Below are 123,712 nucleotides of genomic sequence, written 5' to 3'. Positions count from 1 at the left end.
AAGTATCATCTCCTTTGTGCCTATGCTCCTCTTGGCATTCTCATACCCATGTACGGTATGTTCACCACAGAGGTCGATGACTGAACATCAATGGATCAGATGAGCCTTACCATGGGAGAGCCAAACTCATATCTGTCCACAGGACCTCATACATGTTTCTCATGCTCTCTGATGAACAATGTGTCATCAGTTTTAAAAATATTTATGTGAATTAATATGTGCTATTGCATTTTTGCTGTTGTGAAGCCAGAGATAATTGTAGTTCAAGGGTGTGAAATAAATATGTCCCAGACTTGACTTTCACAGGACAGCATCTTTTGAAGAGCGTGGCCTTGTGAGGTTGGACTGAGGTTCTAGCAACAGCAGGCAGGGGCTTCTGGGTAAGCAGCTATGTGGGTAACAAAGAGAATGGCGAGCTCTGGAGCTCCTTCTGGCTCTCCCATTGCTGAGGGATGGCGTTTAAGGCAGCACATCATTGCTGTAATGATGCGGGAGACAGCACCATGCCTGCCGGGGTTTGTGATGAATCGGGCCAAGGTCCTCCTTAAACAGATGTTCCAGCACCATTACTGACTACCTTACTGCTTACAACAAGTCTGCCACATTGCATCCTATATTAACTCCATCACAGCACAGGGAAGACCATAACCCTGTTGACACAGCACTGTAGAAGCCACAGGAGAAAAAGGCACTGCTCGTACAAGAAGATTTGATGGATGATCCAGGAGAACTAAACCTAGTTGTAGATGGGATATTTTCCAATGGATACTAATAGGGTGGATTCGTAGGCTAATAATGATGCTTTAACCTAAGGCATTAATGGTAACGAGTGGTAATGTGGACACAAGTGGAGTACACAGGCCTGCACCCAGGAGTTAAAAAGATCCTTATAAGACTGTGATCAAAGGAAGGCAGAGCATCACAGAGCTGGCGTCTCGGCAAATGTCTGTGAAGATGCCAGCAGATTGCAAAGGGCTTTGACCGCAGGATTTCAGGAAATAAAGCTCTAATATGGATGTGCTGTGGTTACAGCGTGTCAGAGTGCAGCGCGCAAGGAGCTGCCAAAAAACACAGAGGACAAACTGGCATGAAATCACTATGTGAAAATCTGCATGTATAACAATGGCTTGCTGTGATTACAAAGGGAGGTTTTGGTTCCGGCGAAGACGAACTAGAAGAGCTAAAAAACTAAAATTTACATGCAATGGCACATCTCTGTCACGATGGTATGAATTTTTATGTAATTATCAATATTTCTTTTGATCCCGAATATTGCTCTGACTTGTTTATTGTACATAACTTTCATCCCCCTGGTCAGTCGAAATCCACTTTAATCCTCGTGTACCCTGAAATGGCACCATGAAAACATTTTAATATATTCCTCTGAAAACACTTCCGTTTCATTTTTAATTTATGTAAAAGTCTGTCATATTTTTTTTTTCTCGCGGACCAAATATTGCTCTCATATCAAAGCTGGAGTGGGTATGTGGAAAATAAGACTTGAGAAGAGGAGGCCTGCCCCCTCCTGTGCAGAGGGCAATTGAGTGGGATTAATTACTGTGTAGTCTGACCCAAGGAGACCTTAAATAGATAATCCCTCCTGCTGAAATATACATTAGCCACAGAAGTGTTGCAATATTGGGAAGGAGGCGAGGACAGGCGTGTGATGGCAGCCATTCAGCCATCACTGCGGCGGCCTTGATCAGACAGATTGCGCCCGTCCGTTTCCGAGAGATGCCGGGGCCTCACGCGGTGTCCGCGCGATGTACGCTGATTTGTTTCCTTCGCAGCTTTTCTAGCATGTTCCGGAATGTGCGGACCACCTGCGGTCTCACATCGAAAAAAAAAAAAAACACCCTCCCGAAGCCAATACAGGTCCTTTCTTCCGCTGTTTGGCCCACGCCTCCGTGCGTTCGATTCGGGGGGGGGGCTGCGACTGTGGAAGTCAGTTCTGCGTAATTGAAATAGAAAATCCGAAACAAAGGCCTTCAGTTTCAATGAGTCCCTCGCAGTGAAAAGAAGGTTACCCCAAGGGGGAATTATAATTAAGCAGATGGCTGAGTGTTCTGTACTGTAGGTGCAGTGTTAGATGGTTTATCCTTTACAATGTGTCATCCAGTGTTCTGAGGCACCTTGCTTGTTTGTTCAAGAACTTTCTCAATAGTGTGTTTGTATTGCGCGTGTTTGTGTGCATGCTTGTGCATTTGCATTCACTTGCATGTGTGTGTGTGTGTGTGTGTGTGTGTGTGTGTGTATGTGTGCATATATGCAGGTGTGTGTATGTGTGTGTCTGTGTGTATATGAGTGATTGTTTACGTGTATGCACATATGGATGCTTGTGTGCTTGTGCATGTGTTTGTGTATGAATGTGTGTGTGTGTGTGTGTGTGTGTGTGTGTGTGTGTGTGTGTGTATGTGGGGTCGTATGTTTATGTGCATGTGTGGGCACCAGATGAGGTAGCTCCACCGTTTGTATAGTGGAAGCATGCCCAATGTGACCCCAAAAGCTATTATCCTTGAACACCTGTATCAATCCTTTCCTTTTTTTTGTTTGAATTTCTCACTGTTTTTGACCCCAACTTTGGGTTTGCAAATTAGCCTTGTCACACTCAGCTCACTGCTACACCTCCTGTACCCATGCAGGGAGCTCTGAGCAAGGCACATGCACTCCTTTGACCCTCTCACCCGTGATGCCAATGACGCTATTTTTCTCTCAAGCCCCAAAGTGTACTACAGGAGAGCTAACACTGATTGGAGGAGCAGCGTATCTCTCTCTGATAACAGCCAGTAATCTACAGGCACCTGGAGAGGTGCTAAGAGGCGCTAATGCAGCGGGGAATCAAGGAACAATAGCCCACTCCACTCTGGCAGGATGAAGCAAATTGCGCGGCTGCAAACTCCCGATCATAGTCAGCTGATGACACAGCCCAGGCTACAGCTAGCAATGTGTGTGGCTCAGTCTGCATATGCCAAGCTGAGCCGCATGCTCAGCCAAGCTCCTTTACCAACTGAGCCACTCAGGAGCCCACCTTTTCCCCTTTATAAACCCTTGGACAAGACAAACCTCAGATGTTTTTCCATCAAACAGAACCTTCTCCCAGCTCTCAGCTCCCAGAGCTGTCCTTAGTTTGTCAGGTTTTGACAACACATAGCTTCACCCATTCTACTGTAGCATACAATCCCTGACTTCCTGCTCTTCATCTTCTCTGTATTAACTCTTCACTGGTTACATCCTTGCTAAATAAACCTGCTCTTAACTTACTCTCTGACACCCGAGAGGCCCTTCTCCACTGCCACACTAAAGCCTTGGAATGAGATCTTTATCTTCAACTGTTGCCTTTTTGTTTACATGACAACCACTTGGAGCCCCTTCAATTTGGGTTTGTCGTTACAGTGAGTAGACAGCCCCCTCCTCCCTCCCCAGTTCACATGCCTGATGGCACCCACACTATGCACACACACTGACCTCAGCAATAATTCATCTTGGTTCACCATCTTTCACATGGTGTGGACACATGGAGTGTTGAGCTCAGACACTGCCAGTCCTGACTCTTCTCCCACCCAATGCACTGTTTGTGCCAGGTGTCCTATGGGGGCTCCACCTCTCACAGCATAGGCAAGGCTTAGTCCTGGGTCCATTACTGTTTTTACCTAGGTCCCAAACATGACATTACTGGGGATTTCAGGTCATAGCTAAGCAGATGACAATTAATTAAATCTTTCCTTTTCTACCTCTGATAAACTGGTCTCTCTGTAAATATTCCTGGACCTCACCACCTCCCCCGAAGGTCCGACATCTTGACCCCCCTCCAAGACAGCCAAGAACCTTGTGAGTACATTCAGTAATGTACTGGCCCTCTCACAGAATATTCTAACACTGCAGAATTCATTCTGCACCCTCATGGTCTCTCCACACAGTTACTGGTCCAGGCCCTGGTGTTGGCCTGGCTGGACAACTGCAGCTCTTTCCAGGCTGGCTTGAGTAAGATCACTTCATGTTGCATTTTAGGTAGCTGCTATACAACAGGTTACATTTTATGCGCTTTTTTTGCAGTTCTGCTCTGCAACTTTAAATCCTCTTTAGGTTGCCTTGACTGAGGGCATCTGTGAAATAAATATTAATCACATATTTTCAGATATCACACCCAATCTTGACCACTACCTTCAAGACCTCTTAATCTTACCTTTAGAAAGTCAAACACAATCGCCTTCACAGGAGCCAAAGACAAACAAGATACCAAACATACGTGAGCACACGCAAACATGCACATACACACGCACATGTGGGCGCACAGTAAACATCAATCATCAAACAGATGTTCATCATATTTTATTTCATACCTCTTAACATAATCCAGTGCGTGTGCTTATCAACAACCCAGTTTATTCTTCGCTCGCTCCCATCGACAATGTTTGCCATAAATATTACTGTAGCAACACTTTTTGATGGTCTTACAGCCAGCCAGCTCGGCGTGATAAACACAGCCTGTCTTAACACCCCAGTACGTCTCCCTTATTGCTATTTCCCAGAGTTCCGATTTTGACACAGAAAAAATATATATTGATATCCATTAATCAATAGCAAAGCAGTCAAAAATACTGATCTCCTTCAGTATCAAGTTTCTTCAGCAGCAGTAGGACTGTTTTCTGTTACAAAGCAGAAAATAAGTACCCTCTGATAGAAATAGACATAGTCCATATTCTCCCAGTCTGGTTAATGTTCGCTGTTATGACATTATAACTGCTAACAGTTACATTTCTTAAAAAAAAAACAATGATCATAATTATAATCACAATGATAAATGCACATACACATTTGGGTGAGCATTGCTTATCATGTTTTAAATGGTGACAAAATCAGCTGAGGTTCTAAAATAAATAACAAAAAAATAAATAAATCCTTTGGAAATATATAGTTTCTGTATGAATAAACATTAACGGTTGACACACACACACACATAACATCAGAGAATGCAGTGTACGCTTTTCAGTCTTTGAAAGAGTGAGGAACACGGATCGCAGTTTTCCCGAAAACCCCACTCCCCCGGAGTAATCGCACCATAAGCCGCTACAGTGCAATAACGGTCGGGAGGACCTCCTTATCAGAGGGCTCCCGGCTCGCACCCGCCTCCGCTGTTCAAACATGTCACGCGAGGTGTGCCAATACAGCGTGCTCATTAATCACGCTGTTCCCACCATGCCGCTGGTGTGTAACGAGGACACACCGAGCTGAATCACACCCAAGCCTGCCTTACGGGGCCTGGACACGCTTCCCCCATCCCCACGTGGGGGCGGCGTTAACAGAGGCCAGCTGCAACATGTTCTGCTCATGTAAGCAGAAAGGGTTGCCCTCTGGAAAAGAAAAATCCTACAGGTTTTATTTAGCTTTTATATTTAACTGGAGCTTGAAGCAGATCACAAGTTTAATGAAAAAATTAACCGTAAGGTAAGTGTAAAGTAAGATGTACCAGGCATCCATCGAGTCACCTGCCAGTCTGACCGATTTATAAGTTTTCGGTACACTCAACCTTGCACTTCCCCTTGGATATTTTTTCCCTCATGGTGTAACCCTAATTGCCCATCACCACACTGAGCTGTGTAATTGTAAAACAGTCTTAGCATTAAAATATGAGAACATTAGACTATGTGAAAATGAGAACTCTTCAGATTCATTTTCCGGGGGTCTAAGGCAACGCCTGTTCTGTGGAAGAAGTTGCTAGCTGCAGCCAGGTTCAACGCGAATTTATGGGCATGAGTGATGAAAACTATCGCTGTCTTGGGGTCTGTTGCTGGGCAGTTATACCTCAAACCTCTTGCTAAAAATCTCAAATTTAATGACAAGACGTGGTTACGTCCTTTTCTGTGCAGAGTATTCTTAAGCAAAGAACAGTGGCTTGTTTATTTGAGGCTGCCCACTCACTGACTCAAAGCTCAACACCAAATTGACTGATGGGTATTACACTCCCAACAATACACTCAGATAATACTTTACAGGAGGACTGTCTCAGTGCAATATAATCTGTCCAGGGTTTACAGTAACCCGCAGCTGGTTTTGTTCTTATAAGGAGCACCACTGCAGTCTTAGCCTTCTTCATCACTCCCTTTTAGATCAGCACCAGCATTCGTCACCCGCACTCCACGGGAATGTCAATACCTCCACGCCCCCTCCCACCTAAACTCAATCGATACCTGCCCTCAGAAAGTTCCACGAGAGCTCAAAAAACAATGATATGACATGGTCGGCTCGCCTTAAAAGTCCCAGGAACAAACACCTCATCCGTCTGAGTATACCCAACGGGAAATCTGTCTGCCTTCACCCTGTGGCTGTCTGTCAAACCGCATCATTCTTTCAATATATCAGTGTCTCCCCGCATCTGTCTCACGCTCTCCGTGACTCCTTCGCAACCCCTCTCTGAAGCGAACCTTCGGAGTGAAGCTGTTTGGCGGGCCTCCTATCTCTCTCTCTCTCTCTATCTCTCTCTCTCTCTCTCACTCTCTCTCTCTCTCTTTCTCCATTTCTCCCTCCCTGAACTTGTAAACTTATCAAGGTCGTATTGCCGAAATCTGGTGACTTTTTCGCCACTGCTGTTGTTGTTGTTGCTTGCTTGCTTCATATTGGCTTTGTCTGTTCCTTTAACGTGCCTTGCCGGGAAGTCCTGACAATCTACTCAATCTACTTCCTTTCCTTCCTGGCTGCCTGTCGGAGAGGATCTGACTTTTATGAAATTCGGGCAGCCAGCAGAGGAGGTGCCAGGTGCCAGAGAGACACTGATAGGGGATGAATATTTCAGAGGCTTTAGATAGCAGCTCACTGCTGTTGAGGACAACTTGTTAAATAACAACCAAACAGAAAACGGGAGGAAACGACGCCTCGGGCAAAATCTCAGCCCGTCTACAACTTATTTTAGGAAGAGGGTTATTCAGGCCGCATAACGTCTGCTGAGGACTTCCGCAGGCTGGGAAACCACTGCCCGTGCTCATTGGATGATATACCCACATGATGCTTGGATGAGTTACGCGACTGGTTGCAAGCTTACAGGGCCACAGGTACAGTATGTGAATGCTCCAAGCGTCTTTGCAGCTTTTCAGGTGGTTAGCTAGCTCACTCGGATAAATGAGTGCCAGAAATGAAGACTAACACTGTCAAATATGGAGAAACCCTCTGTATACTTGGCTCTTGATAGCAACAGAGTGAATCATCCAATGAGCAAGTCCACCAGGCTGCCAAATCTGTGTGAATCGGTCTCTGTTGTCACATATCACTGCGTTTGTTTTTGTCGCTGTGCGGTATTTTGGTACAAAAAAAAGGAACCATGTCAGAATCACTGCTCTTATTGCCAGCAAATATCGAGGATAGGATAGTGTACAGTCTGTTGCCCGTACTGTTCTTGTTTGTGCATGCTGTGTGAGACACAGATCACACCAGTTTTAGTTGTACGCACAGAAAGGGTGCAAAAAATGATTTTTAAACATTTCTGTACATTTTCGCAGGGTGGAACGGCAGATCAGCACGCTCTCGCCCTCAGTCTTGGGCACAGGCACTGCTTGAAGAGTTCTGGAGCTGTTTATTATCAGGCAATAGCCACTGTGCGCTCCTGTCAACTAGCAGATGGTGGCCAGCAGAGGTCAAAGCTCAGCCTAAAGGTGAGCCTCTGTCTTGTTAAATTAGGATGCTGTGTCTGAATGGCTGAGAGTGTACCTGATGGGGACGAAACTGGCTGACAGGTGAGCGTTTTTTCTTCCCTGTGATGTATGGCGAAGAAGGGGGGGTGGGGCGGGGCTCGGTGGTGCTATGCGCTTTCTCTAGCTTATTGATTAATGACGGCTCAATCAAGAAATTGAAATCGTTCATCATCAGCACTCAGGTAGGCCTTGGCGTTCCCCTGAGCCCCTAAATAATTACTACTCTCTCTCAAGAGAGGTTTTCCTTTTCTCCTTACTGTACTGTCCTTCTGTCTCTCCTCCACGGCAGTACTCTACTTTTTGCTTCAAATGCCCTCAGTCCAGTCGTACACAAACACACATTCACTTATAAAGCTGTCCTCACCCAAACATTGAATAAAACGTATGTGTATACATTCATCGTGTTCATCTCAACATCCAGCACAATGGAGAATGTTTATGCCAATCTGAGAGCAGCTACATTGGGCGATGCATAAAACATATTTGTGGAGACTGGCTCCTGTGTAGTTTCTTTGTCTAGTAACCGATTACATGTAACCTGCTAATTGTGCCAAATACATCCTACTTTCTTATTGCCAGTGAAATTTATTGTTTTCTTTAAGCTACAAATTATTACATGGATTTATACCTGGACAGTGGCAATGTGACCACTAATGAGTTATCCTTTTCTCTACCTTTTCTTCTAGTATTTTGTGGGGTACTAAAGTATGCATTAGATACACAAGACTATATGCAATCTTTGATGGATATCCTCAGATTTGTGAAAAGACAGCACTCTTCTTGATCAGTCAAGGCTAGCATAAGCCTGTTCTCACAAAGCCGTACCACACACAAACACACCCACACACGTATGGGGAGACAGAATCATCTTTCCTCCACATTCCCGGTGACTGCTACATGAACTCGGAAGACAATGTGAATTTGTCAGGATGCTGCTGAAGAAAGAGCAGTCAACCTGCTACTGGAACGTCTTTTTTTTTAAAATCCTTTACCTCCTTCGTTAAGGGTCTGCAACTCCCCGTGGTAGCATCCAATATTACTACAATACTTTAGTAAAAAACATATAGGACAACAAGAGCTGGATATACTTCTCCAGGAGAAATCATTTTTGGTTTCCTTCTAATCCTCAAGTTGCTTCTCCACCCTGGAAGATTTTGCAAAGTCTGTAAGATTGATAAATAAAACAAAAATCAAAGACATAAATGTAAGGATCAGCTACATGTGATCCCAAACAGTGTAATAACACAAATATGCGCATACTTAACACCGCAATTTATGTCACTGAAAAAAGTACTGTGTTAAATCTGAACACTCTAAAAGGTGTTTTTTTACATGCAGGTTTTAGTGCATAGGTCCCTGCAAGAAGTTCTGTTTTGTCCTGTCAACCATCTGACGAAACCCCTGTTAGTTAATTTGGCATAGTTAAAAATGAATAAAATCAGGACCCTCATCTGAATGGATATCATCTCACACCCTCCTATCACCGGATACAAAATATTCGTAAATATCAGATTACATATATATTTATGGATAAAAAGGAGGAGGACAAAGCAAACAGAAAGAGTGTAAACTAGATCTCTAAGTCACCTGGTTAAGCCTTTTTTTCTTTTAAATCACAGTTATATTAAGGGAATTAAAATAACTAAGTTTAAAACACAGTGAAGTCTAGAGAGGACGGGAGAAAAAAAACACCACACAGGAAGATTGTTTCTCTCAGTCCAGGGTACACAGGAGGGTGTGATCGAACCTCACAAATTGGAGGGAAGCTTGGAGCGAACAGGCTCTAGTTCAGAGGGGTAGGCCGGAGAGCCTCTCCGGGGGGGGAGGGCGGGGGACGCCCCTGGGGAACGAGTCTGAGGTACGGGCCCGGAGGGCGTCTGTCTGGGGGGAGTCATGTGCCCGGGCACGGGGCTATAGGGTTTGCTCGTGAACGTCGGGGAGGAGAAGGGCGAGAAGCAGGAAGCCGACTCCCTGGAGGAGCGCGAGGGCGAGTGGCCCATGGCCTGGGCCACCTCCTGGGGCAGGGACGGGTGCGAGGTCGAGATGAGTTTCAGATCCTCCGAGAAGCGGCCCAGCGGGGACTCGGCCCCGGGCCGGGGCAGGCTGGGAAACTGGGCGGGGCACGGCGTCTGCGGCAACAGCAGGGAGCTGTGGGACCCAGCGGCGCTGGAGGGGTCGCTGTAGTGGAAAGTTCTCCCCGCGACCGGGCTTTGGACAGTGGGGCTGGGGGCCACCGGGGTGTAGCAGGGGGACGCGTTTCCAGAGCCGTACTGGGCCAGCGAGGCCAGGGCGGAGCGCTCCTGGTGCAGCTGCGGGAGGAAGCCCGACTGCAGGCCGGCCAGGCTGTGCTGGACCAGCGACGACGGGGACCCCACGGCCGGCTGGGCCAGCTGGCTCTTGCTGGAGGACGGGGAGCCGGAGGAGGGGGTGTGGAAGAGGTTCAGGCCGCTGGAAGTCCTGCCCCCGCCCGCAAACTGCTGCAGGGACCCCACCTGCAGGGGCTTGGGCGGTGGGGGCTGCAGCTGGCTGAACATGGGGCTGGCTGAGCTGGAGGCCAGGGGGCTGCTGACGCCGGAGGCCAGGGGGCTACCGATGCTGGCGGAGGGGGCGGCCGCCGCAGCTCCCCCTGACGCCCCCTGCTGGAAGAGGCTGGCGAGGGGCGGGGTGCTGCAGGAGAAGGGCTGCTGCTGCTGCTGGGAAGGCTGGTGGTGGAGCTGGGCCGTGCTGGAGGACGGGGAGCCGGATGCCGAGGACAGCTGGCCGAACGGGAATGGCGAGGCCGCGCCGGGCACCGGCTGTGTGCTGCTGCTGCCGGCGGGGGGTTGCTGGCTCGTGCCGCCCCCGGTCATGTGGTGGGCCCGGAAGGAGGCCAGCAGGGGCGTGTCCACACCGGGGTGTGGCTTGGAAGGGGAGCTGGAGGGCGAGCCGCCGGCTGAGCCGGGGCCGGTGGAGGCTGGCACCACCGAGTGTAGTCTCTTCAGGCGGTTGGAGGGCTCCTTCATGGACCCCAGCACCGACACCGGGGGGCGGAAGAGGCCCGCGGGAAGGTGCGGGTGGTGCGTCAGGGCGATGGCCACCGAGGTGGTGGCCGCTGCCGCCTGGAGGGGCGCCTGGATGAGGGGCGCCCAGATGACGGGCGTGGGCGAGGAGGGGGCGGGGGGCGGAGCAGTCTGGAGCAGGTGGGCGCAGTGGGCCATGTCCCGGTCGTGCTGCACTATCTGCTGGATGATCTCGTTCTCCTGGTAGTTGAACATGCCCGAGCTGAGGTCGTGCTGGACCTTGTGCTGCAGGATGGAGTTCTTCTTTCCTGAAAGGCCGTGCAGTAAAAACAATGTAAGTACGTGGGTCGCAGTAAGATGGCTGCATGCATGAGTCGGCAGAACTTCACACAGTCGTTCTCAGAGGTGCTGCTGGGAGTTGAGAAGTACAGTCAGATACGCAAAGGCGCTCCACAACTTCACCTCCCATAGACCCTCCCCGTTTATTTATCTTCTGATCTCATGCCTGGGGAATAATTGTTACCAACACAATCAAGGTTTTTCCTAACACAAACGAGTGACTCACGCTTTACTACAAAGGAGTGAGTTAGCCTCCAGGATGCGCTGAATATTAAATGAAACTGTTACGGCTGTGATCAGGCAGCATTCACACAAGGTTTTAATTTTTTTTTTTTCTCTGAGCTCCCTGATAGCCAATTAAAGGTGGGGGTAAAGCAAAAAAACCTGCTCTTAACTGTTCAAACGCAGTTAAGAAAAGCATTATTGTACAAATGAGAAATGCACAAATGAAAACTGAGGGATCTCAGTGCTAAGACAGCACAAAACAGTCTGATGATAGTCTGCAGTAGGCTTTGCTGTGTGCACCGCAATAACACAGACACTTTTCATCTGTGGAAGAGGCCCTGTTGCACCTCATTACTATCAGAGAATCAGACCACAGGAGTGGAGGGGTGGGGGCGGGAGGGTTCAACCAAACAGCTGGAGGGTGCACAGATGCTGCGTTGTATAATGACTACAGTGTGAAAAGCTTTACAGTAAGTGACAAATAGAATTCCCCCCATCAAAGATGGCCTGAAATGCGCTTTTTCCATTAACCAATTCCGCAGCTTACAAGCTGCTCGGGGGATCACGTTCCACTCAAATTGCAGGTTTTTTCCTGATGTTTTAATCCTCCGCAAATGACGGGAACGGGAGGTAAAATATTGCTGCGCGGAGTAAATAGAATTACACATAGATCACTGTCACCATCTCGGATATCAGGCCTGACAATTAAGCAGAGCGCCGCTGCAGGCTATCAGACAACCTGCGCTGACCCCTGCTTAATTCTGTGAGTGCGGATCAGATTGCACAGGGTCCATTAAGGCTGTAATTAATTAGTGGAGCGGGGCTTTGTGAATGAGTTCATTACGTAGGAGGGCTTTAGAAAGGTGACCACCGTTTATTTACCGGCTCACGGTAAGCGGGCCCGGGGGACCAGGTGGTCCGCGCTAACTGGAGTGGGTCAAGTGGGGCCGCTGCCAGCTAGCGGAGGGTGTGATCATTAAACACCACTGATTTTGATCAAAGAATTCCAACAGTGTCCCCATTTATTGCTGTTGATGTGCGACCATAATAAAAGACTTCATAGTCAATGTAGAATACCGATGCCGTGTTGATGGTGGTAAAGGGCGGAGGTATAGCATAGTGGGAAGGCACAGGGCTTATACTCAAAGGTTGCTGGTTCAATTCCCTGCTGGGGCACTGCTGCTGTACCCTTGAGCAAGGTACTTAACCCATGATTGCCTCAGTAAATGTCCAGCTGCATAAATGGATAACGTAAAAATTGTAACATATGTAAGTCGCTATGGATAAGAGCATCCGCTAAAATGACAATAATGTGATGTAAAGGCAAACTGATTTTGTAATTTGACCTGGTTTTCCAATAGCACAAAAGCAATGACAATGACTAAAGAGAGCGGATTGCTGAGTGCAAAAGCAGTCCTTCTGACAGCCTTCGAAACGCCCACAAAGGCAGAGGCTTTTCCCAGTGATGTTGGGGCTGGCAGCCTGGGTAATTTCTAATTAAAAGCTGCCGTGCTGCGGGTGCCTGTGCGTGCCTGGGCCTGTCTCAGGGCCCGGTAGCTCCGGCCCTCGAGGGCGCGGCTCCCGCAGCTTACAAAGCGACCCTTAAGTGCGCAAACGAGGTACACGCTGCGCCAGGTGAGCTGGCGCTCCTCATTCAGGCCGTGGCTCCAGTTCAATAACCCAGAGCTGAGGCGGAGCGGGAGGCCGCCGGTGCTTCCGGCCCTGCGAGGCCGAGGCCGCCCCACGCCGGCGAATCCAATCAGGGCCGCGCGTGACGGCAGCGCACACACAGTGGGCCGCCGGAGCCGCTGCTCCTGAGGCCGTGCAGCACACAGACAGATCAATGGAGGTAGACAGGAAGAATAAGAGCTGTATGCAAGCTGGGACGACTGCTCACATCCACCTGCCTGTGTTTATGTCACCTGGGACTCCACTGTTGTATGCAATATTTAAAACTGATGATTACATGACATTACTTTATTGTCATTTGGCAGACACTCTTATCCAGAGTGACTTACACAGTGCAATCCGCTAACCACACATGAACAAGCATTAGTGCGAAACACAGTGCTGAGATCATAACAGTGTGCATAGATTAACATGCGGAAAGCAATATGTATAACTGATATATGACAGCTGAGAACTTCCTCTTAGATACTCTTCCTCTAATGCTAAAACGTCCTCTTAAATTGTTACTCTTGCTATGAAATGAGAAGGATAAGAATGATATTTTTCCCTGGACGGGAATAATAATCATTCAAAATCATTTCCATGTTAGCGGATTTATTCTCTGCGTTTCATCCGCCCTTGTGACTCACTGCGGCAGAGCTGCACCTCCGCATGGGAGGCAGCATTGTGCTTTATTATTTTTTTATTTTTTTGAAATTAGGGCCGAAATGCCTCCTGGGTAAAGTCCCAAATCTCCTCTGGCTGGCAGCCCCCGCAGAGGCAGATGTGGAGTGGCCAGCGTGGGCGGGGCGTGGAGGTCTGGGCTAATGCAGCACATCTGTCTGCCTGCACCGCCGCCCAGCCGGACGCCGCAACCTTCCCTGGGACAGAGGCCCGCTGGTGGGGAGCACCATTATTCAGGCCCAGAAGCAGGGCTGTGTGCTTATACACTCGCTGCTCTTGCTTTATACTTTATACAGCTCTTTGTGGCCAAAAAAACACCGGCGTGCATACCGCTGTACCAGCAAAAAACGTGACTCAGTGTATGTGTTGCTTCTCGTGCGAAACGGTTTTGTCCGTTTCGCACCTTCCCGGCGAGTTCCCGGGTATCGCCCCTGTCCCCTCCCCGCCCGCCAGCTCACCTATGCGGTCCAGGCGGTCCAGCGCCACCGTCTCGAACGCCCTCCTCATCATGGGGAACTCCTCCAGCACCTCGTTGAAGTTGTCCACGGAGAGCGAGTAGAGGCGGCAGTAGGTGTCCGCCCGGACGCTGGCTGTCCTCCTGCCCCGGGTCAGCAGGCAGATCTCTGCGGGAGAGACAAAATGGCCGAGCGGTCAGGGCGAAGGCCGCGTTCCAGGCGGAAGGAACGGTCGACAATGCGCGGCGCTGGCGCTAAATCATTAAGTAATCCGCGGCGCCAGGAATAAATCATTTCGTAATCTTTTTGAAAGGCGTTATGCAAATGAGGAAACCCTGAGGATTTACGCAACACGTTCGCACACCACACCACTCCTCCTGTATCTGTCAGCTCCATCAAGGGTTAACAACACCATAAAGTTATGTTTTTGGGTTTTATTAGGATATATAAAAATAATTTCTCCCTCCCAGATGACAATGATAATGTAAACAATGAAGCAAGCCATTTGAACGTATAGTTGTTGTTTTTTTTTGCATTAAAAAAACGTGTATTTTCCCTAATCCACAGCAGAAGCACTTAATGCAATTTTCAGAGCTTAAGGGTTTTCCAGGCCTCATCTGTCCTGCCAGATCACAGAGGCAATGCTCCATTTAACAGGCTGCAGCACTGCAGAGTGCGGGCGAGGAGAGGGGGGGTGCTCTGCGCGGCGCTGGCGGCGGCAGCTCCTCCCTGCGCCCCGTGGCCTGCCTGCCCGCGGGCGCCGGGCAAGCATCAGCGGACAGCTGAGCTCCGCTCTGTCATCGGCGGCGAATGACGTTTACAGGCAGAGTGTGTCAGACCCAGAGCATTTCTTTCACTTCCACGCTCTCCGTTACTCCATTGGTCGAGCGTGGCTTTAACCCTTTTCACTCGGACCCAGAGCGCTTCTTCAGAGCGAGAGAGCGCATTTCACTTGCTTCGTCACAACTATAGCATCCTGTTTATCAACACTGCCAGAGGATTTGTTTAGGTCTCCAATAGAAGAAGAGCATCCATTCCAATTTCATTTTCCTCTGCCAGAACTAGAACGACCTATCACTTTCATTCGCTGTCCTAACAGCCCCTGTATATCTTTTCAAGGGATGATCAGACTGGATAATGATGAAAACAATAAAAGTAAAGACAGGAGTTTATGCATGGAACTTGTGTTTGGCCTTTGGGGGGTCCTGCCTACCCCTGCATTGGGGGGGGGGGGGCAGAGTGGGCCTCTGCAGCACGGCTGCCAGTAATCCCTGCAGGAGAGGGCCGTGCTGGCCGGGATAAGTCCCTGTGCTGCGCGGCTCTCTGGCTCAAGCGAGCAATGAGGATCTGTGACACTGAGCCGCGCTGAGCCTTCCGGCCTTATCTCCATGTCTTTGAAGGGGAGGCGGGGGCGCAACAGCGGCCAATGCAGAGAGGGCTTAGTGCTGTTCTTTGGCGGGGGGGTGAGGGGCCGGGGCTGGCTGTTTTGGGCACCAGGGTTGCTTAAAGACGATCGCCACCTCAAACGCTGCCCAGTGTCTGAGACGAGCTGCAGCATGCTTGGCCTTCCACCCTGATAATGGAATTTATGTGACAATATGACCATGATAACATACTGATGATAACATAACAACGTCTGATAAAATTCCTGCTTTATTACCTAATTTGCTGCTTCATACCTAGTTTAATGCATGTTCAGAGCAAGCCAGTTATTCTATATAACATTTCAATTACTCAAATGTGCAATTAAAAGCTTTATTTTTTACAATACCCACTTATTTACTCCAAGCTTTTGAATTATGGTCTGCACATGCATATATCTGCTATTAACTGAAAGATCATACTTGTGGGACTATGGGGAAATAATCAGAAACAACCAAAATTTGACCTACTCTAGCATATCGTGAATTACATTTTATTTCCAGCAAGTCTTTGGTACCCCAGCAACAACTTGAAAAAAATGGAGCTGGAGTCCATACAACTGGAGTTAACTGAACAAGCCACTAAAATGCTACACAGGGCTCTGTAAAACTAGACACAAAGACACAATGACAAATGACACAGTTCCAAGATGGCCTGAAATGTTCATACATGATTACGTAATACCTCCCCCCATTCACTAAAAGTCACAAATACAATAGAAAGTGATAAATATGGGATTCCATTCCATTTAAAGTCTGATTAAACAGGGATTAAAAATTTCATTCATGTCAATCAATGCTGAGGCTATTTGAAACACAGTCTATATCAGGCTAATCTATTGGTGAACAAAGGATTACCCAGAAGTATAACTACAGATCCAAACGGCTGCGATAATTTACTATTTTAACAAAACTGAACAATTAACACTTCATTAACACTCACAACAATGTCAGAATATCTGCATTTTAAGATCATGTATTAAATTGTACATTGTTTAAGGCTGTTTTCACACTTTTTTGCTGGTCTGAACTTGAGTGTGATTATTCCCCACCTCCCCCTGCTCCCGCTGGTCTCCTTTCACATTACTTTTTTTTGGTTGCGATCCCTGGTCATCACCCTTTACGTCATCAACACGTAAGGAAGGTGCAGCTTTTATTTACCAATGTCACTAGGCAACGACACAAAAGGCAAAATGGAAAGCCACGCTATACTGTATTTGTTTTCTTATTCATCTTTTTGTTAATATGGTGTCAGCACCAAAATAACCGTGTTCGGCATTTTCACCATGCCATAAATGCGTCCCGCTGCCTGAGAGTGATACGAGCTGCTCAGATAAGGAGGTTTTTTGCGGAGACAGGCGGCAATGCGAAATGAATTAGCAGCTTTGCTTGCAGAGCATACAAGCATACCCTCTAGGTGAGCGAACAGTGTGGCTACCTGCCATTATTTCCCGAATAGCTTTTAGATGCGACAAGCGTGAATTGCCACGTAGCCTTTACTTCCTGGTTTTAGATTGGATAGCTCTCACACCAAATGCGAACCGCACTGGAGTTCAGGTGAACCGTACCCCAGACCCCCGTTTTCTGTTCCCTTGGTGCGCACCCGAGTCCGAAAACAGCTTTCACATCAACAAAACAAACCAAACTATCAGCCCAAGCCAGCTCGGGTCCGCACCAAAAGCTCTAGTGTGAACGCACCCTTAAATTCCACTCTGCCAAGCTTTTGTTAGCCTTATTTAGAGCTGCCAAACCATCAACAAAGAAAAAATATCTGCATTTTGAGATCACGTATTATGTTGTACGTTGTTTTTAAATCCAAACATGTGTCCTCCACCGTGCCAGGCTTTCTTGGCCTTGTTTAGAGATGTCATGCGCGTGCCACAACGGCCCTCAGCCAGTTTCTGCCTCCAGCCCCTTGCCGTCCGCAGAGGAAAGACTGAGAATGGAAAACATCACCTGTGCCCCTAGCACGGTCCGGGGTGCCGCGCTCCCCCTGTGCTGGGTGTGCGCTGCTCTTTTAGGGGGGAGGAGATCCTCCATTTGGCCCCTTTGGGTGAAGAGCTATGCGTGAGCTCGGTCGGGGCCCTCTTCGCTTGCTTGTACTGCCGTGCAGCACGGCTGCAAATTGCTCCAGTGACTTCTGTCGGCCCTTTGTGAGCCACGACATGTTTTTCCAAGATAAAAAAGTGAACGATTTCAGCTGAAGAACAGAAAAGTCAGTTTCTCCAGTGGAGAATTCTCATTCTCCTGACATGGTTCCAGCATCCATTAAAAGTTAATGTTACGCTTTTCTCACAAGTGTTATGAATTGAACTGTTCTAGTTTGCATAATCTTTTTAAAATGCTATGTTTCAGTTACTATCAGTAAATCTATCAGTCATCATTCTGTTGATTTCATTAATGCTACACTATGTCCAATGGTTATTTTATATAAACTGTATGCTTGAAAGGTGTACTGTAATAATGCCTGAAAGAAGCCTTCCATTAAGGCATATGCAGTACAACTGCAGTACATATGCAGTACAATACAGTACAGTTGGCTGATTTTCATCCACCTGACTCGGCACTACATTTTCAAGGGCTAAAACAATAGGTATGCGTTAAATTACAGTATATTGCAGTGTTTTAGAAACGCAATTAATAATAAGCATCAAGCACCTCTCCTTAAAACTGAAATGGTATAAAATATGGAAGGCAACCTCTCTGCTTAGTGTCTGAATTACATTTACAGCAATTAGCAGGACTGGATGTGCCATGCAGCTTAGCGATGAAAGAGAATGCATTAAATTGCATGGTCAACTCTAGCCTGACCTCTACTCATTCCTGTTTCTCCACTTCCCTCCTCTCTCTGGCACATAATTTATATTAAGAATATGCATGAAAGGTCACATCTGTAATTCTGGCCCAGTTCAGAAGTGACTCATCTAAAAATGTCAGACAAATCCTGCATGAACTCACCAAATGCTTGTTTTTCTCATCCAGATTTCGCTTGTTTTGTTGTTGCCACTGTTGATGCATTTCCTACTTCATAATAATACAGTGCTACTGTTATTTTTGAAATGTTACAGGAATACTGGTGACACAGCTCATGTAGCAAACTAGAGCACTTATTAACAACTAGGCAGATCAAACCAGTGGAAATGTCTAGCACGTCAGGATATCTTTCTGAAGTGAAACTCCAAATTTTAACACTTCAAAAAGAGTGTGATGTGACCTTTGTGTCATGTGACCAAGTTGTACGTTATTCATGCCAAGTGTACTTTCTGTTAACCAAAAAATACATACATATGTATTCCTCTTACGGCAGCATGAGGACATACCAAAAGTGCGACCATGCGTAGCACGGTTTAGGTCAGCCCTTCTTTAGAGCCGGAGGTTAAATTTGCACCCCAGACGCGGACATTTCCCTGTCCCTTTGGCTTATGGTTACCGGCTCTGCTGCTCCACCCCCCCTCGGGGGTTTTTACGGAGCTCCAGGTTCCACTGCTGGGCCAACGCTCCCCTGTCAGGTCCCATCTCTGTTCCAGGTGGCGCCCCCGGCCCTCTGAGAGTACACACTCTAACCTTTAAACCATCTGCACAGAGGAGCCTAACTCCCCACGACACACCTTGCTGGGACCTTCCAGCCATTAGCGGTAGAAAATGTGAGCTGTGTGAGAGTGTGTGTGTGTGTGTGTGTGTGTGTGTGTGTGTGTGTGTGTGTGTGTGTGAGAGTATGTGTGTCCATATGCGTGTTTATGTGTATGAGTGTGTGTGTGTGTGTGTGTGTGTTGGTATGTGTGTGTTGGTATGTGTGTGTGCATGTGTATGTACGTGTTTGTGTTTGCGTGTATGTGTGTGTGTGTTTGTGTCCGTGTGTGTGTGTGTGTGTGTGTGTGTATGGAAGAGGAGTGGAGGGGGCGGAAGCATGGTTATCCCCATGTCACTTTTTATTTCGCCCGCTCCTTTTCCCTCGCACAACTTCGTGCTGGGTCCCTCGTGCTCCTTAGTTTGATCGTGCACGGCGCGCTCGCAGAACGTGATTTTGATTTGCCGTCTGAAGAGAGCGTGGCCGCTCCTCCGCCTTTCTCAGAAGCAGCGAAATCGAACGGTGTTAAAAGCGGAGGGATTACCCGTTCAGTCCGGGGCATCTCTCTCATACACCTCGCTCACAGGCTGTCTGTGCCCCCCAGAGGGCCAGCCCTAGGTGGAGTGCACATGGCTCTCTGTGCCGGCTTTATGGGATCAGGGGGCCTAGCTGAACGCGTGATGACCTTGAATTCGGTCGAAGCGCGAGGAGAGGAGAGGCATCTGGCAAAATGTTTTTTTTTTCCCCTCGCTCTCTGCTCTGAACACCGAAAGAGCGCACTAATACGAAAATTTCAATCATAGACGGGCTCCTGGCGAACACCTGCAATCAACATCCACTAAATTGTTGGGTAGGTCTGTTTTTTTCTTGAGTACTTCACAGGTCACAAGTTTTGGGGACATCAATCAAAAAAAAAAAACCGAACGAACACAGTAATAGAGGAAAAAATATGTCATGAGTGAATGGGGCTCTCGATCGTTATTGAACGGCCAATTGTAGGTGAATACAGCCTTGCAGGTTGAGTGTAGGGAGCTCGGAAAGAGACCCTCCCATCTCCACAGACTACATACCCAAAACCAGGCCACACCAATTCCTCATCACAGGGCTCTGGGTATATTTTTCAGAAGGTAAAGACAAACACCTATCCAAAGGAAACCAAAGGAAATGCACCTCTACTTGCAGACCGGTCGATATGACTGTGCTCTCACAGAGGTACACCCTATTCCAAACCATGACACGCCCCATGTGTTTCATGCCCCCCCCTCCCAAATCCAAGCCGTTTCCACTTGCAAATCCTCACGTGCTTGTGTTTATGCAACTAATATGCCCCCATATGCCAGAGAAGTGCTCATATGGGGAGGCCTCCAGCCGTGTGAGGGCTCAGCACATGCTGTCATGTGTGTGCTTCCCATGATTCTCCCCGCACTTCCTGCCCGTGTTTGCCGGGTCATAAGCCACGCTGCGGACTCGGGGCGCCTCGCGGAAAGCATCTCACTTCCCCCTCGCAACAGTCACAGAAATTAATTTCATGAATGGATGAGTCGTGTTTGACAAAGAACTCCCCCATGGTTACACAGTGTGTTTTCGCGCCCACCCCCATCCCGTGCAACAACGCACCCAAAAATAACTCCTGGATGCTGTCGGGAGAAACAGCCCTGTAACCGACAGCAACCGATCGGCGCGTGAGAGTTTGATACGAGCAAACTGCCACCGAGCTCCGTTCCAAAGTCGGCGCATTTATGGAGGGCGGCGGCATTTGCATGCAGGTCCAGACCGTGTTTAAAAAGAGCGATAAATAACATCCATTCCCATCCACTGGCACAAACCGGGTATGGGGTGGGGGGAGGGGGGGCGTCCGGCCCAGTTGTGTGAAATGTTGATTAATGTTGGCATCGTCTGAGATGGATTGCTTGCCATCTTTCCATTATTTCCCATGAGCTCACCCGCAGAGAGGGCAGAGAGATCGTCCGGTGCAGAGACGCCATAATTAAACTTAGACAGTTGGGTCATGTGCTGCTAAATGCCTCCCCGCGGTTTTTCATTACTTAAGCGGCGCATCCTAATCGATACACGGCCTGTTTATGAATGAATCCGTGTTTCGGGGAGGGGGGGGCACACGGCCCTGCAATTAACTCCCGCAGCCCTGCCATGATCTGGATACAGCTGCCAGGGATTTTTTTTTTCAATATTCCAAACCGGCCGAGGCACTGTATTAACAACCTCAAACAAAGTCTCTTATTTACTTCAAACAAAATGCCAGTCACAAGAAGCACTGACATGTCATCTTGCTTAAAAAAAACAAACACAGGAAAGAGCAAAAGCGATATTTGTGACCTGTCTGAATCCCTGCCACCAGTCTTTACTTATAAAGCACCGTTCACCGAAAAGCACCTCGGTTCTCAGTAAATGGGTGATTACGTGAGAGACTTTTCGGTCGGCGGACAAACAAAAAACAAATGTGAACAGAAATTTAATTCCTCCCTGGTTGCAGCTTGCGGCCTTTGCTTTCAAAAGCACACAGAGGCCTGAGCTAACCCCCAAAGGGAGGAACTTGTTTCTGCTTTTTGTTTTTCAGAGAGCGAGTCATTATGAATAATAAAGCTGAAAAGGTTTAGGCTTCGCGGCATTATGCTTCTGACCTTTTTTTTTTTGTTCGGGTTTCTGTTACGTGACGGCCGCAGCCTCTCTCTTACCCCCGAAGTAGGAGCCGTCGGAGAGCTTGGTCTCCTTGTTGCCTTTGGTGAGGACGCTCACCACCCCGTGCTGGATGAAGTACATCTTCTTCCCGATTGTCCCCTCGCGGATGATGTAGTCGCCCGGCTGGAAGACCTCGAAGCGCAGCTTGGTCAGCATGGAGGTGACGAAGTTGGGGTCCGCGTTGGCAAACAGGGGCATCGAGGCCACCAGCTTCCGACAGTTGAAGTTGATGATCTCCTGCACACAGGGAAGAGTCAGTTCAGGTTGCCGGCGCTTTGCGGGCCGTGCTGAGAAGGGATTCTGGGACATTAACGGGGGCCACAGAATTAGATGAACAGATGGAGGTACAGGGATAACACTGAGTGTGTGTGCTGTAACTGCTACAGGATAATAACTACACTATCATCTTCATAACTAAGCTGTCCTTTGCAAAGCTGCTGTGTAGGGGTACATGGAGAAATCATCTCTTTTCAAAGGTCATGATGACGATGATGATGATGGTGATGAGGATGATGATGAGGGTGAGGAAGAACATGGACATGCAGGGAAGATCCCCACCTCCCTCAGTGGCTCATTCAGCTCTCCAAGGATGCTCTCCTCATCGAACATCTTGCCCTGGTAGCGGTGCTCATAGTAGTCATGGATCCTCTGCCTCATGTCGGCTGGGAGCTTGTGGAAGGACATGTACTGCTCCACTTGCTTGTACTGAGGGACAAGAGCGAAAACATGCTGTCAGTGGTTGGAGATTTGCACTGTCACCGTCTCTCTTGTTATCCGTAAACCTCTCACCGCAGTCTCACTCCAAAGCATTCTCACTGCAAAGAAATGACAATTCCCTCAAACGCATTAAACGTTTTTAAAACTTCACTACCGGTGATTTAGACCATCTGTAGCTTCAACATAAGGTTTTCATTCATATGTACAGGAGGCGCAATGTCAGACTATGAAAAGTACTTAACCGACACAAGACACTTCAATTCCCATTTCCCAAAAACCCATGCATTGAAACAGCACACAATCATGCCGGGAAGCCACTTCTATGATCCCCTGTTGCGCCTCTCTGTTTCCTATCTGAAGAATGCCAGAGACGAGAGGTGGACTTTGATTGGAGGCTCCTGGGAGAGACAACTCACAGCTTATCAAGAGGCCTTGCTGATATATTAGGCGAGGTGTATACTGCCCAGGACTGACACACTTTTGCTTGTCAAGACAGACTGGGGCATCATTAATCATGCCTCTCCTGCCTCCTCTGTCAGTGTTAAAGGTCACCTGGGGCTGTTGTCTGAAAAATGACTGTTAGTTTAACTTGTAATCATCATTTAACATACAAAACTAATTGCATCTTGAAATCAATTTGGGATTTAATGGGAAAAGTGTCTGAAAATGAACCCCAGGGAAAGTGCATAGTTGCATGCACTAAGCTCACAACGATTCAGCTGCGATCACAAGGCAGATTGATAAATCCTTGGTTTAACCAATCATTTTCCCTGGGTCGAATTTTCCCATAATCCAATGCTATGTGCTTTCTAAGAACCCTCAAGGGATCTGAGCAGGAAATCGGAATCAATTCAGAAACAAAGCTTGTGTGATTAGAGGGGTCAGTAAACACACAAACACGCAGGCATGCGCACATGTACACACACCCACACACACACACACACACACACAGCAAAATAAGACCAAATACAGATGTCAGCAAAACACATTTTTCAACAGATCAGACGTCTCTAAACCGATGTAATTTTGAAACGGTTCAACCTCGCAGTGAATAGGTTAAGCAGACAGCATGGGGAAAGAGAAGAGAAAGACAAAGTTTCTTGATAAGAGGAGCCAGAGAGAAGTTTTAATGAAGGGCTCCACAGGGGCTGCGCTGTTGAGAAAGCTAATTTAGAACAAGTCTCTACCACGACCGTCTGTAAAACCGAGGGCCCCAGCACAGGAGAGAGCCTGAGCTGGGCAACCGGCGGAGGAAAGAGACAACAGAGACATACACAAAAGCCAGGCGGGAGGGAAAAAAGCTTCAGTGAAGCAACTGACAGTGACAAAAGCAACATCTGCAGTCACATGTCACAGCGAAAATGCGGAAAATGTAATCATATTGTATTCATAGGATTGTGTTGTAGAACCTGTACATATAATAAAACACCAATCAGAGCTTGAAATGAGCCAAACAACTGTTCTGACATGGTATGTGGGTATATGTTAGGAGATCTGATTCCTACCCCTTTAAGGGTCTTTTTCCCTGACTGAGGTTCTTTTGCAGGATGATAACACCTGAGACGGGAGTTTCTGACAGTCTCAAAGAGACTTTAACACACAGGATAATAAAATGGGACAGACCCTTTCCTACTGGCTGCCCTGCAAGCCACAAAAACAGAGAGCAGTCCCTGCAGCAAAGCAGAAAAAACAGTCTGAGAAGTGACACCCCCCCCCGTTCTGTCTGTGCGAGGCCTGCCGCCTCCGGAGAGACGGGACAAATGAGATTGGGAATTCGCCAGCTCCCAGAAGAACAGTCCCCTTCTCCAGCGGCCCAGAGCCCTGCTTGAGGAAAAGCAGCTCTCCAGATCACGGGGGGGGGGGGGTCTGTCTGGTCAGCGCGGAGCGCTTAGCGTTAGCAGCGCCTGCTGCTGCCAATGCTGACGCACCCAGATGTCAAGCAGGGGTGGGGGGGTAATCGAATTAAGTTCTAACTCAGCAGCAGAGCAGCAGCCCCGACTCTCACTCCACCCAACCCCCCCCCCCCCCCCCCCCCATCCCCCCCTACCAATCTTGTTTGTCTCTTTCTTGTTTGTGACAGGGTGGACTTCTGAGGACAAAGGTGTGCGTCTGTGGCGCCCACCCCCATCCTCCGCCTACCAACATCCCCCCACACACCTCCCCTACCCCCAATCGCTGACTCACGCTCCACCTGCCCGCCGTGTCCCCCCAGGGCACACACCTGTGCGTGCTAACGCCCCGGTGCTGGGCTGTGACCGTCCCCCACCTTGCCGTGCCAGGCCTCGGCGCAGCACCTGTTTGATCATCAAAGTGTTCCGCTTTGAAGTGGGGTCGGAGGCACGCGGGCGCGGGAGGAGGGGCGGGGGGCGGGGCGGTACGAAGGTGGACGGCGCGGCAGGGAGAGCAGAACTCCCAAACGCAACGTCGGGGAGGGTAAAGCCGCAATCCTGAAAAAAACACGCTGTTTAACGTGAGCCCGATCGTGCCGCCGCGTAAGCTAAACACATCGTCTTGATTTAAGGCTGACTTCAGAATTAAGGCAACACTGCACTGTGTTTACTTAAGTGCTGTCTGCAGGCCCAGCCCTACATGCGGTGATTTCTGTTACAGAGCTCAAGTACTGAAGGGAAGGACAAGAAAAACAATCATAACAATGGGGAACACAGAAACAAATCTTGGGGAAAAAAAAATCTGAATCTGCTAACTAGATTAAAAGAGAGCAAAGAAGAAAGAGAAAGAGAACACATTAAGATATTCTGCCCCCAGGCAACCATGAGAGAAGCAATAAACCCCGCCTTGGGCTAAGCTTTGGAATCTATCACTTATCAAGAAGTCTTTTTAAAAAATCCCTTTGCATTGATCTGAACATTCGCAGATCTGATAATGAGCCAAAATGACTTCTCAAAGCACCTTTGCTTTTCTCCCTTTTGAGTTCAGCATGCATTGTTGGGTTTAGCTGTGCCAGCAGTTGACATTGAAAAAAGAAAGAAAAAAGAAAAGAAATGCTCGCTTAGGAAAAAGAAATTGTTCACCAATATAAGTGAACAGGGCTGAACATCTGAACGTATATGACAGGAATCTGAGTGCTGCCTGTCTGAGACAAGCATGTTTATTCTAGCCAGACTATTTTGGGATTGAATGACATTACAGAGTAACTCCCACTTTCCCTCGGAACTAGGATTTACATTTCTTAACATTTAGATTTGTTGTGATTGATTTTTGCACTGCTTCTAACCTCCTGCATAGAGACAATACCTGTCATTGCTGTATTCACCTGTATTCATTGCCCTGTTCATCCTTAATTTGTAATATACTGTACAGTGATTTAATACACTGACTCACACATAAGGATGGGACATAAAACTAAAAAATGGTTTTGATAGTTTTGTTTCATTCTGATCTGCATGTGAACGTATGATTGCTCTGTCCTGCTTGACCTTGAACCTAGCGTGAAAGGCAGCTTGACCTGTGGTCAGAAAAGTGCCTCTGAGGTAACATCCTGCATAACAGGAAGTGATGTCTTCTGAGCTTCTCTAGCAGTTCGCTCTGAGCACCCACCGTAAAAAGCCCCACGCTCTTTATCTCAGAGATGAATTAAACCATTGTCAGCATTATGGGAGTAATCGCATTTACATCTTGGAGGAAGCTCTCATCAAACTGCGAAAGCCAGGCTGCGTTAGTTAATGCAATACGACTCTCCGCTCCCGTTGGGAGAGAGAGGTTTACAAAGCTTGATGCTATTTCCCGCCGTCCCTGGCTCTTTTTCTGTCTCCCTCCAGCTCTCCCTATCTCTCTCTCTTTCTCTCTTCCACTAGATGATGCAAATTCCTCACCAAATAACACATGAATAATTTATTCCCCAATAGAGATGTCAGCCACTTAATTACAATTTCTAAACATTTATTTTTTTCCTCTCTTCCTCTCACCATTCCCTCCGTCCTCCCCTGCCATGACAGAGGGGGTTATGGTATATACAGTATGGCACTGATTATAGGCTAGAGTGCTGCCGTTGTGAACGCTGCCAAACCAGCACATTCAGTAGTGTCTTTGAGGCTGAAATTAAAGCCAAACCTCCCAGCTTTTGGAGAGATCCCTCTTATCAGATTCTTAGAGGTTCAACTGCACTGAGAGCTGACAGAGTGTGGTGTTTTCAGTAAAAATGTTTCTCAGAGCATTGCATAAATATTCATATTTACTTAACTGAATTTCCTTGAGTTGGGGAGCAGGAAGGGTTGGAGTTAGAATTGTCAAAACTGCATCAGCAGAAGCCAAGAGATGTAATGTGGAAATGCATAACCTGATAAAGAAAGAACAACCTTTCTTGACTGGTTAATCCATTCATTGTCCAGCTAGTTAGCTAACCCAAGACTAAATTTTGACTGTGAATTTGGCCTAAAAGTATCAATTAAACATTAATAAGAGATAGAAATTCCCACAGTTTCTTTGGGAATCGTTTCCTCAGTTTGGTTGTATGACAGCTACTCCTGTTGTCATGGGAACTCTTTTTAAGTACTAGAGGACATAGACAACTCCAAGGCTTTCAAGCTGGCTGGTGGCTTTGAGCTGTGGTCTAGAGCACATCTAGAGACAATGTTTGAGAAATGTAGACAAGATGAATGAACAATTCTGACAAAGGCTGTGAAGGAATACTGCTGTTCAGCAACGGGCATATTGCACTGGCCAGGGACATCTGGCCTGCATAATAAAGAGTCAATCCCTGAAATCTGCCATCTGTAAGACAAAGAATGATATAGTGTAAGAATTTAAACATAAGTATATAGACATGTGAAAAATGTATCTGGACAGGGCTTATGACCTAGTGCAAAGACAAATATTTCACGCACATCTTAAGAGTGTGACCTAGACCCATCAAAGGCAGTATTAACACTTCTACAGTTCATGTTTGATGAATGAACTCAATGTGAGACGAATGAGCAAGCAGCGCTGTGAGAAGCTAACATGTATAAAAAACCAATTTGGTGGCCATGTTGGACAAGGTCAAAGACCTACGACAATGACATAGTACTTTATACACTATAAATAGAGTACCGTGTACTCTTTATATAGATTATTACATACTCTATAGAATATGACCAGCGAGTGCAAAATTTTAGCCTTATCATGCAGGCGTGAGAGCTAAACGAAACAATGTGTTGTTTAACCACATTAGCTGCGGTTGAGGCTATAGTGATCACGGGTTGTGCCCACGCAGACCTAGAGAATGAGAGTGGCCAACTAAATGATGAATGATGAAAGCTGTGGCCATAATGGGCTTGATGAAGACACCAGACATTATGGACAACACATTTCAGCTCAATCAAGTGATGGGGAATTAAGCACTAATCCTGTTCTGCTACCACTCTGGGCTTGGCTAGCCATGGCCTGGGGTCATGAGCCATGACATGTGGTTTGCACACATATACAGCCCATGCCTGACAACTGTACCATAGATGAGATGACTATGTGAATGCAGTCAGAGGTTATTGCCATGTGTGTAAACTGCATCTGTTTGACTGCTCTAAGGTGTGGCCGTTGACCTGGGGCAATGGAAGCTATTTTATCTGTCGACCAAATGTAACCAATGAGCATGTGAAACTTGAGCTATACTGGATGATGGTGTCATGAGAAAATCTCGACCGAAACAGTAGGGTCTGTCATTATCACTTGAAAGCCTAAAAAGGCAGTTGTTTCACAGCTCAAAGACGGGCCAGCAGGACTTGAAAAGTGTTGCCAGATTCAACGCTCAGCCACATGGACGTTCGCGTCAGCACAGAATAACGGCTGCTAACACCCTTTGGATTGATGGGGACAGTGGAGGCTAATGAGAGCGGCTCAACCTTGAATACCAGACTTAGCTGGAAGCAGTTCAGGGTGCGCTACAGTGCGGGTCCTGCCTGAAAATATTGCACTGGGCCCGTAGGTTTCGCCGCCCTGGTCTCACCATAAGTGTCATTTTACGTCAGTTCATGAGAATCTTCGCAGAGCGTAAAATGAGAGAGCATAAAAATATTTCATTCAAAAAGTTTGATTGGGGAATTGAGAGTAAAAACGGAACAAAGAGGCTGAAGAACACGAGTTTTGCGGTTCCCATGATTCGTTCCCGGAGGACCTGCGCTTAATTGCCAAGTGTTAATTAGAGATTTAGTGCGGAGAGACTGCAGCGCACCAATGGCATTTGCTACTAATGCCATTCGGGGGCTGGCGTGCCACAGCTTGCTGCTTACGACCGAGCCCTCTCTGGGGCTCCCCATTTTCATTAACAAGCCACGCTTGCGTTCGAGCACAAACACACAGAGCAGAGATGGAAAATGCCAGAACAATCATGGCGGTAATGACGGGATGCGGGCGAACAGCACGGACGCGCGGCAGCACACGCGCACAGAAGCGTTTGTGGGAATTTTTCAGGAACCCCTCGCTCCGCGGTTTTGCAACAGGGCTCCGCTTCCTGCGAGGCTGCGGAGTGAAATGCCACCGTCGCACTGCCAAACCGCAATGCAGATTCGCGCAGCGCGGGACTGATCCCAGTGAATAATATTACACTGCTGCTCCAGGATCAATAAACCCCAGTTCAGTCACAAATAAAACTATTCAGAAGACCTGCCTTAATCAGTGTTAAACGGAATCTCTTAACAGCAGGGCGGGGTGGATGTGTTAGACCTTTCAGTCTGAGGCATAAATCTGAAACTCTGAAGCGCTGAAGTTCTCCGAGTCTCTGACATCCACACGAGATGAGTGAGGTACCTGAGCGCTCTCCCCGCAGCGGGGCGCGCAGGAGAGCTGGTTATTTGGGCTGGACCCGCTGGGACAGGGCCTTTTAATTGGCTTGATGTCAGGAAAGGGCTGGCGGCATAGCAGTGCCCTCACTCTTTCCCTGACAAGTGACAAATGTGAGGTGACAAATTTTCCTCTTTCCATTCCAGTGCAGGTTCTGCAATGCTGATGAGAAGCTGGGCTCAGGGTCTAGGTTACAAAATGGGTCTTTGATAGCATGTGCTCAATCAATCGGTCAGTAAATAATCAGTAAAAGAGATCAATTAGCATTACGTCTTTCACAATGAAAACAAGCCGTCAAAGACCTGAGGGCAACCCAGAAAAGCAACTACATAATGGTAACAATGACATTTAAAAAAAAGAAAACAATATTGGTAAAGATGAAAGGCGTAAGCATGAGATTAGAGCCTTGAGGCATCCATTGTTATTTCAACCAGAAAGCCACTGATATGAAAGGTAACATTATTGGACAATTGACTGAACAGCTTGTTTATCTGCCTAGTAGTTTCCCGACAGAATTCACGCCTCACTTCTGTAAGTTTTGGAGCGGGTGCAATATCAGCATTGCACTAACAGCGAACTTTCGCACCAGACCTGGCCATGCTGTGCTGGAAGGCAGGCAGGTGAGGGCCGTGGGTGGGGGAGGGGGGAAGGGGGAGTAGCGGGACTGAGCCTTAGCCTGCAGTCTCGGGGATGCAATTTTCTTTGTGTGATTTGGGTCACAACACGCCTGCAAAGAGACAGCGGGCTCCACTGGGAAATGGAGAGGTGTCTGCAAGCCTCACACCTCCATGCAGGCTGGCCTGTGCTTCGTGCCCAGGAAGACAGACAAGCTCAGACACACCCGTGAGTCCTTCGCTGGGAGCACAGCAAAGTTTCACTACTGGGGACTGTTGCCTAGTGACTGTGGGCCATCGCAAAAAAACAAAAATGAAAAAGTCTTGTCAAAAAACAGCCAACTTTTGATTTCTCGACCTCAGTTTTAAAAAAAATTGCTTGGTTTAGTCAGCAACACTGTGAAATATGTATTTTGGACTATCATTATTTCTTTACAACTTAGAAAAAATGTCTTCTTAACCTGAGCAGCACCTGAACATTTCAAAACCCAAATTGAATTAAACGAGTCAACAATATTATGAAGTGTCGTAATTCAATCTGCTGTGCGACATTTAGAACATGATTGCTTGGCTTTCTGCTCTGTGTAACAGTTAACAATGTTCATGACTCCATTTATTAGCTAATTTAAGACAGCTTGTTTGCCTCTGATAGACTGCGACTTTATCACAAAAAGCTCACTGTAATAGAATTCTCCTTTCAGAGCAGAATATGCCAAAGCCTTTGAGTGATCACTGCCTTTACAGCCCATACAAACAGTTTTCCGTTTGTGTGACTTTGTAAACTTTTCTTTCCTTTTCACAGGTTTTTGGCCTCCTTTACACATATAGGCGATCCCCTCATGTGTTTTTCCAGCCAAAAGAAACTACAGTGTGATTTTCATCTCCATGTTGTCGCCTCAGTGGTGTCACTGGATCTCACGGTGCTGTCCATTAACTTCCACACATCGCGCTCCTTCTTCAGTTTCAAGTCTTCACCTCTAATGCTCATTCGCTGCTAATGAATGTCGAATACTGGGTCTTATTATAGCAAGCAGGAGGGAGCACAAATAGCTGACGACTGTAGTCCAGGTTTGCCAGTTTGACTTCCTCTACAGAGACCAGGAGCAGAGCAGTTTCAAAGATAAGACAAAACTCCAGCAGGCAGAAAATCTGCAGCCTGATTTTGGAGCACAGTTAGTGATGTCTTTCCACTTTTAGCTCTCCTGTCCCTGCGTTTCTGAGGGAAACTGTGAATGGTGGACTCCATTCCCCACAGGGGTGCTGCTGTTGTACCCTTGGGCAAAATACTTAAGCCACAATTGCCTCAGTAAATATCCAGCTGTATAAATTGAAAAAACTGTAAACTCTGTAAGTCGCTCTGGACAAGAGCGTTTGCTAAATGACAATGATGTAATGTAATGGACAGACCTAATCCTCTCCTCTCCATTAGCTCAGTTCCCTCTAGGATGGGCCAATGCACTCCAAAATGTGGCTGGTCTACTATGGTAGAACTGTTCGGTTTTAAAGCACGGCTGGGGTCCAGCGATAGCCAGGACAAGCACCCGGTCCGGACGAGCAGAACAGAGGCCCGGAATCTGGCCCAGTGCCGCGCGCTGCGGCATTCTCTGGAGCCTGAGATGGAGACAGATGTGCTCTTTCGCTTGCAGGAGCGACTGGAACCAAGGTCACGCGAAATCTGGGGGGTGGGGGGGCCGGGAGATTGGAGCCGATGTGGATTACGGCATTAACCTGCGATTGGAAAGCTCTGGATTCTTAGGGATTGGGACCTCTCCGATGAACATATGCCTGCAGCGACGCAGTATGGCGGCCGCAGAGCCGCAAGCGCAGCTGGCGATGCGGGTGGGCCAGGAGGCAGTAGGGATTCTCACACCGCATGGCAAAGGTCAACCCCCCCATTCAGAGGAGCGCGGAAGACGACAACGCCGCTGTTCAAGTGGGGAGCAGCATCGGAGGCTAAGTCACAGCGATGCGGCAGCGAGAGAGCCGCAGGCGTGCGTAATTTCTGCGTCCGCGCACAAAAAAACCAACACTCTTAAATATTAATTGCAATTTACAGTGCCGCCCTGACTACAGCACGCGGCCCTGTCTTGCAGAGGAAATATTTGCATTTTGATTAGCGCCGCAAGGCTGCAGGGAGAGCAGGATCTAGGAGAGGCGCCCCGAGGTCCCAGGGCCCTGCCCCTCTCCAGCACGCTGATCCAGGGAGAGGGCCAACAGCTGGCGCGCCCACTCGGCAACCCCGCACGCCTCCGACGTTGGACGGGGGGGGTTACCAGACAGGGCCGTGGCTGTCTGTTCTCCTCGTATGTGTCTTTTTTTCCTCCTCTTTTTTTTTAAAAAGCAGCAACACCGCAGTAATGGCATTAGTCATGCACCAGTCTAAGGGCCGTTTTTTTTTTTGTCGGTTGATTTCTTCGCTCTCATTTGCCCTTCGGGCCGTTTGGAGGACGGAGCGTGTCGCCTTGTGTCACCTCTTGAGAATGGGGCATGCACTGGTTCACACACAGCGGGAGTCGGGGGAAAGGTTTGGGAAAGGGGGGCATGCTACTCATTTCTGGGTCGTTCTCTTTCCCTCTTCCAGGTTCTCCCCGCAGAGGTTCTTGTCCCCAGAGGTTGAGTGGCAGGTCCTCCCGGGCACGTCTCGCCCTTTTCTGTCTCTGGGGCGGGCTCTCCACAGAAGGGCTGTGAGGCAGCCTGGCAGCACATTAACGCCAGTGTTGGGCTCACTGGACTGGCAGGGCGCCGGCTTGGGCAGCTGTCAGCCCCCCCTCGCAGTGGAGGGGGGGGGGTGCAGGGACATTTACACAGATGAATCTGGATATGAAACTCAGACAAGGTGAGGCAGGGTGGCCAGATGCCCCAGCCTGGCCCTAATCGAGTCTGAAACAATGCCGCCACTCGCTGCAGTCGCACATCACACTCAGTTTACACCCATTTATCAAAATCATTCACACCGATACTGTATCTGGAGCTGCAGTCCTCTTACTGTACTTGTTCAGGTGACTGCTGTATTGATCATTGGGCCTCATTAACTTCCCTCTGCCAAATTTAAAGCAATTGCGTTTCTATTATGATGATTTATCTGTTTGACCAACAACTGTTATCCCAGGCAATTTAGACGACAAGGCAGAAATATCAGAGCTGTTTAAAAACGATCCTTTATAAAGAGGTGTTTCACGTCCAGCCACCCTGTTACAGTATCTGAGAGAGCTGTAGTTAGTGCCCCGAAGGGCTCAAAAGGCCATTAATGTAAAAGCAATATGAGACACTTCCTGTCATCAGAGCCAGCACTGCAGGCAGGTTATCATGGTGACAGAGCATAAAAGAGGGGTAATCCCACCATGCCTTCAGTAATCCCACCATGTGACCGATGCAACGATGTAAACAGCACTCTTTATGACAAACCTTCTTGTGCCTTGTCCCTATTAGCAACGCCGAAGCAACGCCGCACAGTATTTGCTAACATGCGAAATTAATGTGAAAGCAATACGAGACACTTCCTGTCATCAGGCCCAGATCTGCAGGAGGGTTATGGTGGTGACAGAGCATAACAGAAGGGTAATCCCACCATGACTCCTTTAAATCCGACCACTTGACCAACACAACGATATAAACAACATGCAAATTAACCTTTTTGTGCCTTTCTTTCTATTAGCATATTTATTCTTTTGGATATTGCAACTGGAAACAAAAATGAAGGATTGGAACATCTCACACTTTTCACACAGCAGCACAGCATGCAGCACTTGCACCCATTGGAACAGTAATTTGAGCAGAGCTCGTTGTTAAAATTGCACTCGTTCACCTCTTGCTTGACCTTCCTGCTCGGTCAGAGCGCCGTCAACGGACAAGGGGACCTTCCCACTCTTTACCCGCCCCACGCCGCCCTCGCTCACCTTCTCCTGGTACTGGCGGCGGGAGGAGTCCAGCGACTGTATGAGCGCGGTGGCGTGGCCCACGAACATGGCGTAGCAGGTGGCGCCAACGATCATGCTCAGGATGGTCAGCCACACGTCCGTCATGCCCACGGGAGGGTACATGCCGTAGCCGATGCACAGCATGTGGCTCATGGCTTTGAATAGGGCGTAGGAGTACTGCTGGCCCCAAGTGTCGTTCTGGAGGGGACAGAGAAAGGGGGACACAGTGACACGGTGGTGGAGAGGGCCGCTAACACTAAACTGCCGGGGCCCCCTGTCTGACAGTAAAAACCACAGAGCATCAGGAGAGGAGTCTAGCATCACAGCAGCTTGTGTGGGGGAGATGCACATATTAAGTCAGGTAAAAGCAAACGCATTCCTCAGTGTGAAATAGCACAGCATTGCCTCCTGATAGTATTGTATCGCTGCTCCCGTCTGTGTGCAAAAATGAAAGAAAAGAAGTAAAATGAATGAATGGAAGTGTTCTGAAACATTGTGAGGCTATAAACCAAAAAGTAGGTCAGCCATTTAAAAATATGTGACATTTCTCCCAGGTTCTTGTTTGCGGATAAATTACCCTCCTTCCTTCAGACTCCTGTGGTAGCCCATAGCTCATTCTGAATCAATATCGCCTTTATCCTGAGGTGACGTATTCAAATGGGTTTCAAAACATTACAATTACAAAAAATACTTAAGGAATATGAGCCTATAAAAAAGGTCTAAAAATGTTGGCAAAGAATTTACAAAAGGTGTGATACCTATCTCAGCATGCCTGTGAGATTATTATTAGAGACAAGACCATAAATATACAATGACAGCTGAATGTGAGCACATATCTCCTGCGTTTGAAGACAGAAGAATACTACAAAAAGCTAAGCAGTGATACTGGGAATCAGGACCAAATCAGACCAGAGATCTGACAGTCTGTTTCTGTAACAGCTTTCACTTACGGGAGGCACTAAGCGCAATCCCATGATGCATAGGCTCAGGCGTCTGTGAAACAGTACGCACATGTGCACTCCAGCGCTTGTTTCCATTAATCATCTGTGTCTTAACAGGTGTAATTTGAATGTGATGTGATTGTTTTTGTTATTTTAGGAATGGAGCATTCGCAGATCATAGATTAATCCTCTTTGATGCCTGGGAGCTGCCGTGAGCCTCATCACAAATCCCCATAATGAATCAGATCTCTGAAGAGGCCGTGGTAATTTGCAACACGCTGGGTTCTGTGCATCACGGCACTCTGGTAGAATGAGGGCTGCGGAATTTCAGGTGTGTCTCAGTTCAGCTCCACGATGGAGCAGAGATCTCACGCAGAGGCTAGGGCAGGACTTTTATGTCAGACTTTGCATAAGCGAAAAAAGTTGAAAAGTTGTTTTTTATTACCACATTCCCTGTTTTTCTATCTGCTTTGTAAACGAAAACCCCACACAGTTCCATTCTACCAAACATATGTAGGAACCCTGACTCCTGCCCTCTCTTTTTAATGAAAGATGCCCATTAGTGTGACCTGACAGCACTGCTCACACTGTGATCTGCACAGTTACATTTTATCACCGAACAGTCACCATCCTACAGTGGCTGTTGATCTTTTATCAGTCCTCATTACATGTAGACAAACAGTACAATAAGTACAATAAAAAACATAAAGCAACAAAGTGCGGTAAGGAAAAGGAGAAGACACCATTAGGCACACAGGAGAAGCAAACCATGCGTTGCCTCCCACACTTTCCATTGTCACAATTGCTTAGCAACAGTTAGCGCAGAGGCGGAGAGGGGGCCACGGGGGGAGATGGTGAACTTCGGAGGGGTCCTGCACGACTGTGAGAGAGGGAGTTGGGGGCGGTGAGGAACGCTTACCACCATCTTGTTTTTGGAGACCCAGCAGTCAGCGGGGAAGTCCTGCAGCATGGGCACCAGGAACTGCAGGCAGCCGTCCCAGTGGCACAGCAGCAGCATCATGCCGATCAGGTTGACGATGCGCACCATGGCGCTGGCCAGGTCGTAGGTCATGTGGAAGATCTGCGGGAGTCAGGGCGAAAGCACACAGTCAGAACATGACATTATTGGCATTTAGCAGACGCTCTGTCCAGGGCAACATACATGGGTTACAATTTTTTTTTACATGTTACACATTTATACAGCTGGAAATTTACTGAGGCGATTCTGGGTTAAGTACCTCGCCCAAGGGTACAGCAGCAGTGCCCTAGCAGGGAATTGAACAAGCAACCTTTCAGTTACAAGTCCTGCTCCTTACTACTGTGCGACACACTCAGATATGTTTGCATTTGCACTGGCATTTGCATTTGGGGATGGGTTCTACATGCCTGCTCCTACCACACCTGCTGTGCTTTGCTTTGAGCTCCATCTTTTGTTTCTGTTCATTAGAAATGTGGTCCGGCACTGTGCAATATTGCAGTTGTAATGTAACCATGAGGGTCAAAGTTTAGTTTTAATCTGAGCCTCATTCTAGGCCACACTGTGCTCAATCTGATGTAGACACGCTGAATGCAATGAATTTAGCCCATTACGTAAGACTGCACTTTCATCCAGCAAGCCTAATGGTCCGCCGAGGATGGCCACAGGGGTATCGAGGTGGCAGTAAAGTGTTGCCTTCAAAAGGGGAAATGGCACCCAATCGATCTAATGAACCACTTAAAAAAATGACAATGCTGAAAAGATGGTGGGGGCAACCTCTTTGCTGCAAAATGCGGGCATACGTGGTCCTGTTAATCCAGCGATAAATATGCTCTTGGGAAGCCCCTGGACGTCTGAGCTGGTGTAGATTTTAATGGCCTCGGCAATTTAAAGCCACTTAATCCCACTGAGGGCCACGGTGCGCACTGTTAACTATGCCTCTCCTTATTAAAAGACACTCAGCGTCGTTTAAAACATGATGCTTAAGAGCTTACAGCTGAGAGAGATGCTCTCCTACCCTTTTTTCATCATGCTCGCGGAGAGACACTACAGCTGGGCAAACCTCCTCTTATATGGCCACACTCCAAACTCTCCTCCTGTATTTTATTTTATACACATTTCCCACAGTCCTGTCGTTGACGACAGATACAGAACTCCTCTACCGTTTTCACTAGAACGCGCGGGTGTCGAGCATTTGATGTGGATCATTTTTTGTTTTAACCGGCGGGTCCAGACGGTGAGGGGAACGCTCGCAGATGGATAGCCCTGCCTTCCGTTCGCGTTTGGAGAGACGTCTCGATTCAGAGTGAGAGGCGGTGAAATTACACATCCTGCGCTCTCCGGGCCGTCGTTCAAAGCGCGTACCCTCCGGCGTGTTTACATCATCCGGGGAGAGTCGCTGCCTCCACGGTGCCTCTGTCACATCATCCGCAGAACCTATCCCGTCTTCATGTAGCACTCACTGCAGCAGCATCCCGCAGCTGCAATCTATCGCACAGCAATAAAGGTTTTCTTAAAAAAAAAAGAAAAAAAAAACACCACTAAAGATAAAGCTATTACACGGGATAGCGTTTTCCATCTTAAAATAAATGGCTTTCTGTTACAGTTTCTAAATTATTCCTTTGCATATGAATAAATCATGAAAATCTTCATAACGTCTTCCTCATTAAGATTTATTACTTGCAATTGTGGGGATTGTACTGCCTATAGAGAGGAGCGTAATGACTATCGTGCTGCATGCACTCACCAGAAACCTCCGTGGACACTTTACAGTACGTTTACAGAGGAATGTTGAATGAAATAACCAGTTTTCATGCCTGCAGTGTTTCACTTAGACTGAATTACTTTCTGTTCTAAGCGCGCAGCTCGGAGTCGTCTTATAATGAAGTTTATATTAATAATAATATCAATCAACAAGCAAGCGCTCAAGGCTTGCATTTGCCAAGCTCTCGGCGCTAAGGGGACGATTATTTAGCCACCTACAAAAGCACTGCCAAGTTTATGAAATTCCATGCTTTGTGTAAACACCATTTCTTGAACACTGGTGAATGTAGCCCTGGAGGATGTGCTGCTGCTTAGCATTACTGAGCTACCATACAAATAATAGTGCTACAGTCCTATTGTAGAAGGATCTGGCTAAACTACAAAACAATCAAAGCAGATGCAGATGAATGCAAAAAAGATCTCAAGTGCCACTTCCCTGAACTTCTGAACCATGCCCACAACACAGCTCCTCTGGTATGAGCAGAAGAACAGCATGAGAATACCAAGCTGGGCCTTGAAATATGAAATAATTGCGCATTTTAGAATGCAGTGGGTTCAGAAAGGGACAGATCTCACCAATTTGTTTTGTCCCTAATTTATTTGTTATTTATTTCTTCAATGCATTTGCTATGCAAAGTGGGAACACACTGTATCTCAGCTTTTAAAGATATTTCTGCTGAATTGTTCAAATCCATCCTGAGCCACAGTCATTATAAAATCAGTATTTTGGAGCGAAGAACCAGAACTTAATGCAACTGAATAGATGGAAACATTAAAAAAAATGTTTAAATACATTCCCGAACAGAGCAAAGCCAATCTGTCAATGTCACAGTAGGCTTCCTGTCAAGAAAATACCATCAAACACACACACACACACACACACACACACACACACACACACACACACACATGCCTGCTCAACAAGAAATGCACAGAGGACAGAGCACTAGGTGTGATGGATAGCTGGTCTTGTTCTTTTAATTAACAGCAAGACACTGTAACCCTAATTGCATCATTATCTGACTAAACAGTGTGGCCTGATTGATGAGGTCAACGTGATTCTACTCTGAGGTGTCTTAAGGGCGAGGCTGTCAAACATACTAACTTCATCACTGGCATCACCAATGGGGAGAGAGAGACCAACTGTCATTTCACTCGCTTTGTTACCTTTTAAAAGAACTAAACCAATTAAGTAAATCTACATAACTTTTGCTATGTGGCATTCTACTGTACGTAAAAAAATATTCTTGTTTGTGAAGAGTTTCTAGTAATTTTATTTAAAACATGAAGGCATGCTTGATGATGCTGTAATGTGAAGTTTCGTCATGAGCATACTTGTCCTGTTGGGGGGAAGGGGATTCATTTATTGTTTTGATAAAAATGTACCTTTGCTATATAACTTGTTCTGGATGAGAGAGTATTCAATGACTAAATGTAAATGTATTGTTTTAAGTGTCAGCTGCAGGCAGCTTAAATCTATTTTTCATAATAGTATTCAGCAAACTGCACATTAAATGCATCATTAGCCTTGTGTGGCTACATCGTGAAATGCACAGCCTTTCAATGCACACAGTACATTTAGAAAGTATGGAATTCACAAACATCTAGATAACTTCACTAAATGCAACATTACCTTACTTTCTGAAGTGCAATAAAATTTCAAATTAGTTTTCAGTGACAAAGTGAACAGAGCACAAGAGAACCAGATAGAATAAGCTTCTTCTGTTACGTTGCAAAAACTGCTTCATTGTGGCTAGATATGCTTACATGTATGTAGGTCTCATTTAACATTGCATAAATATGAATTTGTAACATTATTACAAAATTACCTATGTACTATTACATGTCATTATATATGTTAATATATATTATCAAATGTTTATTTCAATGGATAATAGGCATAATACACAGTTTTGCAATTAACCTGACAGGTACAGATGTAGACGAAAAGTGAAAAACTGAAACAGACTTCTCTAAGAGAGACTAGCAGCCCTCTGCGAGATAGGAAGTCTTCTGAAACAGACGCAAAGTCCCTGAGACACACAAGGAAGCCATCTGAGACAGGTGAGCAGTGAGGACATTATCTAAGTGAGACAGAGGACACATTTCATTGTCCTATGACACGCACATTCCTTCTCAGGACCTGCACCAAAAACAAAAAAACCCAACACCAATAAAACATTTTTGCACCCCTGCCAGAGGGCAGTTGTCTAACTTCTTAGAATAACATTAAACTTCACAAAACTCTGATTCAGGACCTCTCCTCTCTGAAAGTAGGACTGGGCCACGACCCCGACATAGAAAGAATGAGTCTGGTCTGGACTGTGTCGAGAAGCCCTAATGTTACTTCAGGCTCTGATTTTTAGTCATTGTGCACCCGAAAGCACCTTGCCTTTCTCTGGGCCACAGATTTAGCGTCTCAGTGCCACTGGAGAGTTTGGAAAAGCTGTGGTCTCTGCAATAATAAAGCGCTCCACACGGAAATATCCATGGGTGTGTGCCAGATTACGTATTTTCGTGTAATAGCTTTAGACATACCCCGCTGTGGGTATTGATATCGCAAAGGCGTATTCAAAGACTTGAGGACCTGTCACCGATGCTGGCAAGCTTCATTGTGCTTTCAAAAATACCCTATTAAACCTTTTCTTCCTCATTTTCTTATCTCTGAAAGAGCAGTCCTTGGCCCGTGTATCCGGTCACCCAGCGGAGACTGATTAGTAGATCTGGTTTATTTATTTATTTGTGAAGATTTATTTAGTGGAAATGAAAGGAGCCCAGTGCTGGCACCACAGCTGCCGGGCCTGGCTGCCGCGTGGAGCAGTCTTATCAAAGACCTCTGGGATTTTGGCACCACGTCACATGACTCCCCTCCAGTCCAGCGCACAGCCAGTGGGGACACCGAGCCATAAATCTTAGCAATCCCAGGTGCCAATATTAATAGAGATGGACTCCTCAGGTCCACTCAATAAACAAACACAGATGGTATTCCTCCAAAGCTCCTGACTCCTAGATCAAAACCAGACATATAATTGTCTGTCACACCAAAATTATTCCTTTTCTGATGTTGCTCTTGTTATCCCTTCATCAAGTATTGTTTAAAAAGCTTTTATCCATTATATTAACATAGTTCAAGTAACATATTGACCTTAGTTGGTCAGGGAGATCACTCGATATTTCTACTCAAAGATCTCCTTAATAATATATTCATAGAAAAATAACAATATGTCAAATTACCCAGAATTCACCGCAGTATTTTGGTAGCCAGTGGAGATGGCCATATTGCAGGCAGTGTGCATGTCTTCGGGATTAGTCATTAGTGCATTCATTTGAATTTCATTTAATAACATGCTGACTAATTCTATTCAAGTCACTCCTTTGTCTACTAGAGGCAAGTCAAATGAGGAGGATATCCTGCCAGTGTTTTATTTTTATCACAATGCAACATGACAATGAGTGCAACCCAGCTGTCATGCGGAGGATACCAGAGACGCCGAGGCAGCCCCGCTTCATAGCGATAGATATCCGCACACCACTTAAAATGTCATTATCTCTGGCTGCGCTATCACTGTCATAAGCCCTTGATTGTCATTTGTAGTACTTTGGATGGTCACCGCCTTTCAGAAAGTATTATGAACTGTCCTGGATGAAAACCAAGTGATCCCGCCTCGTCTTGACCTAGCCGTGTCTTTGGGGGATAGGGAGAAGGTCAAATCTGGGTAATGGCTTCGCCAATTTCATCTGCGCCAGAGGCAGAGCCGCGATGGCGGGGAAGGAAGGCGGACGATAGCGCTAAGAGTGGAGAGAGAAAGAGGGGGAGAGGAGTGGCGGGAGGGGGTGGATTTCAGTAGAGGACAACGACGAATGTTTCCTCTTTTGGCGGGGCGCGGGGGCCACGTCTGGCTGCGAGCGCGCGGGCCGGAGAGTCTGTCGCGCTGCGCCGCGCTTTCACACTCGCGTGTCGCACACGAAAAAGCAGCGGGATCGGCGGTAGCACCTATAGGGGGTTCGGTGGAGAACGGCAGAAGGTGTGTAGTGGGTGTGGAGGTGAGATTCCACACTGCGCCGTTACAGGAAGCCGTGATGGCGGGACGCTGCCGTGTTCTGCAGACCGTGCCAGCACCGCTCAGCAATGCAGCTCAGGGACAGGGTGACATTCAGAGTCCCTTCTTAGAGGTTAACGCAAACAAAAGAAACGAGAAAAAAAAGGAATCCGTGTTATAGATCAGATGGCACTGGACGCGCTGATCTGGGCATTTTTTTTAATTCGATTGGAGCCGAGAGACCTTTACCATGTTGATAATGCATCAGGATTAACTGCAAGTCGAGCGGAATTCACTGAGCCGCGTTGTCTGTGACTGCACAGATTCATTAGCCAGGTGAATAAACATTAGAGCATTGTGCAAACGAGCTCTTTTCCTATGCTTGGTTTATTTTCAAAATGTAAGCCTGTAAATCAAGTTATGATTGCCAATGAGACAAGTACAAAAATACAAAGGAGTTCAGGATTTGAGATCTCAGTGACAGCTTTGACCAGTGGGAGATGAGGGATGACATTTCTGTGAGGTAACCCCTATAATTTTACAATAAGGATCCAAAGCCTCCATGAGGATGCCCTTTGGGTCTGCCTGATTGAGCAGCAGTGGTCAATGCTGCACAGGAAATACAGCTCACAGAGGAACATGCAAATTGGCCCTCCCCCCTACCTGGCTGACCTGTACCTGTCTGTCAATCATTCACGCTCTCTAGACTTTTAAGAATGAAGCCACAGATGATGTCTTAAGGAGTTCTCACAGGTCGTTTTTTAAGGACTAAAAGAAGTTCACTTAGCCCTTCATAGGAGGCGAAAGCTCCAAAATGCTATTGAATTCAGCCCATTCCAGAGTTTGCGTGATGTGACTTGATCTCACTTTCATCAGACTAGGATCTTGTCACACCAGTTTTGGTTCATCTGTTTTGAAAACTACACATCATTTTGTTTACCATACAGACATGCATGTGTGAAATTATAGTCATAGAGTCATAATGTATTTGGAAGGCACACTTATAACACAGTCACCTAGCCAATACAATTATGCTAACACTCGCTGGTCTGGGAGTGTTGTTAGACCGGTCTGACATTGTTGTTCATTCAGTTTGAACAGATGCACTTATGTTCTACTGTGCTGGAAGTCGCTCTGGATAAGAGTGTCTTCTAAATGAATGTGATGTAATGTAATACTACACTGCACACGCCTATATGATCAGATTTAATATGAGTTTCAAAGCTAATATAACTGACTCTATGGTTTTTCGCTGGTGTTGTATTGTACCTCACTTGTAAGTCACTTTGGATAAAAGCGTCTGCCAAATGAATAAATGTAAATGTAAGTGTAATAACCGATGGTGGTAAAAAGGCATGCCTTTAATCATAGCAGAGATCAAGGCCACTTTTCTGAACCCAACCCTTTATGTAGCAAACCAATTTTGCTGTAGCTGCATTTTTTGTTGGCTACTGTTGTGAGTTGCAAAAAAAATTCAAGAGGCGTATGTGACAGATATGAACATATACAGTTAACAGAGTAGGGTTTATCTTAAGACTTGAGTCCCTTGTCTACACACCAGCACCGCGGCACAACAACTTTGCCAATGCAAATGCTTACTTGAATAGCACCACGAGAAAGTCCACCTGTACTCGGCTTTGGGAAGGGCTGAACCAACTGAAACAGCCATTACAGCCTATAGGAATGAGCTCATTGAAGATTTAAGCTAGAGAGGGAGGCCTTTCTCCCGCTGCTCCCAAAGACTGGAGAATGGAGTCTGCGGCGCACAGCCTTTGTGCTCAGCTGGGCGACGCGCGAGAGCTCCAGCAGAGAGCTCATTTCTTTGTTGGCATCTGAATCCACCTGGTAATCTGGGAGGCCCTCTGACGTGCTGACTCGTGGCAGGATGTTTCCTCACTAAATTAAGCCCCTGCTGGGCTGTTATTCTTGACTTTGCAATTCTTGGTGCTGGGATGCCTGTTCAAGGATTTGTTCAATGGGGGGTCGGGGGGATTAAACTTTTACTTTTTGTATGTTCATTCTCATACTTTGTCTAATAACTGACACGGCTTAATTTTTTTTCCCCGCTGTGATGTTACAGTTTTATCTCAAAAAGTTAGTCACATACTTCTGTGCTGGAATTTGCTAGTGTTGTCATTTTACCACCCCTGGAGTAGACCTGCGGCTGTAATGTGCCCCCCACTCCCCACCCCTCCTTTTCTGCTAGTTCAGCCGGAGCTCCGGCGAGGCCCGCCCCTACCTCCTCCCACTGGTGGATGTAGCGAATGAGCCGCGAGAGGCGGAGCAACCTCAGCAGGCTCAGGATCTTGGTGAAGCGGACGATGCGGAGGGCACGCGCCGTCTTGTAGAAGTCTGAGTCGATGCGCGTCTCCACGATGAGGAAGATGTAGTCCACGGGGATGGAGGAGATGAAGTCCACCACGAACCAGCTCCGCAGGTACTTGATCTTGATCTGCTGGGGGTCCAGGATGATCTCGGTGTTGTCCTCCTTCACGATGCCCGTGCGGAAGTTGAGGACCAGGTCGATGAGGAAGAAGGTGTCCGACACCACGTTGAAGACGATCCAGGGCGGCGTGTGCTCGTCCTTGAAGAAGGTGATTCCGACCGGGATGATGATCAGGTTACCCACCATCAGCAGCAGCATGGTTAGGTCCCAGTAGAACCTGCACAAGGGCATCATGGGAAGACCAGCGAGAGGGTTGATGGGGGGGATTGGACACAGCATAAAGGAACAGAGGGTTGGGGAGAGGGAGAGACAGGACAACAAGAATTAAATAAATAAATAAAAATAATAAAAGACACAGCTTGACTGCAACAATTCTCAGTGCCTGTGTGTTCTGTTATAAATCGTGTTGCTCTCCTGCTTTGTAATTAAGTACAGATTGATTCCATTGCATGAAGGGTGATCTATCCTTGGCGCTCTGTGGATTGCGGCGAGAGTGAGGTTCAGCATTTTGAACCTGTCCTCTGGGCCAGATGTATTGCCCAAGTTTAGCTCCTCCATGAAAATCCATCACACAGCAGAACCAATTTAAAGCAGAGCCAAAATAAATGAAAAGATCCTATTTACTGTGCTGATGTTGGCAGTGAGGACAAGGGCTTTTACAGGAAATGAAAATCCAAATTACCACTGGAAACATTTTTTCGAGAGTGGACACATTGCATTCCTTCGAACGATCACAAATTGCAGGAAAACTATACATGCGCGGGTGGATATTTCACGCTCGAGCTACGGCGCGGGGAAGCAGAAGTTCCTACGCGCACACACACATACAGTCCAAACAGAGACAGTAATTGGAATTCTTCAAAGTAAAAGGGTATCCGTGGCTTCAAAAATCGCTGTCAAGCAGTGCTATCTTTAGCATGATGTTCCCGACAGGGAGTTTGTTCTTGTTATGATTTTTAAGCCCACGAGAACAAGAAAAAAACATGTATACCAGTAATGACATTTGTTTTCTGTATTGTATTCCGGGCCATTACCGCTACTGTCAGCATCCTTTACGGAACGACATCACTCCCACACAAACTACCAAGGCGGGATAATGGTGAACCGGAACGTATGAAATATCATGGCACACACGAGGAGTTAGCCTATTGCTTTCAACGCCAATGCTTGCTTTGTCAGGCTTATTTATAGAGTTCCTGCCAGCTCCCCTTGCTGTACGGGCTTCGGTTGGATTTGTGTTTTTAAACTGGGTCATCATAAAATAAACACGGGCATCAGAAGGTAAAAACGAGCAACTCTCACCCGTTCCTGTCTGACTGGCAGACAAAAGGTTGGGAAAAGACAAGGAGTGTTTTTTTTTTCCGTTTCCTTCTGGAGTCTGATGAAAGAAATGTTAGAGACACTGCTGTCAGAAACACCCCCCCCCCACACACACACAAACCCCCCCCCCCCACTACCACCCCCAGGAGAGCCGCACACCTGTCTGAGCCCCACCTGTTCTCTGGGCTCGGGAGACACAAACACACAACTGACATATTATAATGCGCAGCGAGACTGGCGGGCACGCGTGAACAGCAGTCAAAGCCCTCGAATGTGTCGCGTCTCATACGATATGCAGTGAGTGCATGCATGCGGATGCCTTCGCCTACATGCTTCCTCTTAATGGAAGCCTGTTCATTTCACCAAGGCCGAGATCCATCTACCACACTATATTATGCATTCGAATCCTGACGTGGAAAAACGCTGTTCTATAAATACATGGGGCGGGCGGGACGGGAGGGGGGAACTTGGGAATACAAAGCATGGAGATCCATCTAAAGGAGAGGGTCATTTCCCTCTCCCTATGCGATCCATCAAACGAATGCGTCCCAGCACAATGCGTTTGGCAAATACTTATGTTATATTCAGCAAATGCCGATTGTTTCTTTCCTTTTTGGGTGAAACTAGCAGGATGTCTCCTGTGTCTCATTGTATTTCAGTGCCTGCTGTTCCCCGTAGTCTGGGAGCTAGAGGAATAGAACCCCCCCATGCTGCCCCCCCGCTTGCACCTGGCCCCCGTCCGGATGCCGGCGATCGCCCTCTTTCGCAAATGGGAGCCTTGACATTTCCCTGCCCACACACCCAAGGATAAAGCATGGGGCCGGTCTCCTGAGTGCTGACCGGGGGGACGTCGGCAGCATGTTTTCACCCTCAAAGTGCCTTCAGCTACAAGATAAGCCTCTCTGGCCGTCTCTTACCCCGCCTCAGGTAAGCTGGCCGGGGTTCACTGCCACGCATGCATGCTCCCAGAGATTGAGCAGACCTGAGCGGGGGCTAAAAAAACCTCCCCTCTGCGCTCGGCTACCTGGAGACCCGGCGGCGCGGCGGACCCGCGGTTACGGAGCGCGGCGGACGTCACCTATCAGCTGCTGCTCTCGTCTGGCCGCGCCGGAGCAGGTAATGAGCGATGGCAGCGCAGTCAGGTTGGTCGCCTGTTGTGTCGGGTGAATTAGCAGACAGGACAGGCCTGACTGCTGCGCGGGCTCCTCCAGGCTGCGTCTCACTGACTGAATGAGGACAGCGCCACAGCATGCGCTCCAGAAAAATACAGGCGCCGTTCTGGGGTGACTCACTGAATTATGTTGATTTCTGAATACGAAATTTCCTCTTTTTTGCATCATTTAAATCCAGCCTCCTTTTTTTTTTTTGTTGTTGTTGTTTGTTTGTTTTTGAGGCGGGGGAGGGGGAGTGAGAGCTGGATGGGGGGCAGGGTTTGAATGGAGATGTTTTCAGAAGTGTCAGCCCCCCCTCCCCCCCAGCCCGAGTGCAGGGGGGAGGGAGCTGTTGCACAGTGGACATAATGTACTATCACAAACGCTCCGACGAAACGTCAGTCTGCCCGGGCCTTCACGGGGGTGTCACTTACGCCCTGCGGGGCACGGCTACCACCACAATGGGACCCATGTGGGCTGGGGGGATGGGCTGGGAGAATACAGCCGCACAAGCTTCAGGGAGCCTCTGAAAGCTTATCTCCAGAATGGGCCGATTAACCCATCGAGACCTGTGGTTCTTCCCCTGGATGGCCTTCCAGAGAGGAAGGAGCTACACAGAGGCACACACAGAGTGGATGCAATTGCAGTGTTTCCATAATGGTTCAACAGGAGTGGGCCACTGCCTCTCACCGGATTATACCAGCCAGGAGGTAACCGGTTGGCCTGTTAGAAGGGTTAAGGCTTTTTTTGATGATATCCAATCAAATAAACTGCTGCGACAGCGCTGGCGTGGCCAAGCTTAGCCTGATGGGCACACTGAGAGCCCACTCCCGCCATCACTGTGCAAGTGTGTCCACAGGTGGCCCTATGTAGGTGCCATGGCCGCTGTAAGGAGATTTTATGGCAGGGAGAAGGAGAAAAAACAGATGGATGTATGGAATGGGGGGGGGGGGTTTGGGGGAGGCAGAGAGGCAAAATCGATGGCAAAAATAACTGTTATCTAACGCAGCAAAAAGTGCCTCCATTAATAAGATTACCAGGCAGGGTGGGTCAGATCCAGGGCCTGATTTATTATGTATTTTCATCCACCTGTTAAACTCTGCCAAGGCACATCCCAGTGAGGGTAAGCCCTAATGATTACTCTGGAAGGAAGCGACTTTTCCCAAGAAGACTGGATCTGCATCCACCGGCCATCGGATTATAAGGCCCGCGCTCATGACCTCTGACCTCTGACAGATGCTTCTATTACTGGGACCAGCATCTGTCGCACACTGTGACAGCCCAGCTTCTTCCCTGTCTCCGCCACCTATTACACTCTCACACTTCCCCTCGTCCCTCCAGTCGACAGACCCGCAAGCGTAATTGCTTCACAACGACACCAGTTATGAAGGATTGTCGGAGATGACGGTTCGAGGCTTTTAGGCAAGAGGGTGCCCTCGAGCGTTTAGCGCGCACCCACTCTGTGCCATACTGCCGCCCTATCACAAAAGTCAGGCTGTCGGGTGGGACTCAGATTCACGGCTTGTCAGGGCGGGGGTATTGCCGGTGTTCTTGACGTCCCCTGTCTGCTCCGTGTTGATAGGGGCTGTGCATTAGCAGAACTGATGTCAGTGGACACGGGGAGGGGGGTGGGTGTGGGGGCAGGTAATTGCACTGATACACGCCGTCACAGCGTGAGACGCGGGCGCGGCAGTCGCGGGGCCACGCTTCGGATGGCTGGCGGCCGGGGGTGGCTGCGCACGCTGTTGAAGCTGCAGTTTGTTCTCGCAGTGACAGGGACAAAAGGGGAAAGACCATCTGTGAGGCTGATAGCAGGGGAGGCTCTTATTAGGGACAGTGCATTTCATTATTTACTTGCTCAGCAGATGTTCTAATCCCGGGGCGTCTTACACAGCTTACATATCATCCATTTACACGGCTGAATATTTGCCGGAGCGATTCAGGTTAAGCACCGTACTCGAGCGCAAACCCGCCGTGTCCTTCCCCGGAGTTCATGCTACAATCCCCTGGTTTCAAATCCGGCCCCTGAACCGTGTGTGCCCACCCCAGGGGACCCGAGAGGGGACTCCGCGCGGGGGGCGTCTGCTGCTGCGTGCCTTTCGAAACAGACAGAGACGGGATGAAGGAAAGGAAGAGCGAAGGAAAGTCAAAAGGAAAGAGGAAAAGGGTGAGACAGGGAGAGAGAGGAGGGAAGCCAAAAAGAGAGAGAGAAGGGGAGGAGAGGGAAGTTTCGTGTGGGCCTGCATGCTGGTAACGCTTGTAAAAATTCTGCCAAAGCCAGTTGTTGGAAGATGGCCCCCGCGCCAACCCCCTTTCCCCACCCACTCCCGTTCTCCACCCCATCCTCCCTTCCAGTCTAAAGATACAGGGGAGAGTCCCCGGAAGATCTGTGAAGCATGGGATGCCCGGCGTTAGCTCAGGGGAGTAACGGCCTGCCTTAGCAGGCTGTGCAGGCCGTTTCTGCCCCCGGTGAGAGAGGAGGAGCACCACCCACACACGCGCCCGCGGAAAGGGAACACCAATTACAGAGGAGCCAGCCGCAGCCCTTATCGGCGCGCGGCGTTCTCACTTCCACCCTTTCGCCCTTTTTTTGCAAGGGCACGCCGGCTCCTAATTGCGCCTCCCTTTATATCTCCCAGGAATTCGCATCCACTCTAGAAGTCCCCCTATCAGCCAGCTGTTGAGTGTGGGATCCGAATGCGGACAGCATCGCCCGCCACTCCCCCCCCCCCAGCAGGAAGAGAGCAGCTGTTCCCAAAACCAGATGAACTGCTAACCTAATCTGCTGCCTACATTAGCGGCTGCCAACTCTCACCTCACAACCAACCAAACCCCCCCCCATAACCCCCCCCACCCCCCACAACCTCCAGCCCCAGCTCTGCCCATTATCTTCTCTAACCAGGTGATGTAATCAGTAAATGGACGAGCCCGAACGAGAGCCTCTCTATCCTTTGCAGGGATTTTGATATGGGGGTCAGAGCGAGAGAGAGAGAGCGAGAGTGAGCGTGAAAGAGAGGAGGGGAAGAGACGAGAGAAATGGGAAAAGCGGGAAAAAAAGAGATTGTGTGAAACAAAGACATGGCAAGAGAGAGAGAGAGAGAGAGAGAGAGAGAGAGAGAGAATGAGATCAAGAAAGAGAAAAATCATACGCCCGACGTTGCACTCAGTGGATAAAATGACATTTAATCCCTCCTTACCTCTTATACAGAACCCCTGCTGCTCAAAACATGATCCTCATTTCGGTTAGCACATTTTAGCATACCCCAAAAGGGCTGGGAAGAGAGCAACAGAAAAACCCAGGCCAAATTAATGCTGCTTAAAAAGCGAGCAGTTCATGGAAAACCCTTACTAAGAAGTCATCTTAAGCATAAAATGAAATAAAAAAAAATGTGGGATGCAATACTGAGTTCATCTGGTCTCGCTTGTCTGCGTGAGGAGGCACAAACAGAAGCTTAGCTGACTGTTAAAGCAAATAGGACCGGATTTGTCCCGTTTATTTGTTATTCCTATAATTTTTTGAATATGTGTGCTAAATCATAGCTCTGTGCATTCAGTTTCAGTTGAATCCCCCCCCCCCATCCACCCACCCACTCACCCACTCCCATCTCCCTGACAAAACAGCTCCGTGAAAAGCCCTAATGACAGGCTCGAAAAATAAAATGTGTGACAGAATTTACCTAAATGACAAATGACGGGAGGGGGGCAGAGAGCAGCTCTTTAAGAGACAGTGCGCGACGGTGATGAAGAATGGGGGCTTCCCCAAGGGGTGTGAGAAAAAAATCTATTTCAATGACTGCATGTCTTTTAATCCTACCATTTGTCTGGGCCTTCCAGACACCCAGCATGCAGTGGGTGCAGGCCAAACACATTGATCGAGGAAAGCACTTCCTGTGAATCACGCCAGCCGCACAGTGTTGCATTTTTTTTTCCCCCTTCTGCATGCTGGATTCAAGCCCTCTGTAGCTGGTAAGGTCAGGGCATGGCAATTTCCCCGCTCCCTTGCGGTTCGGCACAGTGGCACCAGTGCCGGTGGGAGAGGAAGGTGACATTTGCCTCACAAATCTGCCTAATGGTTAGGCCTAATGTATTTTAATAAGCGTTGCTTCGCTGTCGGCTGTCGGGGACGTCGCGAGCAGAGAGAAGGGAGGCCGGCCTCGGAAAAGGGACACGAGACAGAGCTTAAGGGTAAAGCGACGCCGCATTTAATTTTAACAAGCTGCCACACAGCGCCCCGCGCACAGCGCAAACAAGGCCTTGCCATCGGTATGAACCACGAGCCGCAAAAACAGGCCAGAACGGCTGCTTCTTGTTTACATCTCGGAGCGATAGAGTATCTCTTCAGGCCGGGGATGGAAATGTGGGAACAGAGGGCGGAGGGGCTGGAGTTTCTGACAGCAGCCACCTCTCTTGGGTTCGAGGGCAGGAAATCACAGACACGGGCATTCTCAGACGTAAGCTCGGCCCCGACCGCGAGAGGGGGGGGTGCTCTGATGAGAAAATAAAGGGCTAAATAGTACTTGAAACTACGAGAGCGGATGCTGTAGCCACGGCAATTACTGCTGCACCCGCCGCTGATTATGAATCAAACCCGAGATTACAAAAAGTAGCGAAGTGTGACACCAGATTAATTACGTCTTCCCCCCGCCCCCTTTTTTAATTTCATTCTCTTCAGGATGGATTATTTTCAATTTCACACAATTGTCACTTCGTGTTGCAAGAATTACAAGAAAAACAGTATATGTACAATGATCATATAATTTTTGGAAAAGCCCCTTTCCTGCTTGAAAGACATCTAGCAAAGTAGGGTGGTTCTACAATGTTTGTCAATCACAGACTATGTATGGGAGACCTGGGGCCAGGTTTTCATATCAGAATACCTGCTGGGCCTTGAATCTCTTCTGCTGCAGGTAGCCAGAATTTCATACTGCAAAAATATGTACCTGTGAAATTAGCTAGAGGCTGCAGAATGATGAACGGGTGAAAATGACTTTTTCGTACCTCGCGTTTCTGAAACTGAGATAAATACACCTGACATTTACTGGAGGTCTATGGAACAAACACGCTGAAACAAGGAGCTAAAAAACAGCATGTGACATATGTCTAGACATACAAAAATGTAAACCGAAGAGGACTAGGGAAGCGGATGCATGCATGGCACAGATTCTGCTTATTATTATTATAACAGCAAACGCTGAAAAAAAAAAACCGACACTAAAGACAGAAACTGAGAGGTACCGAGAAGAATTGACTTGTATGAGCAAGGAAATGGCTGAAGTGGCTTCCTCCTGTTACGAAAAATGTAAATGTCATCCCGGTTGGTGTAATCGCTGGGCCAGCAGCCCCGAGGTGCACAGGCTCTTAGTGACTCCCCCAAGGTATTATAATGGTGCTTTTTTATCCACGATACCACGGAATACATGCAGGAAAAAAAAAAGAAACGATGACACGGAAAAAAAAAATCTATCCTGAAAGCCTGTGCGCTGGCGTTCCGTGCTTGTGTGTCCTCGTTGCTGGATCCTGCACAAGTGCGGCGAGGTCAGGTGGTACATTTCAATCACTCTGCCTCGTTTAGAACCCTCCCTCTCGCTCGCCCTTCCCCATCCTGCCTCCATTAAATAAATTGTGTTGTAATAATCTCTTCTGATGTGTGCTCCTAATATTCTTGGATGAGCATGTCAGCCTATTTTGATTACCCCACTTTCAGGCCCCTCCAGCACATTCGGTAATCCCTTGCTTTACCTTCACTAAATTAAAAAAATGGAGTCATTTACAGACTGGAAAAAAACCGCCAGAGAGCAGCGGCAACGGCATTGCTCCCCACCCCCGAGCCAGGCACTGCGCAGCGCAAACACGAGCGGGAAGGCGCCGGTTAAGTGTGTGTGAATCTCAGAGGTCAGGAGAAGGGCACGAGACCGTTGTCGGAAGTATGGGGAGGGGTTTGGGGAGGGGAGGGGAGGGGCTACTTTCAGTTATCAATCAATAGCCCAGTGACAAACTACCAGTCCTGGGGAGCTGAAGAAAATTGAGTGTTCACACTGTGTACCGAACTGTTCGCAGAATCAGAAAGGGAATGGGCCTGACCCGCAGTAGGGTATATTAGCATTCTGTTTGCCACGTACAGTATCTGTGCATGACTGGAACACGTTGGCATCACTGCAGCACAGCAGCGGCATAGGCATGCACACTGTTCCTGCCTGTCTGTAACTCAAGAGTACATATTTCCTTTAGAAATTCACCCACGTTAGTCTGCTCACAGCCCAAAACCAATGCTGATTTCCTACAAGCCGGGCTTCATTACCAGGAGATCTGTTGGCATACATCTTCATTATTGTTTACAATGTCCTTGACCAACTGGATGGTAAATTCATCCTGCGACCAACATTAACATGTGGACCTACACCACTCCCATGTTTCCGTTTAAATTTGCAAGGCAAAGGAAAGGAAAGGAAATCAGAGGGTTTACCAGTGGTCACCTTGTCTGCTCATTAAACCACGCATCTGCAGTGCGTTCTATTATGACACACAAATGCAATTCGAACAACTCTGACAGAAAAGGATCATCAGCAATCATTTATCATTTAATCGTTTATCTCAGGCTTTTTTAAAAAAACAGTGCTTCATTAAAACTCAACAGGGTGATATTATTAACACATCATTGTATCAGCCTGCAACACACGTTATTATAAACATATCAAGAACCTTACAAAATCAACAGAGTAATCCAGTCCATCATCTTTTTAACATGCTTCCTAAACTAGTGTAACAGTAACCATCATGGCCCTCCATTTGCACCTACCCCTACACCAACTTTCCAACATGACAGAAAAAATGGCAACAGGCTAAAGAACAAGACACAGTAAGACCCTATTACTGCTATGAGTATTGCATTCTTCTGAGTATTGCATTGTCATACTGGCCAGAAGGACCAACATTCCAACAGCAACCCTGAAGGATCATTATTCATCCTGGAGATTCCACTGGGAGTTTTTGGAGGTCACAGTTATGGCTGATATGTGTTCACATTTATTTAAATGTGTTTCAGCGTTTTGCTTATTTACAAGCGGAGGGCAAAGGCACCACCACCTTTGATTTGGTGGGGCATTTGGGCCTGTAATTGGAGGAGGTCACTTGGATCAGCGAACGCCGGTCGAACCTATCGATACCCCGGCCTAATGCACTTTCTGATGTATTCCTGGTTAAATACTCAGCTTTCGTGCACACTCAGAGGGAAAATCGCACCGCTCTGCAAATGAAATCGGGCGGAACACAATTCATTGGCCGTGGAATTTAGTGCATGGAAACAGCGTGAGGCGGGGGTAATTTTCCTCTGACTGAGATGATCGAGCTGAGCCTTTTCAACATTCCCTGCAGAAAAAAAATCAGACTAATCTCATTGATCTGGACCCGCGGAACGAGTGGAAACACACACACACAATCACACACACGCACGCACATACACATGCACAGTCACATACCCACACACACACAAACACACGCACAAACACACGCACATACACACACAATCACACAGACTCACAGACGCACACACACATATACACATACACACACACACACACACACATATACACATACACACACACACACACACACGCACGCGCACACACACCATCACACAGACTCACACAAAAACTATCAAGAGCATACACACACTGAATCTGAGACAGATTAAAAAAACTGTCATTGAATGGGTAGCCTTTCCCACTTGCACAAGAGCAGTCATTTATAATATACACAAGCGACCAAGGACCACAATGAAGCCAAATTCTCACATACAAAGGCATATATAAATATCTTGAGCTAAAAATATATTAATATCAGGTTTCACACCAGAAGACATTTATACGGATGCAGAGCTAAATTAATTGAGCAGCAAATTGTGGACTACCCCACACGTTATTTTTAGCAAATGTACTATTATCACATGGAATCCGATGTATACATATTGCAAGAGAAATGCAATGAAGTCCCTTCTTGGAACTCAATCAGGTAATATCTGTTCAAGAGTCCTGTGCTCTAATGACTCGTCCACACCGCTGTTGATTCAAACATGGCTCTCATTCTAGCATTAGTTCTTAGATAACATAAAATGTAAGGCTACCCTATTTTATAACACAGTTCTTGACATTCAAACATGGTATGTGCAGGTCCAATGTGTTGTAATTGGTCATTTTCACCTGTTTTGTAAGTGTTGAGAAAATCATCTATTTAGGACCACTTAGTATGGCTTGGCCGCTAGCCATCCTTCTGCAACAGAAAGTCATGCCTAACTCATATCAGAATTTTACAGCTTGTTAAATGCATTTGTACACGCTCGACTTTATTTTAATTACAACTATCAATATAATAAATCCTATCAAGTGCAGATGAAGCAAGCTGAACTAACAGGCATTGAAATATGCATCCAGTCGGAGGTATTTGCGTTAATGGAAATCCAAATATTGCAGTCCTTCCTGTTAAACACCCCCAAGTCCATGAGCATTTGTGCCTTCCCAGTACGCCCCACTTTACTTTCCATGGGTTCCACAATAATACGAGATGCAGAGGGGGAAATAAAATATGAAGAGGACAAAAACAGTGCGAATGAACATAAGTCTTACAGTTGAGTTAAGCCTGTTGAGGTAAATGGAAAAGATCTGTTTGGGAGAAGGGAAGCCAGGTGAGAAGGAGCAAGGTCACGGGGAGAGGGCTTGAACAGAGTGACGGACATGACAGGACAGGCCAACTTCCCCTCCTAATTGTGTCTGCGGCGCTGCCTTCCTGAGACACAAAGAAGGCTTAATGGAGCCTCCCTTAAAAAGCTTACGGCTTAAGTGTCTTTCGTTTCTTTCCACTTTAGAAATGCGGCGCAATTAAATAAAGCATGCCACTGAAGAGTCCCTTCTGAAGCAAAATTGGGAGATAATCAAATGCATGCTGCTGCAATGTCATTTCATGCATTGACCAATCACTTCCACTGTCCTGTTCTGTGGTCTGCTTTAAACAGAGCTGATCAAATCTATTACTTCCTGTTCCCCAGCTGGTAAAAGGAATCCTATTGGAGGACGTATGCATGTTCATAAATGGGTCGAGACAAGGCCGTGCAGCTTTAGGGTTGGAAGTGAGCCTATAGATTGGATTATGTTGCCATTTTTAATCCCTCTTTTCCCTCATACAATGTGGCCCTCCTCCTTCTTATTGCTGTACAATATTTGCCAGAAGACAATAACGATTCATTCTGGGTAGTCACTCCTGTGTGACGCGTTTAGACACATCGATCTGTTCCTCAAATCGTAGCTGATAAGCTCGACACCAAGGGCACGGCCAAGCAGACAAGCTGAGAGCCTCCTTTTCCCGGGACACATTTTTATAAAATCCTGACCATTCAAACAGTCTCTGTCTTTTCCATCTTATTTTTACTCCAACCTTCTTGTGTCTATTTTTACTTATGATTCTGATTAGAATCCCTGCCGTTGGCAAGATATCTGTTTACTCTCAATGGTTAAAACAACATCAACCGCTGCCACAAATGAGCGTTTTTTTTTTTTTTTTTTAAGGGGCACACGGCCTGGTTATAATCATTTTCTAGATTACCCCAGACACAATTTATAATTTTAACATCAGATGGGGTTTAACTCATGCCCATTAAAAAATTATAGTCTCATACCAGCATATTTTCACAGCACTGTAATAGCCATTGAAAAGCTGTCTGTTTCCCTAAGCCTGGGCTTAAGATCAGCTGTGCTGTGCTGTCATATGGAAGACTATCAAAGCCCAGTGAGACAGTCCTGCACCTTATCTTGCAGAGTAAGGATCTGTGGGGAAACAGTACTGGGTCACGGATGACTCAGGCTCTAGATTTTACTCTCTCTCCCACCCTCTCTGCTGTTCTCCACTGTCTTACACCTCAGACAGCTTCCTCTACTCCGCAGTGCTCTCAACCTGTTCCTGTCATTTAATGGTGGCTCTGAGTGACTTTTTTCTCGTCATAAAGATCACAGAAAGGGGCTCTACCTAAGCAGAAGGATTACCCGATAAAAGAATATATTTATGGTAACTACTACTACCACGACAACTATTACTACTAAAAATAACTCATTCTATTAATAAGGTGCCTGTCAAAACCCATTGCGACTGCACAGAACATCAGTGGGATGCAGGGTGCTGTGGTGCTTTATTGGGCCTGACAGTGAACAGTGCAGCAAGGCACACTTGTCAGGTTGGGACACTACCAAAGGAATCCAGAATAAGATATCGTATTTCATCCGGTCTGTTTCATCCAATGACACTGTTAACCGTGCATGGAATCCACCCAAAGTTCTGTGAAAGACCGAGACATAAAGAAGGCGACTGAAGAAACAGTGAACCTGATTAGGAGGATTCCTGGAGGGGGAAGGAGATATTAACTGCACAAGTAGGAGGTGAATCACTGCAGTAAGGTTTTTATGAGCATGGCAGCTACGCATAGCACATAAACACACCCCCAAGCGGATAGTTTATTTATGGATTCTTGTGATATAGACAGACTGGAGTGATCTTTCTGTAGCATGGTCAATGGCGATAGGAGTACGTGTCTCATACAGTCCAGGCCAAACCATAACGCTGCAAACCAACTCGTATTGATCTCCTTTGAAAGTGCTATCTGAGGATTTCTGAACGTGTCCAGCAAAAGGGATGCATTGTCACTGTTGCCACTGCTGATTACGTAGTGAAGAATTTATGACCCATACCACACAGTGGTAAGACACACCATGTTTATGTCCATTAAGGTAAAACTATGACTGTCCAGAGCCACAATTTTCAGCTAATCGCATTTCTTAAGATAACCCTCTCTTCCTCTTGGAACGGAGATAAGCCATGTCGCCCACTGTAACCAGTAAGAACAAAAGGGCTCAAATCAGACAAAACCGATTTTGTAAAAGTAAATACTTGGTCTCATTGTAGCTATAACCGGTTGAAGAATTAACTGGATGTGTAAGTAAATATCAATAATGTCTGCTCAGAGATAATGTGCACTTATCTCATGTCCAGCGCTACGTGAAATATGGAGGACGCAAAAACAGAACTGTAATTGCTCTTCATGGCTGCACATGTAGTGCGTGCCAGACATCCGGGCTATCTTTGAGAAAACGTCTTATCTAGTTACTCAGACAGATGGAAGGACGGAGAACAGAGGCGGCGAATAGGCATTCTGAAACCTGTATAATCCTGTACTGTGTAGGCAGCCAAGCGCCACTGGTACATTCCTGTGGGACCACAAGACCAATAGATAAACAAGTAAATAAATCAGTCTGCTCTCCTTAGAGAGAGGCTCCTGCTGTGGTCTTTTCTCTCTACAAGCCCGGGGCCAATTCCTACGCTGTAGATCGTAGCGTCAAATATGACCGCCGCTATGTCTAGTTATCACCCAGGCACTGCACTCGTTACAGCCAGTTAATATATAACTGTCATCTAGAGGCAGGTAAATCACATCCTCCTGTGATAGACGGTAGGCCTTATGATTTGTATGCACCTCGAAAAATACGTAACAGAATTTGAGAGTCTTACGGCTCGCAATTTCAGTGATTGCTAGATTAACATTTCACCTACATTGCATTCGAACACCTCTGAAATCCCACATCAATTATCTCGTGGTGTGTTACCTTAGGCCACTGTCAAAGTAACACAGATCCTTCTCAGACTGTATAGTATGGGGCTATTGATCGACAGTCAGACTATAGTGCTTTCAGCTGTATGTATAAACATACAGCTTCTTTGAACTGAATGAAATGTTTTGATGTTGCCTGTTTCAGTAGCTGAATAGAATGAGTAAAACAATTTTACGAGAATAGGATTTAGGAGCCAGTAATTTCACATTGATTATTCAACACAAGACAACACAGTGGTCTTAGATCAGATGCCAAAGTCATGCTGTTCAAAGACAATATTTAAATAAAAATAATTACAGTGTTCTGAAAGACTAAAAGGAGGCATCAAAACTGAAGAATGGAATGAGCTATGACTCATTCAATGAAACAATATTCTAATGTCACTGAACTCAGAACTGGATCCATGAAAAGGGTTCCTATCAATCAAAATGTAAAATATTTGCATATGTTCCAGCATCTGTGATATTTGTGAAGCTTCGTGGTATCTGAAGCAAACAGTATTACCCTTTAATTAGGGCATTTCCCAGCATGTATTTATTTATTTATTTTTTGCATTCATCACATTTTATTTAATGTATTGCCTGAATAGGAAATGTGAGTGTTATATTCTGTGTCATTGAATTAACTAGTAAATCATCTTTCTAATGTTCTGTTATATGGATTTTATTCTCTCATGTTTTCCTTTTCATACTACAACATGTCAAAGAAATTTAATTTATATTATGTACATTGATTTAACCCAGAATATACACATGACATACACACAGTGTGTTGAAAACGCAAGTGTTTTACCCCTACATTGAAAAAGACATACCTCGGATTAGCATTGAACAAAGTTTAGCATGCTGGGAAGTATGCTTTCATGATATTGTGGAATTCCTTCAGCTACCACAAGGTGGCGTTTCATTCGGGACATGAATGTCATCTCATATGCACTGCATATTCTTTACTTTAAAAGGGCAAGATTTTACTGATGTTTCAAACTAGGCATTTAAATAACTAGTGCATGATTTCAAAACAGGATCAAATGCCTTGCAATAGTGGCACCACTGTATCCGAAACACACTCTCTTAACCTCGCAGAGCCTATGAGCAGTGAGACAGCAGAATTAATGGCCACATCCAAGTGCCGCACAATGCTGTGTCATCTGAAAGACGGTATAATTGCTTTAAAACATCTTCTTTGTCTGGCATCAAATGTTTTAAGTCAATGTCATTCTCAAGGGCAAGCTTAATTTGTAACACTGTGGTTTGTCTGTACGTACAACACTCAATGCGGACTTCAGTTGCTAGCTACCAGAACATTCATTCAAGGGTTAAAATGCATGCAAACTGCATTGTCTAAAGAGTAAGTAGAGGTAGGATATGATAAAAATGATTTTATCCATTCTCAAGTCTTCTCTTCTTTGTGGTTTTCATGTTCTCCCTATCAATAAAAGATGATATTATTCAAATGTTTCCAAGTATAGCAATTCACTGTTATTTAAACCATATTAAGCCTTTGTCTAAAAAAATATCCGACAGAATACCACACTACTAGTTGTAATACTGCATATGGTATGGGTTGTGTTAATTTACTCCCATTGATTTACAAAGAATTATAAATAAAACAATGTTTCTGTAAAAAAAATCTTTTGGAGGTGCCAAAAGCAAAATTGTTTTTAGAATCAGTGACTACAAATACTGTGTTTATATTAAGAAAGAGATTAATTTCAGGTAGACAGAACATGTGTATCAGACAACCATATAAAGGCTAAGATGGTAAGTTTCATTTTCTTCATTCTATATTTTATTCACCCTTTCATTAGCATTTAACCACAAAGTAAGTTGTAAAGTGGTTTTCTGAAGTGTTTGTGCGCATTCAGTTATTGAATCCGATGAACTTCGGCAAACCTGAACATGAATTTTCATTTTATGTCGACATCTGAATCCATGCCCCTGGTGAATCCAAACACTTTTGAATGTGAATTAATCTTTTTGCATTCGTTTTTATCTTATGTTCAACAATGTTTTACCTACTGTGAGACTATGTAGTTTACGCTTCATGATTTAAAATAGAAAGTAAGAATAGATGTGCCATACATTTGGGTATAGTGCGTTTTTCTTATAGGCTACTATATGCACAACTGCATTCTGGTGAGGTGTTCATTTCATTGTGGAAATCACCCATTGGATAACTCACACATATGTGACTACATAATTGCACATCAGTGCAGACTTCACCAACAAGCACTTTTGAGCCCAGGCCAGAGGATAATGAATTACCTGAAATCACTGTAGGGGTGAATTATCCAAAATCCGGCGGATTTAACCCGCTCTTGTTCCCTTTCTACTGCCTTTTCACTCCCAAACATCCTTAAGGAGAACTTGTTGACCCCCGGTTGCAGCATTGCTCCGAACTGCCTGTGCATGAAGCCAGCCTGATACAATCTCTCGTCGTCCGGCAAAATTTGGTCGATTCCATCCAACTTTATGAAGCCTGTTTGCTGGTCGGGAGATGCCTGTTGGGCACCGCAGCCGCCCTGCGCTCCCATGTCCGCGCCACAACCAAGACCTCCCGGCGGGCTCTCCCCGCTTGGGGTGACGTCCCCCTCGGTGATGAGGCGCCTCTCGTCCGCAGAGTCTGAGTCGTGGACGTGCCGACCGGTGATGGACGAGAGGCTGTCTCCAAACCTCCTGCAGTCCCCATTTGAGCTGGTCTTTACGGGTCTCCCGATGTCCGTTTCCATGATCACGTCTCCGCTTTTGGTTTCCCCAATGCCTTTGCAGCTTCCCGCGGAGGACGGCGAAGGTAACGGCTTCATCCTGATGCTCTTCCTCCGGGTGTCCTTGTCGCCGTCTTCTACCTCGCCCATGATCGAGGCTTTCTGTCCAATGTGCTGTGGCAAACTGTAGAGCCTTTTACGCATGGAAGAATGCAACCTGTCCATTGTGGTATTGAAATTGTTCAATTTGAATAAAAAGGAAAGATGCCTAAAACCGGATTATTACTGTTATGATTATTGCCACGAATGACACAGCTCTCTATCTGTGACTGTGAGCGCACTGTCTGGAGCTAATCACAAACCCCGCAAGCCTTATGCTGGTACACATGACTGGGGTGGATATGGTGCATTTGAAGGAAACGGATCATCTCGAATATTACCTGACACTTGAATTATGCCTCCACGCGCCGTTTTGACAGTGCACCCCGCTTCAGATCCACTCTCCTGTTGAAAGGCACTGGAATGCTCAATGTCTAATGAGCGCAATATCAAAAACACACATGAAGCCACCTCAACATACCAGGTGAGTGACGTGACGGAGGACGGCGGGGGGTAGATGAGGAGGTCATTAAAAACGAGGCATGCTCTTTCCCCCCAGATCCGTGTCTGCTGTCAGTAATAAACAATGCAATGCGATCATGCAACCCGCACCAGCATCTAAGGACCGCTGACATCACGGGTCCATCGTCCCAAGCTTTCTGGTATTGTGCATATTCATGAAGCTGATCTATTGGGTTGCCATAGGAGCGAGAGCTGCAAATAAGCTCAGCCCACCTAAGACTTCAGTCTGGGCTTTTAAAGGGCTAACGCTCACAGGGCAATCTCACCCTTGCTTTATGAATATTTTCTCTTTATAATATGATTCACCGGTGTCAAAGAAATACACAGGAAATACATATCGCCAGCTATAAACCCCACCAGTTGCAGGGTGAAGTTACAGCAGTAAGTAATGCAGATGTATGGGTTCCATATTTTGCGCACGAGGACATGCGCGAGGTGGGTGATAATCGATTACCGTCTGTATTTTCATAGGACCGTTAAATTGTGGGCTCAAATCCATTAGTTTAGCATTTCACTGGTAACCACTGAACCTTGATGGATGCAATATTATGTTACATTACTGAATGATGCCACCCAAGCAGAATTTTACAAGTTTAATTAACGAAGCCCGTTTTGTTCAAAAAATGTCACAGGAGGGGTCAGACCAAGCGCACGTGTAAAAAAGATTGATAATATAATATTTTACTGCACAAATTCATTTCTAGTAGAAATGTTGTACTAATTGTTTTAGATTTGTATCACACTGATATATATATATATATATATATATATATATATATATATATATATATATATATATATATATATATATATATTTATACTTCGAGGTCCTTTTTGTGCCAAAACAGATGCTTGATAGTGTTATAGGAGTAGGCTAACTCTTTCACACAGAGATGTGATATGTCGTTTGTCCGCTATTAACTAAAGACATAAAACTGATAATAGCCGCCTTCACCTACTAGTTATGGTGGTGAAAACTTGAGTCTCACTTACATAATGAATTCGTTGTGGTCAAAGCTTATGTACACGACTAAACTAAGTTAACTACAAAAGATTTTTAAACTACGTAGTCCAGCAGTTCGCTGATGGCTCAATGCATTTTGGGATCACATGTGGTAATTCGTTTGTGAAGTGCGCCTAAAAATGGCGGGGAACATGTCAAATACAGGAGAAAGCAGTGAGTTTCCAAGCTTAAGCAAATCGTGGCGTCTGAAACGATACGGACGGTTCTTACCGAAGAACAGCGAAAGCGATGGAAACTCCTCGTGGAAGGTTATGTATTTTGTTAAAACAAAATGTCCATTTAAATAGTTAAATAGGCAAGGCACTTAGCTAAATATTTAGTGCAGCGTTAGCTATGAGCGGTCGATATCAGGTCAGCCGTTAGCTACAGATTTAGCGCAGCATGCAATAGTTAAGATAGCTGTCTAGCAAAGATAGCTATAGCTAGTGGTTTCATTAGCTTTGTTGTCAGCAATGACATGGTGGATTTTGCTGGGGCACCCCCTTTCAGTCTAATTGGAGAAAACACCATAGAAACACTTGTGTTGTGGCACTAGCTTATTTCCATAAAGTACTCGATTGCAAAGTAGGCATATTGAAGGCCAGTCATTAACAGTCACTCAGAAAAAAAATGTGTGCTTAAAAACAAAAGCAAACTTTTTTTTATAGGTCTTTGAGCCAAGTGACAGTGCAGGACAGCTGGTGTTAACCATGGTGCAGTCAGGACACCTGCTTGTGTCCCTAGGCCAGGAACTTCTGGTAAGGGAAAGCGCAGTGTGACTTCATTTTGCAGGTGTTACTGCCAGGAAGAACGGTTCACCCATCCCACAGGCATCCTGCTGTGTGCAGTCACCCAGTGGTTAGCTTTACCCTGGAGAGCAGGGGAGTATATTAATTCATGTGTCCACACACCTTGTGTTGCTCAGTGGTGCCTCTGTTTTTGTGTGTTTATGTTTCACTGTTATATACCCTGTAAATTGAGTCAACCATAAGGACCTCCTCCACATTTACTGTATAAATATGAGGACACAGTACAGTTTTATTTATATTTCTATTTCACAGTTACTGACACTTTATAGTTCAATGATGGAAATTAAAGAAGTCTCAATAGAGGTGCTGTTTAAGTGCTGAAAAGTAAGCAACAGTGAAAAAGAATCAAAAGCACATTGTTTTATAGCAGAATATTATTGCTGTATAAACCTAAACAAACCACTAGCATGTGAATGGATTGTACAACAACTTGTACAAACTTGCATTATCATTATCAGATGTAGGTTTAGCATTGGCAGATTATGAAATTATGATTTTATATGAAGGAATTTTTGGTCATTTTGATCAGTAGGTAATGGGCTGCTAATGTGATGTTAACTCAGGTTCTCAGTTCTCAGTGAAGGTCATTGAGGGTGACAAAGGTGTTATTTGTAGTCAGGGAGGTTGGCAGTGTAGAAGTGTTTGAAGTCATGGAGATGTCTGTGGGAGTTTTTTAGCAGTAGGTGCATTGTCTGTCTTGGAATAAGTGAGCTTCAGTTGATGCTAGTTCCTCCAGACAGAAGTGTCTGCGTGATGATAATACCTAGGATCTAGAGTATGAGTCCAAGGTGAGAAAGGAGAAAGAACTGGTCATCAACATAAAAGTGGGAACAGATGCCATGGGCTGAAGTAACAAAATGGACCCGTTCAGTATGAAAGGTGGACAGAACTAGGCCAAGCACTGAGTCCAGGGAGTCTCCTGGAGAGACACTGAGGAGCCAAGATGGCTCCTGTCCAAGAGATCCAGTAAGAAGTGGTTTTTAGAAGCAGGAGGCACGTTAACATGTTTGGGAGAGTATGGGAAGAAGAGAGACCAGGCAGTGGTTATGCACAAAAGAATGGTCATGGTTGGGTTTTATTTCACATGATTTGTGCCTACTGTGTGTGAAGAAAGTAGAGAAAGAGCCACAAGAAAGGGAGCTATTAAAGAGTGAGGAGATAAAGCAAAGCAGGTCAGGAAAGATTTCTTTGAAGAAAGGGGAAGAGATTGAGTCCAGAGGGCAGGTCATCAGTTTGCAGAAGCCACGAGCCCTCTGGATTACTGATATTACAGCTGCTTAGCTAACATTTTTACCTAATGCTTAGATTTCTTTACATGATCTCCAATACAGTAAGATGTTTTATTGAGGAAATTCAAATTAAGTACCTTTCCCAAGGGTCCTACTGAATTGTGGAATTGAACCAGCAACCTGTGCTCCTTACCACTGCTCCTGCTCTGTACCACTACAGCACACTCAAGTGCTGTCTGTTGCAAAGAGAGAAACCATGCCAAAACATCACCGACATACACGTCCTGCTGTTTATATTAATTTTTTTCTCTTTTTTTAACTTGGAGTCTACATGGCCATCAATTTAGCAACCAGCTTGTAGCTAAAGATGACAGGCTCTGTCTGTGCGAATAGCATGAGCTAGCTTGCACTATTGACAGGAGTATGACATACAATAGCCATTTTAATATGCCAGCCAAATTAGCTAATTACATAAGTAGGTAGTAAGGATAGCTAGAATACCAGGAATACAAAGCCACTAAAGCCAATAAAGATAAATATATTGTTTAAGGGCAAAATTACAGATATTGCTCCATTTATTGGATGTCTTTTTTAAAGCCATTACAGTTCCCAGTACATTTTCTTCAAACTCATTGTATTTTTAACATGGAACATTTCCTCAAAACTGCTTTCCAGGAAATAAGTGCAAAACCAAGAAATCATTGTTAGCGTGACATTTTTCCTCTTTGTATCTAACGGCAACTCCTGGAAGAGCTTTGACCTGACAAATGAAAAAGCATAGGTCCAGGGTTCTGAGGGCCACCCCATCTGGAAATCGCACTGCACCACAACACAGGTATTTTGTGTGGCAAATTACCTCCTTTGAGACTGGACGAAAGGTGCTGGCCGATGTAACGAATGATCAGCTGTTATGGCTGATGATAAATTACCAACAATTACAGTGGTCACTATCACCCAAATCTTAGCAGTAAGCGTGAAACTATGTCATAAGGCTACTCATTTAAATGACAGTGATTTGATAACTGACCCAAATGTGCTGTTGTGAGTATTTTAGAAAAGCTCTGAAAGCAGTGGATGTTTTGCAGTATATCACAAGAAGAACATACATGAAACATGAGCTCCTGTGAGATTTCGCAATTGCATTTTAATCGATCCTCTTTAATGGTCACTAGTAACAGAATATGAGAAAGTGTTAATATAGTTGTGCGATGAGTGATGTTCTTATTTGCCTTTGCCATTAATCCTTATTTGTGTGTCTTTGGTCAGATTGCAGAGGAGAGCTTGTCAAAGATGAGTTTACTCCATTCAGAAAATCGCTGCTTAGCTTTGTCTTTGTAGCCAGGAAATTCTAGGGAGCAGTTATACAAGAAGATGCTGTTAGCCCTATAATTCACAATCATGTCTGTAGATTTAAGATTTCTGTCGAAGCAATAAATGATCCAATGGACCTTTGGCAGTCACAGCAAGATGTATGGTTCATCAGAGCGCAGTGCTGTTCTTTCAGTTAATTACAAAAAGAGTGCAACAACTCTAGGTGAAATGTGGAGTCAGCAAGGTGGCAATGTATTTGTTACATGAATATAGCTGGTTATGGTAAACTGCTGTAATGATAGAGACCAGTGATTGGTCTTAGGGGCTACAATATCATCCACAAGACTATTGCCAATTTCCTACTTTGGTTGTGACAGAATTGATATTTTTCCTGTTTTCTGGTCTTTGTGAATCCAGTGACACCATTAAGGTTGAGGACATTTACACGCTGAGGTTTGTTGATACACACCAAGAGAGCTGTGGAAGATCCCACATCCTTCAGTATCTTCAGTCGCCCTGTGGTCCAGATCTCTCCAGCAGTGGAAAAAAACACAAAAGCCATAGCAGCTATGTACCGCGTTCCTCTGGACGGCAAACAGGGACAACTGCCGGTGTGAGCCAGGGGTGCCAGGCAAGGCCACACAGCCCTATTTAGGTCAGAGCATAAAGTGCTTTTAGAGGGGGCATAGTGGTCACTGATAGATTGGCGCCCTTAATCTTAATGCTTATGTGTATCTTTCAATGTAGGCCCGCTGGGAATGTTCTTTTAATCAATCAAAATAGTGATATTATCATACTGTAGCCTGTACAAAACAGGCATAAATTCCTCCTGAAGTATTGTAGAACCAGTTAGTGTATTCTAAGGAGTAGTAGGATTAGGCAGGGTCCTATAGTTCGGCACCAGACCAAACCAGTAGCACGACAGGACGACAGTCGAGTTTCAAAAATGGCATGCAATTGTTGACATGAGATCTTGGATCTAATAAGAATAATCTGATCCTCTCAGAACATCTTAGCACAGAAAGAAAATTATAATCTGTTTGGTATCTTGAAATTCGGTGATTAAATGTAATAATTCTGTAGCAGAGCTGATTTGTAGAATAGATCGTAGACAGCGATGTCAAGCTTTCACCACAGGGAGCTCAAAAAAAACCCCAAAACTAACAGACCCCCTGGGGGTGAAGCAAAGCAGGTTTTTTTTTGAGGGTGGGGGGGGGGGTGGTTGCTGGTGTTTGTCACTCTAAAATGACATGTGGCTCCAAACTACCACGTCTACCAAACAGCATTGAGAGGGGAGAACTTACTGCCTTCCCCGTCAGTCAGTGTGAGTAAGGTGGAGGTGGCAGGAGAAAGCGGAGCGGGGTAAAATAGCAGCATGCAGTATGGCACACAAATTCACAAGCACATTTCAAAAACGTCACAGTTAGCAAAGAGCTGAGCAGGCTATGTAAAGTTGTATGTATGGAGCAGTTCCCCAACATTTGTGAATTATGCATTTTCAAGGTGTAGTCTTGATAGCTTTGTTCACCATTACAGCACTTAATCAGCAGAGGTTTTTTGTAACATATTTAATAAGTGCATTATACCACGAACTGTTAATCTCGCAATGTTGTAGGAGTTGATTGCAGCTGTAAACATTAAAATTTACCTGATCAGCAAACTGTGATCACAAGTATTATTATTCTTTCACAGTTGTTTTTGAGAAAGGGCTATGACCTGCATCTTGTAGGCTTCCATACATAAGCACAGGTCACACGATTTAGCTATGAAATCCAACATGGCTGTTAAACCTTGAAAATCAAATTTAAGACACAGCGCGCTGAAATTTACACACTTATGTCCATACCATATCATACAATGTACATTTGCTGGTTCTACATTTGGCTTTTAAAATCATTCATGTATATCATTGCTGATAAATCCACTGACTGCACTGAAATGGAGATGTCCCTGTATTCACAAATATGGCCGTGAGCCAGTCAAATGAAATATTTTTCAAAGCCATAATTTCCAAAAAATATTCCCAAATGAGATTAAACTTGGCTTACCTTTTAGAGGGTTGTAGGAATTATTATCAGAGGCTTTTCATGTCACTATGTCACATGGTTTAGTTGTAATGGATTTGTTATAGAATTCTTTTAAATTGATAAAAATCTGAAAATTTCCAAGTTATCACAAAAATTACCAGAACTCCAATTGTATGAATTTGATTTTGCATGTTTAAACAGCATAAGTTACCATTACTGCTGGCAACAAGTCCAGTATGGGGACCAACATTTCACTTTACAGAAATTCAAATGAATCAATGAGTTGAAGAGCACCGATACTCTGCACACAGTTGCCCTTTATGATAACTGTTGTTTCAAATTTATTTTCCAATGGATCTTCCATCACTTTCAAAGAAAGTAATACTAATGAAAATAACATGTTCTTATAAACCTCTGATATGCTTTGCACAGTATGCAGTACTGTGTACAGTATTCCACAGTGAAATGTGATTTTCGATGTAAAGTGCAAATGACCAAATTTCCCAACACATTTACACATGCATACACACATCGTGGGGCCATACATGAATAGTGCTTTAAAAAAAATCCATGTTCATTCATTGGCTGGCCAGCTGATTGCAGTGACATTAGAAGTGATGTGAGATGAGCCAGGGAGACTGGCCTGATGGCGTTTGTGTTACATCACATGTATTTCCAGCAGACAGTTTGCAGAATTCCTAGACGGAAGTCGCATGGCGGCTAAGCCAAGTGGCAAAGCCCTCCAGCTTCCTATTCTCAGTGTTGTCAGAGGGCAGGGTTGGAAAAGTGATGAGTTTCTTAGACAGTAGGGCCCCCTGCTGGCTGGCTGATGTCATATCAACTGGAAATGGGAGGGCTTGTCAGGTGCTCTTGTAGTAGGGATTTTGCCATACCTTCAGCGCTGGGCTCGTTGAATGCAGCTGAAAAATACTACAGGTGTGTGTTTTTATTTATTTAAAAAGGTAAATGAAATACCCGCCGCTGTGACTGAATCTTGTTTGTTTAATTTTATGCTGAGCATCCAGGCTCATGTCGTCCTTCAGCTGTGATTGAACATTGACCTTCCAAGCCTGCATTCCAGTTAAGGCGTTAAATTCACCTCACCCTGAATGTGATGGCTTTCATTTATTTGTTCCAGGAAGGCTTCTCCCTGCTCGACGCTTCAAGCTTCCTGAAGGTGCAGAGGAAATCTGATATCTTATTGTTCCGCATGACAGCCAAGGTGAGAATGAGCACTGCCCCAGGGTCAGTGAGAAATCTGTATTTGAATCGTGGGAAATTAAAAATTAGCCAGTGCTGGTGTTGTTGCAAGGAGCACTTTTGGTTCTGATTGCAATAATCAGACATCTGAGATCACCCTCTGAAGCTAAACCTGTTGTCACGCAGGCATCCAGACTCAGCCATCGATGGTGTTGACAGAAATATAGTTTCTGCCCACTAATGCTTCAGGTTAACCAATTACAGAGAATCGCAAACCCCATTTGCTGTCGTGGACAGGAAATTGTTTTTTTGTGGATTTTCACAAATGCGTGTGGCTGAATGCGTGGAGTTAATCTTGACCAGAACATCCTATTATGTAGCTTTACTTACTGAACAAGCTGACTCTGGTGCACATGCGTGCGTGTGTGTGTGTGTGTGTGTGTGTGTGTGTGTGTGTGTGTGTGTGTGTGTGTGTGCGTGCGCGTGCGCGCATGTGTGGGTCTGTGTGTATGTCTGTCCTGGCAGGCTCACTTAGTCACGTTTATGTCAGTTTTCTATCCTTAATGATTTTTTTGTACTTGCTACCCTCTACTAAATAATTTATCAATTAAGTCATTGGGAAGATGCTCCCAGCCAGTTGTCAGCTTAGCCCTACAGGGTGGTATAGAACGCAGCTCTGTATACCAAATAATGACACCATGCCGAATAAAATGAATGTGAATATCAGGTACTCGTAATTACTGTCCTTATCATGATTTTAAAAAAAAAAAAATCAGCATTTTTTAAAAAGCAAGCAGCACCTGAATCAACAGCTAGAGGCGTTTGCTTTGAAGCCAGCTTTGTATACTATCTGCAGATTACACATTGATACGGGCACAGCAGTGTGGATTTTTGGCAGCACTGGTTTGCTGGGACAAGAGTTTAATTGGTAATTAAATGCCCTGGATTAAGTGGATCTGAGCCATGACTTGAATTCTGAGCAGTCTTGGCATGGCGCGCTGGCTGGGAGCAGCACCATCTCCCAGTCTGCAATGGGGTTTTCATACAGCCTATTTCACAGAGGAGAAGTGAGCGGGAGCACGCATCGCTTCTGTGGAGCTCCGTACATATCGAGATTTCATTCTGCAGGTCAGGCGCATTCGACTAAGTATCGGAATGGAATGGGGCTCAGCGCTCAGCTCAAGCACAAACAAGGTCTGTGGGCCCGGGCCCTCGGAATTGGAATCACCAAACTGAACGTGAAAAGCAGTGCTCAGAAAAAAAAAAAAATCAGATCAAGAATGAGATGGGCGAGAGTGCATCGCCACAGTCCCCTGCAGTAACCTAGAAATGCATTTTATTTCCTCCTGATCGGGGGGCCTGAATGGAAGAGTGTTTACAGACTGACAAACTCACATGATCAATGATAATGAACTGTGAGTTTGTGCATTCATTTAGTTGATGTGACCATTCTGAGTTGGAAAAAGGTACAACCTGAATGAGGTAAAATGTCAATTTCAGTACAAAGGAAAATGCTCAAGAATTGTGCGTATACCAGTTTCACTCCATAGATCGGCAGTACATTTTCAAACAAGTGCTAGTAAATTTTTTAGTCAGTTACCTCAATAGCTACTTGTGAGACTTAAACCTTTCCAAAGGCACACTTTTATTCAAATATGGAACAAAATCAAATAAATAGGTTGAAAGGTAATGACTTAGAGGTCCTAAACCCGCATAATGAAGGTAGAGTGAGCCACTGGCCCCAGAGCAGCCTTGTTATTCAGTAGCTTATCCTTAAGGAACAGACAGACAGATCTGTTCCTAGTGCAGCATTTAGGGGGCTTTCTCTGCATTTTACACAGTGCCCCCTCTGGTCCAATGCATGCATAACAGTAAAGAAAAGCTTGTACACCAATAATTTATTTAGGCAGTTTAAAAAACAACAGCCATGTGGTCTACAGTAAGCAGAATTTTTGACAACTTCTCTGGCTAGGCAGCATGCTAAATATGGCAGCGTGGGAAGGGAAGGACTAAAGAGGGGGTTGTTTCCCTGGAGAATAGGTGGTAACACTATTGTTGTACCCATCCTTTTTGAAATCCCTTCTTCCTCAGATACGCATCATAACCCCTCCCCTCTCCTTTCTGCCTTTCTGCTTTTCCTCCCTTGCGCCAGGTCCAAGATGGCTGCCCTTTCAGACAAGTGTGTTTCCACCCCGATTCATTCGCTAACGTGCTAAAACGTCCACAGCCCAGTCCAGATCTTATACCGCCGCACCTCGTCACATGAGTCTGTCGGGCGTCCTGTCATCTCGGATCCCGCGCTCCCTCGCCCGAGCGACAGAGCGCACGCGTGACCTGACGGGTGCTTGCGCTCGTGTCCGCAGGGAGAGAGCCGCATGTTCAGGGTGCAGTTCGAGGGCGCCAGCAGGGGGGAGGCGCTGGAGGCCTGCGAGTCCGCCACGCTCAGACTGCAGGAGCACCTGCCCGTCGGCACGCCAGCGGACGCCCCGCCCACAGCGCAGGAGCAGGGGGTACGGCACAGGGCACAGCACAAGTCCCACCTCAGCCTACTGAGGGAAATAAGGGTTCTCACATGCCTACCACGTACTTACTTTAAAGACAAATCCTACAGATTAGTTCCCTCTAAAATTCACAATATCCTGATTTCAGCTTGGGTGATTCAAGTCAGTTTGTTTTGTTTTTACTTTGATAAGATAAAAAATTCATTTGAGAAAAAACATTGAAATCAAAATTGAGATCTAATGATTTTAAGATATAGTAAAGAACGTTTAGTCATATTCATTCTTCTTCGTCAGCTTGGGTGTCTGTGACGTAGTAAACCTGAACTAAACTTACAATACAACTAAACTAATAATTACAAAAAATAGAGAAGTGGCACTCAGTAGAGTGCATACAACACACAACTGCCAGATAGTGATCAGATTTGTAACCGTTTGTAAATCCTAATGTGTATCATTATGAAATATCATCTCAAAGCTGTCAGCTACTTTGTTCAGCACCTTTATATGCAGAAGAAAACTGACCTTTTAATTTTCTGTAACTTTAGTTACTGCCACACACTGGCTGTGTTAGGGATTGCATTAGTGACATATTGCTACATATTGCTATGTGAAACAAACAGTCTTTCATATTAGCTTCATATTAACTTAGCAAGCTTTTGATTCATATTTTTATTAAATTCATCTCTCAATTTGGCTGGATCAGAATTGGACTGTGGTTTACCCATGGTCCAGATGTTCTGAGCTCTGATGCATAAAACGTAGCAGCCCTAAAATCTATTTCTTCTTCCTTGTCTGAAACTCAGTAACTCAAGCCAAATCCATCCATAACATTTTCACTTATCCTGTTTGCAGGCAAACAGGCAAATCACTTAACATCTGTTCCAGGTACTGGTGATGGATGTATATTTAAAAAATGGATGAAAGATGCATTTGTAATGATTTCTCATACTCGGCAGTCCACTAGGTGGTGCTGTTTCCATTCTAGCCAGAGTCCTGTTCTTTTTTTCTTTGTGAAAATAGGTGCTGGACACGGACTCAGTATCCCATAATTCTAAAAGACAGGCAGAAATAAACAACAAAATATATAATATATTCAGTATACAGAAAAACAGTGCTGTGTGCCATTGGGCTGTTTCATATTTAGGATCATTTTTATGTGAACAAATGTGGGGCTGAATTTCACATTTTCTGTATGGTATGAAAGGAATGAAGTTTAGCCATTTGTTTATTCCTTATCTGTATCACCCTGTAAAATAGAAGGGAAGTAAAGCTGCACTGAGCTTTCATATTCGTTCTGCAAGCGTAATAGTCAAACCTCTCAGTAGACTGACTCTACATCTTCATCCACATCATTTGCAGAATCTCTCAAAATGGTGCGTCAAGAAAAGATACACCGCCAGTACCAACTTCTGTAGTGTGGGGGCTGTAGAACTGACTTGTAACCAGGAGGCTAATGGTTCAGGGTCTGGTTAGGTGGATTCTTTTGTACCCTTGGGCAAAGTGTTAAACCTAAATTACTACCTAAAATACCTAAACTACTTCATATTTTAAGCTGTAATTGAAAGTTGGAGAGGATATGTTCTGCAAACAACAGGAGAAAAAGGAGGACTTGCATTTTTGTATATTTTATATAGAAATATACTGAAATATATTGTAATTTGGTTTAAAATGGCAAGGAAGTGCAGTGCATGTTGACTTGCATATAGTGCGCCTAACGACTTCTGCAAGAAGACTATATTTGATTTGAAGTCAGTCTGACCTCAAGAATGTTGTCATGGTAATCAGACGTGGCCTAGCGAAGCATCACACCCCACGGTAACCCGCTTGATTTAATTGCCTCGATAATGATGTACTGATCTGAGCCGACAAACGCGAGCTTCACTGTCAGTGCAGGGCGCTTCAGCTGGTCTGAACGGGCCGATCAATAAGGGTGCAATTAACCCGGAGGGGTACACCTGGGGCGCGTTCAGCAGCCGCAGTGCTGCATTATTTAATGCAGTGCTCCCTCGCCCCCGTTCACTTCGGCACACCGCTGTTTACGCTCACGGTCCCGGGGAGGTGCCGCTGAAACGGCCGGGGTGCTGGCACCGCCGTGACATCCAATGGCACCGATTGCATAGCCGGAGGATCTGCAGGCAGTCTGGAGTTCAGCTCCCGCCCTCAGTGCCACGACGTCGTAGACATCACCGCAGAGCTGCATCTCTGTTGCACGCCGGTTTATGACGCGGTGACGCCTCCGTGACAAGCCCATAATGTTAATGCTTCCATGGCGAAAGTGTGTTATTGTTCGTCCTGCTGTTTAGATGCGTGCAGAGGAGACGCCGAGAGCCTTGCCCGAAGTCACACAGAGCTCTGTGTCGGTCAGAAGCCTTGCACAGGTACAGCTTCAGCACGCTGCAGTTAGGCAGTGATCACCGGGTGGCATTTGGGCAGTATATAGGAGGAAACAGATTTGATTGAAATATTCAAACCATATTTCACCTGAAGCTGAAGTCACTGAAGAAAGAACAGGCTGGGTCTGTCAGTGTGTATTGTCCTGATAGGAAGTGTGGATGAGTGCAAAAATATTTTAATGGTCATGTTGTATTTATGAAAACTAGCCTTATTCCAGATATCAATAATTCAATGGTGTTGAACCAGCGCAGTCGCTTACATTTAATAAAGTGCGAATTTGTGTAGATGAAATATTCTGATTACTGGCATCAGGCCCATTGAAATGGGCACCGCCTGAGTGGCCGCACTTAAGTGTGATACAGTGTGCATCTCTGGGTGCTGTTAAAGGCCTGATTCAAGCTGCAGATAACGGTGTTTATTTCACGAAGCTGCCCGTCTCACATCCTGCTCTGGATCTGTTCCTGCGCAGTCCTTCCTGGGGCAGCCTGGGCTCTCTCTGCCCCTGGCCTACAGCCACTCCGCCCTGCCGAGTGGGGACCTGGGCCCCTTTCTCCGCCTCTGCCTGCTGGACCGCAGCTTCCCCGCCCTGGTGGAGGAGGTGGAGGGCGAGCTGAAGAAGCTGACCCAGGACTGAGGGAGCACAACTGCCCGGAGCGATACGGGACACGGGAGCGGGCCCTGTCCATGCGTTTCTGCACGTTCATGTTGCGGTCCGAGTTTGGGTTCTCACCATTTTTTTTTCTCAGAAAAAAAAGACAAAATATATTCATACTTTGGAGTGGTTTATTCTTAAAAATGATTGGTTTTACATGTTTTATAGTGGCATGTTACCCCCACCAGCCATCCACCCTAATGTAGGTCCATTTCACTGCAACACACATGTATTCACTGTATTTATAGAGAAGTCATGCAGCTATGGCAGTGTATTACATTACACCAGTTTTGTAAAGTGATCCCACAACATTAAAGCTTTATTACTGAGAAAATCAAACTGCTCTTGTCTTGATATTTTGAATATATCTATATGAATAAATATTGCATAGGATAATAGCCATGCTGTACAAGAAATATTTTTCAATGCAATAAAAATAAATCAATAACATAGGGAATGTGCATTATAAAATGAAATTTATACAGACTTGCTATTAATTTTAACACTTATTTGAAACATATACAAGACATCTAAGTTACTATAGAAAATAATATTGAAACCATTTAATTGCAGTTTTGTAGTTGGATACATAGCACATTTATTTTATTCATGTCTTCTTGATTAAATACTGCTGGACATCATGAAGCCCTTACATCGTAACTTACATATTAAATATTCATTTTTCAACACCACTGTATCAAATCATTTGCAATGGAATGGTAAACTGTACAAAAGTCTTCTACTGTGTAATGTAGCAGTATTTTTTGAAGATTTTTTTGTTGTACAGAAAGAAAAAAAACAAGCATAATCCATTCGGATGCAAAGCTATTTAGCAAAAAAAAAAAACAAAACCCCAAAAGTCATTTCTTAGTATCATACAATGGGTAATCATTTTTAGGCATTGTTGAACAAAGAAAAAGATCATCTGTCTAAGGAAATGATGAAAAATAATAAAAAAGCAATGTCAAGAGCACACAGCAAAAATGTGTACACCTTCATAATGGGTTTAGTCGTCTCCATTCCAGAGTCTTCACGTAAGACTGAACAAGGCATGCTTAAGACAGCCCCTGTGTTCTTCCCCCTTCATTGTTTTGTTAGTGTTGCGATCCAAAAGAGAGCGGACATGCTTCGTCGAAAATTTCCAGGAGCTCCCTCCTCACTTCCCTCGCGCGGTCAAGATACTCATTTAATCATCTGAAAAGGAAAAAAACTGAGGAGAGGAGAGGTGTTACCCACAGCACGACACCGAAGGCCTGCCTTTCGCTGTCGGCGAGATTGTCGCATGGAGACAATTTTTTTTTTTTTTTTTTTTTGCGCTCGCCTTTTATCTTAATGCGAGCGGCATCACAAGCAAGCTGAACAAATGGCAGAGCTGCGCTGCGCTTTGGAGGCGGCGCCTACGACGCGGCCCTCTGGGCGAGGTAAGTGCTCGCAGAGGGCTCACTGGCTAACTATGAGGTGATCCGGGGTTAGGAGTACTCACTCTGCCGGCCGTCCGCTCAGTTTGTGTTCCTCTGCCGCAGGTTTTTGTCTTTGTGGTTGTTTGTGGAATTTGTTTTCCTAATGGAGCGAAGACCATGGAGAAAGGTTACTTCCGGGGCATTAAACCAAATAACGGACGCAAATCATTCTCAAAAGATACGATTCACTCCGGATGCTTCCATGCTTTCCGGCTGGCTCAGGCCGGCCGAACTTTTTTTTTCTTTTTTTTTTTCCCCAAATCTCTGTACCAGCTCATAGTTTGTTAGTCCTATCCCAAACAGTACAGTAATCAACAGTAAAAAACTTATTCCGAGTGCTTTCATAGTGGTCCATTCAAATGGATGGCATGCTTCTAAGGATGTTAAATTCCACTGATTCTGGGAATAAAGAATACTTCACGAGAGAGTTTTCCCAGACTCCTCGGGCGTGTCGGACACCTGCAGGCCGGTGACCACCACTAATACTGTTTAGTCTGCTGATAACCTTACAGTCTCAGTGGAAAATGAATGCTTCATAGCTTCATGCTGCAAAAAAAGTCACAGTATCATAAAGAGTGAGGGAGGCTGATGTTTCTGGTTCTTACATTGGCCCGGCTGGTTCATCGTCTTCAGCAGGCACGGCAACGATGTAAGAGAAACAGGAGAGAAGACAAAGTTAGACGACTCCACACAGCGCTCCGAACAGCATGTCGTACGACCTTTACGCCACACAGTACTACAGAGAACACGTTTTCATTTTGTTAGACGGTGTTAGTGTTTTTCCCCCACTGGGTTTATGCAATTTAATAAACATAAATGAAGATGGCAGATGGCTGTTAACATGACTCCGCTGCACACTTTAAAATGGCCTGTGTGAAGTACTGCAACTGATGTGGACATTTTATTTCTTTCATTGCTTTTTTCTATGAATTTTATGAACTCAAGTTCTGTGACTTCAAGGCCAATGCTGTCTGTGGTGTCAGTTCCAGTCGTTCAGTCATTTTAGAGTAGAAAAATGGAGAATAAAAAAAAATACAGAAATGAAATTTAACAGTTTAAGAACATGGAATACTGCTGACGCCAGCTTTCAGCCCAACAAGAGTTTCTACTGAACTGCTGGATGCTCTCTACACCGGCATAGCTCTGCCTAATGTGTGCTGTTGAGAGTTTCATGAAGTGTCATTCTCAATTACTGTGTGCTGCTTGTCAAACAGTTCCTTTATCTCTAAGGGCTATGGAACCATTATGGAAAATACAGTACATACTGAGTTTACCACTTGACCTCTCCTGGTCTGACCTGGTGACAACAGATCAGAAATGATGCGTGCAGTCCTGGCATTTTAACTTTGGCTCTATGCGCGTTTCAGTGCTCTAAGCCTTTATTTTCATGTGGATCACATTCATTTAGCTTTTAAAAAGAAAGCTATTTCTGCAGCAGCATGGTAGAATTGCAGTAGAATGGACATATTTTATTGCATGGCCTAAGCTAATATAAATGATAATGTAAACACGAAGCCACTCATAGCATTTAATGCAGCTTGCTCTGCTGCGGTTCAGTCAACACCCAAGACTAATTTGCTCAGTGTCACGTGTTTCTGAATGACAGATTATGCAAAGGAAAAGATACACAGATTAGACTGCACTATACCATGTGCATCCCATGGCATAAAATAGGAAACCGGGTTAAAAGAACATTTAAGCAAGATAATTGGCTAAAAAAGGCAGTCTGTTGGGTGGAAGGGGCAGTTTGTCAGTGTGGTGTGAGGATTTTATGATCTGTGTTTAGCTGAAGGTCTGAGGGCAGCAGGATTCCACAGGGTTCGCATGGAGCAGGTATGGAAGCTACAGCGCCAGACAGTGTGGCCATGTGACAGGGGTTCGGGCATGGAGAGGCCACCTGGGCCGGTGGCTCCCTCCCCCCCTGCCCCCCCCCACCCTGGCCTTTAAACAGCACCGCACCAGAGAGGCCTAAAGCAGCCGCCAGCGCGCGCGAGCAACCGTCCAGGCAAAAAGAAAAAAAAAACCCAGATCACAATCAGAGGGACAAAAAAAAAACAGACGAACACACCGGACACGTTTCCAAAAATAAACACAAACAACCAAAGACAAAAAAAACCTTAACCTCCAGCTGCGCGAATCAGTAAAGGCAATCTCTCAAAACTACACTGTCAGTGCATCGAGAAAGCACTTGAGAGGTTCTGGCCAGGGCTGTATTGATCATATCTCCATCTGACTAAACAGAACAGCCAGCATAAAGGGAAGAAGAGAGGAGAAAAGGTGCTGCTCATTTCAAGTTTTGTGGTCGACCTCTCTGTGTGTGCTTGAAAAACCAAGTTGGGGGCGGGGGGGGGGGGGGGGGGTAGATGATGTTCCCGGAGTGTCTGAAAAAGCAAACCCGATGAGCGGAAATTTGAAAACGTCTCTGCGGCTAGCACTGTGCGTCCTCATCTCTGATTCTGTTCATAAGACCATGGCAGAAATAATCTACCTTAATCTACCCCTCCCCCACTCTCTCCTGCTCAATAAATCCAGAGCAAACCGGAGGGCTGTCCCCTGGGTTTTAGGGCAGCGTGTGTGCCTAAGCAGCGCGCGTTCAACGCCAGCGCTTTTCATTGAGTAGCAAGTCCCCGCGCTGTACTGTAATTCTTCAGCAAGCTCTGATAATAGCATTGCGGTCTTCACGCAGTCTTGTGCCATTTAGGATTTTAAACCTTCTTACTTTTTTGAGGTAAGATTGCGTGGTAACAGGACAGTTTGGATTTAGCTGCTGTCAAAGAAATCCACTTACCTACATATTCTGACCCCTTTTACTATGTACGTAATAAGAAATCTTTTTATGGCAATGTAGACTTGTTATTATTTTATTAATAACATTTTAAAAAATCGCCGTTTTATTCCAGACTGTCCCAGTCTCAAAGCACGTCTGCAAATCGTGAGTGTCCTTTATTCGGGCTTGTGGTTTAATGTTGAGATGTACGAGGTTGGCTCAAGTCCTCGATACACTACGGAGGCAGTTTACCGATGGAAAGAAGACCACAGTGCGTAGGAGTAAGCTATAAGCTACTGCTTCTATCCCTGAACCCACGAGCCTCTCCCTAGCGACCTCCAACGCTGCATCACACATAACAAAACACGCAGAACTGAAAAGGCAACTGAAAGTACAGATACAGCAACTTGAAATAAAGACATGGAAAGGGAAATCTGGAATTTGAAATGGGACACTTATGTCCAAAACCAGCCATGGATGTGAACAGATATAGTACGTATTTCAGTACACATTTAAATATATATTGAAACAAGATAAATCTGCAATTAAATAAACAGGTGTTGACATCATGGTCTGGATGGATTGCAGTGGAGACTGATAGAAGCTGATAGAAAAGCAAACTCTGTAGGCATGCAGTATCTCTCACTTACCACCCATTTTTAGGTTATGATGCCATTTGGAAAAGGGGGGGAAAAAGAAGTCATAGTAACCCATTGAGTCAAAAAGAAAATCTCGCCACAAAAGCCCCGCTTTAGTCAAACCTGCTGTAAACCCGTTTGGACAAGATGTTCCGCTCCGCCAGCCAATCAGACTGTAAAAAGCATGTCAAATTAAAAAAAAAAAAATAAATAAATAATTGAATTTCAAAACCAATTTGTCCTGTTCAGAGAGTGCTTAGCAATGGGACAGCCATCTGCACTGAGCTGAACTGTGAGCGAGCAGAGGCAGAATGATGTGAAGGCGGGATCACTGCCTGACTGACTCTCATTCTTACATTTCACTGCACTCTTGAGCTGGTCAATGAAGCAGGATGTCCTCCATTCATAACTCAGGTACTCACATAAGCACATGTCTCACAGTTAAAAAAGTAAGAAAAAATAATATATATAATAATATATATAATACTGAGGCACAAAACTATTTAGTTACAGTTTTTGTAACACTGGGCAGTCAGCCACAACCTGCATGAAAACAAACCACTGCTGTGCAGAAAGCAGTATCTGACCTGCAGATATATGAATAATGCAGTATTTGTCAGCACAACGTTGCATGGCTAATAGTCTGTTTGACCAACTTGACAGTATACACACGCACAAACAGATGAATTGCCACGGCCTTGCTGCATACGGGGGGGAGGGGTTGTGCGTTATCTTGTGGGGCTGCGCGTTGTAGCTTTGCTGTTTGTGAAATAAACTACGCCCTTGACATAATAAACAATGCTGCTGACATTTAATGCAAGTCTGACACGTGGCAGATTTGTATGTGTGTTTCCCACTAATGCTGCACAGGCCTGAAGGAGAAAAGAACGCGTCAACCCTTACTCTTACCCTTATATCACACACAGTTGGTGGCTGCAAAATCTGTACCAGCCGTACCCACACATGGCATGCACATGCACACTAGCTGAGGCTGTTTGGTGTTCGGTAAACGTTTCTGCGGTGTAGAGCTGAATGAATGTGTAAATAAGCATATCCTCTAAGATAGACACACACTTCAGTAAGCATTCTGTTTGTGAGTACAACATCAACACTCACCTGAAAACGGAGAGAAAAATTGCAAAGGAAAGGCACTGCAATTTTGTGTTATAAGGAGAAAGAACATGCAGAGGATGTGGAGAGGAAAAATATTGTTTCTGCACCCCGACATTCACACATAAATTTAGAGAAGTCTCCGCTAGGGAGTGAGAGGCCATTGTACACATTGTAACGAGCCTATCTTCCAGCTAATCCCTAATCATGTAGTTGGCCTCTGACGGCATGATTATTTAAGCCAGGGGTTTATTAAGATTAAAATTCCTGCTGTCAAAAATACAAGTACTGCATGATGCTAGTATTTTATTTACATGTGCTTTTAGCTATTAGCTATAGCATCAATGTGTACTAGTAGTTTGGGATAAAAGGAGTGGCAAGCTAAAGTTCAACATCACATTTTCTTATCTTGCAGAAAATAGGTTATTTTCACCCTTACATTAGTGTATTAGTCTCATTATCCAACCAGTTGACCTTCAAAAGCGGTCTATAACATTTGGCTCGCCACACTAACTATTGGAACTTGATTAGTACGTGCAGACAGCCAGTGGCACACAGCTTTCCTTTGGATATATTCTTAATGCTCTGCAGTTTTGCAACAGAGAAACTCCCTTTTTCCTTGTCTGTGTGGTTCCTGCGCTGTACAATAGACTCTGAAAAGGTTAATTGTGGGCCCTGATGAAGCTCCTCTCTGTGCTCTTATGTGCACTTGCAAAGGTCATATTAGCATGCGTGTGGGGTGACGGATGGCCGCGGCGTGCGCTGCGGCCCCCGGTGCTGACCGAGCGGATCAGGAGGGCGTCCCCTGGCAGCAATTAATAACGGAAGGCCAGCAGCCGCCGGCCTCACGGAGTGACCGCATCGCTTATGAGCACGAGTCAGTGACACCACTGCTGCAGGGGCCCTAAAGGCCCCCGCTAACGACAGCTTCCCAATAAGTTGCAATATACTGAGAAATATGTTGTTCAGCCCAACCCTGTATATATAGTAAATATATTACACATTTAAAATACATTAACGCAAAGCATAAGTATATTGTAATATACCAAAACAGCAATAATTTACATTTTTACAATTTTAAATATATTGAACAAAGTAAAAATGCATTCTCTGAAATATATTCTCAATACATTTTTTTCCTACAGGTTACGATCAGATACCCAAGTCAATCTTTATCAAAAGGACGCATCAAAAGTTATTAGCCTACGGGAAGCACAAAAGCACTACTGCAGTCAGTATTCTACCCAACCTCGACTCTACACTAAGCATACAGTGCTGGCAGAGGGAGAGACACATCAGCACAGGTACAGACCTCTCCTCATTCTGATCTAAATACAGTGCATTCCACTTATAAGAATCACTGGATGGTATATAAGGTCTGTTCCTATCATTGGTCATATTACTACCTTCACTGGTCTGATTACTTACTGTGGTAAAACTCAATAAGGCATTTCTCATTTATAGAAAGAGTCTTTCTTATTCCTTCCATGTTGATTGGCATCCAGGCAGTAAACTGAACAGCATTTTTCTTCAAATATTTTGCCTGCTAGGAGCTTTGATAATTACCGTGAGGTAAGTGATGCACTGTATCCAGATTTTCAGTAGTTATGCACCTTTGCACTCCATGCAGTACTGTATTACATGTTGTCAGTGATCCCAGTCTGAATCTTTTAAGCACGCTGCTGCAAATTCTTTAAACAGCATTAGTAAAGGACTCTGTCCCAGTGTTTTTGATCGCTATATGCTGATTGTTGTGTCAAAACTTCTTATAAAAGAAGTGCTCTTTAAAGGTGAAGTTCCTCATCTACGGGGGCCATCTGCAGGCAAAGAGGCCAGGAGAGCTGTGCGGCCACGGTCCGGGGGGAGGGGAGTTACTCACCATCAGGCACCTCGTCCGGCCTCTTGCGCTTCTCGTACACCACGATGATGATCACCAGGATGACGATCTCCGCCACCACGCCCAGGAAAGGCCAGAGCGGCGCCAGGTGGCTGCGGACCCGCAGCACGGAGGTGATGGCCTTGGTGCCGATGCTGTTGGTGGCGTTGCACTCGTACGCGCCCGGGTCTGTGTTGATGTCCAGGTTCTGAATGCTCAGCTCTGTGTAATTGTCCTTGTTGTTGATAAAGAAGCGGCCGGAGGAGTTGTCAATGTCCTGGACAGTGTAAAGGAAGAGGGAGACAGAGAAGGGGGGGGGGGGGGGGGGGGGGGAGTGTGCAACACCAGGTGTCAGCAGGACAGTACGATCAGGGGTTCCCCGCACTGGGTCCAAATGCTTACTGTTTTCAAAATCATTTTTCATCCTTTGGAGCGGTTGCCTTCTCTCCTCAGTCCTCCCACGGTCTCGGCATAACACATAGCATGCAACCAGTCACAGCCATTGTGCAGCTGTGCAGACGCAGCACAGGGGAAGGCGGGAAAATGAGTGACGTACCACGTACGCGCCTCCGTCCAGTTTACGCCAGGTCCACATGGGATGGGGGTATCCCACAGACTTACAGTACAGCACGGCGTTCTGCCCCTCGTTCTTGTTCTCGCTGCGCTTGTGGCCAGTGATGTCGGGGGCAGCTGGGACAGTAAGACAGTAAGGCGTCAGAGGGCAGGGGAGAAAAGTGCTAATGTGGAGATTACATTTCCCACTTAAACCCTGTTTGTTCATTTGAAGACCATTTGTTAGTTAGAGAGTCACATGCTTTAAATTACCGTCAGCTGCTGCACTGAAAGGAATGGGTACCGTGCTGAATCGCCGTTGTGTCCACTAAATGTATGAAGGTAAATATGTTGCAAAATGCGAGAGCTTGTAGACTCGATTTTGAGAACTCATAGAATATGATGTGAGAACTTGTAGAACAAAAATCAGAACTCGTATGTTTAAATTTTCACTTGTAGAAAAAATCTGAACTTGTATGTTGAAATTCTCACTCAGAAAATATTCACACACCCGTGTTCTGAATGTGTTCTCAAAATCAAGTCTACAAGCTCTCGCATTTTGCAACACATTTACCTTCATGAAATGGATGGTCAGCTCGGGCTTTAAGAACTCAACTAATGTTGGAAGCCTCAGGGGCTGGTCTGTGTCATTGAGTTCCTCTTTTGATTTGGGGCTGCAGCAAGCTGATGACTGTGGCAGTCTTCCCCTGATCCACAAAATTACGGTAATTCTGTCCGTGCAATTAAATATAGTCAGATCAGAGAAGGGCCAGAAGGGATGCTTTTCTGCTGTGTGCATAAAGTGGGAGTGGCTTGATCTGTCAATGACATCACCTCTCACTAATTATAGCAGAAGCATGCTGTGTGTGTGTGTGTGTGTGTGTGTGTGTGTGTGTGTGGGGAGGGTTTGGGTCTAGCTCCATGATATCTCCAGCAAGCTTCGCTCCTGTCTTATAGTAAACGGACTGTCCTCTGTGTAGCACTGAAATGGGCCTGAGTTTCTCTTCCACAAACTCTGCTAAGTTTGTTAGAGGTAGAGTTCATATACTGTGTGAGTTTGGCAAAGACAGGTAACAACGGAGGATTTGTCTGGGAAAATGACAGTGATTTCCTTTGCTACATAGCAGCTTCTTGCTGTCCCCAATTATACTGCTGTAAGTTCTGGCCATCCGCACACATTAGATAATTTACTGCTCTTATAGTGATGAAGCATACCATTAATTATGTTGAAGATGGTCATTTCAGAGATGACACTTTGATGACTTTAAGATGCTATCCACAAAGAAGCATTGTGCAAGAAATACAGGATAGATTGGAGATTATTGTATCAAGCATACATATAAGCACAAGTAGTCAGAAATACACTAAAGACATATCTGTAATTTCCAGTTACCTTAAATATAACAAAAAATAAATTCATCTTCATTTATCATGTGCATATGCACAAAGTACTCCACCTTTTTCATTTTTGTTGCTAGGTTATTTACGCAAAGTATGCACCAGTTCTGGCCCCTGGAATGCTTAAAATGCTGTATGACATGTTATCTGAAAATGATCATTTTTACAAAGTGTTAAGTGTATCACAATATTTGTGCAGTGCTCTGATACAGCAGCATGATTTGTGAGATCAAGCTGAGAAATGACCTCTCTAATTCACAAAATAGGTTTTGAAGGACTTCCAAACTCAACCAATGGATTCCTGTCTGTCACAGTTGTTACATAAGTTATACATGGCACTCTTATGTCATAAGACGCAACAGTAACTGAAAAATACAATATAAAACCAGTATGTATTGACTGTAAATGTCTTGTGATAAGGGTTTATACTAAGTGATACTATATCTAACCTCTATAAGTGTTGCATTAAAATGTATTATTCTCACGTAAGCATACAGAATTGAATTTAATTAAGAAAAAGACATACACAAAAAAGAAACAAAAGATAACAGGTATTCGTAACCCTGTACAATAGTACCGTTTGTCACATAAATAAGATTGCACCTACTCCCCCTCTCTCTCATCCCTAATTAAACGCGCTTAACTAATCGTAGTAAAAAAAAAAAAAAAAACAAACTAAACATAACAAAGCAAAACAAAATGTACGGAGACTGGAGCCGCGAAACACACACACGCCCGGAACAGATTACCATCGTGGATGATAAACTCCTGCCATCAGAAAAGGCTGGGCCCAGAGCCAAAGGCTTAATCCCAAAGCAGCACACAATCCTCCATCTGTTGCCGCTGAGCTGTGAGCCGGGGAGATGGGAACGCCATGGACGCTGCGGCTCAGAGAGCCGTAGCAGCGCACCCGCGCTAGCGTGGCGAAATTGCATTGCAAACGCAGTGTCCTTGAAGCAGAGCTGTTCCACTTCCTCGATATCTTCGCTACAACTAAGGTTCTTACGATGCGTTGGTTGTTCTCATACAAGGCATACTCTTACTCTTAAGAGTCCTGAAGGGTCAGGTCTATGATAGTCATTACACATAATGTGCAATTATTTAAATTTATCACCCCCTCCTTGCATTACCCTCTCTGGCTCCTCTCCAAATGCTATAAAATAATTCATTGTACTTGAAAGCCTGCAATTAAATTTGTGTTTGAAAAACTTTGTGTTTACCCAAAGTGCAGTGTTTGCAAATATCCATTTGACTTTGTTCACATTATATCATTCTTTCATACTCCTGTCCAGACTGCTCTGATACCACTATCACTTTCAGACCAGCAGAAGCCCTGGCACAAAGATGAATTCGAAATGACTTCCCTTGGCCTAAATACAACAGAACAGCAAATTCTCTGACCTAAATAAAATGCAATTCTAAATGTCCCGGTCTGTGGACATATTGAGTCCAAATTGTGAAAGCAAGAATGCTAATACCGAAGGTCGTACGAGAGCAGCGCGGGCAATTTTAATCAGACGCGGGTACAAAGTCACACATGTCATGCTTCCAGGAAGATATGAAGCAGACGAGCAGGGCGGCTCGCTCAGGGCTGTGTGCTGATGAGGACACAGCCGTTTGTAGTTACCGCTCTGAGGCTCCCCGTGCGAACCGAGAGTCTTTGGAGAAGGCCCTTTGACTACATTTGAACCCTGCCGTTTCAGCTATTGTTGGTACAAAGCCGGGGAACGGGGAGAGGACGAGCGAGAGTGCATACACAAGATAGGGGAGGGGAGGAGGGGCGGGGGGGGAGGATGAACGCAGCAGGAGCTTGGTACTGCACTTCTCCAAAGCGCTTTGGCACCATGTCCGCGGCACGCTCGCCGGGGTTCGCTGTACAGTTATGTGGGCAAACTTCTGCTTCGTAGGTAGCCTCCCACAAGCACATAGCAGTCCTAGTCCTAGACCTAGTTTTTACACCTCTAACGGATCAATCTTTTTTTTCTGAAACGAACAAAGCCTTATTATGAAATAATCAGTGATTTTGAAATTGGAAATATCAATGCAAATTGAAAGGATTTTGCTTGATCCAATTATTTCAATCTAATAATAATAATAACAATAATAATAATAGTAATACAAAGCTGACAGATCGTGGTAGGAAGATATCACCAGATCGAGTGTGCATCTAGATGACAGAGAGGAGAGTCAAGGTCGCTATCAGCTCCACGCACTCTGATTGCACAGACTGCTCTCCTTGACGCTTTCCTGTCATCGTTGTTTTGGCGATGACGGCCTCAAATGAGACTGGACTGCTGCGTCTACCTCTGCAGACTTCCGCCCCTCTCAGAAAATAATGTCTCAGGCACAGTCTACATGTTCATGAATCTGTGAGTTCGATTCAATAACACGCCCCAAGAGACAGGGCCCTCAAAAGAGTTTCATCCTGAGTTTCCTCAGGTAATCTGATTAGAACGGAAACATTGATTTGATAAGAAGCGATTTGGGAAATGAGGCCCACTTTTTTAATGTTCTCTCTGAATGCTGGGCCAGAGAGTAGAGGTGGTTAGGGAGCTGGGTTTTTTGACCTGATCCAGAGTCAGGCCAACTGCCTGAATTGAATTCTGCTAAGCAAATGCCATTGCAAAAAATGTATTTTTGACTCCAAAATATGTGCCAGAAAATTAATCACCCACAACCCGATACCTCAAAGAAGAGAATCAAGCTTGTCCTTTTTCTAACTCCCTGCCACTGACTTGTGTGAAGCAGTCAGCAAGTTACCATGTCTTGCTCATCAGTACCAGGAGCAAAGTTTTACCTTTCACTTCAATGGTGGCATTGGCAGGCGGTGCCATGGAAAAGGTGTAAACGCACATGTACAGCCCAGCGTCATCCGCCCTCGGCTTGTTGATCCTGCGCAAACGATCACAAAATAGACAATTTAAAGTGCCTTTCCACACTTGAGGACTTCTCAGTGAGTCTGCTGACACACACACATCGCTGTGATTCTGCACATGCACGAGGCCTATACATTCGCCCCCCACTTAGGACAGAATCCAGAATGTTCTGTCTGAAAGTACCATCCGCTGCACGCCGCGGGAGAAATGTTAGCCCAGTCATCGGCTCTGTCTGGTCAGCGGGGTCAGCTTGAGTCAGACTCTGGTGGATTAGCGGCACGTGATGTGACAGCAAATTGCTCAGCTTTCCCCTCAGCTGCCCGGGGCGTGTCTGCGAGCCTTCTACATCTCCGGCACTGCAGCAGTACAGTGCTGCCATAGCATAGCAGCAGCACAGTAAACATAGTGTCCTTGCCTGATTCCCATTGTGGATCTAGTCATTGTCTCAATAAATCCCTCTCAGTGAAAGACCTTTTTTAACAGAACTGCAGTTCAGCAGCACTGAATATACTGCACACGCCTTTGCTGTTGCTATCAACAACATTAACCGTATGGATTTATTTTAAACGGCACTAGCTGCAAACAGTAAGGGATGGGTCCTGCCTGTATTCAGTGTTGTCCAGCTCTGCATGGGTCCCAAGGATCTCCTCTCCATTCTTCATCCAGTAGCTGCCCTCATGGGCGCTGTGGGCTTTGGTCAGATTGCACTGCAGGGTGATGGGCGGGCTGTGGGAGTCCGTGGGCAGCACCACATCATCAGAGGAGTTGATCCTCGGCTCTGAAAATGCAGACACAGTCACTGCTTGACGGAAAAGCACGACGCAGGCGTTGCGCCAGCTCTTCATTCACCGCTGCATGTGACCTGTGTAGGAGGGGAGCTCGCCCACAAAGCAGCGCGCACAGCACATGTAAAGACAGGTATCTACTGACAAAGTCTCAGTGGGAGGCTTTTTAAAAGACTCAAATACTATGTAAAACTACATCTACTCTCAAAAAAATACACAGTTTTGATACATGGTATATTCAAACTGTTTGTGCTTCTTTAATAATAATAATAATAATAATAATAATAATAATAATAATAATAATAGTGCTGATAATTCCCTCGGCTGCATTACATTTGTGCGATTTCCCCCTTATACTGTAAAGGCAATAATATTTATGCAATAAAACTGGAAAATCTATGATATTCATCATCGATGAGATGTGATTGCCTCGTTCTTCTACATTCCAGGACGACAGCCAAGAAGATTCAGAGAAAGATTGTTTCCTTGACTACTGTGACTACTGTGTGTATCCGTGAGCTTGTTAGCATCCACTCACGTACAGTATTTAAACTACCAATCTGAGGAACAATGAAACAGCGTGTGTAATAAACATTGAGGGAATTATCGATATGGATTGATACTGGAAATTTCTGGGCAGAGTGACACTGTAAAAAAGGATAGTGTAACAGTGTAGCACTCCAACATCTCCTTCACTTTGCTTACCTCCTACTTTGACATTATGCACACAATTTTTCTTGTCTTATAGCGTACTGTTTTTGATGGACACAGCTTACTTTTTAGGGCCACTTTTATACTCACCTTCTTATACCTTCAACCTTACTTTTGAACACAAAGAACATAAATCTTTTGCTGAAAGAGTCTTCATAGGAGGCAACACAAAGTTAAACAAAGGCCACATTGAATTTATTAAAGCATTCTACGTTTGCTTTCAAAACAAGTGGCTTTTACGTTTTGAGTAATTTGCCGGTGTCAACTCAATGAGTTTGGGGGGTTTCAATAATGACATGTTGAAACCTGCAGTATCCATTGATCTAACTGTAATTTCCTAACATTTTTAAATAAGATGGACAACACTATAATATTCAAATTCAGCACCACTCAAATCTTTTATGAAATGGTGATGACTTAGCTGAAAATGCGGTGCATGTGAACTCTTCAATATTCTCTACCTCTTTATTACTAGACTACTTAAAAAGTATTTTGAACTGTCTGCAGTGACATCCTTATGGATATTAATAGCTCTCTTGCTACTGGGACAGTTCCATTTATTTTAAAACTGCTGTGGTTCAGCCTCTTCTGTGAAACTCAATCTTGGCATATTAGTCTTATAAGCCAATCTCAAAACTACCTTTTCTTAGTAAAGTTTTAGAGAACATTATCTTTAAATAGTTAACCACTTTACAACAAAAAAAACACCCTTTTGCAGAAATGTTAAGAGAAAGACTGAAATCTGGCTACTGAGTCCTATGTAACAGATAGATTTATGCCACTCAGATTGAACCTTAATCTCAAACATAAAACCTGCAATAAGCACCTTGTTGTTTCCCAATTTGAGATAAAAAATGACATTTAGACAGTATCTCAGACTGCCAGAGTCAGTCAAAAAACATCTCCAAGATTAGACAATTTCTCTTCTTTCTTTTTTCTTTTCAATGTGAATCCTTTTCGCCTAGACTGGACTAAAATGTTATTTTTCAGGGTCTAATCAGCCAACATTTGTCTTGTCTTCTGCTGGTTCATAATTGTGCTACGACACTTTTAACAAGAGGACACGCATAATGCAGGATTCTGGCCTACCTGCACTAGCAGCCTGTTGTTGTTAAAATTTAGAATCAAAGGTCACATCAGCTAAGAGTCCTACTTCTGTCCCCATGCCCCATATAGACAAGGGTGACCTAGCTTTCTCCAAGCCCCTAAACTTTGGAATGTCTTGTGAGATTATATATAGAGCAGTGAAGTCAGTAGCAATGTTTAAATCCTTTGTAAAAAAGCCCACCTTTTTATCCATATTTTTAAGTCTTTGTTGTTATCTTTATCTTTTTATCGAATGTGTTTATTTGTCCTTTTGCCTGCTTTGCAGCTGGCCACTGAATTGCCATGCATTTCTGCATTCTACATCAGATGTAAATGAAACACAGCGTGGGTCGGTTGGGAACGAGCTTTTCATGGGTTATTTATTCTTTTGTTGCTGCATGCATAATTCCTGCTGTCAAGGCACTACAGAAAAAAAGACAGAAATGAAAGTTAGAAAACACACAAGTGATGCACGTCAAATAAAACACAGCTTTGAATTCCATGCAAAAAAACCCCTTTGAACGTAAAAATCAAGTAAAAAAGTTAGACAAGAAAGGCAAAGGGAATGTAAGACAAAGAAACATTGTGACAGAATGACATTGACATTGACACCTTTTTTAGCATTAAAGGGCCATTTGATTCAGCATTCCACTTGTGAATTTGTGCATTTAACCTTCCAACACATTAGGAATTTGTATGTTTTTAAATTTTGTTCCTTTTTAATTTGTTTTATTATTGAGGGTTTTTCAATAGGGTTACACTGATCCACAGCTATGACCTTAATCAACATCTTACTCAAAATCCCCTTTTTTGCACAGAACATGAAATTGACCCACTGAAATGCAGTATCTACACAGTGGAGAAAATGCCCACTGCACACACGCCACTGTCTCTAAATGGATATGCTGTTGCCAGTACAATGGTAAACCTGGGATTTTTAAACATCTCCCTACACTTGCCAGTGATGAACCACCGCTACTTTCTGCAGATCTGTCCTCCTGTAATTCAACTTGCCCTCCCTGCCGGCGCTGTCTATCACTGTCAATATCGTCCCCCCCTCTAAAAAAGAGAGACATCGCGTTTGCATGCCTCTGTGATATGAAGCCAACAACCACAGCATCATGCGATGACATTCCAGCAAGAAAGTGGCATGAGGCGACCAATGAGAAAGACTAACGATAAACAGCGATGGGTACCCTTCTCTTAATTGGTAACGATATAAATCTTTACTTTGAGCAGTGCTAAATGTGTCTCATACAAGAAACCAAAATAATACACAGTGAAAGGCATTCTGCACAAGCATGCATCTTGTACCACGTCTCAGAGATGTCCTGTCTGAAAGATTGTCCTTTCTTCTACTTTTCTGTGCTTGCTGGTCTTTTCTGTTTGCTTCACTGCTGAATGATGTACATCTGGTCCATTTCTAAAGTGAAATGTCATTGTCGGATTATATAATGACTTATCTAAGACAATCTGCTAAAATAATAACAACAATAATGAATAGTTGTGATGATAGTGATAAGACTAATTTGTGTACCAAGCAACAACATCCTTTGACAAGGACAATCAATGACACAGTTCTAATTCATAAGATGAAAATGCAGGGCCAGCCAACGCAGAGGACCCAGTCGTTTGCTAAGGGTCGTGAAACTAAGCCATACATTACCAAGACAGCTCCTCCTCCTCCTCTGCCCCAGGGCAGGTCAGTGTGAGGACAAGGACACAGCAGGAAGGAGTGTACATGTATGGCTGTGTGTGTGTGTGTGTGTGTGTGTGTGTGAAGGGAGGGTGCTGAGGAGCGTAAATCCCCAGATCGGTGAGGCTCTCGGAAGTGTGCCTGTGTGTTTGTGTGTGTGTGTGTGTGTGTGTGTGTAAGCCCAGGCTCAGCAGTCTGCGTGACTTCTATTAGTATTCACGGCACCTTCTCCTGCAGTGCTGTTCGCCCAATCGCCTGCAGGAGCAGCGATGAACGCCTGTTCTCACTCGCTGCTGCGGCTCTCCCACTCTCCGCTCAGCCTACCTCACAGTGTACACGCTACGCGCTGCGCATTCACACACACACACACACACACACACACATACACACACACACACGCACACACAGACACATCCAAACACACAGCCAGCTCATTCAGAAATCTATGCTTGGATTAAGGCACAGAAAAGGCACACCGGTTCATTTGGGGGTGCGAGGAGACGTTTCCCTGGGAAGGTTATTTGAGGGACACCTGCTCAAAGGAGGAACACAGGATGGGTGAGACGGCGTCACGCGGCGTCGTCAATCACGTAAACGAACCGGAACCTGACACAAACGCTGCAGCAACGCAAGGCTGCAATTTCACCGGGTCTCCATCTCTTTCTCTGTGACAGGAGATGACTCATTCTGAGATGGGCTGCCTTTCCACAGTGCCTGACACCCTCCGCATGTTACAGTAGGGCTCTGGCGTCTGCACTGCCATCTACACTGTACTCTACCGTTTCCCATGTCCTCACTGTCCTGCCATTCTCACTGTAAATGGTAACGCCACCTGCAATCTTCCATTGTTCACAGCAGACTGATTGTGACCCCTTGATTAGACATCTAGTTTGCCAGCTCAACCCCCTCGGCAAACAACACAATTGTCTGCACAGACGCGGCTAATTTCCATCAAAAGAACATAAATACCTCCACAAACACTAATTTCAAACAAACTGTGATCAGAGTGTCTTCGCTGCAAAAAGAGCACTTCAATAAATACAGCATACATCACACAAAGCTGACATTCAAACATTGCAATAAATTATGAACATATCACACTTACGCAGACATTTAGCCATTCAGAGTGTATTTTCTAAAAGTTTTGTCAAAAGGAGACATCTCAAATGTCTTTGTTTCTCTGTAATGTCAATGCATTCCAAAAAACCTACATTGCAAATAAAAGAGGGTGGTAGTTCTGAACATACAATATTGCACACACAACTATTGTACACACTCCATTTTAGATAGGTCTAATGCAGATCTACGCACAATCACAAATCAACACATCTACTGCTACAACACTAATACAAGACAGTTTGCTTGAATTTCCCACAACAAACTATACATTCTTATCTGTATCAGCATGTATAGCTTGTTATATACATGTGATTTTGCTTATTACATGTATATACTTAGAGAACACTTACTTTCAGTAATGACAGAATATATTTATTTATTTGGTGACCAAAACAATGTGGAACTTTGGTATTGGCAGAAAATCACACTTTATACAAATGAACTGCTGCACACACTTTTTTGTTATGCTTGAAAATGTTTTATTATTTAGTTCATTATTGTTGTATAATGAAAAAAAGACAACAACAATACTGAACTGTGTTTTCATATCACGTGTACACAAAACTGACCATTTTGCCATTGCTTGTGTAATCTCTTGTCTCCTATATGCCACAACAAGTGAAACGGACAGGTGCTAGGTAACAGGTGTGGACATTCAGTATTGCGCCCCTGGACTGGCAGTCAGAAATGGTGTCCCTGCCGCAAACACCAAATGCTGATAGACAGAGCTATCAGCGGAGCGCACGACACCTGAACGGCAGCACAGTGTCGCAGCTGGGACTGCCGGCATCTGCAAGCGACCGTGTGAGAATGCGTGCAGTTCGCTATGAGCAGGTTGGGTGCGCATGAGTTAAATGGGCCGGGTCGAAAATAGCTGCGTTTGAGCAGTTGTGTGCAATACAGCAGAGCAGATGAGGATATAATGTCATTACTGATTCACAGTCTAACATTAAATTCAAAGAAGGCACAAGGTCAATCACAGGGACCCTGAAAGAGACAAAGTACTGAAACAAAGAAAGAAGAACAACACAGTTCAAACTCTCTCTGGGTCAATTTTTGTTTTATTTTTATTTTTTAGTTTCACAGATCCGCAAGAGCTGCAAAAACAGGCGCTGCCAGCAGCTTGTTGCTTTTCATAGGCACTGGTAGGGCTGTCTGATGCGGACCCTCTAAAACAGAGCCACACCTTAACACCGTTTTGATTCTCGCCTTGTGTCTTCCTCTCACTTCCCATCAACCCCCTCCCCGGCACGGAATGCACAAGGAAAACTTTGCACAGATTCAAAGCACCGTGAAGCTTTCACGTTGCAGACTGGGTAGTCGCCTTGGAGTCGGGCTTTTGAGGTAAATAAAACAACCCACGCAACATGACACGAACGCAACAGAACCAACAAAGCTGGAAAACAGAAACTGCAGTGAAATCAAGATATAGGAAATGGCAGGAAAAGAAAAAAAAAAGAGTTAGAACGAAAAGCAACAACCACAAGGACACATGATACAGGAAGCCACAGAGGAGAACCGGGACAGCTGAGACACACTGAATGTCGGAAGGGAGAGTTAGGAGTGGAAGGAGGATGGGAGAGGTGGGTAGATACTGAGGGTGGGGGTAGGTAGGGTTCTGGGTTTGTAGTCATCCACAACAAGAGGCTCAAGGGGGTTTAGGAGAGGTAGGGGTGGGGGTTTCCACTAAACTCTGTGTTCAACCGGGGGGAGGCGAACACACAGGTACTATTTAGAAACAAAAACATAAAATAACAAGGCAGCGCCAATATAAGAGCACCACACAATTGAAAATTATTTTAAATTGTGTCAAAATAAAACAATTAGAAACGAATAAATAACAATTGTTTGGTGTTCCGTTTTATTTTATTCTTTTTTTTCTGTGCTGGCGGTAACAGTTGTTGTGGTGGTGGGAAACAAAGCTCTCTGGGAGTTCGGAGGGGTGGGGGTGGAGGGGGGGTGGTCAGATTTTTTTTTTTTTTGTTTTTTGTCACCATCTAGGTACTACAGTACATAGACCGCAGGGTTTAGAGCACTCACTCTGCAGAACGGAAATGGTGGCCTGGGCTCGGATCCAGGTGATGGCCGGGTTTTGGCGTAGGTCGTTGCGGCGCGGGTTGTTGCTGGCCCGGCACTCGTAGGTCCCAGAGTCCTCCAGCGTGAGGCGCGTAATGCCGAGCACGCTCACCCCGTTGGTGCCGTAGGCCGTGTTGATGGAGACGCGCCGCTTGCGGGCGCCGTCCCACAGCTGCTTGAAGGAGTCGGCGCGGTTGATCTCTGAGTACCACCACTGGATCTCGGGGGTGGGGTTACCGACCACGTCGCAGTACAGCTCAAAGGTGTCTCCCGTGAGCTTTGTCTCTGACATGGGCGACTTCACAAACCCAGCTGGAGAGGAAAAGTGTATCGGGGGGTGGCAAAGGAAGGCAGAGGGAGGGTGGAGGAGGGGTTAGATTGGAAGGGGAGGGGGGGGGCGGGTGGGGAGGTAAAAGGAATGCAAGGTTAAATGAAAAAGGATCAGCCAAAAAAACAGAAAGGAAAATGATTACAAGCAAATAAAGGAAAGGAAAATTAGGCCACAAATCATATGTGGGTGGAAAAGCATTTGAATATAAGAAAGACAGAATGAAAGAGAAATAACATTGGGCATGAATGAAGAACAGGTTAATGGCCCCCTGAGACTGTCACCATCGCTGTTCAGACCCACTCAACAAGGTGTGTGCCACGTGCCAACGCATCCCATCACTGTCCCCATCGTCACACCAAGAGCAAACCATAGCTTTCTCCAGTGCAGTGCTCAGAGAGCCGCGCAATGTCGAAGACAAGGTCACTGGTTTTAGGACTGTTTTTCCCCCAGCGTTCTCAATCCCTGCCGTAAAATCTCCTTTGTAATAGCTCCTGGGGTGATTCCAACAAAATGCACCAGCTTGGCTTTTCATTCATTGGCAAAAAAGATTACAGTTGGCCTCAACTGCTTCAGTCTAAATCGTGGATAAGGAAAGGGACGCAGCACAATGACTACATCTCAATGAATTCAATTTGCACCTGCCTTTGCCCCTAATAAGGCTCCGAGTTTAACATTTAGCTTCCAAAAGGCGTAGCAAGTTTCATTTCCTTTTCCTGTCACTAGTAACTTGGAAAAAGAAAAAGTGTAGAAACATGCCAATGAATACAAATTTGGCCTTTGTGTAGAAACCGTAGAAACAACCACAAAATACACCTCATACACATATTAACCATAGATCACACCTTACACACATGATTCATGATAACTACAATTCACTATAAAAGTGCGCACTGCCCGCTGACTCAATAATGAAATAAGTGAAAGAGTAACAGAATGTTCTCACACTCAAGTGAGTGTGGCCTTTTTTGGATAAAAATGGACCGCAGGGTTGTAAGATTTGATATGTGTCTGATATGTGATATGGCAGTTGTAAGATTTAATATAAGCATCTTGATTTAACGTATGAACTGTACAATGGTTATTTATGGACTATGGCTGTTTACAGACAGCTTTACGTCCATGGCTGATTATGGACTTATTTCTAGATGACATTTTATGCACAAACTATTACTTTACAGGTTGAAATTGAGATAATTAAAATGTGTGGATGCAGTTCAGACATTAATAAAAACTTCCACTTGGTAGAATGCTGCTATCATGAGGTCACGGCTGACTGGATACTGTGACCTCAGGCTGACACCAGTGCAGCTGCTTAAATTGATCACTGGTTTGTGAATGGATCATCAACATGAGAAAAACAATCGTCAGAATCCTCAATAACACAAAGGAATTAGCACATGCAATAAAAATATCTACAAATTAATGTTGTTCCTCCTACAGACTTACTCTAAAATTACAGAGCATGATGCATTTTCCTGATTTTTAATCATCTGAGGGGCAGATCAGGAAATGATAAATAGTAAACAATACGTGTAGCTTGAAATGAAGATCGGCAGGACTTGCCCACAATACCTCTGGCTAAAGCTGAATTAAGAATGTGAACAATGAACAGCCAACCCCAGTCTGACGACGAACCAGAGCCGCGTGCCTTTAATGCAGGGGTTAGAAGTGACTGCGCTTATTGTGCTTGCGCCCTAGAAAAGGATAAATTTAGATGTGAAGCGCAGCTCGGCCTGCCGCAGCACTAGAGAGGCGATTTATGGAGGATGCAGCAGCAGCGTGTCCCTCGGGATAGTGTGGGTGCACGGCGAGAGGAGGGGCTGTTTCCATAGAAGCGCGCCACGGCAACAGAAAGGATCCCTCTGTGATCCACCAGAGAAGCAACCGCGCACCGCCCTCATCGCGCCGGCGTCCCCAGACGCAAACGGGCCGTCGGAAAAGTTGCGGAAGGTTAGCGGCGCAGCTCGTTCTGTGCTGGACCGTGCTGCGCGGTGGGGTCTGCATTTTCATGCGCTGCAGGGTTTCAGAATGATTTCCTTCATAATCTGTTGTATCGCACAACCCGACCGTCAGATTCAAATGTGCTTCACCGGCACGACCAGAAAGAGTACAGTTCCACCAAAGGCAGTTTGTAAAAGGCACCATTAATAAAAACACTGCTGTGAATTATAACTAAAAGACATTAATATTTTCAAACATAACAATGACAGCAGCACCAAAAAACAGCAAACAACAATGTCATTCGGTTCTCTTTTGCTGTTAACTGTAAAACAGACCATGGCAAGCTGACACATACATGGCGGCTGGGTCTGCAATCAACTCTTCCTTTCCTTATATTAAATCCAGGTATCAATCAGGTCCACGGGTTATCATGCACGCCTGCATTTTGAGCAGAAAGTGCATTTCTGGCGTGGTCACCAAAAGGTCATAATGACTGTACATCCACGTCCCGCTGTCTGACTATACATCCTTGCCTGTCATATCAGGATGCTCAGAGAGGGCTTTCATTTCCACTCCTGGTTTGCCTTTAGGTGGTGTTCTGGATGGGTGTACAAAGGGGAAACGGTCCCATCGTGGCCCTGTAATATCTTGTCATCAAAGGTAACGTGTTTGCCTGAAATAGAATTCCTTATACAGCTCCATGTTATATAGACATGTCCTGATTGATTGCCAGCGCCCATTTCTGGCAGTACTGTTATAGCAGACACTGGAAACTCAATAAAGAAGGACCTTCATTTCAGCACAGTACGACCAGGCTGGAGGCTGCAGACTGCTCCAAAATTACTGACAATGTGTAGCAGAAATATTAACTGAGCATGGACTCATAAATTTGGTTGCAGCCCTGTCATACTCCACACCCTTGAAATCAAACATTTGTTTCAGTGATAACTGGTTACATATCATGTACTTCACTCCCTGCACTACTTTGAGTAAGTTTGTGTAATTGCCAAATACACCACTGTGTGAAATGTCTTTTAAATTCCACTGAGCAGGCATGTGTTTTCTTTTATTAGTTTTACACTACTGGTGACAATTTTAGTAATAGTCTAATAGTCTAATAGTCTATGTTTGTTCTCACGGGATTCAGAACTCATGGCCATAGTAGAGGAACACATGTTGTACTCTGAAAACATGTAATAGCTCATCTCATGCGGTTTAAAAATACAAGTGTCTGACACTGGAACATTCTCCCAGTGTATCTGGTTTATGTATAATGTGTATGACTAGTGTTAAATCGAGTAAGGTAACTTATGGGTGATTTTTTTTTTTCCATGGGACATAATATCGATAATATGTAATGCATTTTGTCGATAATATGTAATGCATTTCATATTTTTTCCACAACTGAGATGCAGTCTTAAGTATTTACTACACTACACTAGAAGCAAATTAAGCAGATCAGTATTTAACTGGCTCAGATCAGTCAATGAGATCAGTGAGGCACTTTAGGGGGCAGTTATGCAGCCGTGTGTTCTGTGGTCAGTATTCTGCTGTCAGTACTGGTTGGGGTCAGTGGTCTGAGAAATGAAATTAACCCTCCAGTCATTTAGAATCAGCTGTATTTAAAGGTCATACTCGCAGTAGTCATCCCTCAGCCTGCACTTCTCTGTGTACAACAACCTGACCACTTATGCGCTCATTCAGTGCTCAACGTGCTGTAGCTTCTGACATGGCTAATACTGACCTTTCACCACTGAATCGACATGTTTACTTTATCCCTTTCATGACGTCCATTTTGTGGCGCCCCTTGCTGTAGGCCCTGCACTCTGACCCGGGAGCAGCGAGAGAGGAGTTGTGCATAATGAAGCACACATGGCAAATGTGGCGAAGTGCCTTTTAAAGCCTCGCTCTCAGCACACTCTGTCCTCCTCTCAACACAGACAGCACTCAGCCAAGAGAGGACAAAGAGGCATGCACTCTGCAACTGTATCAGTCTCTCCCCAAAAGATTACTGGCTTTCACAGACGTGCTTGATCTCTGACAGTGGCTGAATATTCATGCCTCAGATGCACAGCCAGCCAAGAAGACACTAGAAGGATTGTTGTCAATACTCAATGAGAAATGACATCTTTCAGCTTCATATGAAATGGTGGAAGCCAGTCACTCACTATGCTAGCGTACCTTTCTTTTTCTCTCAGTTCAATGCACAACAATTTCACAATGAAATCCTCTTATAAACCCAGGTCCATACAGAGTTATCGCATCATAACTTCACGCTCAGTACCTACAATATTCAGGTAAGTAGCAAGTGGAGTAAGGCTTCCTTCAACCTGCAACTAGCAACTTTCCATTAATGTCTTAGCTTTCCTACTGCAAATATGTTTTAGAATGCCTACATTTCTAAAGCCCACTTTGGATGGTACTAGTTTTACCTAAGGATATCTGTTGTTTTACTTTTAAACTAAAGTAAAAATTACTCACATGTTTAATTTAAAAGCTGCACAAATCAGCCATAACAGCTATTTTTACTAAGCTGCTCAGTAGTTTTTCCAGGCTGAAAGCCCTCTGTTGGTTGGTGCCTTGTGGCCTCAGATAATAAAATCTGTGTTTTCATTTCCCATTCATTTGGCAAGGACTTGGCATGCATAAATCTCTTATTTACTATAACAGGATAGTTTAGATATTGCATTCACACTTTTTGTGCAAGCCCTATGGTTATTTGTGGAAATGACTTCTACAGTTTGAAAGCTTTAACCTTTTATGTATATGTGGAACTAGAATCTTTAAGTACTAACTGAAATGTGTTTTTGTGACACAAACCACATCATAATAAAGGCTATGCAGGAGTCAACTGTAATTCTTCGGAAAGCAATGAAAGTATTTTTCTTAACTATTTCTTAACTATATTCTACAAAAATTGTTAAGCTGCAGTTGGTACAGTTGACTTAGGAGTACAGTACAGTGATGTCTGGAGTACAAAAACCCATCCCTGGTGAGACAAAATAAAGCTAATCACATCACACAGGTAAGTAATGCCAAATCTTATAATCTGGTACATCATGTGATACCATTCAAGCCCCCCCAAAGATAAGCCTTCTTTGGATAGCTTCACAGACCCTGGTGATACTATTCCAGTGTAAATTGGTGAACATGGGTAGCCTCTGCTTTTGATAAAACTCAGAGCTCCCTGGTGTCCCTAGGTCTGTGTGAATAGCACCTATTCCTCCTGTGAGTCAACTCAGACTACCTCTGCTTGTGGGAAAGCTCAGACAACCCTGGTGACTACAGTTCTGTCCAAATGAACCAAGCCCAGTGATTGATCCATGGTAATCAATAAAATGAAGACAGTGAGTTAAGATCCTTTGGTTACGATGCTTCCAACAATAGTAGAATGCATAAGATGAGGCTGTATCCTGGCAACACATTAACCAGCTGATGTGAATGAGTTGTTGCTGGGGGCAAATAATGAATCTACAATGTTAACAGCTTGATCAATCAGCCAAATGGTTGTGTGGCAAATGAAAGTAGAAATCAATTGGCATCTTGTATCCAAATTCATTCTGCCTATTCAAGTTGCATTATCAAGAGGGAGGGCATCATTTTTTGAACATTGCTTGTTAGATCACATTTTCTTTCACACAAATTACTTTGTGGATGAAGCCTTAGATTTTGAGAGATATTTGTGGTCCCTGGCATGCATTAACTGAGAAAAGCAATGCTTAGTCACAGAAAATATCTATTAATGAATGTAAGGTTGGTCCACTTAAAAAATTATCTTTTGTTTGTTTTGCTCAAGGGCTGACTGTGATAATTCATGCTTTTTTGAGTGAGAATATTTTACACCACATGTTTTTCCATGTAAATGAGATTTCAAAAACAACATTACTGATTATCTCTGTGTGGCTGAGGAGTAGAGCCGGCTCTCCACCTAAGAGCTACAGACACAATGGTTATTTGGGGCTTAAGCCCTTCACACACCACCCCAATAGACTCCAGTGGACCAGGAATGGCAGTTTTTGGGGACTAATTACCAGGGGAGAGAGGACTGATGTGTCTTTTCTGGAATTCACGCCCAACACAGCGAAGAGCTTTTTTCATGAACTTAAAAATCAGTGCATACATAAACCAGTTCAACTTTGTCTGTGTTCATACCGTACACACAACACACATAATAGCAACATTTGTGAAGGTAAGGTGGTACTAGAGGTCTGTTCAAATACAGCTTGAGCAGAGGTCCGCTTAACTGCATGAATTAAAACACAAGACTAGCCATGCATTTACATTTGTATTTGGTTATGAATGAATAGGCCCTACGCATTTACAGTTGCTGCTCTAACAGGTTTTTTTGACACTAGCAGTGCTCCTTTATTTTGGAATAGTGAAGACCACTTGTACATTTCTTCTGCTACAATATTTACTTAACATGGAAGGTCAATGGCACTCAGTTTGCATGGTCCGGATGTCCAACTGGCTGATTTTCAAAATACTAATATTCTATGTGTAGAATTGTAGGAGACGGTGCCACACTACATCCATTCACAAATGAGTCGCAAGGCAGACCTAGGAGATTTTCTGGGTCGATTATAGTCAATCCAGTCTCGTGTTGGCCTTTACAGGGAGATCTATCAACGCAAGATAAGAGTACAAATGTTGGTGCTTTCTAAGGCTAATGTTCCTGCCTGGAGCATCATGATGTGTACAGTAATTAGTGTTTGTGTCTTGCAAGGAAACATCTGGGTACAGCCTGCACCCAAAGGCTAAATTCAACACTGTCTATTGAGTCTAAGCTGCCACGATAAGTCCACTGCTGCTGTCCTCTGAGATAATACAACTAGCCTAATCTGCGTTCACTTCCTTATAGTGTCGGAGGTGGTTTCAGAAGTCACATCAGAAGGGACAATCCTATGAATACTGCACAGTGTCATTGTAAGAATCCTTTTAGGAAATATACCAATAGGCCTGTGTTCCTTTTAGACAAGTCAACCAGCCATTTCAGCCATGCGGGGGAGGCTCGGTTTCATTCTCAAGCCTTTCAGCAAACATTCCGAGGGAACCTGATGACCCCGGAAACCACTCAATTAGCCGGGTTCCTCTGAGGGAAATTAATTAAAATAATCTTTGATCGGGCTATTTATAGGCTTACTTCACAGGCACCATGAGGCTGCTGCGGCACCGGCTCACTGTGGAGAAAAGAGGGGTGCGGAGTCCTTGCTCAGCGGTGGGTTATATCTGGCGCAGCCTCGGATGCGCGTCGCCGCCAGCAGACAGAAATGGTATCTCCCCTGAGGAGGCTACGTTCATCGCTGCCACGCAGTCCATGAGTCAGCTGCCTGGGACCTGCCTCCCAGCTCCCCACGGGTTCCACCGGCCCCACCGGCCCCAGAGCGGTCCCGCAGTGCGCTTATGTCACCGCTTTGCAGGGCTGTGCGCCTGTGCGTGTGCGAGCGTGTGAGTAACTCCTCAGCAAGAATGCACACGCCCCTACAAGTGCGGCAAAGCCAAGGTGATCTCGCTGGGAAAACGGCACGCATGCACGCCCCAGATACGGTAGGCAAGAGGGGTACTACACTCCTGAATTTCCGAATCGCACGCCCGCAGTGCTTTCGGACCTCACAGCACCCCTCAGACATCACACAGAAGTCCACAAAAGGTTCTGTCATTCATTTTAACAGATGAGCCATTACCTGTGGGCATACGTGACACTATGAAAAAAAAACAGGACTGCATGGACGGATGTTAATTTTAGCTGCACTTAAGGTTGAATATATTCAATTTAACAGGACGTTTATTTATGACAGGACGTGAAACTTTACATGTAAAGTGGTGCTTGTGAGGTCAGAGACTGAAGAGACAGTTATTTCATGAGCCATAAATGCCCATGATCCCACAGCCTCAGTTAAAATGTGCTAATACCTCTAAACAAGTTAGGCAAACTGTACATCCTTTAACCTTATTGAGGTCAAAAAGGCATAACAGACCACTGTCTCTCAATGTGCAACAGCCAGGATGGTGTCGTGTTACAGCCCTGAAACTCATCCCTTAATTCCAGATAACGCCATGACAAGCAGCCTCCCACACCACCATATCAACTGCATCAGAGAAAATACTGAGACCGCACAGAGCTACAAGAATATGCTCTCAAGAATATGCTGTTACTGCCCAACACTAATTTACATCCAGTACCAGAGTCCAACCTATACTTCCTTATACCAAATCTGCACAGAGGTTTTGATGATGTCCTAGATTTTAGTTTCAAGAGCAGCCACCAAGGTGACACGATTTGTTACCTGATTCAGTCAACTGCAGCCCGGCACATTCAGTGGCCCCAAAATGCCACTGTGCAACACAGCAGATATATTAATGCACAACCCTCATTTATGGCCTGATTATTATTTTATTCCGAGACTTATCGTATTAAACGGTTTTACGGAAAGGCTCTCCTATGCGCAGCAGGATCTTCATTTCTCAAAATATCTTTGATTTGGATTTTGTTAAACACCGGGGCCAATGATTAAGTGGTTTATGGAGAACCATAATGTGGCAGTGCTGGTCATTTTGATTATTCCATGTTTGTCCGTTGGTGGCAGAACAACATCCATCACCACATCACTGCCTCCAGTGACCTTTATGACTTACTGCAGTGTTATTCTGCAAAGCACACACACATAAGATGGGGCAGCGTGACAGGCCAGCCGCTCTGAATCCTCAGGCTGACCCCAGGGCGAAGGGAGTACCACCAAAGCACCGTGGTCAAGTACCTTTGAAAGCACTGTCTGACAACATTGCTCTCCATTACCGCATGTGGCACAATGACATGGCTCAAGCCCCCTCTTCATGTCGGTGAAATGCCCCTTTCTCCTCACATAGTGAATAATGTGGTGGTTTGAGCAGGAATAAGTCACCAAAATACACACAGCTCGGCCTCGAGAGCAGCGGTGATGCGCACAGTAGCCCTCTCCATTAAGAGTTAATGGATTCACTTTCACAAAAGGACATTAAAGCCATGATTCCCTGTACCGTTTCGCAATTCTATTAATAGATGCATGGGAGACAGTGCTACAGGCTAACTTTGGCTGAGACAGAAGCATGGAGCGGAGGGAGTGGTCAACTATATTCAGCACGGACTGGAGTAGGGCTTGGAATGCGTACAGTAGAGAGGAGGCTTTAATCAAACAATGGGAGTCTTTTCAGGCAATGCCACAGTCTTTCTGTATGGGAGCATCAAACCCATATTCGCATATGCGCACACACTAGATTTGTAATGCTGAAAAAGGGGTTGTATAGTTAGCCATGCGCTATTCCGGATAAGAACTGTTAAGCTGGTGTTAAACTGCCGGGCATTCTGCAACTGACAGAAAAGATGCATACAGGCAGTAAAAAGACATGTATGCACCTTCCAAGTCACTGTAAGCACTAACGGACACTAGCTATTTGCATGGGGACATATGTGCCTATCAGCTTTAAATCAACAGTTATCTTCATTAACAACACAAACCTCAATCTCAGAGGTAGGTGAGGGTATTCTACAACGACATAACAACTCTATGGCTAACTACAAGTCATTTTTTGCATTTTTTCAAATCATTTTGCCAAGTGAACAGTGATCTGCAGTCAGGAAGACCTTGTGATTGCATTTCAAAGACAGTCCATCACTTTCCCAACCACATAACCTGTGTTCAAGCAACTAGTATGTGAAATTAAAGCATAATTTTGATGTAGCATTTGTTCGGTTAATGCACTGCACACAAAGTACAGTAGGATCAAAGACATGTTGCCGCAAAATAAATAAATAAAATAAATAAACAGGCTCAATAAAATGAAAGAATAACAAGTCTGAAAGACTTTAAAAGCTTCTCTACTCAGATATATTCCCACGTATAAATGCCGCTGCAATTCACATCCAAGATTTCACATGTTACCAACATGCAGGTGCAAAACAGGTGCACTACCACAGGTCGATAGATAACAGGTCAGATCCCCACAATGTGGCTGTAGGTAGCAGCAGCAGGCCTTGTATAATAACCTTCCGTGACAGGCACCACAGTCCCTTCCCCTATTTACCACTTAGTTGGTGGATTCTAATGGTGGGATCTGGTGTAATCTTGCCAACTACCAGATGCCTCTGGAGCTGCAACATTATTTATGAACGGCAATATAACAAATAAGAGATTTAAATCATCATGCTCCTCTTATTAGTCAGGTTTACCACTTAATTTATCACAAGGTCTGACAGATGCAGTCAGAATGTTGGCTGCATCCGAATACTCATACTGCCACACTTTTAAGTACGCAAAAAGCAGTAGGTCACAATCCGTAGGGTGTCGAATACTTTGTAGGCATTTAATAACAGTCGAACGATACCCGGATGACCTACTACATCTGTTGAAGTTTTGAAGTATGGAGAAAGAGAAAGAGAAAGAAGACGGCGGTGTTGTCAACTTGGTCAAGATAACAAATCAATTGGCTTGTTACGTAACGTTGGCTTTTCGTTTTATCGCAGGTTAACAGTCAGCTAAGTAAAGAGACTGATTTTTAAAACATGTAAACACCCGGGTCAAAGGACAGGTAAAATGGCACCGGAGTAGCCTACGTCCAAATTGTGTCCTTACTACTCCCCCGCATACTCACAGAACATACTACAGTAACGGTCGGGTAGTACGTTCTTAACCGACGTTAGTGCATACTTAGTATTCGGATGCAGCCATTGTTATTATTTCACTATTTCAGCTTTCAAGTCCCCAGTTTTGGAGATGAATTCTAATAAATTCCACTTCGACTCAAATTTCACTTTTACGCCCACTCCCCTCCCCTCCCTTCCAGAGTCGTTCTTGTGTGACACCTGAGTAAGATAAGATTCCTCGATCATGAGCACGCTGTCACTTCAAGACTGCCTCAGTCTAGGGAGGAGGTTTGGAATATGGATACAGTCAATTAGCACATTGTGACAATTTCAAGGGTGTTGAGGGTAATATCTGAGAAGAATATATGCACTCAATTTCATTATGCGCAAATACGATTGACATGAACGTTTTAGCTTAATATTTCTTTGTATTAACACGTATTTACACGAAGATAATGATTTCAAATCTAAAGTAAGGAATGAAGGTCTATGGGAATTATTTTCTTATCAGAAATATCTCATCGTTACCAGCATCTGTTGCTCATTTAAAATTCTTCGGGCACTATGCAGCCGTTTGGTAGGTTCCTCAGTGTAGGCCTTCGCTGACCACATTATTTACTGGCTACACTAATACGTTTACCTTCTAGCACCTTGATAGCTATAACACCGTACAACCCATAGTACAGTTTGAGCTAGCTAGCTATAGCTAACAGAGATTTAGCCTGCTATGTTTCATCATTTGTATAATTAAATACCATTAAAGAAATACATTTGTAGACAGCTAGCTACAGTTCATTGCATCGTGCTTGAGAGTGTCTTAATAAGTAAATATTGTATCCAAATAAATATTTTCATATTGATATGGAGAGAAAATGCAACGAAACCTGCACAAGTTGCTTGGTTGCTAATTTACTTGCTAGCTTGACTAGCTATTTTATAAGATTCGAGGACATTAACCTATCTACCTGGTTAGCTACCTAGTTAGGGCGTTTAAACATGTTCAGCTCATTTTCTTTCCTATACATTAACTCAAATTGCACACATATGTTAACGTTACAACAAAACAGCGATGGCTGTTTACCAAAATGTACGGATGGGATTAAAACCAGCCTACATGACAGTGTCTCCCTGTCGCCGGTGGCTAGAGAGGGCTAGCAATGCTTATTCTATTTCAAGGTATAAACCGGTATATTCATTATAGACCGCTGTGCCATTTTATTCAAACATGTCGAAGGGGGAGCTCGACCCCTAATATTTGACCGTGGCAACAACACACATCTACCCCCACAAATCTATATGAATTCATGTAACACTACCGTACATTAATCAAGACCATTCACTACCATAAACCCGTTACCGCGCCAGGGTGTCCGGAGCCACTGTCAGCCTTGCATAAACTTCAGGATCCTTACCGTTCTGAGTCGAGTCGGATTGCAGCACCAAGACCCCAAGCAGTACCAAAAACAGCATCACCGAACAGGGCACCATTCTCGGTCTTCGGTCGAGAGACCAGGGACTAACAGGTCTAACTGTGAGAGGATGTGTATCGATCGCGGGATTAGAAAGGAACGGAGGTACAAGGTTAAGAGGAACAGAAGGACACCTCTTCGGTGCTATAACCGGATCATCCGCAATCGTGAAATTCAACAGCAGTAAGAGGAAAGCGGCATTTGGTTAGTGTTTGTTTGGTGCAGGCAGGCAGTGCGGTGGTGGGCTGCTCAGAGATGCCGATGTAGGGACACAGTCCAAGGAGCCTCCTTCATCGGATTGCAGAGGCGCTATCCTTCGATGTCAGTAAGTGTGTCTAAATGGGTAGGTTCACGAGGATCAGTTCTGCGCAACGCTCTCTGCGGCAGCATTACCCGCTGAGGTCCCGGTGCCAGGGGTAATTTAAAGTGACTGTTCATTTTCATGCTTTCTCAATAGAACGAGGTACAGTAGGTCGTATTTGGAAGCTAGTCGTATTCGTGCTTAGATCTTTTTCAAGTTTTTAAGTTAATTGAAAAGCTAATTAGTGATAAGGTTGTTAGTTGTGACAGAACACAACGTTCGAACAGTAGGAAGACCTCCAATGAGAAATTGTCTGCCAGATTCAAGTTGATGCCTGTTGTGTTGTAAACACTTACTCTAAACACATCAGTTACATTTAAACACACATCTAAACACATATCTAAAATAAAAGTAGAGTTATTTGAATTGCTTCAGGATAATGCGTTCACTGTCACCAGTTATGTTCACCCACAAGTTTTAAAGCTGTGCTTTTATCTTTCACACATATGCCACCCTTTATCCACAGATCAGTGTAATCCTTTGCAAACGGTCAGTACTGCAGTCAATCCCCACCATTGTTTGGACATTACATCCACTTAAAAGGAGGGACAGTTGCTGTTGCATATTGGATAGAAACCTGGGCTGAACTGTTTTTCAGTAAAAGATATTGAGGAATGTTGTGGAAAGGCAGACGACCTCTAGAATACTTGGAGGGTCTAACTAGCCTGGCAGGGTGGCCTGCTAGGAGGAAGTAGTCATAGAGCAGAACATATCAGATAGCTATTCTGATATTCCATCAGATTGTTCCACAGAAGGAAAGAGCAGGCTACTATTTATAGTTTATTTATAGTCTGCCCTACACGAAATCGGTGGTTTGATCCATAACCAAATTATACACACAGGATGACAAAATATCCATCACTTCTCCACTTGGTACTCGGCACTAAAGATATAGCCTTGCTGTGAGCCATTCCAGGAGGCTTACTTGTGTATCAGACTGCTGACGTCACACAGACTGGGTTAGTGCCAACCCTGTGACTTATCCAGGCCCGAGCATTGCCCCCGTAATCCCACTCTATTTGGAACTACGTGAGCATCCCCATGTGGTGAAAGGTGGAATTTGTACACCAGAACCTTCTTTTTACCTGAGGTATGCAGATCCTACAATGTCAAGTCAACAACTTAACACTGTACTCTCTTCAGAAGTGTAGATTACTGAAAATCAACATATATTGATCAAAGCTGATAGCTTGTAGAGCAACAAAGCCTTGCTTTGTGGATCCCTCTCTTCAGATTGTTTTAATCTTCTCATGCAAAATCTTAATTTCTAATCCATGCAGCACGTGAAGTGAAAATGATCTGTAAGATCTTTATAAATTAGACTTTTCTCAAATGTTGTAAAAGGCCTTGGAGTCCACACTGATGAATAAGCTATACGCTATATACATTCATTGGCACAATTGTGTTCCTGTGTTTTGAATAGCTGGATACTCCTTATATAAAAGATTTTGTGGTGGGATAGTGCTTTGAAGAGCCTTTTCAAATTCTTTCACATAGTTCTCAGAAACTGAGGAGGGCTGTCTTTGAAAGGCTGAGAATAACAGCATCCAGCTTTTGGTGTTATAATTACAAAACAGGGAAGGCATTATGTGTGGCATTCCCACTAGTGAAAATGCCATTCAGCCATGTTTTCAGAATTAGGAAAAACATTACAAGAAAAGATGTCAATCTTTCCATGTGCAAATCTAAGATGAAAATACTGGGTAAAAGGAACAAAACTTAAGATGAGGTGCAATTGTTAAATATGCATCGATAGCTATATTTATAATCTAATTAGGCCCGAATTACGGAAATTAAGGGGTATAGCTGTAGCCAGAATAAGAAAACAGTCTAGCAAGCACAGTGAAACCTGAACCAAGTCAATATATTGAGTGGACTGTATAAAACCATAGCTCTTAACAGTCCATCTCTGTAACTTCATTTTGAAAGTCATCTCTGTGTAACATGATGCATTCATTTCAGTGTAGTAATTACATTCATTTCCTCTTTACAATGAGTAAATCTTGAATACTCTATTTAGGATTAGTAAGTGCTATCAGTATTCAGTAGGTTAGGTTCTAAAGGTAGTTTTAGAATTCAGTCTGTATCTCTTCAATTAGTACTGGCTTTGGCTATGAGAGGGATAGCCACTCAGAAACTGTTTCAGATATAAACAGCTTGATGATTTGCTCCATCACAGGCTCTGAGGTGAATTATCTGCTTGTTTGTGCCAAGGTATAACATCGAGCTTAAACCCGAATGTGGTGATCATACTAAATACGAAGTGATTCTTTTGACTTGGCAGAAAAATATGGTAGGGTACTTGTTAATATTGAGAATAGATTATCCTTTTACTAATAAATGAAAGAGTGCTGTAATAATTGTTATTTACCTTAGAGCACACATCTGCTTACTTCTATGTAAAGAGGAATTAGGAACTGTTGTGTTACAAACACTTAGGATAAGCCTTATATACTTATTTTGATGCTATAAAGTCTTGGTTGTGATTAGCATGGATTAATTAAGATTTATTTTATAATGCTACCACAACACTTTGATCACAAACTTTAGCTTACGTGTCCCACTATACTTACATTGTGGTGTCCTGTGGGAAATTTAAATTATTTCCTTTTTTGCGCTTCTCAGCATATCTATATGTAGCAGTGATGGTGGGTGAGGTTCCATATTTTTAAATGGTAGTTGAACATCTGACCTCCCCAGGATAAAAGACTATATCCATCCCTATTCATGTACTGCTGTTTACATATATAATTGCACATTAAACAGAAATATAATGGAATTATTCATTTGCAAAATATTCTGTCAATAGTTAAACAATACTATCAATACTGAAACTTTAAACAACTCAAAATTATCTGTCATTTATTTGTGGATTTATATCAACTTTTCACTTTCTACATTAAAATGACCACTCACACTGTGGAATATAGTGTAAATAAGCTGCTCCACACATATCCAATAACAGAGCTAACTGGTTTTCCCTCCAGTTTAGTCCCTTCCCTCTACAATCTTCGAGGGAGGATACAATTCAAAAATAACCACGCCTGCCCTTCCATGTGAACCAATCAGCCAGTGAAATGTAGGCGCAACAAACACACCTTCCCTGGCTGTAAACCAATGGGACTGGAAATGTGCTATCCTGCCTGCAGGGCAGACCCTTTCCCATTAATCATGCATCACTGACCTGCTGCAAATGTGTTCACAAATGTGCACCTTCAAACAGAGTTTTCAGTTCTACACATCCCATTTTGTGTAGTATTTAGTATGGAAAGGAGACAACAATGGCTTACCAGGTTGAAAAATGAGCTTAGTGACAGCCCTCTGGTTTCTAATGTGGCTTTTGGCTTTATCCTCATGGGACTGGAGAAGCTCGTGGAGCTGGAGTTTGAGTGCCCCTGCAATCCTAAGTGGAACGGCGTGTTCTCATCCGCGTTTTTCATCATCCCAGCTGTCATGGCTTTCACCCTTATGGTAATCATACAGGGATGCCGATGTGACACGTGGCAGCGGAAGACCCTATCAATGTCCACCTTCGTTCCTGCGATCGTTTGGCTGATCCTGCTCTTCCTCGACGGCCAGTACTTCGCCTGTGCAATGACAGACTGGAAGGGAAGATTTGTTATTGTTGACAAGGCTGCCCCGCAGAAATGGTGCGAACCGACGAAGGAGGACGAAGTCACGCGGACCCAGGAACTGATGGTTCGCTCTCAGGAGTTGTTTGTGGTCTCTCAGGTGAGAAATGCTGGAGATACCAGCTGGACATGCGGCGCGTTAATGCTTCATGATGTGTCTGTCTTATTCGTAATTTGCTCACACGACTTCTCCTAAAAATGAGTGTTTCTTAGTTTTGTTCCTGCAGAAAAAGTGTATAGCCTGCTCTTCATCTGTATTTGTACATGATTAGTTTGTTTAAGATGTTAAATTCTGATCTGGATTTGGCATCTCTGAATACTTATCCAAAGGTCTTTTGTAAAATTAATGTGTTGCTAGAAATGTTCCTGTGCTGTTAAAAAGACAGAAGCAAAGTTTATTCTTGTACTTGTTTTTGTTCTTTCATCTTCCCCTAGGGCAGCTATCTGAAATGATGAAGCCTAATTGGTTGTATAATTGCTCTAGGCCAAATAACAATTCATTATTTGAACACCTAATTGTCTCATATAATCTGTATTAGTAACAACTTTGTTAACAAACATGCAAACATGAGAGAAAAAGTTTACTTTAGTGCTTTAGTGCTCAGCATTTAAACAAGGATGCAGTGATGTCAGATACAGACTTATAGTCAAGTAACAGTCCAGTCAAACCTAATGAACAGAGCTCATCATATACACAGGGTCCACTTATGGCCTGTATTGGGAAACACTGAGTTAGATTATAATGTGTTTGAATGAAGAAGAACCAATATGACCTAGTATCAAAGCCTGAATGTCAAGCTTCTTCGTTTTCACAGGTTCTCTGAAAAGTCAGTGTGATGTAAAGGGTTGTGTCATATGTCAGGATTTTGTGTTCAGAATACAAATGCATAAAAATGAGTGAGTAATAAATATGATATCAGATCTAAAGAGGCATCAATGCTGATTGCATTCCCACTGTGCCCATCATTACATTTTATCTGATATTTGCATATAGCCAACCTCAGACCATAGGACATGGCACAATAGGAAGTATCAATTGTTGATCCTTCTCAGCACCTAGGGAAGCATCAGATCTTGGCATTGTGGCTGTGACACCAGGTTGTTTCGACTTAGGGCCAGACTGCATCTAACGATGGACTCTGTCTTCAACATTGGTTAGCAAGTTACAATTTGTGCAGTTTGGTTCACAATTATTGCTGGTATTACTAAATACTATTGTATTTTCATTTTATATGTTATTTTCACACAACATTTTTGACTTTGCTGAAATCACCAAAATAGTTAATTACAAGCTAAAGTTTGCCATGCAAAGTTAAGGACAACTGTATTGCGGTTAGATTTAACTGAAGCTAAAAGTGTTGTAGTTTTTGATATGGAGATTCTCTGAATGTCTCACTGGCCTCCAGGATTATTAAATCAGTTGTACCATTTGTTGCTATTGTTAGATAAAGACATCTACTAAGAATTGCCATTACCCATCAACCATTTCTTCTGTCTCTTTTATCAATATAATATCATAGCAGACCTGTAATATCTAACACCCACTTTCCACTGTTGTGCTGGGAAACTCTCGCTGGCCTAAGCACAGTTCTGCCCAGTTGTGGGTCTACTGCTAAGCCGAGCAAGTGCTAGTAGTGAAACTCGGGCCCCGTGACTCATCTGGTGCGATCTTGGTTCCAAGCAGGCCAGGAGTGAGGTCACAGAGCTACACAATGACATTGCCAATGCGTCACTGCCGGGAAGCCAAAGCCAGCAGGAAGGGAAAACGCCACAGGCAGTTTCAGTCAACAGGAAGTTGGGATGTGTGGGAAGCTACTTAGGTATCAAACGTCTGCACGTCCAAACCACCCAGGAGCATTTTTTTTACTGGCTTTTCTTGTCCTATCCATCGGTCTTGTGTATAATGGCAAATGGCACGATGAAAGCTTGAGAACCGGATACTTCCTTTTTTTCTCCTGTTTATTGTACTATAGTGTCTACATGTGTGTTTGAAGCAACTGCTGACATTATCTCTCTGCTTTTTGTTTTAGGTTATAGGCATAGCTCTGCTCATTTTTATTTGTGTGGGACTCATAGTGTACGTGGTCCGACAGAGCTGCAATCAAGAAGAAGCAGTCCAGGAAGTCAACAATTACGAGATGACATGAAATTGCCACCTCCTTTTACAATGGATTACCTGGTTTGTCATCACACAAATCTCAGCATCACAGATGTCTTTAATGCATCCATTACAGATTTGTAAATGTGCCTAATGACTTCTAAGAGGAACACCTCTTTGTTCTTTTCTGTCAACAAGTCAACTCTCAATGGACGAATTTTACTTCTCAATGACTGCAATTACTGGCATTGGTGGAATTAAGGTAAATGAAAAAATATTTAAAACCCTGACCTTTTTTACGTTCTAGCAAAGCCAGGGTATGCTATGTTGGCTTTGTGAAATGATTTGAATATGAATAATGTATGTATAAAAAACAAACTTGAAATGTGTCACTGTTGTATCAAAGCTAGTCTGATTTGCTTGATGGAAGTAATTCAGACTGAGGAATAAAAAGTGCCTGTTTTTTCTCAAGCGTTTTCAGTGAAAATGCTTCTGCTAAAGTGAGCTCCTTCTTCCAGCTGAGCCGCACACACAAACACACGCTCACACACCTGCTTTAGAGCCCTGCATCAATGGCAGAGGCTAATGTCCCCTGCAGATCAAAACATCCAGGACAACTTTAAGTAGATATGAATTTCCATATTCCATATGAATATACAATGAAAGTAGGAAGGTTTCGTTTGATGCTGTTATAGCGGTACTTTTATTTGGTTTGGAGTCCAAGGAAAGGATTGCACTTGGCCGTGGGCTGGGGTTTTTGACCCCCGTGCGAACATCATAAACAGGGAAAATTGGGGGTTGGGGAGGAATGCTGTGAACGGCTGTACGGAAAGGAAGCAGTAAGCTGTGGGTGGGATCTTTTTTTCTAGATTTGGTTAATTGCATAGGGATTGTCTGAAAATGTTACTCATGAATTTTGGTTTGGACTTCAATTAGGTGCACACCATTCACTTTCACAGGGCTAGGAGAAAGTCTGGCTTCAGTGATTTAATTAAAATGTGAGATCTGAACATAATGGACAGATTGTATGTTGGTTGCATGGTTCATACTGTGAGTTACTTGCTTGACTCATGTCTTTGGAACATTAGGTCAATTATTATGTGTGTAAAAATATGTAAAAAGGAGGGCATTAGAATATGTAAGGATGAATAATAAATACATATGTATGTTTTGATCTCTGTTACAGCACAGTAATACATTGACCTGATACCCCTCAGGTCCAGCAAAGGCCATAAACAACACATGCACATATGGAACCATAGAAGACATCACAGGGGAAAAAATCCATCACATTGGTCCTTTTTGTTTTATCATGATGAATCTTTTTCAATGATCAATATTTCAAAATGATTGTGCTCTGTACTGGTATACTCATTGTTAGGGTTCCATTATTATATGTTTGGAAAAAAACTGATATGTGAGACCACTTTTCAATAGCAGCTGAGGCTGTGGGGACAGAGTTAGTAATCACATGTAGTCTATGTGCTGCCTTTGGTGATAATGCTGTATTCAAATTTAACTGTTGAAAGTGAGACAGTTTCTCCAACTGAAAAAAGTGCACAGTACCTGATGTTAGTGTAACAACTGTGTAAAGTATGTGGTAAAGCAATATTACTGTTTTCATTCATTTGTTTTGTTAGACTAGTGTACTAGTCCAGCAGGATAAGGTATAGTTTCACTGTGGTAAACAAGGGAAAAAGCTATAAGGTTCAGAACCAATATCCAGCCACCAAGCTTGTATCACCACAAGCTGGTGTCACCATAATGTGTTTGCCACTACTACCAGGCTTTTGTTTTAAATGCTTGAATCATGATCAGTTTTAGCACTAAGCTTTTATAGGAGGGGGAGGGCTCAGAGTTTGGGAAATACACAGCGATCCTGTTGTCAGTATGTGGGTCCAAGATGGGTTTCAGATTTTATCTGAGCCATTACAGGTAGCCAATATAGAGAGATAAGGAGAGGTTTGATGTGGCAGTATTTTGGTTGGTTGGTTGTAGATCAGTCAAGCTCCTACATTCTGAATTTCCTGGAGAGGTCTGAGGGAGCTTTGTGAGGAGGCCAGCCAGAAAAGGAATTCTCACAGTGCAGTCTGGAAAGTCGTGTTGGATGTTATGTTGTAGTACTCTGCAGCTATGTGTTACTGCTTTATATTATCTGTGAAGGACAGGTTATCAGTGCATAGGTGAGCAAGTACCATTACGCCACAATACAAACTCAATCCAGAAGAGGGCGTCCTTTGCCCAACTCAACTGTGTTCAACTGACCTTGGCACTAGAGCCTGACATGAAAAATTTCTCCACTTGCAGCTTAGCATTTGTACACTGAGTAAGTCTTCCTGAAAAACAGTCAGGAGTCCTCAATCATCTTGTGTCTGTATTTGAGTGATACTTTCAATCACCCCATTCACAGTTTGTCCTGAGATATTACTACTATACATATACAGAGTATATATTGGGGCTGTTTGAGTGCATAGAAGGATTGCATCCATCTGGCTTCATAGCAAGTGCACGGCTGTGGAGGCTGTCATAGTGGAAAACTGGGGCTCCATCCTGGATCACAGCAGCGCTCTTTTCTTTAGATGCTGGCTTGCACAAATGCTCATGCATTCTCAGAGGGCCACAAGCCTCATCTTAAAAACTGCCTACTTTGCAGATGTTTAACTGATGTTTAACACTACAAGAACCCATTTCTTGTAAGCTGCTGTGAAATATCCTGTCAGATAAGGATAGACGCACAGTATAAGGTTACACAGCAGGGTCAGATGTCTACGCTTAAACCACCAGTGCATTGTACTGTATCTTATCTATTTTGTAGTGTTCCCAGCAGTGTTGGCTTCCCTACCCTGAAAATACATAATGGTCTTAAATTAAAGAAAGACAAGAGTTGGGAGCCATGCAGACCAACGTATTGACCTCTAAACACATTATGAGAGAAAGGAATCGGGGGGGAGAGGAGGGTGGATGGTGAAAACCACAGACACGGAAGAGAACGAGCTTGTCAAATTTATGTAGCCAAGGAAACCAGTGCTGCCAGTTTCAGGTCATTAGGACTGTCTCAAATTCTATTTCCTGAACCTTTGTTTCAGAAAAATTATCATCATTATTTACCTGACCCAAAAGTGATCATCTGGCACATAAACCTTTGTTTTAGAACAACAAGAACAACTTTATGAAAGAAAAACTGAAATTATGACTTAAGGAGGACTGGATATGCACAGTGCTGATGTTAAGTTCTACAAAATTAGTTCTACATAAATTAATAAAACACCTTTCCCCTGTTAGCATATGAGGATTTTTTGAAAATGAGATATTTGAAAAGCAAAACTTTGAGGAAACAATCTGATAAATGGGGTGAATAATCATGGAATCATTTCACCGGTTAACTATGTGGGAAAATGGAATGATACAATATTTTAATATTTAATAGTTTAAATAAATTAGCAACTTTTATTAATTTATTGATTGTTTTATTTGTATTTCTGGCGAGCTTTCAAGGACAGACATCTGACAAAGCCAACTGTAAATAACAGAGAAGCACAAAGCAGTTCCAGTTCGGTAGAAAGACAACAATGGTAACCCCACAATTATAAATGCAAACGATATCCTGTAAAGCGGGTTTATGTCCATTATGTCACAGGAGAAACATGATCCAGAAAAGCACATGGTCCAGAGTTTCAAATGACTGAATATAAGGGGAGTGAAGGTACAATTCTTCGTCAAGAGAATAAACTGTCCTCTGCTGGCTTGAATGGTGAGGAATTGAAGATTTTTTTTTTTATTTTATATTTTGAGAGGACTTTTCACTATTCCCAAAAATAAACACCTGCAGACGTAAGATAGCTCTCCTTGTTTCCAGTCTAATCATTCCTGAACCAGCATGTGTGGCATGTGACAGTTATTTGAAACTTTACCAATGTATCTGATGTTGGTGTAGCTGGTGTGGCCTGACAGAAAACAATTCTTTTTTAACAGGATAGAATTGATGAGTCTTCAACAGAAATATCAGTTACAGTTAAAATCTACCTTGGGTGGGCACTACGACTGGCCTTTATATACAAAGGATACATTTAACTGAAACAAAGGTTTTACATTAACTGCTATGGATCCTCAAACTAACATTCAGAATAAAAACTCATGAATATTGGAGTCCATTTTGCGGATAAATGTTAGCTACTGTTAGCTCTTTTTATTGGCATTGTGTCTCACTTGCATACAAACTGAATGCAGGTGGGAGCCTCACAAGGAGTGGGCTTTTTCATTTTCAGAAGAGGGTTAAGACCCACTGTGACTCTAAGGTCAGATTTTCTGGAAACCTAATTTCAGCTGCCCTCCTAAATGGCTTTGATGTTACTATATTTTAATTTATTTCCCCCAAATAAGATGCCAAAATTATCTACCCCAATAGGATATCAGATGAAAATGCATGAATTTCCTCTGAGTGTGCATTTAAGAATTATTCACGTTTTGTTTTTCTTTTGCAGCACAACCTACAGCACAGACATCTGATAACAGCAATGATAACGATTAAGATGAGTAACATAAGTGCTAGCAAGACTGCTATGACATCCACAGAGTGGTAGACATACCAGGGCATCTTATAGGACTCTGTGCGCAGGTGAGCAGCACCTTTGTGTCTCATAACAAACTCAATCCAGAAGAGGGCGAGGTCCAGTGGTTTCATTGGCTGATCCCGGTGTAGCCTGGAGAGTCTCTGCATGTTCATCCTATAGGATGGGTCATGGAGCACTTCCTGTAAGGCCTGGAGAAAAATGTGTCTGTCTAATGTGACAACATCCAAGACCTTTGCTGCTCCCTTCACTTTCATTCTGAAAAGGTTATCAGGCTGATCAACAGCCAGAGGAAGGCCAACTATTGGAACACCGTGGTAAATAGCCTCTAGCACTCCATTGGTTCCCCCATGGGCTACAAAGACTCTGGTTCTGGGATGTCCCAGAAGGTCATTCTGTGGCATCCAGTTGACCAATCGGGTGTTGTTGCCCAGGGTAGCTGGCCTATCCCCTGTGTACCTCCAAATGACCTTCTGAGGCAGCTGAGCAAAAGCAGCAGCTATCTCATCAGCTAGATCATGTGGCAGCTGACCGAATAATGTGCCTAAAGACATAATAATGACACCATGCTCTCCGGAACTCTGAACAAACTCCTCCAGATCTTCTGGAAGGGGCTTGGAAGGCTTGCACTGGAATCCACCCATATAGACAACATTAGGCATGGTGGGGCGTGGGAATTCAAAGACAAAATCTACCCTCATGAGCCAGATGTCCGCTGCCTGAAAGAGCGAAAAGTAGTCTGCCCCAGGGCCAAAGTAGCGATGACATAAAGAACTGTAAGGAGGGCTCACAATAAGTTGTATCTGAATCCATACAAGACTTTGTACGAATACGTTTTGGACCCTCTGGAGAAAGCTCATATTGTCAGTTAACTCTGCCCCTGGAATAGGAACATAAGACAGTGGTGAAGGAGCAATTGCAAAGTGGCCTTCTCCATGTATTGTCCATCGAACATTCAAAACTAGGGGAAGACCAAGGTAGTGTGCTAAGAGAATCCCACCACCGAATGCAGGATCAGTAAGAACCAAGTCATACTGAGCATCATGTAGAGACTGCATCAGGCTCTGATCTTCAAACATCTGGACCACCATTTCACATATCTTTTCATGAACCTCTTTACCCTTGGACATTAGCTCCATTGCCAAGTCGAAATGAGTCCAAGCTGATCCTCCCTGTCTTTGTAGCTGCAGTAACTGAATCACTAATTTGCCTAAAAAGTCTTCATCAAATGCCCTTTCAACATGGACTGTGACTGAGGTGTAGTGAGGGGACGTCTCCTCAATGTACCAGCTGCTGGATGCTCGCACCACTGTGACACTGTGGCCCTTAGCATGCAGCTCCTCAATCAGAACCTTCATGTTCACCCAATGGCTGCCATCCAATGGAAACACTAGAACTTTGCCACCATGGATACCTGGCAGTGTGAGGATCAGAAGAGTGGTCAGGAAGAAGACTGTAAGATGCATCTCCATACAAAATCCTTCACAGGATTATACCTAAAATAAACAGAGTATACTTTTAGCAAGAAAAAAAGCAGATGTTACAGCAATTTGTTTATGTTAGTGCATTTATAAAATTTATTTGGATAATGATAGCAATAAAATATATAATGGCAATTATGATCACACATTTTATATACAAAACCTTTTCTTAATTCAAGGGGCTTTAGTATATTTCAAAACGGGGGAGAACAGAAGTAAAACAAGCAATCCTTGCTGTAAGATCATAACAATTAAGCAAAACAAACTGGTTTGTAGAATTTTTCAAAATTTCTTTTGAGAGACAGTGCAAGCATTTTATGAACAAGAATAGTTAATTTGGTGATTTATAAAAGAGACAGTGTAATCCTCATCATCAGATTTTAGATTGTACATTTTGATACATACCAGTTCCCTCGGCCTCATTAAATTACTTCATTTAGAAGATGCTCTTACCCAGAGTGACTTACAAATAAGTGCATCACTATGCTAAGAGTAGTTATCGCAAGGTATTACAAGAGTCAAAGTCAAACATATTTGTAAAGGCATACCTTTACTCCCCAACTAAAGGTTTACGAAATAATGAATCATTTTATACAAATGAAATATACAGAGCAAATATCTGTCAAATGCATCAAGTTCTTTGCAATGAGGGCATGCACAATAAAGCCAAAATAATTGTCAGCATGTACTATACAATAGATTTAAATGAGGTAAAGAAGCACTAAGCGACATAAAATTTCAGAATCGCGGATTAGATTTTGTTATGGATTTTGAAGGCAGGAAAAATGGATAATTATGTGCATACTGGCAGTGATCCTCTGATTTTGCTCTCTGATGACTCTTTGACTCAATACACCAATTACAGTATTTTGGGAGAAAGGAAAAGCAAGATTCAGGATTACAATTCCTCTTGAACAGTTCAATTTTCTGGTAAACTGATTTCATTGATTCACTTACTTCACTTATTCGTCTTATTCATTCATTGATTTTAAGAATCCATGCAATATGTTACGGATTTTGCATTTCGTTGGGAAATTGATAATCATGTGCAAACTAACAGTAATATCTCAGACTTTGCTCTCTGCTGATTGTTTGATTCAATACACTATTTACTGTATTTTGAGAGAAACCAAGTTACAGTCATTATCACAAAAACAGAGAGTGACACAATCTAGCTAATGTGTCATGTTACACTTTCCAACCAAATAACAAACATAAAGAAAGAAACTCGCCAATTCAGGGAATGAAGTAACAATGATATTACCAGCCGTTGCAGATGTAGGTGACAGTGCAAAGAACCTGAGGTAATCCAGACTGAACAGCACAACCTCACATATGACCTATGACAATACTACAAGTACGTGCAAAAATGTTACCATGATGAAAATATGCCCGCCCATATTGCAAAAGAGCAGTTTGATTTATTTCCTGTACATTGTAAATAGTGTACTCTTGGTCTTCAAGTCCAAAGGCCAACAGTACACTTTGTTTCAGCTCTCCAAAAATTTTGATATAAATGTATGACTAAAATGATTGCTTTTTGAGTTCTGGAGAGGATTTAAGATGTTACAACAATAAAACATCAGGTTGGTAAAATATTTAAATATTCTCATTATAGTACACCTAAAATCTGATTTGTTACTTTTATGTCCCTTAGGCCACCTTGTCAAAGGTATTCTTTCATGTCTTAACTCAACAACATTTCTCTGACACGCCCAGTTTTCCTGATTAAATGGTTGTTCCGTTACTGTATGTGTACAAAGTGCTGTCTGGAACAGGTTACTAAAGAACAATGCAAGATTTTCACATTTTCACATCATATCCCACAGTTCCTACAATGAACCATTAGTCATCATAGCTATCCTATGTCACAGGTAAGTATATCATCTTTATTACAAATTAACTGTACAAAACATTTATGCAAATTTAATATTTTTGCCCTTGTTCTCACTCTCCTGATGTGGAATCTCTTGTAAGGGAAATCCTGTTTTCTCAAAGTGTTCTACAACGTTCATGTATAATGTTTGTGTTCATTAACTAAATGAAACTGTTACTATCTGGCTGTATTGTTGTTTGGAACATAAACCTAACAAAACAAATATAGGGGACTCATACAGGGACTCAGCCTCTGAAATTTCCTGAACCTTTGCCTCATCTCAACATGTTTGTGCTTCTAATTCCACCAAAGTTATTTAGGGCCAATGAAACTAACTAATAGGAGGAGTTAGATGATTCAGCTCCTCCCAGATGTCAACACAGCAGTGAAAACCCTTTGAATTTTCTTCATTACCACAATCAGTGGCAGGTAAGAGCCTTCATTTGACTCTGCTGGCATGCATTTTTCTTACAAACTGTGCTGATAACTCTTAACTTTGCCATCTGCAATGTTCCTGCCCCCCGGGGGGACAACTGACCCCGCACCCTGGTCCTAATCCCAACCCTACATGGGGCCCTGACCCCAAACCTGACTCTAGCCCCTACCCTAACCTGGGCCCTAACCCCAACCACAACACTGACTGGGGCCCTGACCCCAACCACAACCTAGGCCCTGACCCCAATCCTTCCAGACTAAGGAACAGCTTCTATCCAACAGCCATCAGACTCTTGAATGGGTCAAATACACAAATACACACCTCCCCGGCCTAGCCCATGCATACATTCACACATACACACCCACACCACAACCAACTGCACACAATATGCATTTTGCACAGAACTGTTAACGGGACTATAAACCTGCACCACTGGTTATTGCACTACTTACTCTTGCTGTACATTGTATACTTGGACATCCTACATTGCACATCCTACACTGCACTGATGTCCTTTTTGCACATGTAATGTATATATATCCTTTAATTTATTTATTTTTCTTACACTCTCTGAAATTTTTATATATTTTCTTCCTTAAATTCTTGTATTTTCTTACTTAATTGTACTTCTAACTCTTAACAGCATTCATAAGTGGAAGGCAAAGGAAGAATTTCATTGTACGGGGAACTTGTTTCTTTACTGTGCATATGACAATAAACTTTGAACTGAACTGATCTGCAAGTCTGTATAAGGCAAGTTATCTGAACAGCAGCAGTAGCTATCTCATCAGCTGGATTCACACCTGCCCAAGGTGTGAAATGCAATTGTTCCCTTGCACGTACCCCCAGGGGATTATTCACCATGGCAACTAATGGCTGTAGGCAGGTCCCCAAACCTGTTACATATCCAGGGGTGTCCGGGACTGTGTAACAGGACAGCATACTCCTGGATACACACGGTTATCTGTGGAGTGTCTGGGAGAATACAGGAGTGTGCAGTCCCGCATACACCTCTTTTCACGAAGTGGTGTTTGTAAAGCTAGTACTCAGCTATACCTGGAAAATGGCCTACCGGCGCATTTAAAACATTCCGCGCAATGTAATACATGGAATACAGTGTTGTAAGTACTTACCTGAATTTAGCTAATATTGAAAAACACTGATAATGGTTTTAAATTCTTTTATTGTAATATTTAATGTGCACATACTTACGTCTCTTGTCAATTGCTCCAGTTGTGTTTCAAAAGAGGGAACATGAAGTGCAATTTACCATGTGGTATTTCTACAGGGATTACCGCGGTTGCAGCCACCTCATCAGACAGCAACGAGGGAGAAATTTCAACAATGAAAATATCTTACACTTTAATTACTGTTTAGCACTCTGAGTTTTAATCTGCAAGATAGTTTTGTTATTTGTTTTGGTACCAACTGTTGTCTTTTGTTGTAATTTGTGCTGTTTGTGTTATTGTGTAGCTTATTGATTTATCTGTTGGATGTTTCATGGGGAGGGGCTACAACTGTTTATGGGGTGGGGTAGACTCTCTCTGGGAGAATGTTGGAAGGAGAAAGACTAAGAAAGAATATTTGTTGGATGCATAGGACCCAAGATAGGGTGTAGCCTATATCCAGTTGTTGTTTTGTACAGTACATTTTACATTGTTAGTCGTGACATCCTCACTGTAAATAGTCTGCACTGGACCCTGGGTATAGCACCAGTTGTGAATAAATCACTGCTGACTCTATTCATAAACACTGCAAATGGAGATCATTGTGAAATGGTAACTGACCATTATTAAGACCAAAACCAAAACCAAATTTTAGTCTTGCCCGAATATTGGAGGCTTTCAGTGCAAAATAACATCATGGAGAGAAACAGTCTAAAATAATCACTGACATTGTGATTATGTCAATCAAAAGGTGTGGGGGGGAGGGGGGACATGAAAAATTGCAAAGAACTGAATCTATTTAATTATGATCTTTAATAATGAAACCCTGATTTGAACACACTTAACAATGGCAAGAGAAAAAAAAAACAAGAAAAAAAGAACACAAGAACATTGGTTATGTATTTAAAAGAAATAATATTACATATTGGATCGTTCTGTATCATTAAAAATGGAAAAATGTTGTACTTTAATTTTAACAATATTGTACAGAACAAATTCAAATCTGCTAGTGAGTTAGCTAACTTCCACCATCTGTGTGACAAGGAAAATGTGTAGGAATTATTCACTGAAGCATATCAAGCTGGGGCA

At 44.4% G+C, this 123,712-nt stretch overlaps 4 protein-coding genes across 6 annotated transcripts; 1 reads left to right on the top strand and 3 right to left on the bottom strand.

Moving 5' to 3' along the window:
• Positions 1–9,430: 9,430 nt before the first annotated feature.
• Positions 9,431–61,075, bottom strand: hcn4 (hyperpolarization activated cyclic nucleotide-gated potassium channel 4). Its single transcript, XM_036543586.1, has 8 exons — positions 60,308–61,075; positions 43,721–44,144; positions 35,621–35,782; positions 33,740–33,958; positions 22,297–22,443; positions 21,735–21,975; positions 14,056–14,220; positions 9,431–10,989 (listed from the first exon to the last, which is right to left on the bottom strand). The coding sequence occupies exons 1-8, from the start codon at positions 60,970–60,972 to the stop codon at positions 9,431–9,433; spliced, it is 3,582 nt and encodes a 1,193-aa protein (XP_036399479.1). The 5' UTR covers positions 60,973–61,075.
• Positions 61,076–62,511: 1,436 nt separating this feature from the next.
• rec114 (REC114 meiotic recombination protein) lies at positions 62,512–74,476 on the top strand. Its single transcript, XM_036543351.1, has 6 exons — positions 62,512–62,640; positions 63,040–63,129; positions 68,886–68,969; positions 71,311–71,457; positions 73,752–73,826; positions 74,312–74,476. Exons 1-6 carry the CDS (start codon positions 62,512–62,514, stop codon positions 74,474–74,476), a joined length of 690 nt encoding a protein of 229 aa, XP_036399244.1.
• Positions 74,477–74,607: 131 nt separating this feature from the next.
• On the bottom strand, positions 74,608–107,405 carry LOC118788477 (neuroplastin-like). 3 transcript variants are annotated; one of them, XM_036544487.1, is made up of 9 exons: positions 106,949–107,405; positions 94,609–94,956; positions 87,775–87,949; positions 87,093–87,187; positions 82,902–83,035; positions 82,349–82,622; positions 76,560–76,581; positions 75,978–76,054; positions 74,608–75,704 (listed from the first exon to the last, which is right to left on the bottom strand). In XM_036544487.1, the coding sequence occupies exons 1-8, from the start codon at positions 107,022–107,024 to the stop codon at positions 75,994–75,996; spliced, it is 1,185 nt and encodes a 394-aa protein (XP_036400380.1). In that variant the 5' UTR covers positions 107,025–107,405; the 3' UTR covers positions 74,608–75,704; positions 75,978–75,993. The 3 variants fall into 3 exon arrangements, with proteins under 3 accessions (XP_036400380.1, XP_036400381.1, XP_036400382.1); XM_036544488.1 differs by having other exon boundaries at positions 76,560–76,569; positions 106,949–107,404; XM_036544489.1 differs by lacking the exon at positions 94,609–94,956 and having other exon boundaries at positions 106,949–107,399.
• A 10,144-nt stretch (positions 107,406–117,549) lies between these two features.
• On the bottom strand, positions 117,550–119,136 carry LOC118787799 (UDP-glucuronosyltransferase 2B31-like). Its single transcript, XM_036543485.1, has one exon. The coding sequence runs from the start codon at positions 119,134–119,136 to the stop codon at positions 117,550–117,552; it is 1,587 nt and encodes a 528-aa protein (XP_036399378.1).
• Positions 119,137–123,712: the final 4,576 nt, after the last annotated feature.

Source organism: Megalops cyprinoides, chromosome 13 (genome assembly GCF_013368585.1).
Source record: "Megalops cyprinoides isolate fMegCyp1 chromosome 13, fMegCyp1.pri, whole genome shotgun sequence".
Lineage (NCBI taxonomy): Eukaryota > Metazoa > Chordata > Actinopteri > Elopiformes > Megalopidae > Megalops > Megalops cyprinoides.
The sequence above is the reverse complement of the archived record's forward strand: the minus strand, read 5'-3'. Positions and strand labels throughout refer to the sequence as shown.

Excerpts from the sequence above, each read along its gene's own strand:
- hcn4 (XM_036543586.1), bottom strand. The coding sequence starts at position 60,972 with ATGGACAGGTTGCATTCTTCCATGCGTAAAAGGCTCTACAGTTTGCCA. Across the intron at positions 33,959-35,620 it reads TCTCCAAAAACAAGATGGTG|AACGACACTTGGGGCCAGCA; the intron begins GTAAGCGTTCCT and ends TGTCCCCTCCAG. Across the intron at positions 22,444-33,739 it reads GCCGCCAGTACCAGGAGAAG|TACAAGCAAGTGGAGCAGTA; the intron begins GTGAGCGAGGGC and ends CTTGTCCCTCAG.
- LOC118787799 (XM_036543485.1), bottom strand. The coding sequence starts at position 119,136 with ATGGAGATGCATCTTACAGTCTTCTTCCTGACCACTCTTCTGATCCTC.
- LOC118788477 (XM_036544487.1), bottom strand. The coding sequence starts at position 107,024 with ATGGTGCCCTGTTCGGTGATGCTGTTTTTGGTACTGCTTGGGGTCTTG. Across the intron at positions 83,036-87,092 it reads TGCCACCATTGAAGTGAAAG|CTGCCCCCGACATCACTGGC; the intron begins GTAAAACTTTGC and ends TTACTGTCCCAG. Across the intron at positions 76,055-76,559 it reads GATGAACCAGCCGGGCCAAT|GAAAACAAATTCCACAAACA; the intron begins GTAAGAACCAGA and ends TCGCTCCATTAG.
- rec114 (XM_036543351.1), top strand. The coding sequence starts at position 62,512 with ATGGCGGGGAACATGTCAAATACAGGAGAAAGCAGTGAGTTTCCAAGC. Across the intron at positions 62,641-63,039 it reads ATGGAAACTCCTCGTGGAAG|GTCTTTGAGCCAAGTGACAG; the intron begins GTTATGTATTTT and ends TTTTTTTTATAG. Across the intron at positions 63,130-68,885 it reads CCCTAGGCCAGGAACTTCTG|GAAGGCTTCTCCCTGCTCGA; the intron begins GTAAGGGAAAGC and ends TATTTGTTCCAG.